The sequence below is a fragment of the Pseudophryne corroboree genome, chromosome 12 (genome assembly GCF_028390025.1).
Source record: "Pseudophryne corroboree isolate aPseCor3 chromosome 12, aPseCor3.hap2, whole genome shotgun sequence".
Lineage (NCBI taxonomy): Eukaryota > Metazoa > Chordata > Amphibia > Anura > Myobatrachidae > Pseudophryne > Pseudophryne corroboree.
In genome coordinates, this window is record NC_086455.1 from 15168380 (window position 1) to 15291353 (window position 122974).

At 48.8% G+C, this 122974-nt stretch overlaps 1 long non-coding RNA gene across 1 annotated transcript; it reads right to left on the bottom strand.

Annotated features, from left to right (window-relative positions):
• Nucleotides 1–12729: 12729 nt before the first annotated feature.
• Nucleotides 12730–121125, bottom strand: LOC134981088 (uncharacterized). Its single transcript, XR_010190516.1, has 5 exons — nucleotides 121061–121125; nucleotides 119927–120103; nucleotides 66648–66804; nucleotides 60377–60485; nucleotides 12730–12806 (listed from the first exon to the last, which is right to left on the bottom strand). It is a non-coding gene; the product is annotated as an uncharacterized LOC134981088 (long non-coding RNA).
• Nucleotides 121126–122974: the final 1849 nt, after the last annotated feature.

The window sequence follows — 122974 nt, forward strand, 5'->3', positions numbered from 1 at the left end:
GCTTATGGTACGCCTGACCTTTTGCTTTACCTGAAGGACGAAAGGGGCGAAAGGACGTACCTTTAGACTTCGACACAGAAGGAGCGGTATTAGGCAGACAGGCAGTTTTAGCAGTAGCCAATCCAGCCACAATCTTATTTAAGTCCTCCCCAAACAGAATATCTCCCTTGAAAGGGAGTACCTCCAGGGTTTTTCTAGAGTCCAGATCCACAGACCAGGATCTCAGCCACAATATCCGCGAGCCAGGACTGACGTAGTAGAGGCCTTGGCTGCTAGGATACCGGCATCAGAAGCCGCCTCTTTAATATATCGAGAAGCTGTGACAATATATGACAAGCATTGTCTAGCATGGTCAGAGGAGATTTCAGCTTCTAACGCCAAGGCCCATGCTTCAATAGCCTCTGCAGCCTATGTAGCTGCAATAGTGGGCCTTTGTGCAGCACCCGTGAGGGTGTAAATCGCTTTCAGACAACCCTCCACACGTTTATCCGTAGGCTCTTTTAGAGATGTGACGGTAGTGACAGGTAGAGCTGAGGAAACCACCATCCTAGCCACATGTGAGTCTACTGGAGGAGACGTTTCCCAATTTTTAGACAGCTCTGGCGCGAGGGGATAGCGAGCCAGCATCTTGTATGTGCCTCCGTTGCCACAGTCCCACTGGGGGGCAAGGAGCCCCTAGAACCAGAGCCCGCAGCTGCTATATTCTCCTCATATGGCCCCGTGGCGTCAGCAACACCGGCAGTGTGTTCAGCCCCAGAACCGTTACCCTCAAAAGCAGACATGATATAACTTGCAGTATGAGGTTAACACAGTACAATTATCAGCAGCACAATACCTCTTACCCAAACCCCTGCGCAGTGTACTCAGCACTAGCAGAGATAAATGAGAGATATGGTGACTAAATCACAGAGAAAAATACGTAATACAGTATATCTTTGTTAAAATCCTATATTAGATAACACCTGACGCACCAAGCCCCTCAGGTTATGGAATATAGGGATAGCAGGTTGAGTGAAAGACACGAAATGGACACCACTCAGCTATCAAATGCACACACAGATAGTCACAGTTTGTACAATGCAGAGGTTATTACTGACAATAATACTGCACTGGACTAGCTTACACATCTATATAACAATAGATATAACAGTACACAGTAAGAACTGGATGTATATCACAGGGTAATTGTACTAGGAAACCCTGACTAAGTGCACTCTTTCTTAACTATCACTGTCTAAAAAGGCAGGTAGAATACTTAAGTGTCTTGTAAAGTCACAGCGCTGACAACCAGGCGGCTTTACATAGGAGGATTTGCCCAAGCAGTCCCAGGAACCGTGAGCTGAGGGATAATGGCGCCACAGACACTGACTGGGAGTGAGGAAAAGACAGATATGCAGCTCCAGGGCGGGAACACTTGCTAGAAATGGCGCCCTGGGGCTGGGGGAGGGGCTTCAGGTCTAAGCCTTATCCCCTCTGCTGGCAAAACCACCGGGTACTGTGGGCGATATAAGAATTGGTTTAGAGAGAAAACCTGACCTGCGCCCATGCCCTGGTGATCTAGTGGGATCGCCTGTATCCACAGTGTCCACCGCCAGCGCGAGCGGCCCGCCTCCCACTGACCGCACCGGATCGCGATAAAGACCGGGTCCCGCAAGCGGGACCCACTTACCATCTCCCGAAGCGCAGCCACGCGATCCTGGAGAGCCCCAGCCGTGTGTGTCTAACGTGAAGAAAACCGGAGCCTCCGCTGTAGGTACCCGGCAACCAGGGCTCGGGAGTGTACAGCGCCGCTGGGGAGAGCTGGAGCTGCAGCAGTGAATGTCACAAGACATTTACCACCGCTGCTGCCCTTGAAGTCTTCACTTTTTACCTCATAAAAAGCTTTTCTCAGGGCTGCTTGGAGCAGCCCCTCTGTTAAGTGCCTGCTTACTGCAGCACCAACTTACAAAACTGAGCTCCTGTGCTGGGAGGCGGGGTGATATAGGAGGCGGCGCTGTGCATTCTGGGAACAGTCAAAGCTTTGAGCCTGTTGGTGCCTCGGATCAAGATCCTACTCTACACCCCATTGTCCAATCCTTGTGGAGCCCAGTGTACCACGCAGCAGAAATACTGGCTGCTTTATTTTTACACTGCAATTTAGATTTCAGTTTAAACACACCTCACCCAAATCTAACTCTTGGGAGATGGCCCTGTTTGCAAAAGCTTACAATCTACAGGGGATATGGGTGGACAAGGGAGACATATTGTCACTACCACCAAGCAGCTTAGAGGGTGATTCAGACCGGATCGCTGCTGTACGTTTTCAGGTACTAACTGCGCATGCACCGCAATGCGCACACGCGTCGAACAGCAACCAAGGGCATCACCCGTCAGCGACGGGATGGTGCGAAAAATCCGTTCACAAGGTGATTGACAGGAGGAAGCCGTTTGTGGGTGGTAACTGGGAATTACTGGGAGTGTCCGGAAAAATGCAGGCGTTCCCAAGCGTTTTCAGGGAGGGTGTCTGACATCAGCTCCGGCCCCGATCAGCCTGTTCTCAGCGCACTGGAGGAGTAAGACCTGGGCTGCGCACACACTGCACACACTGGATATTAGCAGGTCGGCGTACACGTACGATCGCACACTTGCACAGCGAATATACACTCCCCCCTGTAGGCGGCGACTATCTGAACACAGGAAAGCTAAATTAGCAGCCCAGCGATCAAGTCTGAATCACCCACTTAGGCCCTCATTCTGACCTTATCGCACGCTGCAACTTTTTGCTGCTCGTGCGATCAGGTAGACGCCGCCTATGGGGGAGTGGATTTTTGCATAGCAAGGCTGCGTTCGCTTGTGCAGCCGAGCTATGCAAAAAAGTTTTGTGCAGATGAGGAGTAGGTCTGGACTTACTTACCAGTTGCGATCACTTCAGCGTCTCAGGTCCCGGAATTGACGTCAGACATCGGCCCACCAAACACCTTGACACGCCTGCATTCGGATCTCTTCTCCACTCCCCGAAAACGGTCAGTTGACGCCCCCCGGAACACCTTCCTCCTGTCAATCACGGTGCGATCGTTTTCTTCTCTAATTCAGTTGCTGCCCGGCGTTCCCCGTCGCCGGGCAGCAACGCAATTGCGCCCGCTGCGCATGCGTAGTCCGGGCCCGTTTACACGGCTGCGAAAAAAAAGCAGCATGCGAATGGGTCGGAATGACCCCCTTATTCTGTTATTATCCCGATGCTTATGTTCTGTATCATTACTGACTCTGATAATTCAGGATCATTACGACGCTGATAATAATCATCTATTCTTGGCAAATCATCGCTGAATAATCTGAAGTATTAAAACCGCTTGAAGTGATTGTCAGTCATTAAAGTGATTCCAGAGATGTTTCTGTTTTTTTTAAAAGATGCAATTATTCTTTAGTATTTATTGAAGAAGAGTAAAGGTGGGTACACACTGGTAGATATATCTGCCGATCAATTGATCGGCAGATATATCTATGGACGGATCGGGTAGTGTGTTGAGCATACACACTGCCCGATCCGTCGGGGACTGACGTCATGAACTGGGCGGGCGTGTACGAGGTCAGCTGTCAGTCACCGCCGGCCGCCGCAGCATGTGTACGGGCGGTCACAGTGACGCTCCAAATATATCCGTAGATATATTGGCCATCGGCTGTGCTGCGGAGCCGACGCGATATGTCTGTGAACGAGAGTTCACAGACATATCGCCCATACACACTGGCCGACAGACCCCGATATATCGGCTGTTCAAGAGAACGTCCGATATATCGGCCAGTGTGTACCCACCTTAAGTGTAAAACGTGCACCATAAAATAAACATTTCAGGGGGAGGTCAGCGAGCCCCTAGGAAGCGTTTTTCACGCATGAATTATTGAAATCTGTTGACAACTAAGCACATGATATCTGTCGGAGACAATGCAGATTAGGGACATCTACCGGCGTGATAAACAAACAATTTATCTACTGCCCTGCATAGTCTCCACTTTTATTTTCCACTAGAAGCTGTTCACGCTGGCTAAATTCCTGTACCGTGTCTTGGTTTTAGTCAAGTGATGGCAGCTAGCAGCGGCGTTCAGGGGAAAGATTGAGCGAGGTAATTCTGTGCGAAGGCACAATGAATAGTCACTAATTACAAGATTTTGGCAGTGGATAGTTTGGGGTCTCAGACCATTACGATCAGTCAAGGAAATCGTGTTCGAGTGACGAACGCCAGCGAGGGGTATGTGTGCGCGGGGAGAGATTTAATTACACTGGTGTCAAGTTAAGAGGGTTTCAGCAGAATGGGATTCGCACTGTCGCAGACGTGCCGAGCCTCTCACGTTTAGCGGGAAGATTGCATGTTCTCCTTGTCTTTCACTGTGAATTATAATAATTCCTTGCCAGAGGAGCCTACAGAGAATTTCCACCAGAGATGTGAGGAATTGGATGGAGGATGCTGGAAGTGTACATGGCATCCATACAGTGTCAGCAGTGTGCTCCTTGCTTTACAGAACATCAAGCAGTGCTTGGACATTTCTTATATGTAATATACGTAATGCATATGAGTGAAACATATATATATATATATATATATTTATATCAGTTATGCTAAAATGAAACCTTAACCAGAAATAGTAATAATACACGACATCCATAGAGTGGGAATAGACCGTGGGGCGAGCGCAGAGTCCGCCAATCGGAGAGAGCCCACAAGGGGCTTTGTTGCGTTCACCCCCCTGCCGGCATTTTGGTGCTGGGATCCTGGGATTGGTATGCTGACCACCGGGATCCCGAGCGTCGGTCTCCCAGCCCCAACCCGACCCCATTACTCTCAGTGTGGACTACGGATTTTCTCCATTGACCAAGCCGCACTTTTCAGTACTTTGTTATTGGTGCCATCTTCAGGTGTTATCTGCTTTAAGCTTATGGGAGCATTCCGGCTAGGAAGGTACGCTCTGATCCCTCCCCGGCAGGCCAAACTCCACTCTACTTTATCATAGTGTGTGTGTGGACTAATTGCCGAACATGCGCAGTCCCAGCAAAGGTGAAACCTATCACTTTACTGCCCAGATCCTTGCTGGGACAGCCTATTACCAGACAGTAAAGGTGTGGACACACGGTGAGATCCCTGCTATGCCCCTTTTTGACTATGAGATTTCCCTTGAACTCCCCCAGATCCCAGATAGCACAGATAGTACAGATTTTGTCTATGTATGATTTTTACTGTACTTGGGCCCTCATTCCGAGTTGTTCGCTCGTTGACGTTTTTCTCTATAATGCGATTAGTCGCTTACTGCGCATGCGCTTGGTTATTTTACTCAACAGTTAGGTATTTTACTCACGGCATTACGAGGATTTTTCTTCGTTCTGGTGATCGGAGTGTGATTGACAGGAAGTGGGTGTTTCTGGGCGGAAACTGGCCGTTTTATGGGTGTGTGTGAAAAAAACCGCTGCCGTTTCTGGGAAAAACGCGGGAGTGTCTGGAGAAACGGGGGAGTGCCTGGGCGAACGCTGGGTGTGTTTGTGACGTCAAACCAGGAACGAAACTGACTGAACTGATCGCAGTGTAGGAGTAAGTCTGGAGCTACTCAGAAACTGCTAAGAAATTTCTATTCGCAATTTTGAGAATCTTTCGTTCGCACTTCTGCTAAGTTAAGATTCACTCCCAGAGGGCGGCGGACTAGCGTGTGCAATGCTGCTAAAAGCAGCTAGCGAGCGAACAACTCGGAATGAGGGCCTTTGTACTAGATAGTACACTAGATAGTCAAGATTGACTTGCCTGCACAGTCTATCTAGCCCAATGATCTCCAACCTTAATCAGGGGGTGAGCTACTATCGGAAAATAAGATCTCTGGTAGAGCTACCCACTCCCCCCAATGCGTGTGCATTCCTGTGAAAGTGGGTGTGGCCTCAGAAAAGTGGGTGTGGTCTCACAACAGTAATGCCTCCCTGCACAGTGGCAGATACACAAATAATGCCTCCCTGCGTAGTGCCAGATACGCAAACAACGCCCCCCCCCAGCAGTGCCAGATACATATAAGTTCCCCCATTAGTGATAGTAGTGCTCGCAATTATATCACAATTGTAGGTAGCTCAACACCAGCTCGTGGCTCCCCAGGGTCCCTAGCAGAGCTTCCTGTACACCGCAGAGCTGCGTGCCCCGCTCCTACTCATCACTAGCACAGCGTGTGCTCAGTCTCCAGGTCCGGCGCTGGCTGACATCTCCTGCCGCGCGCAGTGCGGCAGTTTGAAATATGGTGCGGACCGCCAGCCAATCAGGAGCTGGCGTGCGAGCTCTGATTGGCTGGCACCATATTAATATTCAACCCGCCGCCGCAAGCTACTTAAAAAGCCTTGCCGAGCTACCTGTCGCTCGCACACGACGGGTTGGCAACCGCTGGTCTAGCCTTACGATACCAACCCCACGGGAGTGAGCATCCGGATCGAATCGGGATAGCAAGCTGCAAAACACCTTGAGATATGCACTAACTTTCCTTAAGATTTTTACTATATAGTCAAAATCTTACAGGTTTATTGCTTAAGAGCTCTAGGATAAATACAGCAGGCAGATATTGCAATCCTTGTTGCAGAGCCATGCAGCCATCAGGAATGACGGATAACAAGGCCTATATCTCAGTACAGTAGACCAGACAACAGCCATGTAGAGAACTGAGTCATTGTTCGTGTAAATGTGTTCTATCGCCTCACTAGACACCAATGATATCACTGCTGCCATCGCCAACTAGATGGAGCAATTCTGCGCCGTTGTGCCATCACGGGCGTAGCCCCTAGCGAACAGACAGCCTGCAATACGAAGACCATAGCTGCAGTCTGTATGCGAGAGGGCCTCTTTAATGCACACAAACAGTATATGCAGACCATGATACATGGCACACAGACATATGAAAGGAGAAGGGTAATGTAATAACCCTCATTACAGACTGCTTTGAGGAAGTCTGTTTAATTGTACTTCAATAATTTGACAGCAATGACAAAATGGTGTTTAGGACACATTGATAGACCTTTGCACCCTCTGTTCCCGAGTACCATGTCACTGTAATCTGAGCGAGGGGGTCCCACACTTCCCACAGCTCCCATCCACTCCCCACCCTCTGCACAGTACTCTCAGACGCGACCTCTATTCCAAGCCAATTAACTGTTGGCCAGGAGCTGGTCTTGCAGCTACCCTGCTCCCTGAGCGCTGCAGGCCGCAGGATGTACACAAGCTGGCTAAGATGATGAGCTTGTGCCACAACTGAAAGGAGAAAGAATTGAATGAGACAGTAATGACCTCGGGTCTGTAAAGGCTGCACTAGAGCGGAACAGTGTGAAAGCAGAGAGAAGCTATCACAATGGCTGCAGCACAGACGCAGGGCTTGGGAAAGAAACCTTCGGAACGGGTTATGGTGGTCATTCCGAGTTGTTCGTTCGTTATATTTTTCTCGCAACGGAGCGATTAGTCGCTAATGCGCATGCGCAATGTCCGCAGTGCGACTGCGCCAAGTAAATTTGCTATGCAGTTAGGTATTTTACTCACGGCATTACAAGTTTTTTTCCTCGTTCTGGTGATCGGAGTGTGATTGACAGGAAGTGGGTGTTTCTGGGCGGAAACTGGCCGTTTTATGGGTGGGTGCGAAAAAACGCTGCCGTTTCTGGGAAAAACGCGGGAGTGGCTGAAGAAACGGAGGAGTGTCTGGGCGAACGCTGGGTGTGTTTGTGACGTCAAACCAGGAACGAAACTGACTGAACTGATCACAGTGGCAGAGTAAGTCTGGAGCTACTCAGAAACTGCTAAGAAGTGTCTATTCGCAATTCTGCTAATCTTTCGTTCGCAATTTTGATAAGCTAAGATTCACTCCCAGTAGGCGGCGGCTTAGCGTGTGCAATGCTGCTAAAAGCAGCTTGCGAGCGAACAACTCGGAATGGGGGCCTATATGCTATACACAGAAGGCACAGAGGCGCAATGCAAAAAAACTGCACAAAATAATAGTCCTGATATGCTTATTGGGGTGCTGCATGTAAAATGTGGGCTATAGTAACGTACCCTCATCTACGTACCAGTGCAATAATAGGAGTTTAGGGACTGTTCACAATCCCAATTGAAGCTTATTGAGGCATAAACTAATTAGCTATCGCCTGTATTAATGAAAAGAAACAGTGCCATGCCAGCTAAGAGATACCAGTGCCCGATATATCTCCCAATGCATCTGATTTAGTCTCACCATGCTGAGCCAAATGTATTGACCGGATTAACATACTGAGGGGCTGATTCATAAATGGACGTAGCTGCGCGTCTGTACCCAGCGGCTGCGTCCATCTGGTCTGCGCACGCACGCTGGCCGCAGTGCGTGTGCACGACCTTTGTTCTTGCAGACGCATTCAGGAAAGTTGTGGCCGCAAGATGTATGACAGTGGCAGGCGTTCATGGGGAGGCGACGCAGTGTTGGGGGGACGGGCTGAACTGGGGCGTGCCGTGTCTGCTTTCGGGGCGGCAGCGTGACATCACACGCAGCCGATCCGATTAAAAAAATGGCAGCTGACCACCTGACAGTGCAGGTCAACCTTAGTTTGAGGCGTCCGCAGTCCAATTGCAGATGCATCAGGAGGTGGCCCATCACACACGCTGGGCAGCCTTGCCCTGTGCTGGGTGGCAGCGCTCTGCGCTGGGCGGCAGCGCTCTGCGCCCATCTCTGTATCAGGTCCTGAATAATGCATGGTACCAAGTATACAAATCTAAACCATGTCTAGTGCTAAGAATATTGGGGGTCATTCCGAGTTGATCTCTAGCTGCATTTGTTCGCAGCGCAGCGATCAGGCTAAAAAACGGCAGTTCTGCGCATGCATATGCGGCGCAATGCGCACGCGTGATGTACGGGCACAACGAACGATGTAGTTTTGCACAGGGTCTAGCGAAGCATTTCAGTCGCACTGGCAGCCGCAGAGTGATTGACATGAAGTGGGTGTTTCTGGGTGGCAACTGACCGTTTTCAGGGAGTGTTCAGAAAAACGCAGGCGTGACTGGGAAAACGCAGGCGTGGCTGGGCAAATGCTGGGCGGACGTGTGACGTCAAATCCGGAACTGAATAGTCTGAAGTGATCGCAAGCGCTGAGTAGGTTTTGAGCTACTCTGAAACTACACAAATTTTTTTTTGCAGGCGCTCTGCGATAAATACATTCGCACTTCTACTAAGCTAAAATACACTCCCAGTGGGCGGCGGCATAGCGTTTGCACGGCTGCTAAAAACAGCTAGCGAGCGATCAACTCTGAATGACCCCCTTTGTGCTAAGCCATGTCTTGTGCCAAACAAATTAGGTTAGCTTTATCTGCTGCTATTGAGCCATATCAGGTGTCGGTCTAATATACAGAGCTGTATCAGGCACCCAGTCTAATATACAGAGCCGTATCGAGACCCAGTCTAATATACAGAGCCGTATCTGGCACTCAGTCTAATATACAGAGCTATATCTGGCGCCCAGTCTAATATACAGAGCCGTATCTGATGCCCAGTCTAATATACAGAGCCGTATCTGGCGCTCAGTCTAATATACAGAGCTATATCTGGCGCCCAATCTAATATACAGAGCCGTATCTGGCATCCAGTCTAATATACAGAGCCATATCTGGTGCACAGTTTAAGATACAGAGCCGTATCTGGTGCCCTGTCTAATATACAGAGCCGTATCTGGTGCCCAGTCTAATATACAGAGCCATATCTGGCGCCCAGTCTAATATACAGAGCCGTATCTGGTGCACAGTTTAATATACAGAGTCGTATCTGGTGCCATGTCTAATATACAGAGCCGTATCTGGTGCCTAGTCTAATATACAGAGCCGTCTCAGGCACCCAGTTTAATATACAGAGCCGTATCTGGTGCCCAGTCTAATATACAGAGCCGTATCTGGTGACCAGTCTAATATACAAAGCCGTATCTGGTGCCCAGTATAAAATACAGAACCGTATCTGGTGTCCAGTGTAATATACAGAGCCGTCTCAGGCACCAAGTCTAATATACAGAGCCGTATCTGGTGACCAGTATAAAATACAGAACCGTATCTGGTGTCCAGTGTAATATACAGAGAGGCATCTGGTGCCCAGTAAAATATACAGAACCGTATCTGGTGCCCAGTATAATATACAGAGCCGTCTCAGGCACCAAGTCTAATATACAGAGCCGTATCTGGTGACCAGTCTAATATACAGAACCGTATCTGGTGCGCAGTATAATATACAGAGCCGTATCTGGTGCCCAGTCTAATATACAGAGCCGTATCTGGTGCCCAATATATTATACAGAACCGTATCTGGTGTCCAGTGTAATATACAGAGAGGCATCTGGTGCCCAGTATAATATACAGAACCGTATCTGGTGCACAGTCTAATAAACAGAGCCATATCTGGCGCCCAATATAATATACAGAACCGTATCTGGTGTCCAGTGTAATATGCAGAGAGGCATCTGGTGCCCAGTATAATATACAGAACCGTATCTGGTGCACAGTCTAACAAACAGAGCCATATCTGGCGCCCAATATAATATACAGAGCCATATCTGGTGCCCAGTCTAATATACAGAGCCATAGCTGATGCCCAGTCTAATATACAGAGCCGTATCTGGTGCCCAGTATAATATACAGAGCCATAGCTGATGCCCAGTCTAATATACAGAGCCATAGCTAGCTGTCCACCCTAATATTACCCATAGCTGGTGCCAAGTCTAATACACAATGCCATTGCCAGAGTCCAGTCTTATATGCAGAGTAATATCTGGGGCCCCCCTTCTGCCTCTATAGACAGGGCCACCATCAGAGGAGTATAGGCGTTACTAATATATCGGACCCGTGTTCATGGGGGAGGCCCGTACTGCACATACGATTCTATCTGCAGTGCCTCAGGGCAGAAAGGACTTAGATGGGAGCCATGGAGTTGTGTGCTCTGGGCCACCCTCTCATAGTGACCATCTGTTATCTCTGCTGTCAGCCCATCTTCTCCTATTCCCCGCACCCAACTCTCCTCCTCCGTCTGCTGTTTCCATTCATGAACCTGAATCGTGCCTGGCGTGCTGCTTCCACAGTAAGAGGTACGCAAGTTACCCGTATTTGCCTCTGCCCCAGCACTCCCCAAGTGTGCCTTTGCTCCAGCCCTGACCAAGTGTGCCTTTGCCTCCTCTCCAAGTGTGCCACTACCAACCCCCCAAGTGTGCCTCTGCCCCAGTACTCCCCAAGTGTGCCTCTGCCTCCTCCCTAAGTGTGCCTCTACAATCCCCAAATGTATCCCTGCCCCAGACATTCCCAAGTGTGCCTCTGCCCCAGCCCAAACCAAGTGTGCGTCTGTCTCCTCCCCAAGTTTGCCTCTACCAACTTACGTGTGCCTCTGCCTCAGCCCTCCCCAGAGTGCCTCTGCCCCAGACATTCCCAAGTGTGCCTCTGCCCCAACCAAAACACACTAAGTGTGCCTCTGCCCCATTCCCAAATGTGCCCTAGCCCAAACAAACCAAGCGTGCCTCTGCATCCTAGCCAAGTGTGCCTCTACCAACCCCTCAAGTGTGCCTCTGCCCCAGCCCTCCCCAACAGTGCCTTTACTTACTCCCCAAGTATGCATCTGCCCCAGTTGTTCCCAAGTGTGTCTCTGCCCCAACCGGGCCTCTGACCCATGCCTCCTCAAGTGTTCTTCTGCTCCCAGCCTTTCCCAAAGTGTGCCTTTGCTCCATCCCTCTCCAAGTGTGCCTGACTTCGTCCATCTCCAAATGTGCCTGACCCCGTCCATCTCCAAGTGTGCCTGACCCCATCCATCTCCAAGTGTGCCTGACCCCATCCATCTCCAAGTGTGCCTGACCCCATCCATCTCCAAGTGTGCCTGACCCCATCCATCTCCAAGTGTGCCTTACCCCATCCATCTCCAAGTGTGCCTGACCCCATCCATCTCCAAGTGTGCCTGACCCCATCCATCTCCAAGTGTGCCTGACCCCATCCATCTCCAAGTGTGCCTGACCCCATCCATCTCCAAGTGTGCCTCTGTCTGATCACTCCTTTGGCCACCTCTCCTTCTTTGACCCTGCCATCACCCCCATTCCCAAATGTGCATGTTCCCTCTCCCCATAGTCAGTGACATGGACAAACAGAGGCAAGACCATGTTCATCACCACATAAACCTAAAAATGACTGTCATGCTCAATTTGTTGCTTCTATAAATCTTTTTTTTGTTGTCCCTTTAAAGAGGTGTTTATAAACCTGCTATAAAGAGCATGTTGGTACTGTGGGAGCATCATAGCGCGTGCTTGCTCTCGGCACCAGTGCGCCATAATACATCTGATACAGTGGGAGGCTAGTGGCACTGCCTGTTTCATCTGCACTGGGCTCCACAATTTCTGATGGCTCCCCTGTTCATAGACAATATTTTGCCTTGGTGGGGACACACACTCACACCACTAGCCCATGAGAGTGGCCCGTCCATAAACGTGGTTTTGGGTAAAGAACCGAAAGTCTTGATAAAAAGATGGGCATAAATAGGTGTTTTCCCCAGCGAGCGGTCTCGTTTTTGCTCTGTATTGGGTCGCTCACAGCAATTGTCAGATAAACAGGCGGTGTCGCTTGCTCTACCTTTCCCAGTAGAACAGCGTGATGCAGGACATAGCTACCAAATGTCCCTGCTGTCAGGATAATGACCAGACTTGGTGGCACACTCAACCACTATCGGTACTGCCCCTCCAGCATCAGGACAGTTGGCAGAGAGTCCCGGTCTCTCCTACCTGGCTCTTCTCACTAACCAATGCTGCTTGTGTCTTAAGTTCTGCTGCTTGTCCGGGTCTTGGAGAATTGTGGGCACTGTTTAGAAAAAAGGATATGTGCATGACATATGGGAAAGCCTGGCAAGGAATCTTCTGTCCTCTAACCAGCCCAACATCAGTTCAATAGCACTGATATATGGCTTCCCACCCTGCCACCTGGACATTTTGCCTAAACAGCCCCACCTTCAAATAAATAGTATACACATTCCATAGAGATTCCATAGAGAAATATTTTTCCATACCAAACAGTCCTGACAAATTAACATAATTAGTATTCCTCTTTAATAAGTAGCCCTTCCTCTCCTGACCTTGCAGTAAATGGCATTCCAATATTAAATAGCCCTCCCCAATAAATAGTTCCCACCTATTTATTAACTCCCAAAATGGCATTTAATTCATAGTCAAGCTTCCACCCAACTTATATTAATTAATTTACCATATCACGTCAATAAAGAGACCAAAAAATAGCCCAGCCACCCAGCCCCATTACATTTAATGTTTAACCTCCATTACACCAATAAATTAATGTCCCAGACCCCCCCTCCCCCATTATATTAAATAAGTCTCAATCACACTAATAAATATATAACCCAGCCCCTACCCCCATTACAATTAGAGCCTCCCCTCCCAAACACACAGACACTTATCTTGTTTCTTTCAGGGTTCCAGCCCGGTTGTGTACAGTATATTTTCTCTTTGTGATCATGGCCAGGAAGTGACATAACGAGAGGGCAGGAGAGAGCTTCCGCCCTTACAGCACCTAAATGTTTTCTCCGTTCTCCGTTCATTTGAGGTTATTGTTTTTTTTCTATGCCCCATTGGACGCTCGCCACCCTTCGGGCTCGGTGTCTCGCTTCGCTCACCACAGGTTACTATTCCAAATAGTTTGTGACATGGACCCAGGGGCTTATGGGAAAGGTCCAGTCCACGAAGAGAAATTAGACGCTACCGTTCCAGCACAGGGGATCATAGAGTTGCTGCTGCCTGTCTGGTCCCCCTGCTGCAGAACACCATAGAGTCCCATGGGTTGGGGCATGGGTGGCTGTGATTGAAGCAGCTGCCTCCTTGGCCTGGGTAGTGGGTACACACTATGTGATACGTCATTCGTACAGCTGCTGAACGATATATCGCTAGTGCATCAGGGGGTGCGTACAGCCGATGTGCCTGTGAATGATGTTGGTTTCAGATATATCACATCGGCCCTGCAGCACAGTCCATGCCCAATATATCATGCATCGGAAATGGAGACCCAATTGCATAACTACCAAGTTTTGAATCTGGGGAATCGGGACCTGCAGTGGCCAGAAGGGGGGTGTGGCCTCTGATGGAGGGGCAGAGCCTAGTGTTGTGACCCCTGTTTTTGTCATTTTGTGAGCGTGCCCAGCGCTCCCTGGGCAGCCCCCTGGTCCCCTCTCCGCACTGAAAGATGCTGTGCGCATGCGCACGGCATCTATTCAGTGATCACCGGCTGCTTTGCAGAGAAGGGGTGATTACTGGCTCCCCCAACATCCCCCCCGCAGGATACTGTGGCCCGTGGGTGGGACAGCGTGACAGTGTCTGATTAGCGGGACTGTCCCGCTGTATTCGGGAGAGTTGGGAGGTATGCAATTGAAAATGACAATTTGCACACAACCTGTCCCAGCCTTGGGGTTTATAGGCCATTATACTTTCTTCAGTGCTCGGCTATTGAAGAAAGACGCAGAAATGACTGTTTCCGCATGTGTAAGGCAGAATTAAAGGCACTGTTACAGTATCTATGAAGGATAGAGAGCAGAAGATATTGGAGATACCAGGCATATCTCCTGCGTTACAAACTACAGCGCTCGCACCAGCTGCCCCCATAGTTCTCTACGTGGATGGCAGTACTGGGGCTATCTAGCAGATTAGCTTGGTGGGGGGAGCCAGGGCTTGCAGGTGGGGCCCCGGTCATGCCGCTTTGTGCTGGACTGCAGTGGGGGAGCGATCACACTAATCTATACCCCCCCCCCCCCCCCCCCCCACATACGGGCTCACAGCACCTCCCTGTTCTTCAGAACGCAGATACTTTTTTCCTAATATATTTTCCATAAGGGGTGTGCGGCCACGCCTTCAGTGATTAGGTCCACCCCTAAAAGCACCCAGGTCTGGTCCAGCTCTCTAAGGCCCTGCTTGTCTCTATTACCCAACGGAATCTGAACATGACGTTAGTCCGCTTGCCTTTAAGGGAGAAGGGAAGCAAGAGAGGGATCTTTTATATCCCTCTCCGGTGGGCTGGAACCATCCCCGATACACCCTGCAGCTATTTCACTTTGCACGTTCATAACGTAATGGCTGCGCATGCACAAATACAGCTGTGACAGTGAACACTAATGCACTCCACGTCGGATGGCAGGTCACGTTTGCCGGGACTGCTGGTTTTCACTACCAATGATAAATTGGTACAATTTTTTTTTTTTTAAACGCTTTGTGATAATGGACTGATAGTTAGCATCAGCAATTTGCAATTATTTATAAACAGGACCCCTCCACTCCCGTCGACAGCCGCATAGGTTTCTGTGGGGAAAGGGATGCTGTCCAATTTACCAGTATTGGAGGATATTGGCCCTTACAGCTACTGCCATCTGAGATGGCGGTAGCCTGTTGTAGCCTATGGGCTACATATCAGGGATGTAGTTCTGGTAGGGTTTCCCAGGAACCCTCCGCCAGAAATGGCTGCTGTGCATGGCAGTCAGCGGTGACATGCATGTGTCAAACCCGTCGGCACATTGCAGGGGTGGGCTCCTATCACAGCCCACCCTGCCTGTGCCAGGTCATCCAATCACCCGATGTGATTGCAGTCTGCAATGTGATCCTGGGCGCTAATATCACGGCCAGATCACATGGCAAATGCGATCAAACATAAATGGGCCCCTTAGTCCATTTACTAATGTTGTTTGTTTGGTCTAAAGACGCAGCATTGGATCAGCTGTGTGACCATGGTCAGCCCTCAGGTTACTCAGTGTGTCTGGAAAAATTACGCTGCCAGGACTAGCTAAACTGCATCTGAGGGCGCAACCACCCATTGGCTGCGGCATGCCCAGAACACAGTGCCGGAATGCCCCCGTGTTCTGCACGGGTGTGGTATTGAAGGTCAACAGGGATTCTAGGTCGACAGTGTCTCTAGGTCAACATGGTCTAGGTCGACATGAGTTTTTTTAATCTTTTTTGGTGTCGTTTTCACCGTACAGTGACCGGGAACCCCAAATAGTGCACCGCGTCACCTCACTTGGCTCGCTTCGCTCGCCATGCTTCGGGCAAGGTTAACGTTCCCAAGAGTAGTCCACATGGAACGTAAAGTATGAAGAAGTTAAAAAAAATGAAATTTTTTTTGGGAAAACTAATGTCGACCTTTTGACCTGTCGACCTAGAACATGACGACCTAGAGACCCTGTAAACCTAGAAACCGTGTCGACCTAGTTACTGTCGACCAATAGCGGTCAACCTAGACACTGTCGACCTAAGTCTTGCCGACCTAGAGACCCGGATACTGTTCTGCGCCGCTCCCCTGCTCGCCCCCAAACAGCTGCAGACTGTCACTAACCCAATGTCCGCAGCTGCACTGTGTACAACGGCGCAGGACTAGATCTGCACATGCGCAGATCCGTAAAAAAAATCAGATTTGTGAACCCTGAATTATCCCCACCTATGAATCAGCCCCATAGAACATAATGCTGCCGCGGAATATAAAATAACAAAAAGGGAAACAGACATCACGGCCGTCAGATGATATTCTTCGCTGCAACTACTGATCCAGAATAAAACATTTAAATGATATTATCCAGAAGAGCGTATGAGTGGAAAGCTGTGAATTACCTCGTGAAATGATTTATGTCTTGGTTATTTCTGAAAAGATGAGGCCATTGACTTCAGGCTCCTCAGATTTATTGAAGCTGCTATTTGACAATCTGCCGGCAGACTTCTGAGTCACCACCGCCTGATGCTGCCGCAAACATTGCACATTAGATTGTAAACTCTGTGGGTCAGTCGTACTGCTAATGCTAAATGCTGCAACTGCTGAGTGGCTGCACAAGTGGTGGATGTTAGTTTATTTTATGTGGCGAGTCGGTAAGGGTTTGTCTGAGGTCTGTGTGACACAATCCTGATTGCATTAAACAGTACCGTAGATGCTCTTTACTGTTAATAGAACATCGTTGAAGACTGCAGAGAGGTTTAAAGGTTCTATTCCACAACTGAGCGGTGCTAAATCACGGCGGGAGGATGTGTTAAAGGTCCATGCGTAGCACAAAATCATTTTTATTTCCTCACGCATCTGTGATCTCTTTCCCACCTCTCTCTACCTCTGCAATAAGGCTTAACCCTCTCTCTGCATTTTCTCCCTCAGTAACCCTGGGGACCCTGAGGCACTCTACCTCTTGTGGAACTACAAATCCCAGCTCCTGGAGAGCCGGTGGAAGTGAATTCTCAGAATACTGATCAGTGGGGGTCATTCCGAGTTGTTCGCTCCGTAAAAATCTTCGCATCGCAGCGATTTTCCGCTTAATGCGCATGCGCAATGTCCGCACTGCGACTGCGCCAAGTAAATTTGCTATGCAGTTAGGATTTTTACTCACGGCTTTTTCATCGTTCTGGCGATCGTAATGTGATTGACAGGAAATGGGTGTTACTGGGCGGAAACAGGCCGTTTTATGGGCGTGTGGAAAAAAATGCTACCGTTTCCGGAAAAAATGCAGGAGTGGCCGGAGAAACAGAGGAGTGTCTGGGCGAACGCTGGGTGTGTTTGTGACGTCAAACCAGGAACGACAAGCACTGAACTGATCGCAGATGCCGAGTAAGTCTGAAGCTACTCAGAAACTGCTACGAGGTGTGTAATCGCAATATTGCGAATACATCGTTCGCAATTTTAAGATGCTAAGATTCACTCCCAGTAGGCGGCGGCTTAGCATGAGCAAATCTGCTAAAATTCACTTGCGAGCGAACAACTCGGAATGACCCCCCGTGTACGGCAGAAGTCTGGGGAACGTATCTACATGACTGCACAGTATCATGTTATTTTTCTTATTCCATTAGTTTGCCTCTCCCTATTATTTTGTAATACGTCTGTAGTAGCAACCTGCAGGCAATCTCCTCACTCACAAAGCAGAAACCTGTCAATAAGATATTGGTTCCCAACTGCACAACTGTTCATTCCTTTCATTTGTATTTTTTCCCTTCCTTACTGTCTCTTTCTTTTCTGTCTGTCCTTTCTTTCCGTGTCTATCTATCTCTATCTATCTATCTATCTATCTATCTATCTATCTATCTATCTATCTATCTATCTATCTATCCGTTATCTTCCTTTTCTTTCTGTCTGTCCGTTTGCCTTTCTTCTTCTTTATCATTCTGTCTTTCTTGCCATTTATCTTTCCTGTCTGTCTGTCTGCTTATTCTTTCTTTCTGTCTGACTTTCCTTTCTGTCCTGTCTGTCTGCCTTTAATTTGTGTCTTTCTTTTGTTTGGTCTCTCTGTCTTTATCTTTCTTTTTCTCTTGGAGAGTGATAAAGTGGATTGAGATAAAGTACCAACCAACCAGCTCCTAACTGCCATACTACAGGTTGTGTTTATCACCCCCCAAGGCTTAATACATCACCCCCTCTTTTCTTTTTTCTTTCTTTCTTTCTTTCTTTCTTTCTTTCTTTCTTTCTTTCTTTCTTTCTTTCTTTCTTTCTTTCTTTCTTTCTTTCTTTCTCTCTCTTTTTGTCCTTGGGGTTGATTCATGGATGGACACTGTAGCACAGCTGCTGTTTCTTTGGACCTAATTCATATTTGTACGCAATGGCCGATTATCACGCAATAGAGCGACACTTACAATGTGCGAAGGTGCCGCTGTGATCTCGCTCGCAATGACGATTTCACAGAGAAGTGGGTGACAAGAAGTGGCCTCTAGGGGTCATGTTCCAGACTGAGCACTTGAGTTATACACTATACATAGGTTGCCTTATGCTGCACAGGGTTATGGTGTAATCACTACAGTACATTGCTGTTATTAACCTGGTACACTATCATGTATTCACTAGCAGTATTTACTGTATATTTGTATCAAGGGGCCCAGACCATACACTAATGGTTTGCCAAGCCTCTAAACATGGGCCCCTACCACTGCATTTTCCCGGTGGGCCCTTCATGTCCCAGTCCGACACTGGTTACATCCAAATTGTTCAAGACTCTGGGACTAATTGAGGGGTGAACATAAGTCCATTTGTGGAGCACCGCAACTAAGGGTCTAATTCAGAACTGATCGCAACAGCACAATTTTTCTCTAATGGGCAAAACCATGTGCACTGTGTGGGGGTGGGGGTGGTGTGTGGGGGGGCAATGTAACATGTGCAGAGAGAGTTAGATTTGGGTGGGGTGTGTTCAAACTGAAATCTAAATTGCAGTGTAAAAACAAAGCAGCCAGTATTTCCCCTGTACAGAAACACTATAACCCACCCAAATCTAACTCTCCCTGCACATGTTACATATGCCCCACCTGCAGTGCACATGGTTATGCCATACTTGCCGATATTGCTGCCCCCTTTTCCGGGAGGGGTCATCCTGGTCGGCGAACAGGGGAACGTGTTCGGTAGTGAGGGGGGCGTGTTCGGGGCATGACGACATGAAACACGTCATTATGCTCCACCCCCCACTATCCAGTGCCGAGAGAGTGGGGGGAGGAGCTATGATGACGCGAATTGCGTCATCTGGTCCCCCTCCGTCCGCCCACTGGTGCTCCGTTGTGGGCGGCCAAGGGGAGTTGCGGGAGCTGGCGGCGGCTGCTGGACACTTGCCTACCTTTCCGGGGGGCCGGGAGCGTCACCCGGTTATCGGGAACCTCCCAGCCATTCCGGGAGGGTAGGTAAGTATGGGTTTTGGCCATTAGAGAAAGATTTTGCTTTTGCGATCAGGTCTGAATTAGGCGTAATAGCTACACATCTCAGTCGCATCTCATTCTCTACTACATGTGGCTAAATGGGGCGTAACTGAGCTGTGAGTTTAAAGAGGGTGTGTTGTAAAATTAGTTCCGTGTACACAATGAGGAAGCAATAATAGCCAGCTTGTGCTCATTACTGCACCAGCAGCCATAGGCGCTTATCCTGTGGTCCTCCTGCACTCTTCCTCCCATCAGGTCCTACTGCTGCACCATCTGTCCCTTGCCGTCATGGTACCTAGATGCCGAACTCTCATATCAGTCTTCCATCCTTCCTGGTAATCGTTTATGCCAACCTACACCTTTTAAATGATCACTACTTGAGATTATGTTCCGGGGGCTGTCAAGTACCGGTAAGCATGGTGAGTTCCATGGGAAAAGTGGTTGCTATAGATGAAGCTAGATGATAAATAAATATATTGTCAAGATTGGTTCTGATCACTTTACCAGTAAGTGTATAGCGGCAGGAGGATGTAGCTGAGCTACTGTATGCTTTGGACACCTCTCCTTGATGTAACAGACATGGAAGCTGTCAATGACTTCCTAAGTAACAGCAGGGACTGTACAGGGAGGGGTTATCTAGAAACGGAGCATGGAAATATTCCCCAGCACATGGTTGTCAGTAAATAACACTAATTAAAACTGCCTCTAATTACAGGATGACACTTCTAATTGTTCTTTCTTTACTGGTGGACAGCAGCATGCTGGGGAACGTTGTCGTTTCTCCTTGATTTGACAACCACTTTCAATAACCAGATTTATGCAGACGGGTCCAAGTGTTCTCTGGAGCAGGAAGATTAGCCAATATACTGTATATTACCACCAGTGCCTTCAACTGTAGCTTGTCCAGGAAAATGTGGGGTACAGATCAGGGGTGTAATACTACACTGCGAGGCCTAAAAGCAAAATATGGAGAGGTAAGCCTCCTAGTGATAGATGGCTGCCACTATGCTCTTCTGACCGTGCACAGGGGCCTACATATAGTGACAGCGGGCAACTCCAGAGGCAGTGAGTGCCAGTTGTTGGTGTGGGGATCCGACAAGAGGAAAGCTCCAGTACTGAATAATACTAGGGTCTGAGATCTTCTACCCCTATTCAACCACTCTCTGCCTCTACAAGACAGAAAGTTCTCCTCTGCCCGATGGGTAGTTGGCGGCTGGTGGTGGTGAGGAAGAGGAGATTCTGAATTCCATGTTGAAGTTCTGCCGCTGCATAGTGAAACTCTATAACACATTGTGCAGTTGCTACAAGCCCACCACTACTCTGTGGACCCAAACCTGCTGGACCCTTGCAAAAGCAATAGGTCTACCAGCGACCCAGTCCCGAAGGCCAGGTCTGTAGATCACCCCAAAGCAAGGCTTTGATAATGACAGCCCTTAGTTCCTTTAAGGCAGGCATGTCCAAACTGCGGCCCTCCGTTGAGAAACTACACATCCCAGCATGCCCTGACACAGCTTTAGCATTCTCTGACAGCAAAACTGTGTCAGGGCATGCTGGGATATGTAGTTTCACAACAGCTGGAGGGCCGCAGTTTGGACATGCCTGCTTTAAGGATTTCCAATCTCCAGAGAAGCACAGTGTAAGTGAATGTTTGATTTAGGAAGAACTCCAAGACAGATGTACAAGAATTACATTAGCTGTTGCCTCATGAGTAGCCACGCAAGTGGGAGGTTATAGGTGGTCCATTCATGGGGACCAGAGAGATGTTATAGGTGGTAAAGACACGGTGAATGACAGAGATGATAGTGGCGGTAAATCCACACGGATAACAGAGGAGTCCATCTGTGGGGACGACAGAGAAGTTGTACGTGGTAAATTCAAGGGGACAACAGAGATGTTATAGGTGTTCAACCATGGAGACGACAGAGATGTTATATGGGGATCAGTACTAAATGCCGCCCGCCGGAATCCCGGCGGTCGAAATCCCGTTATATGTGTCCAGCCTTGGTGATGAGTCTGATGACAGAGATGTTATATGTGTCCATCCTTGGTGATGACAGAGATGTTATAGGTATACATCCACGGGCACCACAACCTTTTCAGTTGGTGGGCCAAGATATACAGATGGGTCCACGTTTATCTTGACATTTAATAGGATTAACTGAGACTGGCCAGTTGGACTTAATCCCCTGCTGTAGTGACTTGCTGTATTTTATTGCAGCTGAGAACAACAGATGAAGGGTTTATGCTAATAAGTCATGTTGTGCCTAGGCGCAGAAAACTAGTCAAGATAACCGTGGACCCACCTGTAATTTAATTCTGGCTCCCCTAAATCGTTGAATGTCACCCCCTCAAGGGCAGCTGGACTTACCCGCACCACCACCTACTTGATGATAGAGATGGGAAACAGGGAAAGCACAGCAGATATCTTATTTGCAGTTTAAGGGTATCTTGATTTTCCAGGCGATTTCCCACAAAATATGTTTAATAAATATGTCTCAAAAACATTCCTGACCTTATGCAGAAGATGAAGTGACAGGATCCACTCATAGCTCACACCATGGCTGAGGCTGTGCATGGAAGGTAATGAGACTTTACAGGGTACATTTTCAGCTGACAGGGAAAACGGGAGGCTTGCCCACCCTTCCGGGGGGGCCACACGATTTTCGGGAGCCTCCCAGCCATTCCGGGAGGGTAGGAAAGTATGAATTAGGGCCTTGGCAGGAACTGAACCATAGCACAGTTAAGCAGCAATGTTACCCACTGTGCAACATTACTGCTTTTACTGTACAGCAAGGCTGCTTTTCCTACACTGAAACACTCCATATGTCACTGGCTACTTCAGCTCACAGGGTTTTAAACATGGGCCAAGTCAACATCTAGGTAGCCCATTAATGTCAGCTGGTACTCCTGTTACACTGCAATTGTGCATAGATGTTCTATACCGCTTGCACCATCAGGGGGATGCGCTATAGTGGCATTAAACGTGCCGCTATAGCTCTTCCTGCAGGAAGCAATACCGCAGTGTATTATTAACATCTCGGCTGCCGGAGTGGGGGAGACAAAACTGCCTCCTACGGTGATCCCAGCCAGAGCCACAGGGTATCAGCCAGGTGCTGACGCATTGTCTTACACCCCGGCCACACCCACTGCGCATGCTCAAGATCTCCCATACATAGCCCAGACACCTGCAGGTATACAGGTATGCTGTCAGGTAATCCTGCCAATATATGAAAAAAACAATAAGCCACAAAAGTGTGCTTATTGTTTATTTAATAGCATTTGATATAATACAATAGTATAGCGTCGGCCAAATTGCTAGATGTTTGCAGAAAACATAAGAGAAAAGTTTTTTTTTCTCTCTACATTATCTGCTTTCATACATACCAAAGTTCAATGTACAGCAGTGTCGTATAGTGTTGGTTGTAGCATTTGGCACTTAGGGGGACATTTACTAAGCAGTGATAAGAGCGGAGAAGTGAGCCATCAACCAATCAGCAGCTCTGTATCATTTTATAGTATGCAAATTATAGATGTTACTTCAGTGCTAAATGGTTGCCATGGGCAACCTCTCCACTGGCTCACTTCTCCGCTCTTATGCTTACTGCTTAGTAAATGTGCCCCTTACCACCTTTTCTTAAATTACCCCCATATATTGGTTTCTTTCTGCCTCCAGGAATCCATGCACTGATTGGCTTACCCCCCAACATCTGACATCGGGACAAAAAAACCTTCACCCCCCTAATCCACCCAGAAATGATAGCCCTGCCCCTTTCTGTAAATCAGGAAGGCTGATTTTGTAGGGATGAGAAAATGTGTAAGCGATTCTTTGGCAGAGTGGAGGAACTTGGAAGCAGTGCAGGAGAGGTGGGAAACATTAAAATGTGCAATATTGAAGGCAACAGACCTTTGTATCAAAACTGTTAGGAAAAACACAAGAAAAAGGAAGCCAGTGTGGTTTGCAAAAGAAGTAGCAAATATTGTGAGAGCAAAAAAAGATGGCTTTTAGGAAATATAAGCAGACACAAAATAATGAAGACAAAGAGATATATCTTGTTAGACAGAAGGAGACTAAGAAGGTAATCAGATGTGCAAAGGTACAAGCTGAGGAGAAAATGGCCCAGTCAGTGGGTAAAGGAGGCAAAACTTTTTTTTAGGTATATAAGCGAAAGGAGAAAAACAAAAGGCGGAATTATAAAACTAAAGACAGACACTGGGAGTTTTGTTGGAGACAATTTAATAGCAGATCATCTTAATGATTATTTTTGCTCAGTGTTTACTACTGAAAGAGAGGGGAAGGGGCCACAGTTAAGTTGCAGGGATATTCAGGAAAATGAAACAAGTACATTTACAGAGGAGAAGGTCCTAACAGAACTCTCAAAGCTGAAAGTGGACAAATCTATGGGGCCAGAAGGGATACATCCAAGGATACTAAAAGAACTTAAAGAGGTGCTGGTAGCACCATTGACAGAATTATTCAACCAGTCATTAGCTACAGGAGTAATTCCAGAGGACTGGAAAAGAGCAAACGTAGTCCCACTGCACAAAAGTGGAAGCAAGGAAGAGGCAAACAACTACAGACCAGTGAGTCTTACATCTGTAGTAGGGAAATTGATGGAAACTCTCTTAAAAGAAAGAGTTGTAGATTATCTCAAATCCGGCAATTTACAGGATCCCAAACAGCATGGATTCACTGGGGGGAGATCATGTCAAACAAATCTTATTGACTTTTTTGATTGTGTGACTAAAGTGATGGATAAAGGTGGAGCCATGGATATAGCTTATCTAGACTTTAGTAAGGCTTTTGACACTGTTCCACATCGCAGACTGCTAAATAAACTTGAAAGTTTGGGATTGGATATTAGGATTATTGAATGGATAAGATCTTGGTTGAAGGATAGAAAACAGAGAGTTGTGGTAAATGGAGTGCATTCACAGGAGGGAAATGTTACCAGTGGAGTACCCCAGGGATCTGTACTTGGACCAGTGCTTTTTAATATCTTTATTGGTGACATTGCAAATGGCATTAAAGGGAAAGCATGCCTTTTTGCAGATGACACAAAGGTATGCAACAGGGTAGACACACCAGGTGGGGTAAAACAAATGATTGAGGATCTAGGTAGATTAGAGGAATGGTCAAGAGTCTGGCAATTACAGTTTAATGCCAAAAAATGCAAAATCATGCACTTGGGTCTCAAAAATCCAAAGGCTAAGTATAGTTTTAATGGCACTATACTGGAAACTACTGAGGAGGAAAGGGATCTAGGAGTCACTATTTCAGATGACTTAAAGGCAGGTAAGCAATGTAACAAGGCAATGAGAAAGGCTAGTCAGATGCTTGGCTGCATTGGGAGAGGAATCAGCAGCAGAAAGAAAGAAGTAATAATGCCACTGTATAGGTCATTGGTACGGCCTCATCTAGAATACTGTATTCAGTTCTGAAGGCCATATCTTCAAAAGGATATAAATACATTAGAGACTGTACAAAGAAGGGCAACTAAAATGGTGCATGGCCTACATCACAAAACATACCCAGAAAGACTAAGAAATCTCAATATGTATAGTTTGGAGCAGAGAAGGGAAAGGGGGGACATGATAGAAACTTTCAAATATATCAAGGGTTTTAACAAAGTCCAGGAGGGAAACATTCTCCAAATGAAGAGAAGCAATAGGACACGAGGACATGCACTGAGGCTGGAGGGGGGGAGGTTCAGGGGAAATTTAAGGAAAAATTACTTCACAGAAAGGGTAGTGGACAAGTGGAATAGCCTCCCATCAGAGGTGGTAGAGGCTAAGACTGTAGGGCAATTTAAACATGCATGGGATAGACATAAGGATATCCTTACAAAGAAATAAGGATCAAATAAGGTTAGAGATAAAAATAATGTAAAAAAAAAAAAAAGGGGCAGACTAGATGGTCCAAGTGGTTCTTATCTGCCGACAAATTCTATGTTTAGGATATGATTGGGAATCCCGCCAAATAGGCTGAACACCTACATTACTGCTTCTCCATTTTAAAGTTTGTTAAAACCTATGCAACCAGTTTACTGGAGACACCATGGGCCAAGTATAATAGGGGCCGGATTCTGAAACTGTTAAAATTGTGTCTAGTTAGGAATCGGAGTTAGGGGCCTATTCATCATCAGGGACCAGGTGGCCCCCTCTGGTCCAGGGAAGTGGGAGACCCTCAGAGTATGCGGCCTACCCCCACTACAGAACTGCCAGGTGCAGCAGTGTGCTCTGGCCCAGGTAAGGGGGGCCCTGAGAGCATGTGGACTGCCCCCACTACGGGTCTGCACTGTGCAACAGTGTGCTCCGGCTGGGGGACAGAGGAGGGGGGGGGGCTGAGAGAGGGGGGCCTGGGGGGAATTCGCTCCCTGTGCCACCAATACCGCCACCCCTTTAATCCAGCTCTGGTGCTAGGGCAGTGCGATGTGTCAGCATTAAGACATAGGTATAGGGGCATTACTTTTCCATTTGCAATCCCTCCGCATTCTGAGTGCGGGTGCTTACAGTCCTGCATGCAACTCACAATCGGGCCCACAATATGTAATATTACTTTCCTCCAGGAGAGAACTTGTTACCAGGGCCGGTTCTAGCCCTTGCGGCGCCTCGGGCGAAAATAGGGGCATGGCTTCATAAATGGGCGTGGTCAGTTATGCCCCCTGTAGAGTTGTGCCCCGTTTGTGCCCCCCAGTGGCACTGCCCCCAGTACAGTTGTGCCCCCAGTGGTATTGCCCCCAGTACAGTTGTGTCCCCTAATTGTGCCCCTTACAAAAACATAAATAAAAAAAAAATAAGAATTTACTTACCGATAATTCTATTTCTCGTAGTGGATGCTGGGGACTCCGTCAGGACCATGGGGATTAGCGGCTACGCAGGAGACAGGGCACAAAAGTAAAAGCTTTAGGACTAGGTGGTGTACACTGGCTCCTCCCCCTATGACCCTCCTCCAAGCCTCAGGATACTGTGCCCGGACGAGCGTACACAATAAGGAAAGATTTTGAATCCCGGGTAAGACTCATACCAGCCACACCAATCACACTGTACAACTTGTGATCTGAACCCAGTTAACAGCATGATAACAGAGGAGCCTCTGAAAAGATGGCTCACAACAATAATAACCCGATTTTTGTAACAATAACTATGTACAAGTATTGCAGACAATCCGCACTTGGGATGGGCGCCCAGCATCCACTACGGACTACGAGAAATAGAATTATCGGTAAGTAAATTCTTATTTTCTCTGACGTCCTAAGTGGATGCTGGGGACTCCGTCAGGACCATGGGGATTATACCAAAGCTCCCAAACGGGCGGGAGAGTGCGGATGACTCTGCAGCACCGAATGAGAGAACTCCAGGTCCTCCTCAGCCAGGGTATCAAATTTGTAGAATTTTGCAAACGTGTTTGCCCCTGACCAAGTAGCAGCTCGGCAAAGTTGTAAAGCCGAGACCCCTCGGGCAGCCGCCCAAGATGAGCCCACCTTCCTTGTGGAATGGGCATTTACAGATTTTGGCTGTGGCAGGCCTGCCACAGAATGTGCAAGCTGAATTGTACTACAAATCCAACGAGCAATCGTCTGCTTAGAAGCAGGAGCACCCAGCTTGTTGGGTGCATACAGGATAAACAGCGAGTCAGTTTTCCTGACTCCAGCCGTCCTGGAAATATATATTTTTAGGGCCCTGACAACGTCTAGCAACTTGGAGTCCTCCAAGTCCCTAGTAGCCGCAGGCACCACAATAGGTTGGTTCAGGTGAAACGCTGACACCACCTTAGGGAGAAACTGGGGACGAGTCCGCAGTTCTGCCCTGTCCGAATGGAAAATCAGATATGGGCTTTTGTGAGACAAAGCCGCCAATTCTGACTAGAGATGAGCGGGTTCGGTTCCTCGGAATCCGAACCCGCCCGAACTTCATGTTTTTTTTCACGGGTCCGAGCGACTCGGATCTTCCCGCCTTGCTCGGTTAACCCGAGCGCGCCCGAACGTCATCATGACGCTGTCGGATTCTCGCGAGGCTCGGATTCTATCGCGAGACTCGGATTCTATATAAGGAGCCGCGCGTCGCCGCCATTTTCACTCGTGCATTGAAATTGATAGGGAGAGGACGTGTCTGGCGTCCTCTCCATTAGAATAGAGATAGATTAGATAGAGAGAGAGAGATTGTGCAGAGTCGCAGACAGAGTTAGTTTACCACAGTCAGTGACCAGTGCAGTTGCTAGTTAACTTTTATTTAATATAATATATCCGTTCACTTCTCTCTGCTATATCCGTTCTCTGCCTGAAAAAAAAACCGATACACAGCACAGTCAGTCACACAGTGTGACTCAGTCTGTGTGCACTCAGCTCAGCCCAGTGTGCTGCACAGTCATCAATGTATAAATTAAAAGCTTATAATTAATTGTGGGGGAGACTGGGGAGCACTGCAGGTTGTTAGCAGGAGCCAGGAGTACAATTATATTAATTAACAGTGCACACTTTTGCTGCAGGAGTGGTGACCAGTGCCTGACCACCAGTATAGTATTGTTGTATACTACTAATATCTCTTTAAATATCAACCAGTCTATATTAGCAGCAGACACAGTACAGTGCGGTAGTTCACGGCTGTGGCTACCTCTGTGTCGGCACACGGCAGGCAGTCCGTCCGACCAGAATTGTATTATTTATTATTATATACCTACCACCTAACCGTGGTTTTTTTTTCATTCTTTATACCGTCATAGTGTCATCCTAATTGTTACGAGTATACTACTATCTCTTTATCAACCAGTGTACAGTGCGGTAGTTCACGGCTGTGGCTACCTCTGTGTCGGCACACGGCAGGCAGTCCGTCCGACCAGAATTGTATTATTTATTATTATATACCTACCACCTAACCGTGGTTTTTTTTTCATTCTTTATACCGTCATAGTGTCATCCTAATTGTTACGAGTATACTACTATCTCTTTATCAACCAGTGTACAGTGCGGTAGTTCACGGCTGTGGCTACCTCTGTGTCGGCACACGGCAGGCAGTCCGTCCGACCAGAATTGTATTATTTATTATTATATACCTACCACCTAACCGTGGTTTTTTTTTTCATTCTTTATACCGTCATAGTGTCATCCTAATTGTTACGAGTATACTACTATCTCTTTATCAACCAGTGTACAGTGCGGTAGTTCACGGCTGTGGCTACCTCTGTGTCGGCACACGGCAGGCAGTCCGTCCGACCAGAATTGTATTATTTATTATTATATACCTACCACCTAACCGTGGTTTTTTTTTTCATTCTTTATACCGTCATAGTGTCATCCTAATTGTTACGAGTATACTACTATCTCTTTATCAACCAGTGTACAGTGCGGTAGTTCACGGCTGTGGCTACCTCTGTGTCGGCACACGGCAGGCAGTCCGTCCGACCAGAATTGTATTATTTATTATTATATACCTACCACCTAACCGTGGTTTTTTTTTCATTCTTTATACCGTCATAGTGTCATCCTAATTGTTACGAGTATACTACTATCTCTTTATCAACCAGTGTACAGTGCGGTAGTTCACGGCTGTGGCTACCTCTGTGTCGGCACACGGCAGGCAGTCCGTCCGACCAGAATTGTATTATTTATTATTATATACCTACCACCTAACCGTGGTTTTTTTTTCATTCTTTATACCGTCATAGTGTCATCCTAATTGTTACGAGTATACTACTATCTCTTTATCAACCAGTGTACAGTGCGGTAGTTCACGGCTGTGGCTACCTCTGTGTCGGCACACGGCAGGCAGTCCGTCCGACCAGAATTGTATTATTTATTATTATATACCTACCACCTAACCGTGGTTTTTTTTTCATTCTTTATACCGTCATAGTGTCATCCTAATTGTTACGAGTATACTACTATCTCTTTATCAACCAGTGTACAGTGCGGTAGTTCACGGCTGTGGCTACCTCTGTGTCGGCACACGGCAGGCAGTCCGTCCGACCAGAATTGTATTATTTATTATTATATACCTACCACCTAACCGTGGTTTTTTTTTTCATTCTTTATACCGTCATAGTGTCATCCTAATTGTTACGAGTATACTACTATCTCTTTATCAACCAGTGTACAGTGCGGTAGTTCACGGCTGTGGCTACCTCTGTGTCGGCACACGGCAGGCAGTCCGTCCGACCAGAATTGTATTATTTATTATTATATACCTACCACCTAACCGTGGTTTTTTTTTCATTCTTTATACCGTCATAGTGTCATCCTAATTGTTACGAGTATACTACTATCTCTTTATCAACCAGTGTACAGTGCGGTAGTTCACGGCTGTGGCTACCTCTGTGTCGGCAGTCGGCAGGCAGTCCGTCCATCCATAATTGTATTATTATTATAATATATACCACCTAACCGTGGTTTTTTTATACCACCTAACCGTGGCAGTCCGTCCATAATTGTATACTAGTATCCAATCCATCCATCTCCATTGTTTACCTGAGGTGCCTTTTAGTTCTGCCTATAAAATATGGAGAACAAAAAAGTTGAGGTTCCAAAATTAGGGAAAGATCAAGATCCACTTCCACCTCGTGCTGAAGCTGCTGCCACTAGTCATGGCCGAGACGATGAAATGCCAGCAACGTCGTCTGCCAAGGCCGATGCCCAATGTCATAGTACAGAGCATGTCAAATCCAAAACACCAAATATCAGAAAAAAAAGGACTCCAAAACCTAAAATAAAATTGTCGGAGGAGAAGCGTAAACTTGCCAATATGCCATTTACCACACGGAGTGGCAAGGAACGGCTGAGGCCCTGGCCTATGTTCATGGCTAGTGGTTCAGCTTCACATGAGGATGGAAGCACTCAGCCTCTCGCTAGAAAACTGAAAAGACTCAAGCTGGCAAAAGCACCGCAAAGAACTGTGCGTTCTTTGAAATCCCAAATCCACAAGGAGAGTCCAATTGTGTCGTTTGCGATGCCTGACCTTCCCAACACTGGACGTGAAGAGCATGCGCCTTCCACTATTTGCATGCCCCCTGCAAGTGCTGGAAGGAGCACCCGCAGTCCAGTTCCTGATAGTCAGATTGAAGATGTCAGTGTTGAAGTACACCAGGATGAGGAGGATATGGGTGTTGCTGGCGCTGGGGAGGAAATTGACCAGGAGGATTCTGATGGTGAGGTGGTTTGTTTAAGTCAGGCACCCGGGGAGACACCTGTTGTCCGTGGGAGGAATATGGCCGTTGACATGCCAGGTGAAAATACCAAAAAAATCAGCTCTTCGGTGTGGAGGTATTTCACCACAAATGCGGACAACAGGTGTCAAGCCGTGTGTTCCCTTTGTCAAGCTGTAATAAGTAGGGGTAAGGACGTTAACCACCTCGGAACATCCTCCCTTATACGTCACCTGCAGCGCATTCATAATAAGTCAGTGACAAGTTCAAAAACTTTGGGTGACAGCGGAAGCAGTCCACTGACCAGTAAATCCCTTCCTCTTGTAACCAAGCTCACGCAAACCACCCCACCAACTCCCTCAGTGTCAATTTCCTCCTTCCCCAGGAATGCCAATAGTCCTGCAGGCCATGTCACTGGCAAGTCTGACGAGTCCTCTCCTGCCTGGGATTCCTCTGATGCATCCTTGCGTGTAACGCCTACTGCTGCTGGCGCTGCTGTTGTTGCCGCTGGGAGTCGATGGTCATCCCAGAGGGGAAGTCGTAAGCCCACTTGTACTACTTCCAGTAAGCAATTGACTGTTCAACAGTCCTTTGCGAGGAAGATGAAATATCACAGCAGTCATCCTACTGCAAAGCGGATAACTGAGGCCTTGGCATCCTGGGTGGTGAGAAACGTGGTTCCGGTATCCATCATTACTGCAGAGCCAACTAGAGACTTGTTGGAGGTACTGTGTCCCCGGTACCAAATACCATCTAGGTTCCATTTCTCTAGGCAGGCGATACCGAAAATGTACACAGACCTCAGAAAAAGAGTCACCAGTGTCCTAAAAAATGCAGCTGTACCCAATGTCCACTTAACCACGGACATGTGGACAAGTGGAGCAGGGCAGGGTCAGGACTATATGACTGTGACAGCCCACTGGGTAGATGTATGGACTCCCGCCGCAAGAACAGCAGCGGCGGCACCAGTAGCAGCATCTCGCAAACGCCAACTCTTTCCTAGGCAGGCTACGCTTTGTATCACCGCTTTCCAGAATACGCACACAGCTGAAAACCTCTTACGGCAACTGAGGAAGATCATCGCGGAATGGCTTACCCCAATTGGACTCTCCTGTGGATTTGTGGCATCGGACAACGCCAGCAATATTGTGTGTGCATTAAATCTGGGCCAATTCCAGCACGTCCCATGTTTTGCACATACCTTGAATTTGGTGGTGCAGAATTTTTTAAAAAACGACAGGGCCGTGCAAGAGATGCTGTCGGTGGCCAGAAGAATTGCGGGACACTTTCGGCGTACAGGCACCACGTACAGAAAACTGGAGCACCACCAAAAACTACTGAACCTGCCCTGCCATCATCTGAAGCAAGAAGTGGTAACGAGGTGGAATTCAACCCTCTATATGCTTCAGAGGTTGGAGGAGCAGCAAAAGGCCATTCAAGCCTATACAATTGAGCACGATATAGTAGGTGGAATGCACCTGTCTCAAGTGCAGTGGAGAATGATTTCAACGTTGTGCAAGGTTCTGATGCCCTTTGAACTTGCCACACGTGAAGTCAGTTCAGACACTGCCAGCCTGAGTCAGGTCATTCCCCTCATCAGGCTTTTGCAGAAGAAGCTGGAGGCATTGAAGGAGGAGCTAACACGGAGCGATTCCGCTAGGCATGTGGGACTTGTGGATGCAGCCCTTAATTCGCTTAACAAGGATTCACGGGTGGTCAATCTGTTGAAATCAGAGCACTACATTTTGGCCACCGTGCTCGATCCTAGATTTAAAGCCTACCTTGGATCTCTCTTTCCGGCAGACACAGGTCTGCTGGGGTTGAAAGACCTGCTGGTGACAAAATTGTCAAGTCAAGCGGAACGCGACCTGTCAACATCTCCTCCTTCACATTCTCCCGCAACTGGGGGTGCGAGGAAAAGGCTCAGAATTCCGAGCCCACCCGCTGGCGGTGATGCAGGGCAGTCTGGAGCGACTGCTGATGCTGACATCTGGTCCGGACTGAAGGACCTGACAACGATTACGGACATGTCGTCTACTGTCACTGCATATGATTCTCTCAACATTGATAGAATGGTGGAGGATTATATGAGTGACCGCATCCAAGTAGGCACGTCACACAGTCCGTACTTATACTGGCAGGAAAAAGAGGCAATTTGGAGGCCCTTGCACAAACTGGCTTTATTCTACCTAAGTTGCCCTCCCACAAGTGTGTACTCCGAAAGAGTGTTTAGTGCCGCCGCTCACCTTGTCAGCAATCGGCGTACGAGGTTACATCCAGAAAATGTGGAGAAGATGATGTTCATTAAAATGAATTATAATCAATTCCTCCGCGGAGACATTGACCAGCAGCAATTGCCTCCACAAAGTACACAGGGAGCTGAGATGGTGGATTCCAGTGGGGACGAATTGATAATCTGTGAGGAGGGGGATGTACACGGTGATATATCGGAGGGTGAAGATGAGGTGGACATCTTGCCTCTGTAGAGCCAGTTTGTGCAAGGAGAGATTAATTGCTTCTTTTTTGGGGGGGGTCCAAACCAACCCGTCATATCAGTCACAGTCGTGTGGCAGACCCTGTCACTGAAATGATGGGTTGGTTAAAGTGTGCATGTCCTGTTTTGTTTATACAACATAAGGGTGGGTGGGAGGGCCCAAGGATAATTCCATCTTGCACCTCTTTTTTCTTTTCTTTTTCTTTGCATCATGTGCTGATTGGGGTGGGTTTTTTGGAAGGGACACCCTGCGTGACACTGCAGTGCCACTCCTAGATGGGCCCGGTGTTTGTGTCGGCCACTAGGGTCGCTAATCTTACTCACACAGCTACCTCATTGCGCCTCTTTTTTTCTTTGCGTCATGTGCTGTTTGGGGAGGGTTTTTTGGAAGGGACATCCTGCGTGACACTGCAGTGCCACTCCTAGATGTGCCCGGTGTTTGTGTCGGCCACTAGGGTCGCTAATCTTACTCACACAGTCAGCTACCTCATTGCGCCTCTTTTTTTCTTTGCGTCATGTGCTGTTTGGGGAGGGTTTTTTGGAAGGGCCATCCTGCGTGACACTGCAGTGCCACTCCTAGATGGGCCCGGTGTTTGTGTCGGCCACTAGGGTCGCTAATCTTACTCACACAGCTACCTCATTGCGCCTCTTTTTTTCTTTGCGTCATGTGCTGTTTGGGGAGGGTTTTTTGGAAGGGACATCCTGCGTGACACTGCAGTGCCACTCCTAGATGGGCCCGGTGTTTGTGTCGGCCACTAGGGTCGCTTATCTTACTCACACAGCGACCTCGGTGCAAATTTTAGGACTAAAAATAATATTGTGAGGTGTGAGGTATTCAGAATAGACTGAAAATGAGTGTAAATTATGGTTTTTGAGGTTAATAATACTTTGGGATCAAAATGACCCCCAAATTCTATGATTTAAGCTGTTTTTTAGTGTTTTTTGAAAAAAACACCCGAATCCAAAACACACCCGAATCCGACAAAAAAAATTCGGTGAGGTTTTGCCAAAACGCGTTCGAACCCAAAACACGGCCGCGGAACCGAACCCAAAACCAAAACACAAAACCCGAAAAATTTCAGGCGCTCATCTCTAATTCTGACACTCGCCTGGCCGAGGCCAGGGCCAACAGCATGGTCACTTTCCATGTGAGATATTTCAAATCCACAGATTTGAGCGGTTCAAACCAATGTGATTTGAGGAATCCCAGAACTACGTTGAGATCCCACGGTGCCACTGGAGGCACAAAAGGGGGTTGTATATGCAGTACTCCCTTGACGAATGTCTGGACTTCAGGAACTGAAGCCAATTCTTTCTGGAAGAAAATCGACAGGGCCGAAATTTGAACCTTAATGGACCCCAATTTGAGGCCCATAGACACTCCTGTTTGCAGGATATGCAGGAATCGACCGAGTTGAAATTCCTCCGTGGGGGCCTTCCTGGCCTCACACCACGCAACATATTTTCGCCAAATGCGGTGATAATGTTGTGCGGTTACCTCCTTCCTGGCTTTGACCAGGGTAGGTATGACCTCTTCCGGAATGCCTTTTTCCCTTAGGATCCGGCGTTCAACCGCCATGCCGTCAAACGCAGCCGCGGTAAGTCTTCGAACAGACAGGGTCCTTGCTGAAGCAAGTCCCTTCTTAACGGCAGAGGCCATGGGTCCTCTGTGAGCATCTCTTGAAGTTCCGGGTACCAAGTCCTCCTTGGCCAATCCGGAGCCACGAGTATAGTTCTTACTCCTCTCCGTCTTATAATTCTCAGTACCTTGGGTATGAGAGGAAGAGGAGGGAACACATACACTGACTGGTACACCCACGGTGTTACCAGAGCGTCCACAGCTATTGCCTGAGGGTCCCTTGACCTGGCGCAATACCTGTCCAGTTTTTTGTTGAGGCGGGACGCCATCATGTCCACCTTTGGTTTTTCCCAATGGTTCACAATCATGTGGAAGACTTCCGTGTGAAGTCCCCACTCTCCCGGGTGGAGGTCGTGCCTGCTGAGGAAGTCTGCTTCCCAGTTGTCCACTCCCGGAATGAACACTGCTGACAGTGCTATCACATGATTTTCCGCCCAGCGAAGAATCCTTGCAGCTTCTGCCATTGCCCTCCTGCTTCTTGTGCCGCCCTGTCTGTTTACGTGGGCGACTGCCGTGATGTTGTCCGACTGGATCAGCACTGGCTGACCTTGAAGCAGAGGTCTTGCTAGGCATAGAGCATTGTAAATTACCCTTAGCTCCAGTATATTTATGTGGAAAGAAGTCTCTAGACTTGACCACGTTCCCTGGAAATTTCTTCCCTGTGTGACTGCTCCCCAGCCTCTCAGGCTGGCATCCGTGGTCACCAGGATCCAATCCTGAATGCCGAATCTGCGGCCCTCTAGTAGATGAGCACTCTGCAGCCACCACAGAAGAGACACCCTTGTCCTCGGAGACAGGGTTATCCGCTGATGCATCTGAAGATGCGATCCGGACCATTTGTCCAGCAGATCCCACTGAAAAGTTCTTGCGTGAAATCTGCCGAATGGAATCGCTTCGTAAGAAGCCACCATTTTTCCCAGGACCCTTGTGCAATGATGCACTGACACTTTTCCTGGTTTTAGGAGGTTCCTGACTAGCTCGGATAACTCCCTGGCTTTCTCCTCCGGGAGAAACACCTTTTTCTGGACTGTGTCCAGAATCATCCCTAGGAACAGCAGACGTGTCGTTGGGATCAGCTGCGATTTTGGAATATTTAGAATCCACCCGTGCTGTTGTAGCAGTACCCGAGATAGTGCTACTCCGACCTCCAACTGTTCCCTGGACTTTGCCCTTATCAGGAGATCGTCCAAGTAAGGGATAATTAAGACGCCTTTTCTTCGAAGAAGAATCATCATTTCGGCCATTACCTTGGTAAAGACCCGGGGTGCCGTGGACAATCCAAACGGCAGCGTCTGAAACTGATAAATGACAGTTCTGTATTACGAACCTGAGGTACCCTTGGTGAGAAGGGCAAATTGGGACATGAAGGTAAGCATCCTTGATGTCCAGGGACACCATATAGTCCCCTTCTTCCAGGTTCGCTATCACTGCTCTGAGTGACTCCATCTTGAATTTGAACCTTTGTATGTAAGTGTTCAAAGATTTCAGATTTAGAATAGGTCTCACCGAGCCGTCTGGCTTCGGTACCACAAATAGTGTGGAATAATACCCCTTTCCCTGTTGTAGGAGGGGTACTTTGATTATCACCTGCTGGGAATACAGCTTGTGAATTGCTTCCAATACTGCCTCCCTGTCGGAGGGAGACGTTGGTAAAGCAGACTTCAGGAACCTGCGAGGGGGAGACGTCTCGAATTCCAATCTGTACCCCTGGGATACTACCTGTAGGATCCAGGGGTCCACTTGCGAGTGAGCCCACTGCGCGCTGAAACTCTTGAGACGACCCCCCACCGCACCTGAGTCCGCTTGTAAGGCCCCAGCGTCATGCTGAGGACTTGGCAGAAGCGGTGGAGGGCTTCTGTTCCTGGGAAGAGGCTGTCTGCTGCAGTCTTTTTCCCTTTCCTCTACCCCGGGGCAGATATGACTGGCCTTTTGCCCGCTTGCCCTTATGGGGACGAAAGGACTGAGGCTGAAAAGACGGTGTCTTTTTCTGCTGAGAGGTGAGTTGGGGTAAAAAGGTGGATTTTCCAGCTGTTGCCGTGGCCACCAGGTCCGAAAGACCGACCCCAAATAACTCCTCCCCTTTATACGGCAATACTTCCATGTGCCGTTTGGAATCCGCATCACCTGACCACTGTCGTGTCCATAAACATCTTCTGGCAGAAATGGACATCGCACTTACTCTTGATGCCAGGGTGCAAATATCCCTCTGTGCATCACGCATATATAGAAACGCATCTTTTAAACGCTCTATAGTCAATAAAATACTGTCCCTGTCAAGGGTATCAATATTTTCAGTCAGGGACTCCGACCACGCCACCCCAGCGCTGCACATCCAGGCTGAGGCAATCGCTGGTCGCAGTATAACACCAGTATGTGTGTACATACTTTTTAGGACATTTTCCAGCTTCCTATCAACTGGCTCCTTGAGGGCGGCCGTATCAGGAGACGGTAACGCCACTTGTTTTGATAAGCGTGTGAGTGCCTTATCCACCCTAGGGGGTGTTTCCCAACGCGCCCTAACTTCTGGCGGGAAAGGGTATAATGCCAATAATTTCTTAGATATCAGCAATTTTTTATCGGGGGAGACCCACGCATCATCACACACTTCATTTAATTCTTCTGATTCAGGAAAAACTACGGGTAGTTTTTTCACACCCCACATAATACCCTTTTTTGTGGTACTTGTAGTATCAGAAATATGCAAAGCCTCCTTCATTGCCGTGATCATGTAACGTGTGGCCCTACTGGAAAATACGTTTGTTTCTTCACCGTCGACACTGGAGTCAGTGTCCGTGTCTGTGTCGACCGACTGAGGTAATGGGCGCTTTAGAGCCCCTGACGGTGTTTGAGACGCCTGGACAGGCACTAACTGACTTGCCGGCTGTCTCATGTCGTCAACAGTTTTTTGTAAAGTGCTGACACTATCACGTAATTCCTTAAATAAGACCATCCAGTCAGGTGTCGACTCCCTAGGGGGTGACATCACTAATACAGGCAATTGCTCCGCCTCCACACCATTTTCCTCCTCATACATGTCGACACACGCGTACCGACACACAGCAAACACACAGGGAATGCTCTGATAGAGGACAGGACCCCACTAGCCCTTTGGGGAGACAGAGGGAGAGTTTGCCAGCACACACCAGAGCGCTATATATGTATAGGGACAACCTTATAAATAAGTGTTTCTCCCTTATAGCTGCTATATATGTTTTTATATGCCAAATTAGTGCCCCCCCTCTCTTTTTTACCCTGTTTCTGTAGTGCAGGACTGCAGGGGAGAGTCAGGGAGACGTCCTTCCAGCGGAGCTGTGAGGGAAAATGGCGCTTGTGTGCTGAGGAGATAGGCTCCGCCCCTTTCACGGCGGCCTTTCTCCCGCTTTTTATGAGGTAAAATGTCAGGGGTTAAATACATCCATATAGCCCAGGAGCTATATGTGATGTATTTTTTACCATAAATAGTGTTTTCATTGCGTCTCAGGGCGCCCCCCCCCCAGCGCCCTGCACCCTCAGTGACCGGAGTGTGAAGTGTGCTGAGAGCAATGGCGCACAGCTGCAGTGCTGTGCGCTACCTTTCTTGAAGACAAGATGCCTTCTGCCGCCGATTTCTGGACCTCTTCACTCTTCTGGCTCTGTAAGGGGGCCGGCGGCGCGGCTCCGGGACCCATCCATGGCTGGGCCTGTGATCGTCCCTCTGGAGCTAATGTCCAGTAGCCAAGAAGCCCAATCCACTCTGCACGCAGGTGAGTTCGCTTCTTCTCCCCTTAGTCCCTCGATGCAGTGAGCCTGTTGCCAGCAGGACTCACTGAAAATAAAAAAACCTAAGTCTATACTTTTATTCTAAGCAGCTCAGGAGATCTACCTAGATTGCACCCTTCTCGGCCGGGCACAAAAACCTAACTGAGGCTTGGAGGAGGGTCATAGGGGGAGGAGCCAGTGCACACCACCTAGTCCTAAAGCTTTTACTTTTGTGCCCTGTCTCCTGCGGAGCCGCTAATCCCCATGGTCCTGACGGAGTCCCCAGCATCCACTTAGGACGTCAGAGAAAAATGTAATTAATACTCACCATCCCCGCTCCTAATTCCCGACCGCTGCTACCCGCTGCCCTCTGTCTCCATCTCCGGCCGCCGGCGCCGCTCCTCTGATCTATGTTGAGAGACGTCATGACGTCTCTCCCGTAGCACCAGATAGACACTAGAGGTCAATCATGACCCCTAGTGTCTATGTGCCGTTCCACAATGCCGTGCGGTGCACGATGACATCATCGCGCACCGCACAGCACTGACAGCCAGCACCGGGGGCACCACCAGAAGCGGATCTTGCCACGGTGGCGGCGCCCTCCGGAAAGGCGGCGCACCGGGCAAGATTCCCGTGCGCCAGTAGCAAGATCTGCTACTGCTTGTTATGCCACAGTGGTTTCCAAATAATGAAGCTGTTGCTGGAATCGATGGCATTCGTTTTATCCAATCAATGTCACGTTTGTTTCTTTAAAGAGAGAGAGAAATTGTCTATGTGAGTAGGGAATCCGGGCAGGTGTGCACTAGGTATTTCTCAGGACAGAACAAGGCTGTATCAGAGGAAGACGTATTGGTATGAGGAGGTCTGATCACGGTAAGTCAGGGTAAGAAATGTGCATTGTTCTCCAGCACCAGGAGCCCAGAGGCAGACAGTATGATCAAAATGGTAATTTCCTGGATTACTTAGACTTCAAACAGTTCTACAGGATAACGGGACTATGTAAACATAAATCAGCCGGCTTTGTTTGTCTGTAATATATGAACATTGCAATTCCTGGCATTGTTACACAGCTTTAACAGAACCGTCACTGTGTAATGCCAATGGCACAGTACATCACCGTCAGCTGAGCTCTCATTCAGCGTCCCAGTGGTGCCGACACAGGGAGCGTCGGCTGCTGATAGGGTGGAAGCAGCTACTTACCTGCTGGCTGCTGCTCCTCCTCTGGGATGGCACAGGGGAAGCGTGGCACAGAGCTATGAACCCACGCCCAAGACCAAGGGAGTCGAGTGGAGGGAAAACACAATAAGGGGTATATGTACTAAAGGTCGTTTTCTTTCTTTATTTATTTTTTAATCAATGTAAATCTTTCACAATTTATGTGTTTCAGGGGCTAAACCACACATTTACTAACAGATGATTTATTTTTTTACATTCATTTTTAAATGTTACTTTTAGTAGATACACCCTCAAGAGGCTCTAAAGGGGCAGATCAGGTGGTGTAGGAACCATCTGTGCTGGACCCCTCCCCAAAATTTGCTACGGATCCCGGTTGGCATGATTGCGTTTCCTTCTGCGCATTTTGGTATCACTAACAAAGAATATTTGCGGGATATGCCCCGAAAACACCCGTTATCTGAGGGTACCTGCATCATACTTCCGATTTTGCTGCCCCCTCTTCCGGGAGGGGGCAGCCTGGTCGGCAAACAGGGGGAGGGGTGTTCGGTAGTGAGGGAGCGTGTCCTGGACGTGACGGCATAAAACACGTCATTGTGCTCCACCCCCCGCTATCCAGTGCCGAGGAAACAGGCGCTGGAGAGTGGGGGGTGGAGCTATGATGATGCGATTGTGCTCAAATTGCGTCATCAGGTCCCCCTCGGACCGTCCACTGGTGCTCCGCTGCCAAGGTGGGGGGAGGGGTTGGTTGCGGGAGCTGGCGGCAGATGCGGGACACTTGCCTACCTTTCCGGGGGGCCGGGAGCACCACCCGATTTTCGGGAGCCTCCCGGCCATTCCAGGAGCGTAGGCAAGTATGACCTGCATTAGCGATCACTTAACACGTCACAGGGACTGCCTTCTATTACAGTCCCTGTCCTTTAATTTCTGATTGTGACGATAAGAAATTGTAATAATCAGGTCTAGAACCCAATCATTAATAAATAGAGCCCTTAATGTTTACACTGGAGAAAAGGTATGTCACTGTTACAAGGAACATTAATCTGAAACATTTAAATTGTCAGGTATAAGCCATAATTAGGTAGATACAATCTGAGCGCGCCCAAGATGGCTTCCTCACCTTCTGCATGCTCCTGATCACCTCCATAATTCAATATTAAGTTGGTTTTCTATTGCAGCTGTATTTAAAAAAAAAAGTAAGCTATATCCTCTGTAGTCCATTACAGATATCCCCCCGAACTGAGATCTGATACGGCTGAAAAAGATGAATCTACAGATATTTGAGTTTCTGCGAGATACTTTGGCCGGCTCCTGTGTATGAATCCAGCAAGCTACATACAGGAATTTCTGCAAAGCAAGTCTGTCATAGGGTCAGTCACTCTCTATCTGCTCAGATACAGAAGCCCCTTCCCCCTAACAGGATCACCTACTGTAGAGGGATGAAATATTGAGAACTTACTGTAGCCTATATAGGAAGCTGCAAGCACTCTCCAGTTAATTACATATTTGTGTATATATATATATATATATATATATATATATATATATCATGGACAAATAGTGGCTTTACTTTACTTTACTTATAAGTCCAGTTTTCATGTCAAGATCCTGCAATGTGTTTTGAGACACCGCAGTCAGGAATATTAGCAATTGCCACATCTCCTCCTCCTAAAAACTCCACCATGATGTTATAAGCACTTTCTCAGATATGTATATTATCAGTATGACTAATAGCTGTAATTAAGAGGACGTCACCTCTTATAGCCTATAGGGAACAGTGCAATATTAAAATCTGCATCTATACGCATGGTGTCTCAGAGGTGCTTATATTAAATGGTAACCTCCTAATTACTTTTTATTGCACATACATGATATTAAGTGCGATTGTTTTCCAGAGCATTAAAAGGAACAGCTTTCATTAAACTTGCAGCGTCTATTGTTTGACATTTACCGTAAAACCTTGGCTGAATATTGTTATTCATGTTAGCAGAATTATTCCTACCTCATCACAATGAAAATATAGATGAGAAAGAGCGATGCAATGCGGACAGGAAACAATGCAGATATACTCTATGCAAGGGCTCAAAAGTATTGTTACATATTTATTTAGGGTCTTATTTATCAAATAATATTTGCGGGACATTCCCGAAAACAGCAGTACCATGCAGTGTGATCCCTCCATTACTGACTGCAGCCCCCCATAGGAACTAGGGGCTGTGAAGCTGCCAGGCTTACCAAGCGACAGATTGCGTTAACCTATAGTAGCCTACGGGTTCCCTTTCCGTCTGTGTCCCCCACCCCCTTTCCCCGGTGACGCAAGCGCAGAGCCCAACTCCTGGCAAGAGGAACTTAGTAAATTTGCGTTAAGTTAATAATTTTCACTTTGTAAATGTATGCAAAAAAATATCGATCACAGCCACAACAAAAATGCAGATTGTGATATTTATTCCCCTTATTTTGAACAATATTGCATATAAAATATTTACATACGGGTTAGCCAATAACAGAACGTATTTTCAGTACAGAAAGAGTGTGGGTAAATCATGGTCCTAGCTCAGCAGTCTGACTTGGTGGCCCCTCCTATGGCTGCACAAGTGATACTGCTTTATATAGAGGCAGCTGTGTATGTCTTTTTCTACTGATCTCTCTGGAACCACAAACACCCCAACATTTTTCAGATATTACACATGAAAACAAAATCCATTTTCCGTGGTAACCCCAGATGCCACTGTATCTCTAACAACCATTACAGACAGCTGGATCCCCTTCCACATCAGGAGGAAAGGTCAACAAGCTGAAACTGCAGTAAGTGGAGCTGGTGTGAAATCACTGGCATGCCACCAGGGTATTTACCCACCATCCCACACAATACATTTCTGCTCAGCAAGTTTGCCAGCTTGTCACTCACATTCTGCCTGCTCAGGTAGGGATGCACCTTCTTCTTGCTGCAGAAGACATTAGCTATTATACGTCTATTATTCAGATCAGTAGTACGCAGCCCTCCATAGTAATGTCAAATAGTGGCTTCACTTGCTTGCTAGTACCCCAGGCTGAGAATCACCCACCCATACTCTTTTGTATGGAGAACTAGTGAACTCGCTATCGTCAGATGTCGTCAGATATCGCACTGTCCAAATCCACCCCCCCCCCAAAGACCAGGGGCAGTTTAGAGAGGAGAGGGCCCGTGTGCAGGATCCATGTGCTGTCTGCAGCCCAGTAGACTAGCTTTGTGCACATCCGCAGGTGGTATCTGTTGCTGCAGAGCCAACGCGGGACTCTGGAGAGATGAGTATAATTGTATGTGGCAAATGTGGGGGGGGGGTTTCTAGTTGCCTGGAAACCTCCCACCTCTTGGCCAGCGGCTCAAATTATGACAATAGCAATAGTATATGATACACTTATTAGAGGTGCCACCACAACATGCAGTTTAAAGGACAGAGCGGAGCTGCTGCACCTTCCACCAGGTTTGCTGTCTGTGTATACAGTATATGAGCCCTCGGTCAGTACACTGAACCAGAGAGTAGCTACCAGAAATAAGAGACAGGAGCCTTACTATGAGGTGGAAGAATGTGTGCTGAGGAAGTGCAGTTCTGTCTCCTACTGGTTCTGTTATGTTTGTGTGTTTATTATGAGATGTTGAACCTTTTTTTGACCACTTATTTTATTTAAATTAGTTAAATATGTTTGATACAGCCTATATTATAAACCATCTATAGTGATAAATATTAATACTGTATTCCATACAGTATCCAGTGTATAAATAGACCAATATGAACATTAGTGTTCAGGGTCATTACTAGGGTCTTCTACCGCTCCCCCAGACTCCCGCACTTGCTCCAATGTTCCGCATAATGGGAGATTGTGGACTGCATTTGGAAACCCCCCTCTAGAAATCCTGCATTTGCCACTGCAATGACACAACAACAAGGGTTAGCAGGACCGGTGGCGCTGATGATCTCAGTAGGGTAGAATCAGCCTATCCCTTGTATTGGAGGGGAGAGCGCCTCAAGATCTAAGGGGGTCATTCCGAGTTGTTCGCTCGCTGCCGATTTTCGCTATGCTGCGATTTGTTGCTAACTGCGCACGCGCATGGTACGCAGAGCGCATGCGCTTAGTTATTTTACTAAAAACTTAGCAGTTTTGCTGTGGCTTCAGCGGCGCTTTTCAATCGCTCTGCTGATCGGTGAGTGATTGACAGGAAGTGGGTGTTTCTGGGCGGCAACTCAGCGTTTTCACGGCGTTTGCAAAAAAACGCAGGCGTGTCAGGGAAAAACGCGGGAGTGGCTGGAGAAACGGGGGAGTGGCTGGCCGAACGCAGGGCGTGTTTGTGACGTCAAACCAGGAGCTAAACGGACTGAGCTGAACGCAATTTGTGAGTAGGTCCGGAGATACGCAGAAACTGCAAAGCATTATTTAGTAGCAATTCTGCTAATCTTTCATTAGCAATTCTGCTAAGCTAAGATACACTCCCAGAGGGCGGCGGCCTAGCGTGTGCAATGCTGCTAAAAGCAGCTAGCGAGCGAACAACTCGGAATGACCCCTTAAGACAGACAGAGACTGCTACTATCCACGCCTAACATGACAGGCTAACAAGATATCGCCATCAAAACAAACATCGTCATTTTTATTAACCCTTACTGAACCAATATAATCTGTCGCAGACACGGGACGGGGTGTAATGCCACCCAAGTTCGGCGGCCATGCGGGATGCTGGCCGAATTCTGACTTTTTTTTTTTTTTAAAGGGGCAATCTCTTACAAGGCAAAACCATGTGATTGCCCCTTTAAAAAAAAAAGGTCAGAGTTCAGCCGGCATCCCGCACTTGGGTGGCATTACATCCCGCCCTAGGGATTTAAATTCCGGCGTGCATATGAAATGTCTTCCTTCTCTGATTGGCTGCAGGTTGGTCCGGCCCGGTGGGTGTTCTGATGATCTCATTGGCTGCAGATTGCTCTAGCGCTGTGAATGTCGTTTTTTCTAAATATTCTTACTTGCAAATTTAATATCAAAATGAAAAAGGGAGAACACCTATTTTTTTTTATAAACAGTGATTAAAAAAATTAATCATTAATGTATTTTAATAACGAGGCCTCTTTATAAATAACTTCAAAATGCCCTGGATCCAAGTGAACTCCATATATTACACTGGCATATGCCGTACGAGAACCTGCTCTGTATTTTACTGTTATAAGTGTAATCGTCCCTGGCGTTATGTGTGACCCTCGCTGCATCCCGTATTAATGACCTGATGCATCATATAACATCAGCTCTCCCCTGTCCTGTATTTCTTCCACTGCCTGAGGCAAGATCTGAAAAGGAAGCTCGCTGCCAACGTCTGTACCCAGTGTGCAGTCTACGAACACAGTGTCATGTGGCAGCAGGGGTTTAAAGGACGTGGCAGCACTGCCAACGCGGGTTATAAATCCTTGGCGCGACGCGCCTGCCCAATCTTTCCTCATATGTCATCGGGGCGAGACGTAATTTACCCAAGAGAGCGTTTAGATGGGAACATGAACAAGTAATTTACTGCATTCCTTAAAGATGGCACCAAATTATTTATTTATGGGAGAATTCTGACAGATCGGATATTTAATAATTTATCCCAGGCAGCGACGAGACAGGGTCATCAGTAAATAATTCACTTATTATAAACTAAAAAAAACACAAGCCTTTGTATTGCAGTAAAATACCCTCATACTACCAGCGAGGATCATGGGCATCTTTGCATTTATACTTTTTCAGGGTTCCTGCTTTACCGATGTCATCCGCAGAGAGGATTGACAGGGAGCGTTTGTGGGAGGAAGCTGTGGGGGGGTCTTTGCAGCAGATATCCATCTCACAACCGTTTTGGTGGCGGGTCACAGTCAGCAACAGGGTCCTTGTGCACAGTTCCACTAGCCCTGGCATCTTAGCTACGACGGCCATTCTGAGTTCATTGGTGCAACCAATGCTTGTGTCTAGGGAGGCCAATCCTGGGCCATTTTTTCAATCCTGGGCACCGGGATTGAAAAATGGTCAATCCCGGGATTCCCAGGATTGGCTTTCAACTGTGTCCGGCCATCCCCCACGCCCCGCTCCGCCCCGCCTCGCCCCACAGTAATAAATACACTTACAGGACTACAGGGCCGGGCGGTGGGTGAGTGCAGGGGGGAGCCGGCTGCACACGGTGAGTGCAGGGGGAGCCGGCAGGCGGTAGGTGACTACAGTGGGAGCCGGCTGCACACGGTGAGTGCAGGGAAAGCCGGGAGGCGGCGCGTGAGTGCAGGGGGAGCCGGCTGCACACGATGAGTGCAGGGGGAGCCGGTGGGTGAGTGCAGGGGGAGCCGGCTGCACACAGTGAGTGCAGGGGAGGCCGGGAGGCGGCGGGTGAGTGCAGGGGGAGTCAGCAGGCGGCGGGTGACTGCAGTGGGAGCCGGCTGCACACGGTGAGTGCAGGGAAAGCCGGGAGGCGGCGGGTGAGTGCAGGGGGAGCCGGCTGCACACGATGAGTGCAGGGGGAGCCGGTGGGTGAGTGCAGGGGGAGCCGGCTGCACACGGTGAGTGCAGGGGAAGCCGGGAGGCGGCGGGTGAGTGCAGGGGGAGCCGGCTGCACACGATGAGTGCAGGGGGAGCCAGTGGGTAAATGCAGGGGGAGCCGGCTGCACACGGTGAGTGCAGGGAAAGCCGGGAGGCAGCGGGTGAGTGCAGGGGGACCCGGCTGCACACGATGAGTGCAGGGGGAGCCGGTGGGTGAGTGCAGGGGGAGCCGGCTGCACACGGTGAGTGCAGGGGAAGCCGGGAGGCGGCGGGTGAGTGCAGGGGGAGCCGGCTGCACACGATGAGTGCAGGGGGAGCCGGTGGGTGAGTGCAGGGGGAGCCGGCTGCACACGATGAGTGCAGGGGGAGCCGGTGGGTGAGTGCAGGGGGAGCCGGCTGCACACGATGAGTGCAGGGGGAGCCGGCTGCACACGGTGAGTGCAGGGGAAGCCGGGAGGCAGCAGGTGAGTGCAGGGGGAGCTGGCTGCACACGGTGAGTGCAGGGGAAGACGGGAGGCAGCAGGTGAGTGCATGGGGAGCCAGCTGCACACGGTGAGTGCAGGGGGAGCCAGCGGGTGAGTGCAGTGGGAGCCGGCTGCACACGGAGAGTGCAGGGGGAGCCGGGAGCTGGCGGGTGAGTGCAGGGGGAGCCAGGAGCCGGCGGGTGGATGGAGAGAGAGCCAGCTGCACGCAGTGAGTGCAGGGGAAGCCGGGAGGAGAAGACGGGTGAAGACCACCGTACCTTCCGGCTCTGTGGCTGCTGACAGCGCAGCGTGACCTCACAGTCACAGGTCACGCTGCGCAGAGGGACCCGGGAGGAGGGAGCCGGGCAGTGCCTGAGCGTCCTGTGGACGCTCAACGCTGATCCCTCAATCCCCGGGATTGGAGCTTCCAATCACGGACGTTTTTGGGCCTAAATCCCGGGATCCCGCTGATCCTGATCCCGGGATTGGCCTCCCTACTTGTATCTTTAAACACAATCGGCATATCGTCTATGCTGCCGGTGGGTGTCTCGGGACTAATCCCGTTGGATGCGCCATCAGCATATTTTGGGTTTAGACAACCGTCTCTAAACCAGGCTAATGACATGTTTTTGTATGCAGTGTTTTTAGCTTTACCTACACTGGAACTGGAACTCATGCTTGTATATGTGGATGGGGGTGGCGTGGCGTGGTAACGCCTAGTTTAGTGTGGCCACCCAGTTGTTGCTCAGTCTCTCCCGTCTCAGGATTCTGCACATAAAGAGGAGCAGGCAGGCGTCCCTGTACATGTACCCTTGTTTGTAACAACCTAACATGGAAATGACCAGCGCCCCTGACTGACAGGTGGGAGTAACTACAGCTCCCAGGACTTCACTATAGCATACCACCCAACATATGAAGTACAGGAAGAGGGACATCTGCGCGCACGGCGTGGTCAATGAAAAAGGGGCGTGGCTTCACGACAGTGTTGCGATCGATAGCCATGCCCCCCGATGTCACTGAGGAGGCCATGCCTCTCCCTCTGTCTCCAGTGCGCATGCGCACAGTGACTATTCTTCGCTGCTCTGCTAAGGACAGGAGCCTCCCAACTGGCAAAACCCCCCCCCCCCCACGGGACACTGGCGCAGAGGAAGGGTCCCTCATACATCTGTATGGATGCCACCCATGTGCAGCAGCTCTGATTGCTGGCCGCAACCAAAGTGAGATAGAGGCACAGCGTCCTCCATCTTAGGAAAACAAATTGGTCTGTCAGGGGGTAGTTTCTGGGAACTCAAGAACCCCCCCTGTGTGTACCACTGCTTGTGGGATTGGACACTGGGTACTGGTACATTGCTCCCTTGTTATACTCCTAGTTTAAAATACAAGCCCAAAACGGTATTACAGCAATGTCGGCCTTATAATAAAACACTTTATAGCAATTCTAGATGAGTAAAAAGTTGTAGTCTAGTGTTGCTGGTACTGTGTGTAAATGTGTATATTGCGCTAGGAGTGGAGGAGCATCGGAGTCGCACCATGCGCATCGCCATATTGCGCAAACACTCGGTGAATGTGGACACAGCTGTATGGGCTCTGGCATATTGGCTGCGCTGCTGTAGTCACATAGGGGCACTGGTTGCTGGCATACAGGCAGTGCAGCTATAGACCTGTATGGGCAGTGGCATATTGGCTGTGCTGCTGTAGTCACATAGGGGCACTGGTTGCTGGCATACAGGCAGTGCAGCTATAGACCTGTATGGGCTCTGGCATATTGGCTGCGCTGCTGTAGTCACATAGGGGCACTGGTTGCTGGCATACAGGCAGTGCAGCTATAGACCTGTATGGGCTCTGGCATATTGGCTGCGCTGCTGTAGTCACATAGGGGCACTGGTTGCTGGCATACAGGCAGTGCAGCTATAGACCTGTATGGGCAGTGGCATATTGGCTGTGCTGCTGTAGTCACATAGGGGCACTGGTTGCTGGCATACAGGCAGTGCAGCTATAGACCTGTATGGGCAGTGGCATATTGGCTGTGCTGCTGTAGTCACATAGGGGCACTGGTTGCTGGCATACAGGCAGTGCAGCTATAGACCTGTATGGGCTCTGGCATATTGGCTGCGCTGCTGTAGTCACATAGGGGCACTGGTTGCTGGCATACAGGCAGTGCAGCTATAGACCTGTATGGGCACTGGCATATTGGCTGCGCTGCTGTAGTCACATAGGGGCACTGGTTGCTGGCATACAGGCAGTGCAGCTATAGACCTGTATGGGCAGTGGCATATTGGCTGTGCTGCTGTAGTCACATAGGGGCACTGGTTGCTGGCATACAGGCAGTGCAGCTATAGACCTGTATGGGCTCTGGCATATTGGCTGCGCTGCTGTAGTCACATAGGGGCACTGGTTGCTGGCATACAGGCAGTGCAGCTATAGACCTGTATGGGCTCTGGCATATTGGCTGCGCTGCTGTAGTCACATAGGGGCACTGGTTGCTGGCATACAGGCAGTGCAGCTATAGACCTGTACGGGCACTGGCACTTGGACATGGGCACTATAGCCATGTAGCCCCAGAGTCTGCTGCTTTTGCCCTTACACATGCAGAAACCTAGGAGTCACTTCCCTTCATTTGGGAGTCTTATGGCTGTTCTGGGACAGTGTTCTATTATACGGATGTCTGATAGTTGATAGATGAGAGCAGCACCATATCAGCTGTCAACAGTGGGAATAACCAGGCATATTAAATTGTTTTGGTTTTCAATCATTTCCAACCTGGGTACCCCCCCTGGCTTCTGCTGTCGCCGGGCAATGGCGCGCTTGCGCAAGGCGTCCACCGCGCATGTGCATTTCCGACCCATTCGCACCGCAGCGATGAACCGCTGTGTGTGAACGGGTCGGAATGACCCCCATGGTTTTGTCCATTAGCTAACAAATTTGCTGTTGCGGTCAGGTCTGAATTAGGCCATGTGAACGGTGGTACAATCCTTCTGTTGCAATAGTTTGGACAGCAGGAGATCGAACATCGCAAGTAAACTTGTATAGATGTGTACGCACATATCGGCCGTAGTTTGGGGACATTGGAACGTGAGTAGGGTCGATCGAACGCTCAAATGGAAAGCTTGATTGTATAGGTGTGTACCCAGCTTTACTCTCTTACCAGGCAGCCCTTCCTGTTAGATATGCAGCTTTTCTGTAAGGTTGGCAGCTCCCTCTGTCAAAGAGGCAGCTTTTCTTAGACTTGCAGCTCTTCATAAGGTGTTGGCAGCTCTTCTCATCACCTTTAGTCTCACTGTAATGGTGCTGCCTTTGAGATATGTCACATGTCACACAGAAATATGTCACATGACTCATTTAGGAAGTGTTCTGTGATGACAAAACACTCCCGGACCATGAGGATCACCTTATTTATTTATTTATTACCAGTTATTTCCATAGCGCACACATATTCCACAGCGCTTTTACAGAGAATATTTGACCATTCACATCTGTCCCTGCACTTGTGGAGCTTACAATCTATATTCCCTACCACATGTACACGCACACACATTCATGATAGGGTTCATTTTGTTGGGAAACAACCTACCAGCATGGTTACCTACCTTGCTGCACCCTCCTCCAGGAGGAGGCAACGTGGCAGGCTAATGAAGGCGTGGCCGACGGTGAGGTGGGCTGTATGGGGGTGTGGCCAGTGGGCAGTCAGGGGGTGTGGCATCACGATTGCGTCATTATTGCCCCGGCCCCCCGCTATACAGTGCTGAGAAAACAGGCACTCTATAGCAGGGGCGGAGCTACAATGACTTGATTCAGCACGAATGGCGCATCATATCCCCTCGGACTGCCCACTTGTTCTCTGCTGAGGGCGGCCGGGGGGGGGGGGGGGGGGGGGGGGTTACGGGAGGGCTGCCATAGAAAATGGGAGACTTGCCCACCTTTCCGGGGGCCCGGGAAGACCACCTGATTTTCGGGAGCCTCCTGGACATTCCGGGAGCGTAGGCAAGTATGCCTCCAAGTATATTTTTGGGTTGTGGGAGGAAACTGGAGTACCCACTCAAGTATAGGGAGAATATACAAACTCCACACATAGCCATGGTGGGAATTGAACCCATGCCCTCAGTACTGTGAGGCAGTAATGCTAACCATTACACCATCCGTGGTGTTTTGATTTAAAACTGCTACTTTTCTAGTACTACATATGGATTAAAATACCTTGTTACTGTAAAAATAAGAATTTACTTACCGATAATTCTATTTCTCATAGTCCGTAGTGGATGCTGGGACTCCGTCAGGACCATGGGGATTAGCGGGCTCCGCAGGAGACAGGGCACATCTAAAAAAGCTTTTAGGTCACATGGTGCGTACTGGCTCCTCCCCCTATGACCCTCCTCCAAGCCTCAGTTAGGTACTGTGCCCGGACGAGCGTACACAATAAGGAAGGATCTTGAATCCCGGGTAAGACTCATACCAGCCACACCAATCACACCGTACAACTTGTGATCTGAACCCAGTTAACAGTATGATAACACAAACGAAGTAGCCTCTGAACAGATGGCTCACAACAACAGTAATAACCCGATTTTTGTAACAATAACTATGTACAAGCATTGCAGACAATCCGCACTTGGGATGGGCGCCCAGCATCCACTACGGACTATGAGAAATAGAATTATCGGTAAGTAAATTCTTATTTTCTCTAACGTCCTAGTGGATGCTGGGACTCCGTCAGGACCATGGGGATTATACCAAAGCTCCCAAACGGGCGGGAGAGTGCGGATGACTCTGCAGCACCGAATGAGAGAACTCCAGGTCCTCTTTAGCCAGAGTATCAAATTTGTAAAATTTTACAAACGTGTTCTCCCCTGACCACGTAGCTGCTCGGCAAAGTTGTAATGCCGAGACTCCTCGGGCAGCCGCCCAGGATGAGCCCACTTTCCTTGTGGAATGGGCCTTTACAGATTTAGGCTGTGGCAGGCCTGCCACAGAATGTGCAAGTTGGATTGTACTACATATCCAACGTGCAATCGTCTGTTTAGACGCAGGAGCACCCAACTTGTTGGGCGCATACAATGTAAACAACGAGTCAGATTTTCTGACTCCAGCTGTCCTTGAAATATATATTTTTAATGCTCTGACAACGTCCAGTAACTTGGAGTCCTCCAAGTCGCTAGTAGCCGCAGGCACCACAATAGGCTGGTTCAAGTGAAATGCCGAAACCACCTTAGGGAGAAATTGAGGACGTGTCCTCAATTCTGCCCTGTCCGAATGGAATATCAGATATGGGCTTTTGTATGACAAAGCTGCCAACTCCGAAACTCTCCTGGCTGAAGCCAGGGCCAACAGCATGGTTACCTTCCATGTAAGGTATTTTAAATCTACCGATTTTAAAGGCTCAAACCAATGAGATTTGAGAAAATTTAGAACCACGTTCAAATCCCACGGTGCCACTGGAGGCACTATTGGGGGTTGTATATGTAGTACACCTTTGACAAAAGTTTGTACTTCAGGCACTGACGCCAATTCCTTCTGGAAGAAAATTGATAAGGCCGAAATTTGAACTTTAATGGACCCCAATTTGAGGCCCATAGACAATCCTGCTTGCAGGAAATGTAAGAATCGACCCAATTGAAATTCTTCCGTTGGAGCCTTCTTGGCCTCACACCACGCAACATATTTTCTCCAAATGCGGTGATAATGTTGTGCGGTCACTTCTTTCCTGGCTTTAATTAAAGTAGGAATAACTTCCTCAGGAATGCCCTTCTCTTTTAGAATCCGGCGTTCAACCGCCATGCCGTCAAACGCAGCCGCGGTAAGTCTTGGAACATACAAGGTCCCTGCTGAAGCAGATCCCTTCTTAGAGGTAGAGGCCACGGATCCTCCGTGAGCATCTCTTGAAGTTCCGGATACCAAGTTCTTCTTGGCCAGTCCGGAGCTACCAGTATTGTTCTTACTCCTCTTTTCCGTATAATTCTCAGTACCTTTGGTATGAGAGGCAGAGGAGGGAACACATACACTGACTGGTACACCCACGGTGTTACCAGAGCGTCCACAGCTATTGCCTGAGGGTCTCTTGACCTGGCGCAATACCTGTCCAATTTTTTGTTGAGGCGAGACGCCATCATGTCCACCTTTGGTTTTTCCCAACGGTTCACAATCATGTGGAAAACTTCTGGATGAAGTCCCCACTCTCCCGGGTGAAGGTCGTGTCTGCTGAGGAAATCTGCTTCCCAGTTGTCCACTCCCGGGATGAACACTGCTGACAGTGCTACGACATGATTCTCCGCCCAGCGCAGAATCCTTGCAGCTTCTGCCATTGCACTCCTGCTTCTCGTGCCGCCTTGTCGGTTTACGTGGGCGACTGCCGTGATGTTGTCGGACTGGATCAACACCGGCTGACCCTGAAGCAGCGATTTTGCCAGGCTTAGAGCATTGTAGATCGCTCTTAGCTCCAGTATATTTATGTGAAGAGACGTCTCCAGGTTTGACCACACGCCCTGGAAGTTTCTTCCCTTTGTGACTGCTCCCCAACCTCGTAGGCTGGCATCCGTAGTCACCAGGACCCAGTCCTGTATGCCGAATCTGCGGCCCACTAACAGATGGGCAGTCTGCAACCACCACAGGAGAGACAACCTTGTTCTCGGTGACAGTGTTATCCGCTGATGCATGTGCAGATGCGATCCGGACCATTTGTCCAGCAGATCCCACTGAAATGTTCGTGCATGGAATCTGCCGAATGGAATCGCTTCGTACGAAGCCACCATCTTTCCCAGGACTCTTGTGCATTGATGTACTGACACAGTTCCTGGTTTTAGGAGGTTCTTGACAAGTTCGGATAACTCCCTTGCTTTCTCTTCCAGGAGAAATACCTTTTTCTGAACCGTGTCCAGAATCATGCCCAGGAACAGCAGATGTGTTGTCGGGGTCAATTGAGATTTTGGAAGATTTAGAATCCACCCGTGTTGCTGAAGCACTACTTGTGTTAGCGCTACACCGACTTCCAGCTGTTCTCTGGACTTTGCCCTTATCAGGAGATCGTCCAAGTAAGGGATAATTAATACGCCTTTTCTTCGTAGAAGAACCATCATTTCGGTCATTACCTTGGTAAAGACCCGAGGGGCCGTGGACAACCCAAACGGCAGCGTTTGAAACTGATAATGACAGTCTTGTATCACGAACCTGAGATACCCTTGGTGTGAGGGGTAAATCGGGACATGTAGATAAGCATCTTTTATGTCCAAGGACACCATGAAGTCTCCTTCTTCCAGATTCGCTATCACTGCTCTGAGTGACTCCATCTTGAACTTGAATTTCTTTATGTACAGGTTCAAGGATTTCAGATTTAGAATAGGCCTTACCGAACCGTCCGGTTTCGGTACCACAAATAGTGTGGAATAATACCCCTTTTCCTGTTGTAGGAGGGGTACCTTGACTATCACCTGCTGAGAATACAGCTTGTGAATGGCTTCCAAAACCGACGTCCTTTCTGAGGGAGACGTTGGTAAAGCAGACTTTAGGAACCGGCGAGGGGGAGACCTTTCGAACTCCAGCATGTAACCCTGAGATACTATCTGCAGGACCCACGGGTCCACTTGTGAGTGAACCCATTGATTGCTGAAAATCTTGAGTCGACCCCCCACCGTTCCTGAGTCCGCTTGTAAAGCCCCAGCGTCATGCTGATGGCTTTGTAGAAGCCGGGGCGGGCTTCTGTTCCTGGGCAGGGGCTGCTTGCTGCCCTTTCTTACCCTTTCCTCTGCCTCGCGGCAGATAAGACTGTCCTTTTGGTCGCTTTTTATAGGAGCGAAAGGACTGCGGCTGAAAAGACGGTGTCTTTTTCTGTTGGGAGGGGGTCTGAGGTAAAAAAGTGGATTTACCGGCAGTTGCCGTGGCCACCAGGTCCGAAAGACCGACCCCAAACAATTCCTCTCCTTTATATGGCAATACTTCCATATGCCTCTTGGAATCCGCATCACCTGACCACTGTCGCGTCCATAAACTTCTTCTGGCAGATATGGACATCGCGCTTACTCTTGATGCTAGAGTACAAACATCCCTCTGAGCATCTCGCATATAAAGGAAAGCATCCTTTAATTGCTCTAGAGTCAATAAAATACTGTCCCTATCCAGGGTATCAATATTTTCAGTCAGAGAATCCAACCACACTACCCCAGCACTGCACATCCAGGCTGAGGCTATTGCCGGTCGCAGTATAACACCAGTATGTGTGTATATACTCTTCAGTGTAGTTTCCAGCCTCCTATCTGCTGGATCCTTGAGGGCGGCCGTATCAGGAGACGGCAACGCCACTTGCTTTGATAAACGTGTGAGCGCCTTATCCACCCTAGGGGGTGTTTCCCAGCGCGCCCTAACCTCTGGTGGGAAAGGGTATAATGCCAATAACTTCTTGGAAATTAGCAGTTTTCTATTGGGGTTAACCCACGCTTCATCACACACGTCATTCAATTCCTCTGATTCTGGAAAAAATACAGGTAGTTTTTTCACCCCCCACATAATACCCCTTTTTGAGGTACCAGCAGTATCAGAGATCTGCAAAGCCTCCTTCATTGCCGTGATCATATAACGTGTGGCCCTATTGGAAAATACGTTTGTTTCTTCACCGTCGACACTAGATTCATCTGTGTCGGTACCCGTGTCGACTGACTGAGGTAAAGGACGTTTTACAGCCCCTGACGGTGTCTGAGACGCCTGAACCGGTACTAACTGGTTTGCCGGGCGTCTTATTTCGTCAACTGACTTTTGTAATGTGCTGACATTATCACGTAATTCCATAACTAAAGCCATCCATTCCGGTGTCGACTCCCTAGGGGGTGACATTACCATCATCGGCAATTGCTCTGCCTCCACACCAACATCGTCCTCATACATGTCGACACACACGTACCGACACACAGCAGCCACACAGGGAATGCTCTAATCGAAGACAGGACCCCCTAGCCCTTTGGGGAGACAGAGGGAGAGTTTGCCAGCACACACCAAAAGCGCTATAAATGTATATAAACAACCCTAGAAGGTGTTGTTTACTATATATGCGCTCTTAATATATAAATATCGCCAATTTATGCCCCCCTTCTCTTTGTTACCCTGTTTCTGTAGTGCAGTGCAGGGGAGAGACCTGGGAGCCTTCCTCACCAGCGGAGCTGAGCAGGAAAATGGCGCTGAGTGCTGAGGAGAATAAGCTCCGCCCCTTTTTCGGCGGGCTTTTCCCCGGTTTTTAAGAAACTGGCCTGGGTTAAAATACATACATATAGCCTTAATGGCTATATGTGATGTATTTATTTTGCCACTAAAGGTAATTATATTGCTGCCCAGGGCGCCCCCAGCAGCGCCCTGCACCCTCCGTGACTGAGTCAGTGAGCCGTGTGACAACAATGGCGCACAGCTGCCGTGCTGTGCGCTACCTTCAAGAAGACTGAGGAGTCTTCTGCCGCCTGCTTTCCGGACCTCCGTTCTGCCGTCTCTTCAGCGTCTGTAAGGGGGATCGGCGGCGCGGCTCCGGGACGAACCCCAGGCTGACCTGTGTTCCGACTCCCTCTGGAGCTAAGTGTCCAGTAGCCTAAGACTCCAATCCATCCTGCACGCAGGTGAGTTGGAAATCTCTCCCCTAAGTCCCTCGATGCAGTGATCCTGTTGCCAGCAGGAATCACTGAGATTGAAACCTAAAAAAAAACTTTTCTAAACAGCTCTTTAGGAGAGCCACCTAGATTGCACCCTCTCGGACGGGCACAAAAACCTAACTGAGGCTTGGAGGAGGGTCATAGGGGGAGGAGCCAGTACGCACCATGTGACCTAAAAGCTTTTTTAGATGTGCCCTGTCTCCTGCGGAGCCCGCTAATCCCCATGGTCCTGACGGAGTCCCAGCATCCACTAGGACGTTAGAGAAATATAAGTATATTAGAAAGTTTCTGTCACCTGTATAATACGGCAAAGCCTGCGGCCTAGTATGGTCGCAGAACTCCTCCAGGACTCCTAATATCTTTATATTTTCCAGACATTTCCATAGTGCATCACCTGTATAATGCATGCTTTTTATCTGGTGATCTTAAATGCATTATATATGATAAGCACATGCAAAATAAATCTAATGTGACTAGCCCAGCGGCAGGAAGGTTTCCCTGTCACAATGTTCTTTTCCCGTGGAATCGCTATGGATGCTTGTTCCTCAGCGGTGATGAGGACATGTGGTAGGAACCTTGCAGAAGGTAAAAATGACAAGACCAACAGCTGCCGGAACATTTATGACTGGGAACCCTGCCTGCATCTCATGCATCTCATTCGTACACATAATGCCTCTTGACTGCTTACATTAACGCCCATCTGCTTGTATGGCGCCATGCCATGCACAGTCCACTAGCTCCTGGTATGTTGGTACGAGGCTCAGCGTGTACCCGCGCTCTGAATATGACAGTTAATGGGGAGTATTACCTCAAACAGCGCTGACTGATGAGTCCGCTTGTCACCGTGTGTTTTCCCTCAGCGAGATAAGGCGCTGGCAACTGTTAGGCCTCCGGGCAATAACGTATTAAAAAAAATAATAATGACATATTTTAACTATTTCTGTGACTGCATAGAAATTCTCTTTCTGTAATTTAAGCGCATCCCTTCTAATATACAGGGACAGCTGCCACAATTGTTCTAAGTCTCTGCAGCAAAGGGTTCTGGGTAATTTTGCTCTCCATAAGTACAGAGACAGCCTGGGTTATTTTAAGTTTTCTTTAATGACACCAGAAGCCATTTGGCACACTCGTCGTACTGCAAATCCTGCCGGAAATTAGGAGAACTTTGCATACGAAAGAAAGGACAGCGTTCCACTCGTTTTAGCAACGTAGGCGGTTTGCTCACTTTGCAAGCTTGTTTTCTACCTCATGTCGGAGAATCCCGCCCACCCACTACGTCCGTAGCAGCATCTGTGACGACAAGACTGTGGCATTTCGCGAACTGTTCACTATGAAATCTATGACTAGCTGAATGGGGATCTCTCAGTCAGAACTATAGTACCTTATTTTATCTACAAAGATGACTGTTACATTCTCTTTGTTAGATTATATCAACAGTAAACGTCAAGAGCACACTTGAAGTCACTTAGGGGGTCATTCCGAGTTGATCGCTAGTTAAAAATGTTCGCTGCGCAGCGATTAAGTAAAAAAGCGGCACTTCTGCGCATGCGGCGCAGTGCACACGCGCGACATACTTTCACAACGGGTGAAGTATTTTTATACAAGGTCTAGCGAAGCTTTTCAGTCACAATGGCAGCCGCAGAGTGATTGACATGAAAGTGGCGTTTCTGGGTGTCAACTGACCGTTTTCAGGGAGTGTTCGAAAAAACGCAGGCGTGCCAGGAAAAACGCAGGCGTGGCTGGGCGAACGCAGGGCGTGTTCGTGACGTCATATCCGTAACTGAATAGTCTGAAGTGATCGCAAGCGCTGAGTAGGTCTGGAGCTACTCTAAACCTGCACAATTTTTTTTTGTAGCCGCTCTGCGATCATTTTGTTCGCACTTCTGCTAAGCTAAGATACACTCCCAGTGGGCGGCGGCATAGCGTTTGCACGACTGCTACAAACTGCTAGCGAGCAATCAACTCGGAATGACCCACTTAGCACGGTGTAAAATGGCTACTTTGCAGCATGAAAGCACACTTTTTCCTGTCATTCCCAACATGCAAACAGACTTGAAATGTATACTACTTCTAAGGGGATGCGATTAATATACCACCTGTTGTGATCCCGGCGTTCAGGATGCCGACAGGCGGGGAAATGGCGGCGCTCGGAATCCCAACCGCAGCCCGGTATTCCCACTCAGGTTGTTGGTACACACCACCACCCGAGTGGGAATATAACCTGTGACGAGCGAAACTCGTGCCCAAGGCGTGGCAAGCGCAGCGAACACGCGAGGGGACTTGTTGTCGGAATTCCGGCTGATGGGAAGCCGCTGTCTGTATAGTTCTCCTAGGGATCACAGCATGGATCCAATAAAATCACACTGAGAAATTTCATAAATAGGCCTCCGGGTTTTTTTTTGGTAATAATGTCATTTATTTCTAGTAAAAGAATAGTCTGTATAGTGTTTGATGTCACTGCCTTCTAGTGAAATGGCAAGCTGCATGCATCATTGGTTCAATCCCTTTAACTGTACCCAGGTAATGGATACACTTCAAGGGATACTTTCTCCCACTGCTGCCTTTCAAAAAGAACGCAACGGAACGCTGTGACAGAAGTTCTCTTGAACAATCATGTCATATCCTGAATGATGTATTGCTGTAAGGTCAGCGGACGGAGCACCACGCTAGTAGAGTTACCACTCCTCTGGGTTTGCAGCGGACAGTCCAGGAATCTAAAAATCTCCCTGGAGTCCAGAGCTGGTTAAAGGTCCATACACATTAGACGATGTTGCTCTGTGAACGACGTCGTCTAGTGTTTCCCCTGCTGGGCAGGCCGGTCGGCGGCCGCCCTGACACACTGAGCGATATGACCGCTCATATCGCTCAGTGACGTCATGCCTCCGCCGGCCGTGTATGCAGCTCCTGGACGACCGTCCAGATAGAGCATGCGTGCACTGCCGACAGCGGCGATCGTTGCCGCCCCGCGGGGCCGTGCATCGGTCGTCGCTGGCGGCATACACACTTGACGATAAAATGAGCGGCGTCGTTCAGGGAGCGGAAAAACGAGTGACGTATGGGCCTTTAATCCCAGACAGTATGCCCAAAGCAGCTGTCTGATTGACGCTGTGGGCCGCTGCGGGAGGGGGCGGCACGGCGGCGTTAGGCCGTTTTGTGGGCGCAGTCCAGCCAACACAGTCGTGGCCGGACCGTGCGGGGGGGCTCAGCGGCTGCGTGACGTCACAGGGCAGCAACGAGTAACCCCTGGCCAGGCGCAGGAGCTGCGCTGGCCGTGATTTACTCTTCCAAGTACAAAAGAATTTCCGCCGTGCGATGCTTTTGTACTTGTGCGGGGAGGGGGGCTTGACATGCGGGGCGGACTAACCCTGTGCTGAGCCTCCCCCCGCATGTCAGTGTCAGTGATCGTAGCTGTGCTTGATTTAGCACAGCTATGATCAGGTTGGAATGACCCCCATAGGCTGCTGCAATTGTTGATGGTGGACGTGGCGGTGCGCCCTTGGCTTGCACATTCCAGCACAGACTAGTGCACAAGGGGGAGGCTGAAACTAGCATCTGCATTATCATACCTGCGATTCCAGCAGTGGGCGTTAGAGCTGCAGCAGCATTCACCTCTGAATTTGCCCCAGCGTGGTCTCTGAATGATGCTGATCCATCCGTATCATGTGTTACATTATTATTGCTAGAGCAAGCAATACAGAAATAGCACTGCTTCCACTTACATATAAACAAGGTTGCTCTTATCTGGACAATGCTGTGGAACATACGGATGCAGTTCATGTGTATGTAACAGCTACCTAATACCTATACCACTCATTTTTTACTTATATATCCACAATAAATAGTGAGTGATCTACTGAGTACACAAACAGCAACAGCACCACCTAGAGGTAGAGAGGAAGTATGACAAGACTTATATCTCCAGTGTAACAAATATGACTAAACATAACTAGAGAACGGGCGATACAGACCTGTTTAATAGGTGGATGTGGGATTTTACACCTTAAAGACAGCTCGCTTGTGTTCTGTCGCTTACATCAGGAAGAGGTTACTCCACACAAGAGAGATTGTATAATAATCCTAGTGATGAAAATAATGGAATAATCAGCTTTTACTTATATTTGGGCGACAAAGACAAAAAAACAAAATGCCTTTATCGGACACATGTGGGGCCTGAGTCAGATTATTTGTAACAACGTATGAGAAAGAAACGCAAAGAACCCTTATGGTGAATGCGTTACACAGAGTGCGCGCACAAAGCGCCTAATTCAGACCTGATCACTCGCTAGCAGTTTTTGCAGCGTTGCGATCAGATAGTCGCCGCCCACCGGGGAGTGTATTTTAGCTGTGCAAGTGTGCGAACGCATGTGCAGCCGAGCAGTACAAAAAGATATTTTGCAGTTTCTGAGTAGCTCTGGACTTACTCAGCCGCTGCGATCACTTCCGGTCCCGGAATTGACGTCAGACACCCGCCCTGCAAACGCTTGGACACGCCTGCGTTTTTCCAACCACTCCCAGAAAACGGTCAGTTGCCACCCACACAAACGCCCTCTTCCTGTCAATCTCCTTGCGCTCGGCTATGCGAATGGATTCTTCGTAAAACCCATCGCACAGCAACGATCCGCTTTGTACCCGAGCGACGCACCTGCGCATTGCGGTGCATACACATGCGCAATTCTGACCTGATCGCAGCGCAGCGAAAAAAGCTAGTGAGCGATCAGGTCTGAGTTACCCCCAAAGGCGGGAGGCGGCCTGAAATTACGCAAAAGAAGAGTCCATCTGGTTTGCGTGTGATGGGACTATCAGCGATGAAAGCGAGCTATGTTCTCACACGCACAGCCTCTTCCACCGTTCCATGCTCTGGTGGGGGATGGTGCACCGAAGGTGGAGTGTCATCAGTCTCCGGCGGGGTTGCAGCATGCAGGGATTCTGAGTGTGGGAAACTCAGTGCTGGCACAATAAGGTGCACACCGGAACACCAGGGGAACGGCTGAAACCAGCATTTGCATATTACCGCTGCCGGGTCTCATAGACGCAAGGGCAGTAGCCACCTCTGAACCAGGCCCACGAGCTGCTGTTAGATAGGGATTACCTTTGAGCAGCCAAGAATGAAATAGCTTTAGAGAAATTGTGATGTTTTGCAACATTTTGGGCAGACTATTCCGTTTCATGTGACGTTCTGGCGATACAGGTCCTAATCCAGAGATGTACGTAAACCCGACGTTTCTGCACACCTCCGGAAACCTGATGACTGATGTGCTTCTGGCGTTTGGGGCGGCATCAGGCAGCAATTTGGAAAACGGGGGAGTGTCCTCAGATGCAGCGTGATTTCACCGGACCTCCTGAGTGACCCTGAGGGTAGTAGATCCGACGTCCAGTACTCAGCAAATCTGAAACTCCGGCAGTGGGCGTCTTATAACTTATAAGACGCAGCGGCTGTGTGAGTAGCGCCCACCTCTAAATCAGCCCCACAATCTTCAACGGGGACGGGGATTCCGCTAATAGTTTGCTTAGACCTCAATGTTATCTGTGACTGAGGCCTTCTGCTGGCAGCTTACCTGTTGATGGCATTTGCATATCACTGGCATTTAGGGTGGAAATATCCCGGAAACCTGGATAATAGCCTTACATACAACTTACAGCATAAGACAGAGGAAAGTGCTGTCTATGCTGTATTGTTAAGGGCCCCATACATTAGAACGATAATGCCCGATTTCATCCAATTTCTGCCATGCAGGCCGATATATCGGGTGAAATCAGACAATTTGAACGTGTTTCTGATGCGATGCGCGTTCCCGTGAGGGTCGGATTGGCTCCCCTAGGGCACCATACACTAACGCGACATGTCCGACCGTCATGTCGCAGGCGATCACCCCGGCAGCCTCCCAGGCGGCAGGATCGGCCAAGATACATCGGATGCGGTCCTTTTTGCATACAATGTATCTTGGGTGATCCCAGCCATGGCTGCGGGAACTGACATAACACGAGTGCAGCACTAACGATCTAGGGGAGCCGATCCGACCCTCATGGGAACGCGCATCGGATCGGAAGCACCTCCAAAATGCCTCAATTTCATCCGATATATCGGCCCGAATGCCCGAAACTGGCATTATCATTCTAGTGTATGGGGCCCTTTATACCGGTTCCCGCAGGCATGGCTGGTATCGCATACGATATATTGCATGCAAAATGTACCAAATCGTATGGAATCGTATGGAACCACTCCTGGGAATCTCCTGGGAGAGTTCAAGGGAAATCGCCTCCGACTTCATATCTTTCAAATATATCGACCAGTGTGAAGGGCCCTTAAGGGTGCCCATCTGGAGCGTTCAGATGACGCTCTAGAGGGCACTGCAGCAGTGATACTGGCTGCAGGGGCTGTTACATTCACCCTGCTAGCTGGAAGACAGGGCCATGATACCCATTTTGTGGTTCGATAAGTAGCAGAAAAATCATCAGGACCAGGGGCCATATTAGGCTGCAGGGTCTTTGGGAAGAGACAGTACTTCCTACAGAAATTGGCTTAATCATGAAGCTGTTTGACTCATTAGAGATCTAAGGGGATCATTCAGATCTGATCGCTGCTGTGCGTTTTTCGCACAGCAGCGTTCAGATCAGAACTGCGCATGCGTATATGCACCACAATGCACAGTCACGTCGGACAGCTACAACAGGCATCGGCGGTCAGCGACGGGATGGTGCAAAGGATCCATTCGCACAGGCGTACGCAAGGTGATTAGCAGGAAGTGGCCGTTTGTGGGTGGCAACTGACCGATTCCAGGGAGTATCTGGAACAATGCAGACGGACTCAAGCGTTTTGAGGGAGGGTGTCTGACGTCAGCTCCGGCCCCGATCAGCAGGATTCAATCGCACTGGAGGTGTAAGTCCTGGGTTGCGCACGGACTCCGCAAACTGATTTTTAGCAGCTCAGCGTACACACGGGATCCCACACTTGCACAGCGAAAATACACTCCCACTGTAGGCGGCGACTATCTGATCACAGGACTGCAAAAAACGCAGCCCAGCGATCAGATCTGAGATTGTAAGCTTGCGAGCAGGGCCCTCCTACCTCTATGTCTGTCTGTTGTTCCCCAGTTTTGTTCTATAACTGTTGTTCTAATTGTAAAGCGCAACTGAATATGCTGCGCTATATAAGAAACTGTTAATAAATAAATAAAATTACCCCAAAGTACGATTACAGCCAGCCAGGAATGAGTCAGTAGGAGTTAATAGAGAGGATTCTGTGGACGGTGACCGTGTAAGACGAAGAATTTCTTTTTAAAGTCTGCAAATCCATTGCAGATGTCTTGAGGATGTTTTAGCAAAGTACCCCTGTGATCTCTACTCTAATTAGGAAAGAAGCCAATTTACACTTATGGAGTTTCCGCCCCAATAAAGATCCTGCTTTACTGGCTGCTGAATAGCATGTTTGTCTGACTCAGCAAATCTGATTCTCAACGACATGAGCGAATACTAAATTCAGTTTCTCTCGCTTCCAGATTATTTTAATCATGGTGATGGGGTTAGGGGGAGATGTATGTGGTTTGTGTCACCACTGTAAGGGGGGGATTTATCAGAGCTTGGAGAGAGATAAAGTACCAACCAATCAGCTCCTAACTGCCATGTTTGAAAAATTCTAGGAGCCAATGGGTTGGTACTTTGATAAATACTATTTCTGCTTAAGCTAGGTACACACCTGAATGATTTTACACACGTTCCGACTGGGGTACAGTATATGTGTGTCTCCGATAGTGTGACATGCTGCGGCCATTTGTGGGCAGAACGGAGGCAGCGTCAGCCCTGTTTTCTGGCCAAGCCGTAGCCAGTGGCTGCATCCTTGGATGTAGTTTTACTGGCCCCGGCAGTGTGATAACCTGTCCTCAGACGCAGCAGCAGATCACAGCAGCCGGCTCTGGGCGTCTTGTTACTTAAGACGGGAGGCAATCAATTTGCCGGCTGTTGGGATCTTGGAGGTCACGATCCAGACGTCGGAATCCCAACAGCCGGCAAAAACCGGCAGCTGGAACACGGGCTCACAGGGGCTATTCCCACTCGTGGGTGTCCACGACACCCACGGAGTGGGAATAGATCCTGTGGCGAGCGCAGTGATCCACCGAGCCCACAACGTGGTGACCGCAGCGACCCCGCAAGGGGACTCGTAGCGCTCGCCCCGCTGCCGGCATTCTGGCAGGATACTGATAGCCGACATCCCGCTCACCGGTATTACATACGTATTCCCTTAAGACGTCTCTTGTGGCTTTAGCATATTTCCGCACAGCGGCTGTGTACAAAGATGCAGCGCTGGGTTATTAGCGTCCACCTCTGACCAGCCGCGTAACCTTTACAGTAACATATAGGTAATATCTGTGGGCAGCAGGGCAGGAGGGGTAATGCACTCTGGAAGTGAGAGCGTTTGCAGATGAGTAAGGTTCCCTGCGATTATAACATTCCTGTTCACACATCTATAAGTATGGAAGACAGCCGGTTCAGAAATCCAGCGGGGGCTGAGTTTGGGGCGTAGGTGTGACACACATGGAACTGGTTTCTGTGTTACATATCCCTATAAGAAATCTACCTCCTGTGCCCAGTGATGCCGAGAGAGCGGGGAAGATGGTACAAATGACCCGGGCCCAGGTCTGATGGAGGGGCCCAGTGAGGGCCCAGAGGGGGCCTCAGGCCCCCCTTCCCTTACATGGCAGCTGCTGCTCTTTTCCTCAGCCCAGCACATGGTGCTGTGTGCTGAGCTGCAGTGTGGTCATGCAGGGGCTTAAAATACTATTTTTTCTGTATTTTTTTTCTAAGGGTGCATGACCACGCCTCCTGCGATTAGTAGAGATGAGCGGGTTCAGATTTACGCGGTTCTTAACGCCAGAATTATCGCAAAATCAGATTTTCCGGATTTTTCTGATTGGCTAACCAAAACATGTGACATCCAAGAGCCAATAAGGAGATTTGAGTAAATCTGAGTAAAACGGAACCCGCTCATCTCTAGTGATTAGGCCACTTCCACTGAAAAGTACCTGGGTCCAGCCGGGCTCTCAACTGCCCTGTCTGTGCCAGAGATGGCCGCCGTGTCCATGCTAAACGCAGAATGAGTTTCTTCCATCACGCATACGCATAAGTCGCACTGCGTACGTGCCGCGATGGTCTTGTAACGGCGGTCACCGTGAGGATTTATTCGCAGAGTGATTGGCAGTCAAGGACCATTTCTGGGCGGTATCAGGGGAGTGGCCACTCAGACGTAGGCATGTCACAGCCATTTATGGGGCATGTCACAGCCATTTACGGGGCGTGTCACAGCTTGTGACAGCGATCCCGTACGCAGTTACAATGGCTCCGGCGTCATACTGCCAGCAGCTGCCAGCAGCCATGCTGTACAACTACACTGCTACTGAGATCGATGTTTACCCGATGTGTGTCCGGTGGCTGCGCCTTTGTACACAAGCGGTCAGAGGCGCCGATTAACGGTGTCTCTATACAACTCCCGGCCGCTGTGACATTTGCATATTTGCGCACGCCCGCTACGTACAAATAGCAGCTGCGATGGCATTTGCCTACATCTGTGAATCAGGACCAGGGTTCCATTTGGAGAGGAGGAGATCTATCAAACATAGTAACCATTGATTAATCTTACAGCAGCAGACACAGGATAAATACAAGGGGGGGTGGACAATAGCAAATATATCATTATCCAGGAAAGATAGGGAGGTCATTCCGAGATGATCGCTCGCTAACTACTTTTAGCAGCCGTGCAAACGCATAGTCGCCGCCCACAAGGGGAGTGTATTTTCACTTTGCAAGTGTGCAAACGCGTTTGCAGCTGAGCGGGACGAAAAAGTATTTTGCAGTTTCTGAGTAGCTCTGGACTTACTCAGCCCTTGCGATCACTTCAGCCTGTCCGGTCCCGGAATTGACGTCAGACACCCGCCCTGCAAACGCTTGGACACGCCTGCGTTTTTCCAACCACTCCCTGAAAACGGTCAGTTGACACCCACAAACGCCCTCGTCCTGTCAATCTCCTTGTGGTCGGCTGTGCGAATGGATTCTTCGTTAACTCCATCGCCCAGCAACGATCCGCTTTGTACTCGTACGACGCGCCTGCGCATTGCGGTGCATACGCATGTGTAGTAACCTGTTCACTGCGCTGCGAAAAACGGCAGTGAGCAATCAGCTCGGAATGGTCGCCATAGTCCAGTGGTGTCTGTAGAGAATGTTAGCAGTGGGGAACTACATGGTACTCACCCGTCCAATGGATAGCCTAAATTCAGTAGACTACCGATAGTAATAGTATTTGCGGGGGTGCCAGGCGAATAAGATACAGGAATGACTGCTCTTGCCTCTCCAATGGGCAGGTACACAGGGTCCAGACATTTAGGAAGGGTACTCGTGCTCGGTCCACCTAGGGATAGGAGAAAATAGGTCCAAAGATATCTCCATTAATTGTTTATAACACTAAATACGATTATCAAGGTACTTTAAGGAGACACATGGGGGATGGATTCAATTAGCCCCGGTATTTTTTTTTTTTTTGTGCAAAGAAACTGCAGTTTTTGCCGTGTTTTATTTATTTTTTTCATCTTTTTGCGACCCCCCCGGGCTATTCAAAATAATAAGAATTTACTTACCGATAATTCTATTTCTCGGAGTCCGTAGTGGATGCTGGGGTTCCTGAAAGGACCATGGGGGGGATAGCGGCTCCGCAGGAGACAGGGCACAAAAAGTAAAGCTTTAGGATCAGGTGGTGTGCACTGGCTCCTCCCCCTATGACCCTCCTCCAAGCCTCAGTTAGGATACTGTGCCCGGACGAGCGTACACAATAAGGAAGGATTTTGAATCCCGGGTAAGACTCATACCAGCCACACCAATCACACTGTACAACCTGTGATCTGAACCCAGTTAACAGTATGATAACAGCGGAGCCTCTGAAAAGATGGCTCACAACAATAATAACCCGATTTTTGTAACTATGTACAAGTATTGCAGACAATCCGCACTTGGGATGGGCGCCCAGCATCCACTACGGACTCCGAGAAATAGAATTATCGGTAAGTAAATTCTTATTTTCTCTATCGTCCTAGTGGATGCTGGGGTTCCTGAAAGGACCATGGGGATTATACCAAAGCTCCCAAACGGGCGGGAGAGTGCGGATGACTCTGCAGCACCGAATGAGAGAACTCCAGGTCCTCCTTAGCCAGGGTATCAAATTTGTAGAATTTAGCAAACGTGTTTGCCCCTGACCAAGTAGCTGCTCGGCAAAGTTGTAAAGCCGAGACCCCTCGGGCAGCCGCCCAAGATGAGCCCACCTTCCTTGTGGAATGGGCATTTACAGATTTTGGCTGTGGCAGGCCTGCCACAGAATGTGCAAGCTGAATTGTACTACAAATCCAACGAGCAATAGTCTGCTTAGAAGCAGGAGCACCCAGCTTTTTTGGGTGCCTACAATATAAACAGCAAGTCAGACTTTCTGACTCCAGCCGTCCTGGAATTATATATATATATATATATTTTCAGGGCCCTGACAACGTCTAGCAACTTGGAGTCCTCCAAGTCCCTAGTAGCCGCAGGCACCACAATAGGTTGTTTCAGGTGAAACGCTGACACCACCTTAGGAAGAAACTGGGGACGAGTCCGCAGTTCTGCCCTGTCCGAATGGAAAATCAAATATGGGCTTTTGTAAGACAAAACCGCCAATTTTGACAATCGCCTGGCCGAGGCCAGGGCCAACAGCATGGTCACTTTCCATGTGAGATATTTCAAATCCACAGATTTGAGTGGTTCAAACCAATATGATTTGAGGAATCCCAACACTACGTTGAGATCCCACGGTGCCACTGGAGGCACACAAGGGCTGTATATGCAATACTCCCTTGACAAACGTCTGGACTTCAGGAACTGAAGCCAATTCTTTCTGGAAGAAAATCTATAGGGCCGAAACTTGAACCTTAATGGACTCCAATTTGAGGCTCATAGACACTCCTGTTTGCAGGAAGTGCAGAAATCGACCTAGTTGAATTTTTTTTTTTTTTTTTTTCCGTGGGGCCCTCCTGGCCTCACCCACGCAACATATTTTTACCACATGTGGTGATAACGTTGTGCGGTCACCTCCTTCCTGGCTTTGACCAGGGTAGGTATGACCTCTTCCGGAATGCCTTTTCCCTTAGGATCCGGCGTTCAAACCGCCATGCCGTCAAACGCAGTCGCGGTAAGTCTTGGAACAGACAAGGTCCCTGCTGGAGCAGGTCCTTTCTTAAAGGCCGATGCCACGGTTCCTCTTGGAACAGACATGGTACTTGCTGAAAGCAAATCCCTTCTTAGCTCCCGAGGCCATTAGTCCTCTGTGAGCATCTCTTGAAGTTCCGGTTACCAAGTCCCTCTTGGCCAATCCGGAGCCACGAGTATAGTTCTTACTCCTCTATGTCTTATAATTCTCAATACCTTGGTTATGAGAAGCAGAGAAGGGAACACATACACCGACTGTTACACCCACGGTGTTACCAGGACGTCCACAGCTATCGCTTGAAGGTCTCGTGACCTGGCGCAATACCTGTCCCATTTTTTTGTTCGGGCGGGACGCCATCATGTCCACCTTTGGTCTTTCCCAACGGTTCACAATCATGCGGAAAACTTCCCGATGAAGTTCCCACTCTCCCGGGTGGAGGTCGTGCCTGCTGAGGAAGTCTGCTTCCCAGTCGTCCACTCCCGGAATGAACACTGCTGACAGTGCTATCACATGATTTTCCGCCTAGCGAAAAATCCTTGCAGTTTTGTCACTGCCCTCCTGCTTCTTGTGCCGCCCTTTCTGTTTACGTGGGCGACTGCCGTGATGTTATCCCACTGGATCAATACCGGCTGACCTTGAAGCAGAGGTCTTGCTAAGCTTAGAGCATTATAAATTTGTTCTTAGCTCCAGTATATTTATGTGGAGAGAATTCTCCAGACTTGATCACACTCCTTGTGTGACTGCTCCCCAGCCTCTCAGGCTGGCCTCCGTGGTCACGAGCATCCAATCCTGAATGCCGAATCTGCGGCCCTCTAGAAGATGAGCACTCTGTAATCACCACAGGAGAGACACCCTTGTCCTTGGATATAGGGTTATCCGCTGATGCATCTGAAGATGCGATCCGGACCATTTGTCCAGCAGATCCCACTGAAGAGTTCTTGCGTGAAATCTGCCGAATGGAAGCGCTTCGTAATAAGCCACCATTTTTACCAGGACTCTTGTGCAATGATGCACTGACACTTTTCCTGGTTTTAGGAGGATCCCGATTAGCTCGGATAACTCCCTGGCTTTCTCCTCTGGGAGAAACACCTTTTCCTGGACTGTGTCCAGAATCATCCCTAGGACCAGCAGACGTGTCGTCGGAACAACTGCGGTTTTGGAATATTTAGAATCCACCCGTGCTGTCGTAGAACTACTTGAGATAGTGCTACTCCGACCTCCAACTGTTCTCTGGACCTTGTTCTTATCAGGAGGTCGTCCATTTTCTTTGAAGACGAATCCTCCTTTCGGTCATTACCTTGGTAAGGACCCGGGGTGCCTTGGACAATCCAACGGCATCGTCTTGAAACTGATAGTGACAGTTCTGTACCACGAACCTGAGGTACCCTTGGTGAGAAAAGGCAAATTTTGGGACATGGAGGTAAGCATCCCTGATGTCCCGGGACACCGTATAGTCCCCTTGTTCTTTGCTATCACTGCTCTGAGTGACTCCATCTGGATTTGAACCCTTGTAAGTGTTCAAATTTTTCAGATTTAGAATAGGTCTCACCTAGCCTTCAGTACCACCATATAGTGTGGAGTAATACCCCTTTCCTTGTTGTCGGAGGGGTAAATTTATTATCACCTGCTGGGAATACAGCTTGTGAATTGTTTTCAATACTGCCTCCCTGTCGGAGGGAGACATTGGTACAGCAGACTACAGGAACCTGCGAGGGGGGAAACCTCTCGACATTCCAATCTATACCCCTTGGATACTACTTGTAGGATCCAGGGGTCCTGTACGGTCCCAGCGTCATGCTGAGAACTTGGTAGAAGCGGTGGAGGGCTTCTGTTCCTGGGAATGGGCTGCCTGCTGCAGTCTTCTTCCCTTTCCTCTATCCCTGGGCAGATATGACTCTTATAGGGACGAAAGGACTGAGGCTGAAAAGACGGTGTCTTTTTCTGCAGAGATGTGACTTAGGGTAAAAAACGGTGGATTTTCCAGCAGTTGCCCTGGCCACCAGGTCCCATGGACCGACCCCAAATAACTCCTCCCCTTTATACGGCAATACATCTTTGTGCCGTTTGGAATCTGCATCACCTGACCACTGTCGTGTCCATAAACATCTTCTTGCAGATATGGACATCGCATTTACTCTTGATGCCAGAGTGCAAATATCCCTCTGCGCATCTCGCATATATAGAAATGCATCCTTTAAATGCTCTATAGTCAATAAAATACTGTCCCTGTCAAAGGTATCAATATTTTTAGTCAGGGAATCCGACCAAGCCACCTCAGCTCTGCACATCCAGGCTGAGGCGATCGCTGGTCGCAGTATAACACCAGCATGTGTGTGTATACTTTTTAGGATATTTTTCAGCCTACTATCAGCTGGCTCCTTAAGTACGGCCCTATCCGTAGATGGTACCGCCACTTGTTCTGATAAGCGTGTGAGCGCCTTATCCACCCTGAGGGGTGTTTCCCACCGCGCCTTAACTTCTGGCGGGAAAGGGTATACCGCCAATAATTTTCTATCGGGGGAAACCCACGCATCATCACACACTTCATTTAATTTATCTGATTCAGGAAAAACTACAGGTAGTTTTTTCACCTCACACATAATACCCTTTTTTGTGGTACTTGGAGTATCAGAAATATGTAACACCTCCTTCATTGCCCTTAACGTGTGGCCCTAAAAGAAAATACGTTTGTTTCTTCACCGTCGACACTGAAATCAGTGTCCGTGTCTGGGTCTGTGTCGACCGACTGAGGTAAATGGGCATTTTACAGCCCCTGACGGTGTTTGAGACGCCTGGACAGATACTAATTTGTTCGCCGGCCCTCTCATGTCGTCAACCGGCTTGCAGCGTGTTGACATTGTCACGTAATTTCCATAAATAAGCCATCCATTCCGGTGTCGACTCCCTAGAGAGTGACATCACCATTACAGGCAATTTGCTCCGCCTCCTCACCAACATCGTCCTCATACATGTCGACACACACGTACCGACATATAGCACACACACACAGGGAATGCTCTGATAGAGGACAGGACCCCACTAGCCCCTTGGGGAGACAGAGGGAGAGTTTGCCAGCACACACCAAAGCGCTATATTTTACAGGGATAGCCTTATAATAAGTGCTCCCTTATAGCTGCTTTTATAAAATCACAATTTCGCCAAATTTTGCCCCCCCTCTCTTGATTTAACCCTGTTTCTGTAGTGCAGTGCAGGGGAGAGCCTGGGAGCCTTCCTGACCAGCGGAACTGTGTGAGGAAATGGCGCTGTGTGCTGAGGAGATAGGCCCCGCCCCCTTTTCGGCGGGCTCGTCTCCCGCTTAAAAATGGATTCTGGCAGGGGTTAAATATCTCCATATAGCCCCGGAGGCTATATGTGAGGTATTTTTTGCCAAAAAAAGGATTTTCATTGCTGCCCAGGGCGCCCCCCCCCCAGCGCCCTGCACCCTCAGTGACTGCCGTGTGAAGTGTGCTGAGAGCAATGGCGCACAGCTGCAGTGCGCTACCTTAAGAAGACTGAGGAGTCTTCTGCCGCCGATTCTGGACCTTCTTCTCTTTTCAGCATCTGCAAGGGGGCCGGCGGCGAGGCTCCGGTGACCATCCAGGCTGTACCTGTGATCGTCCCTCTGGAGCTAATGTCCAGTAGCCAAAGAACTAGCCAATCCATCCTGCACGCAGGTGAGTTCACTTCTTCTCCCCTAAGTCCCTCGATGCAGTGATCCTGTTGCCAGCAGGACTCACTGTAAAATAAAAAACCTAAGCTAAACTTTTCTAAGCAGCTCTTTAGGAGAGCCACCTAGATTGCACCCTTCTCGGCCGGGCACAAAAACCTAACTGAGGCTTGGAGGAGGGTCATAGGGGGAGGAGCCAGTGCACACCACCTGATCCTAAAGCTTTACTTTTTGTGCCCTGTCTCCTGCGGAGCCGCTATCCCCCCCATGGTCCTTTCAGGAACCCCAGCATCCACTAGGACGATAGAGAAATTAATTTTAATTACCCCCGATAATTGGATCCCCCTATGGTGTCTTTCTGCACAAGCTTCAGACCTGTAAGCAAGCAACAAGTTATTCACTTAAGTATGGATCCCTGGACCAGACATGTAGATCAGGAAAAGCCTGTAGTTGTGTGCTGTATGTGGCTTGCATCATTACTATCCACTTGTCATACAGGAAGTGTTTGTTACACAGGTTTTGTAATACTGGAAGTGCTGCTGGAGTCCTGATATAGTAGCTTGCAGATATTAAAGGAACACTTCTGCAGTTCTCCAGAGTCCTGTGGTGATTTGCATCTGGGACTGGATGCCTCATGTAGTTATATGATGATGGTTATAGCCTCAGATGATGTGGGAGGTCCAGAACCTTCTCTAGGCTTCTTCATAATAAACATTTGCCTTCCTTCTCTGTCATGAGCTGGGAAGGGAAGTTCCAGCACTACCTGATTCTATTCCTTCTAAAAGGCCAAGATATTTCCAAGGCTTTCTTCTTACTGAGCGTTAAGGGTGCTAGGAAATCAGAGAGCCAGAACCTCATACTGCAATATTGCGGAGTGCTGCTATAATGGCTCCTTTGGCCTTGTCGTGCGTATAGTAAACATCCACATCTTGGGGGTTGGCCTGAGAAACATGGGCATAAAGTTGGAGGTACCCTGTCCATAACAAGCTGCCAGTGAGGGCACTAAATAGGAGTATAGCTTTCTATAATGAAATGTACTCTGGTATTCTGCGGATCGAGGGGAAGATGTCTCAAGACTTGGAGAGAGATAAAGTGGATAAGTTGTGCAAAGTAACCAATCAACTTAAATTATAACTGCCATTTATCTAGCACAGTATTTGAAATGTAAGTCAGAAGCTGATTAGTTGCTTTGGACAAGTTTCCACTTTCTCTCTCTCCAAGTCTTGATACATCTCCCCTCAAGAGTTTCCTCCTTTCTCCATTCTACACATTCTTATGCATATCTGATGAATATTTCAAATCATTAGCAGTCTGCTGTACATGTGTTTTAAACATGGACACTACTCTTCTCTACAATATATTTAGAAAAAAGAATACCCCATCAACCCGACATTACCTTAATATCCCCCACATTTAATAAGAAGCGACCCACATTAACATAATAACCCCCACAAGCAACAATATGAATTGTGTCAATGGATCCGATATGATATACCGGCAGACGCAGGCTTGAACTGGCCCACAGGGGTACAGGGTTATCCACCGGTGGGCCCCACTGCCTGGGGCCCCACCTTCTGCTCTAAGGATCAGGTTCTAGACTGTGCACTTGAATTATACATTATACATATGTTACCTTATACTGGACTATGGTGTATTTTCTACAGTGCATTGCTGTTATTAATCTGGTACATTATCATGCATGCAGCAGCTGAATTTACTGTATATATTTATGAAGGGGCCCAGATTTTGCACTCTCTAATGGTTAGTCAAACCAATGAGGTGGCAGGCCACACCCCCTAAAGTGGATCAGCCCTTTAATAGTCAAACACTACCATCATAGAGAGGGGGGGGGGGGGGTGTCAATGGAATCTGTTGCCCCTTTGGGATAGGGGCTAATAATGATATGGTAAAATATGCGCAATTCTCTCCCCCATCATCCACAGTCCTGCTACGGGGGCAGTTGTCACGGAGGCATCCTATTAATGCTTTTAACTGGTGGTATGTAATGGCCCCATCCACCAGCAATAAATTGCTGCAGTGTCCCCATCCCTAGACGGCCGGGTTGGAGAATTAAGCATTTTTAACATGTTTCATTTCTACAATTCCTCGACGGACCTGATCACGACTGGCCGACACTCGGCGGATCCGGTCTGCGGATGGGCGGTGCAGGCAGGTCAGGGAATTGCAGCCGCTGATGTATGGGCGCCAGTACTCAGCACAAATTGATTCTTTCCCTTAAAATAATTGTAATTATAACTTTAACGACAAAATGGCGCTCCATTTAGCTGTGCTATGTAAAAGAGCTATTTTTTTATAATTATACGACATGATCTGATTACGGCTTCAAAAATACAGAATAAATCGGGGTCAAACCTAGGAGCCCCGAGGATCCTTTCCGGAACCAATCAATATGCGCACCCAGCGACCTGGCTCCCAGGAAAGGTTAATTAATGGTGTGCCAGTCAGTGCCCTGATTGCACAAAAAGAAACAAACTGCAAACTTTTTTATTATTTTTTTTTTGTATGATTTTCACAGGATTCCTCGTTCTTTGTATTCCCTCTGTGTCTTCCTCACATCTCAGGCAGTAATTCAGCATTCCCTGGGTTGTAATTTGTTTTTCAGAGCGGCGCTGGAGAGAGGGGGGGGGGGGGGGGGGGGGGTATGCAGGGGGGGGCGGGGGGGGGGGGGCTGTGTGATAAAACCTGCAGTAACATCATAGCTGTGACCCAACAGGGGGAATATAAACATCTTGTAAACCCCACAAAGTGACTCTGTCGCTCCGGCAATGTGTTAGGCGCCACGCGCTAGAGGCTTACAGAAACTGTTCATTAACGACGCATTTAGCATCTCTTGTAATAACACAGGCTGTAATGAATTCATTTAGAAATCCCGCTGATGATGTCTTATGGCTTTGGAGAAGAATTCCACTTTAATCCGGCAATCTCTAATGCATCATTAACACAGCGGGGCCCAACAGGAGGAGGGGGGGGCAGAGGGGGGAGAAAAAAAACAACAAAGAAAGTTTGAAGCCTGATTAACTCTTTCCTTTAATTAGTAGCATTTTCACAACATGAATGGAACCTGCATATCTGTGTTTAAGTGTATAGAATCTAGGCCAGTGTTTCGCAGCCTCGCTTCTCAAGGCACAGTCACAGTCCAGGTTTTAAGGTTAGATCAGTTATTTTGATTTAAGCACCTGTGCTCAAGCATGGATATCCAGGGACTGTAATAGCCTTTACCATTGACATGAAAATCCCGGGTTATTGCACATGAACATGAACGTGTATCAACCCGGGATTTTTGTCAGTGGAAACAGCAAAACCCGGGTCCAGTGACCCGGGAATCCAAGCCTGCTAGCGAGCAGGGTTTTTCCCGCAAAGATTACGTGGGTTCAGTATGACTTACCGATGGACGAGATCAGGCGGTCAGTATCCGACAGCCCCCCATTTAGCCCCCTAACCCTCACCTTTTCCCTACCCTAACCCTCCCTGTCTGGTGTCTAACCCTAACCCTCTCTTCCCCACTGCCTAGCCCTCCCTTCCCCACTGCCTATACCTAACCCTCCCCTAGGTGCCTAACCATAACCCTCCCTTCCCCACTGCTTAACCCTCCCTTCCCCACTGCCTAAACCTAACCCTCCCGGCCTGGGGCCTAACCCTAACCCTCCCTTCCCCACTGCCTAAACCTAATCATCCCCGCCTGGTGCCTAGCCCTCTCTTCCCCACTGCCTATACCTAACCCTCCCCGCCAGGTGCCTAACCCTAACCCTCCCTTCCCCACTGCTTAACCCTCCCTTCCCCACTGCCTAAACCTAACCCTCCCGGCCTGGGGCCTAACCCTAACCCTCCCTTCCCCACTGCCTAAACCTAATCATCCCCGCCGGGTGCCTAGCCCTCCCTTCCCCACTGCCTAAACCTAACCCTCCCCGCCAGGTGCCTGACCCTAACCCTCCCTTCCCCACTGCCTAACCCTCCCTTCCCCACTGCCTAAACCTAACCCTCCCGGCCTGGTACCTAACCCTCCCTTCCCCACTGCCTAAACCTAACCCTCCCCGCCAAGAGCCTAACCCTCCCTTCTCCACTGCCTAAACCTAACCCCCCCCCCACCCGCCTGGTGCCTAACCCTCCCTTCCCCACTGCCTTACCCTCCCTTCCCCACTGCCTAAACCAAACCCTCCCAGCCTGGTGCCTAACCCTAACCCTCCCTTCCCCACTGCTAAAACCTAACCCTCCCGGCTTGGCACCTAACCCTAACCTCCCCTTCTATGTGCCTAACCCTAACCTTTCCGTGCCTGCACCCTAACCCTACCCCCCCTTCTGCTGCCTAAAGCCACCCCCCCTTCCCCATCTCCCGCAGCAGTGCGTCCCACTGTTAGGACGATCGGATGCTGGCTGCCAGTATCTTGACGCTGGCATCCTGCTTGGCGTCGGTATTTAGACGTCAGGATTGTGTCCTCCCTCGGGATTCCGGCGTCGGTATATCGACCGCCGGGATCCCGTCAGCTTTCCGGATCCGTTTACAGCATAGGAAGAGTGGGCCGCTTGGAGAACCCTGAATGGTGTCTCAGCCAGGTCACATCTGGGATGGACCCGTGTACATAATCCCGAGTGCGACCCGGCTTTGTAATCTGAAAGGAGCCTCAGTGTGCCATGACAACGACGTTGGGAAACACTGGTTTAGACTACGCTCATATACTAGAGTTTTGGAACATAGCAGTGCACAAGAGACGGCAGGAACAGCAGAGGTAAGGACCTCATGGGGACAGGAGACAAGTCTTGCTTGTTATTGCACTGCTAGTACGGGTAATTGCAGAGGTCAGTCACACCTCCTTCATTATCACTAATGGGCCGCTACACATGAGGAAACACATGTTTTTTTGTAACAGGCCCATTCATTATTAAGGACCCGATGGAGCCAGCAAATATTCAGCAAACTCCGGGGTTGGGGGGGCTATGCGCTAACTATGCTGATGTGCAGAGCGCGGTACGGGAGCTGTATGGTCTTGCACAGAGCTGGCCAGTTACAGCTCAGCCACCAGCGGGCCCACTCTCACACACAACAGAGAGGGAAGGATCCCGGGATAGGGTCCCCCCCGGCTTCCCCTCCACCGTGCCCCCGATCCCTCCACAACAAAGAGGAAGTGAGACATCCCAGGGTGTAATGTGCTGCCTGCTGCTTAGTACAGCTAATACGGTCGGTCCACCCCTGCAGAGACACCTTTTAAATTCACTTGAAACACGTAGGCCGGATTCTCTCTCAGACAAGTCATTGGCATAAAACAGCTCTAGGATATGCTTTATTTCCAACAAGAGTAAAATGAAAACCTATTTATCTCTAAATCATTTCACTATCAATCGCAAGATCATTTTAGCGGCATTTAAATATTGTGTCGTTTTGCCTGCAAACATTTAATATGCTTTAGTGCGTTCTGTGTATACTGGTGGAATTACTGATTAGCAGCAGGCAGACAATTTCATTCACTACACAACTTACTCAAGGTAACGCGTTTAAAAAGAAAAAAAAGTCTTTTATAAATAACACTGTAATATGTTGTGTAACAGAAGTTCACGTTTTCCAGGAAAAAGGATAACATAGGCTTTATTATAAAGCGCGATCTAAACTAATTCCCTAGCAAGAATAACTTTATTTATTACCAGTTATTTATATAGCGCACATATTCCGCAGAGCTTTACAGAGAATATTTTGCCCATTCACATCAGTCCCTGCCCCAGTGGAGCTTACACTCTATATTCCCTATCACATGTGCACACAGACACACATTCACACTAGGGTTAATTTTGTAGGGAGCCAATTAACCTACCAGTATATTTTTGGATTGTGGGAGGAAACCGGAGTACCTGGAGGAAACCCACGCAAGTACGGGGAGAATATACAAACTCCACACAGTTAGGGCCATGGTGGGAATGGAACTCATGACCTCAGTGCTGTGAGGCAGTAATGCTAACCACTACACCATCCGTAAGTAGATTAATACTCAAGTAATTATAATAGCATTTGACCTTAAAAAGGATGCGGTGAGGATGGCAGCTGTTGGGATCCCAGCAGTCGGAGTACCGAATCCGGAATCCCGTCACTCGTCAGAATGCCGATGCCAGAATCCCGACAGGGTTAGGAGGCCGACGCCGGAATCCCGACCGTCAGTACAGTGGATGGGTTAGGGATAGGGCGGGGTTGCGGGGATATGTAGGGATTACACACATCAGGTCTGCGCCTTCCCTCTGATGTCCAGCTGACTCAATTACTGTTGTTGCTGGTGGGGGATATTAATGTAATGCGGGGGCCATTGACGTTTCTATAATGGGTGTAATCTGTTCGGTGCACACGGGCTCCTGAGTCCAGGGGGCCCGCACCGCACACACTGCACCCATATTCTAATACTCACCTTTCCAGAGTCCAGCGCCGGGCGCTGTTCTTGCGGCCACAGTAGCGTGCGCAGTAGCCAAATTGGTCTCCGGAACATGGCAGGCGCCATGTTTCTGGAGACCTGAGAATGCGCAATAGACTCCGGTATATTGCCAGAGTCTACTGCACCATGCAGAGGAGGGGGCCCACCTGGAGGTGCACACGGGCCCCCTCCTCTGTTAAGGCGCCCCTGGCGGGGGGGGGGGGGGGTCCTTTTTATTGAATGGTACTTATTAATGTAAGGAGGGGTTGATAAAGGGGAGGGGCTTGTATAAATAACAATAATTTTCTGAATATACATGCAATGATTCAAAAATAATAAAGTCCAATATATTTCAGAAAGTTTTTTTTTTCTAGACTAATTTTGATCCATGTACAAAAAATACGTCAACACAAGATGTTCCGCATGTACTAAAGGCAGCTGTGACGTTCCCTGACTTTACCAGCATGCCTTGCTACAGTTTTGCTATTTGGCCATGCTAAAACTGTTGCACGGCATACTGGGATGTGTAGTTCAACAACAGCTGGCGGACCGAAGGTTCCCCATCCCTGCTTTAAAGACATCATTATTGCATAGCCAAGCTGGGAGATGACATGAATAACAGGGGGGAGGACATAAAGTGACCTGTCTGTGTGAGTGTGGAGGGGGCTGTAAGCCATTACTTGTCTAGGGCCCCTCAGCGCTGTCTGGGCCCGGGAGCCGCTGCATCTGCCACGCCAGCTAGGGGTTAATACCTGGCTTTCCATTATCTCTCTCTGCATCTCTATCAGCGGTGGAAATATCATCTGATGGAGCAGATGAGGACCATACAGCCTGCATAAGTATGAGCTATTGCAGCCAGCGCTGACAGATTACCCTGCAATATAATAGAGGCGACGGGCTCATTAGGTATTAATGCGGATGTGATGCGTTATTCTGCAGAAATTAATTGAACGCATTAGTTAATGCTTATTTATTGCAACATTATCATGCGGGATCAGTACACCAGACCGTGGTGATTCCTCCATAACCATCATTTGTGTCACATTTCAAACAGTCCTCGTTAAATATATGCCTCCTCCAGAAAGCTTTAATCTCCCGTCATTAGGAGACAGGCAATTTGGTGGCATTCGGAGACAGTGCCTGTGAAGCCTGTGCTTTGTTATAAAGGGGGGGGGGTATGGTGAATACTTCTCATCGTATTACACCTGGAATAATAATAACACTATTCAGAATAATGACAACATTATCCTCACTGGTTACATATATACACACCAGGGATCAAAATATATAGGGGGTGAGGGCTGTATCATTACCCCACTCCTTGTTATTGCTTTAGAACATGATTAATTAAAAGGAGAATGTTCCACACACACATATGTGTGATGCCTGGCGTTATAATATATTCCTGCATATGATAAGACACAGCTGCTGCATATCGGGATGTAGTCATTATGGTGACACGTACGTCAACAGTTTTGATGTCAACATCGTGTAAATGCCGTCAACATTATGCCCCCGGGGAGGGGTGCTTGGGGGGGCGTTGAGACCGCTAGAGTGGCCGCAGCCGGTAGACCAGTGGCGTTTTTGCGACTTTCTAATCATGTCACCGCATACTTACCTACTCTCCCGGATTCTGCGGGAGACACTCGGTTTTTCGAGTAGTCCCCCTCAGCCCCGGAAGAGTGGGCACACCTCCCGCATTCTGCCCACTTCCTAGTGAAGTGGGCAGAATGTGGAGAAAGATACAGCAAAATCGCGGACTGGTGGAACCTAATGACGCGGTTATACGATAATCGCGTCATTTAGCTCCGCCCCCTGTGCAAATATTAACCTACTGTGGGCTTTTCCTGGCGAGTAGGCGGGGCTTAATGATGTAATTATCTCAACCCCGCCCTCGTCGCCACCCACCTGCTTCTCCTCTCCGGGCATCTCCCGGAGAGGAGATTTGAGATGTCAGTAAGTATGTGTCACCGTTTTACGTCATGTTGAATGTTAATAATAAGATTTTACTCACCGGTAAATCTATTTCTCGTAGTCCGTAGTGGATGTTGGGACTCCGTAAGGACCATGGGGAATAGCGGCTCCGCAGGAGACTGGGCACAACTAAAGAAAGCTTTAGGACTACCTGGTGTGCACTGGCTCCTCCCACTATGACCCTCCTCCAGACCTCAGTTAGGACACTGTGCCCGGAAGAGCTGACACAATAAGGAAGGATTTTGAATCCCGGGTAAGACTCATACCAGCCACACCAATCACACCGTATAACTCGTGATACTATACCCAGTTAACAGTATGAAATATAACTAAGCCTCTAAACAGATGGCTCAACAATAACCCTTTAGTTAAGCAATAACTATAAACAAGTATTGCAGACAATCCGCACTTGGGATGGGCGCCCAGCATCCACTACGGATTACGAGAAATAGATTTACCGGTGAGTAAAATCTTATTTTCTCTGACGTCCTAAATGGATGCTGGGACTCCGTAAGGACCATGGGGATTATACCAAAGCTCCCAAACGGGCGGGAGAGTGCGGATGACTCTGCAGCACCGAATGAGCAAACTCTAGGTCCTCCTCTGCCAGGGTATCAAACTTGTAGACTCTTGCAAAAATGTTTGAACCCGACCAAGTAACAGATCGGCAAAGTTGTAAAGCCGAGACCCCTCGGGCAGCTGCCCCAGAAGAGCCCACTTTCCTCGTGGAATGGGCTTTTACAGATTTAGGGTGCGGCAGTCCAGCCGCAGCATGTGCAAGTTGAATCGTGCTACAGATCCAGCGAGCAATAGTCTGCTTAGAAGCAGGAGCACCCAGCTTGTTGGGTGCATACAGGATAAGTAGCGAGTCAGTTTTCCTGACTCCATCCGTCCTGGAAACATATATTTTTCAGGGCCCTGACTACGTCCAGAAACTTGGAATCCTCCAAGTCCCAAGTAGCCGCAGGCACCACAATAGGTTGGTTCACATGAAAAACTGATACCACCTTAGGAAGGAATTGGGAATGAGTCCTCAATTCCGCCTTATCCATATAAAATACAGATAAGGGCTTTTGTATGACAAAGCCGCCAATTCTGATACACGCCTGGCCGACGCCAAGGCCCATAGCATGACCACTTTCCACGTGAGGTATTGTAGCTCCACGGATTTAAGTGGCTCAACCCAATGCGACTTCAGGAAATCCAACACCACTTTGAGATCCCACGGTGCCACTTGAGGCACAAACGGGGGCTGACTATGCAGCACTCCCTTAACAAAAGTCTGAACTTCAGGCAGTGAAGCCAGTTCTATTTTGGAAGAAAATCGATAGAGCCGAAATCTGGACCTTAATGGAACCCAATTTTAGGCCCATAGTCACCTTCTGACTGTAGGAAGTGCAGAAATCGACCTAGCTGAAATTTCTCCTTTGGGGCCTTCCTGGCCTCACAGCACGCAACATATTTCCGCCATATGCGGTGATAATGGTTTGCGTTCACTTCTGTCCTAGCTTTAAATAGCGTAGGGATAACTTCCTCCGGAATGCCCTTTTCCTTCAGGATCCGGCGTTCAACCGCCAGGCCGTCAAACTCAGCCGCGGTACGTCTTGGAACAGACAGGCCCCCTGCTGCAGCAGGTCCTGTCTGAGCGGCAGAGGCCATGGGTCCTCTGAGATCATTTCTTGGAGTTCTGGGTACCAAGCTCTTCTTGGCCAACCCGGAACAATGAGTATAGTTCTTACTCCTCTCCTTCTTATTATTCTCATTACCCTGGGTAAGAGAGGCAGAGAAGGGAACACATACACCGACTGGTACACCCACGGTGTTACCAGAGCGTCCACAGCTATCGCCTGAGGGTCCCTTGACCTGGCGCAATATCTTTGTAGCTGTTTGTTGAGGCGGGACGCCATTATGTCCACCTGTGGCCTTTCCCAACGGTGTACAATCATTTGGAAGACTTCTGGATGAAGTCCCCACTCTCCCGGGTGGAGGTCGTGTCTTCTGAGAAAGTCTGCTTCTCAGTCGTCCACTCCGGGAATGAACACTGCTGACAGTGCTAACACATGATTTTCCGCCCATCGGAGAATCCTTGTGGCTTCTGCCATCGCCATCCTGCTTCTTGTGCCGCCCTGTCGGTTTACATGAGCGACCGCCGTGATGTTGTCTGACTGGATCAGCACCGTCCGGTGTTGAAGCAGGGGTCTAGCCTGACTTAGGGCATTGTAAATGGCCCTTAGTTCCAGAATATTGTTATGCACACCAGTGCCTGCAGGAATGTACTGGTGTCAGAACTGTTATGCACTCCAGTGCCTGCAGGAATGTACTGGTGTTTGAACTGTTATGCACACCAGTGCCTGCAGGAATGTACTGGTGTCTGAACGGATAGGTATGCAAAACAAATGAACTCACAGACAGACTGGGGAATATGACATTACATACACAGAAGGTGATAGGGTAACAAAATACACACAAAGTGAACAGAGAAGCCCAGAGGCTAAGGAACTGGGTGTCTCCCTAGTATTAGTAATGCTCAGATGGGAAAAGCAAGATGTTGTGTTTTAATACGTAGAGAACCCGAAATGCTGTTGTTAAGGGCAACAGCAAAACCCTAAAGGGTTACCAACGGGTGTGGCAGTAAACTCCTTGGTCAGAGATGGAATGATAGACACAAGGAGAGTCTCCACAATCCTAATTCTCACTTGCAGTGCACAGGTTCAGCTTACTGCCACTAAACTGACACCTGACACCTTGCACAGTGAGACAGGATTTAGGCAGGCAAGTCTTAGAATACAGCCGCAAACTTGCTAAGTTCACAGAGTAGTAAAAGAACCCCAGCAAGTTAAACGACTGACTCCAGTCTTACTGCTAGGTCTGGATTGGCAGAGTGTAGTACCAAATCCCCAGGCCTATTTGCAGTAAGCAACAATAAATACAAAGCTACACAGTACTGGCTAACTTTCAGGAACTGACTAACCAACAAAGATTCAGCAGCATCTGCTTAACCTGGGAAGAGGCCTTATAAAGCAGGTGCTGTCCACGCCCCACTCAGACCTCACAGACTGTGAGCACAAAAACCAGCACCGGATCCCCTGCCGTGCACAGAGCCTGTAACCACTGCACAGCAAAAGACCCGAACCGGAGTATCAGCTGCGCTCAGGTTACTCCGCTAGCACTTGTCTCCCGGTTGCCATGACGACGTGGCAGCACAGGGCAGGAGACCCTAACAGTACCCCCCCTCTGACGAGGGGTCAAAGAACCCCTACCACCGGGTTTATCGGGGAACTGCGAGAAGAAAGAGCGTATCAGTCTGGGGGCATGAAGATCACAACTGCGCACCCACGACCGCTCCTCCGGGCCATACCCCTTCCAGTGCACCAAAAATGACAGCCGACCCCGAACCATCTTGGAGTCAAGAATCCTTTCAACAACAAACTCCCTCTGGCCACGTATCAGAAGAGGGAAAGGTCTTCCACTGGAAGAAGGATTACTAATCGCCCGTTTTAAAAGGGAACAATGAAATGTTTTATTGATACCCAAAGAACGGGGCAGATCTAACTGAAATGCCACCGGATTGATAACCCTGGTGATCTTATAAGGGCCGATGGACCGGGGGCCTAACTTATGAGATGGCTGTCTCAACTTCAAATTCTTGGTAGACAACCAGACGAAGTCTCCTAATTTGAAGCTGCAGGGTCTTTTCCGCTTATTAAAAACCCTTTTGGTCACTAATGACACAGACACAAGGGCTTTCTTCACTTTCCGCCAAATACCTCTAAGGACCGAAACCACAGAGGAACCACCAGGCGTGGAGTCCAAGGGGTCAAAAGAATTGGCCTTAGGATGATGCCCATACACACAAAGGAAGGGAGAGATCCCTGTAGCAGAGTGAGCCGCGTTGTTATAGGCAAACTCCGCCATGGACAGATGAGCAACCCAGTCAGTCTGACACTTGGAGACATAACACCTGAGGAACTGCTCCAAGGACTGGTTCACCCTTTCAGTCTGCCCATTAGACTGCGGATGGTAGCCTGACGACAAGCTGACAGAAATCTGGAGATCGGAACAAAATGCCCTCCAGAATTTGGCCACAAACTGGGATCCGCGGTCAGAGACCACATCAAGTGGCAACCCGTGGAGACGCACAACATGCAGCATAAATAATTCAGACAGGCGTCTGGCCGATGGCAGCCCAACCAGTGGAACGAAGTGCGCCATCTTCGAAAACCTGTCAACGACAACCCAGATGGCTGTCATCCCCGAGGATTTGGGCAAGTCCACCACAAAATCCATTGAAATGTGGGTCCATGGCTTAGATGGGATAGAGAGTGGATGTAATGGGCCAACAGGAACCCCTCTAGGAGTCTTATTTCGGGCACAGATGTCACATGCCCGAACCCACTGATCCACATCCTTAGCCACCGAGGGCCACCACACCGCCCTAGATAGCAACTCCCGAGTTCTGGCAATACCCGGGTGACCTGCCGACTTCTTGGCATGGAATTCCAGGAACACTCGCTGTCTTAACCTAGGAGGCACAAACAAAAGACCTACCGGAAGGTCTGGAGGAGCCTGCTCCTGTGCTCTAAGGACTAATGATAAGAGGTCCTGGGTAATGCCCACTTTAATACATGATGGGGACACAATGGGCAACGGCTCCTCGGTGGTCTCCTGGATTGGAGCAAAACTCTGCGAGAGCGCATCAGCCTTGATGTTTTTTGACCCAGGGCGATATGTTATCAAAAAATTAAAGCGAGCAAAAAACAAAGCCCATCGTGCCTGCCTGGCATTGAGACGCTTCGCTGACTCTAAATATGCCAGATTCTTATGGTCGGTGAGAATTGAGACCACAAACTTAGCCCCCTCAAGCCAGTGTCTCCACTCCTCGAGTGCATCCTTAATAGCCAACAATTCCCGGTTACCCACGTCATAATTCATCTCGGCAGGCGAAAATTTACGGGAAAAGTAAGCACAGGGATGAAGGCGATTATCAGACACTCCCATCTGAGAAAGCACTGCCCCAATTCCCATCTCAGAGGCATCCACCTCCACCACAAAAGGACGCTCTGGATCTGGGTGTCGCAGCACCTTGGCCGATACAAATGCCCTTTTGAGACGGGCAAAAGCCGCTTTAGCCTCACAAGACCAGTGAGCAACATCCGCCCCTTTCTTAGTGAGTGCCACCAAGGGCGCCACTATAAACGAAAATCCAGCGATAAATCGTCTATAAAAATTCGCAAAGCCCAGGAAACGCTGAAGCGAATTCAAACTAGTGGGCTGCACCCAATCCAGGACTGCCTGTACCTTGGAACCCTCCATTTGGAAACCTTCTGGGGAGATAATATATCCTAGAAATGCGATTTGCTGAACTTCAAATTCGCACTTCTCCAGCTTCGCCCCAAGCCGGTGGTCTCTGAGTTTCTGGAGGACTAAGCGTACATGCTTCCGATGTTCCTCCAGGGAATGGGAGAAGATTAGGATGTCATCTAAGTATACAACTAAGAATCTATCCAAATATTCCCTGAGCACATCATTCATGAAATCCTGGAAGACTGCCGGGGCATTACAGAGCCCAAAAGGCATCACCAAATATTCATAATGCCCTGAGTGGGTATTAAAGGCAGTCTTCCATTCTTCGGATTAGATTGTACGCACCGCGTAGGTCAATCTTAGAAAAAATGGTGGCAGTACGAAGCTGGTCAAACAAGACCGAAATGAGGGGCAGTGGGTATGAGTTTTTAATCGTGATACGGTTCAATTCCCTGAAGTCGATGCAGGGTCGCAACGAACCGTCCTTTTTACCCACGAAGAAGAACCCCGACCCAACTGGAGACTGTGAAGGTCTGATAAATCCCTTAGCCAAGTTCTCCTGAATGTACTCTGCCATAGCCTGAGTCTCAGGACGTGACAGGGAGTACAACCTACTCTTGGGAAGCTTAGCATTTGGCAACAAATCAATGGCACAGTCATAGGGGCGATGGGGAGGTAGTACCTCTGCAACTTTTTTGGAGAACACGTCCGCAAAATCTGCATAACACCCTGGCAATCCTGGCAAACTTAGCTGCGAGAGCCTGACTGGAAGGCTCAAGCAACTCCTGAAACAATCAGTACCCCAACTAAGAATCTCCCCAGAGACCCAGTCAAATTGAGGATTGTGGGCCCTTAACCAGGGTAACCCCAACACCAATGGGGCAAAAGTACAGACAGTCACATAAAAGGACAATTTTTCAGAGTGTGTGGCTCCAATAAACAAAGAAATCTGGCTAGTGCAAGAGGTAATTTTACCTTGGGATAATGGTTCCCCGTTTAACCCACAAATCTCAATTTCCGATGCCAAGGGTACTAAGGGAACAGAGTGTTTCAGGGCGAATTGGCGGTCCATAAAAACCCCGTCGGCCCCACTGTCCACAAAGGCCTCAGTCTTGACAGTTTGACCGAGGATCTTCAAGGTCACCGGAATGATAAAAGTCTTCTTGGGAAATTCTGACTTCTGGCCTGACAGGATATTTCCCATCACCCTCAGGCCCTGAAGTTTTCTGGCTTTTCTGGGCATGATACTACCACATGACCTTTATTCCCACAGTACAAACACAACCCCTGCTGTCTCCTCCGCGTCTTCTCACGCGAGGAGAGGCGGGTAGCCCCAATCTGCATAGGCTCCTCAGAAAATTCCTCAGAGTCTGAGGTTCCCTTGGGAAAGAAGGAAACCTCAGTCTCCCTTTCAAGCCTACGCTCTCTCAGCCGTCTATCCACCCGGATGGATAACTGCATGAGCTGATCCAAGCTATCAGGCAAGGGATATTGTACCAGTTGGTCCTTTATCTGGTTAGAAAGACCTCTTCGGTACTGGTGTCTCAGGGCTGGGTCATTCCACTGGGTATCATGGGCCAACCTCCGAAACTCCGTACAGTAAACCTCAACTGGCCTTCGCCCTTGCTTAAGGATCGAAATCTGAGCCTCGGCTGAGGCCGTCTTGTCAGGGTCATCATACAACATGCCCAGTGCCGTAAAAAAAGCATCAACACTTTTAAGCGACGGACAGTCAGGCTGCAACCCATATGCCCAGACCTGTGGGTCTCCTTGTAGCAAGGAAATCACTATGCCCACCCGCTGAATCTCCGACCCAGAAGACTGAGGCCTAAGCCGGAAGTATAGCTTGCAGCTCTCCTTGAAACAGAAGAACTTGCGAGCGATCTCCAGAAAAACGATCCGGGAGATTTACTTTCGGCTCCTTAACCCCTGAAGGTGCTGCTGCTGCGGGAGCTCCGCCAGCGGCCTGGGAGGTGTGCATTTTAATGGACAAATCATTAAATTGTCGAGTCAGGACCTGCACCTGATCGACCACCTGTTGCAACGTATTTTGAGAGGTATGCTCCATATTCCCACAAAATTTCAACAGGAGTATTAGGCTGCTGAATATGTTATGCACACCAGTGCCTGCAGGAATGTACTGGTGTCAGAACTGTTATGCACTCCAGTGCCTGCAGGAATGTACTGGTGTTTGAACTGTTATGCACACCAGTGCCTGCAGGAATGTACTGGTGTCTGAACGGATAGGTATGCAAAACAAATGAACTCACAGACAGACTGGGGAATATGACATTACATACACAGAAGATGATAGGGTAACAAAATACACACAAAGTGAACAGAGAAGCCCAGAGGCTAAGGAACTGGGTGTCTCCCTAGTGTTAGTAATGCTCAGATGGGAAAAGCAAGATGTTGTGTTTTAATACGTAGAGAACCCGAAATGCTGTTGCTAAGGGCAACAGCAAAACCCTAAAGGGTTACCAACGGGTGTGGCAGTAAACTCCTTGGTCAGAGATGGAATGATAGACACAAGGAGAGTCTCCACAATCCTAATTCTCACTTGCAGTGCACAGGTTCAGCTTACTGCCACTAAACTGACACCTGACACCTTGCACAGTGAGACAGGATTTAGGCAGGCAAGTCTTAGAATACAGCCGCAAACTTGCTAAGTTCACAGAGTAGTAAAAGAACCCCAGCAAGTTAAACGACTGACTCCAGTCTTACTGCTAGGTCTGGATTGGCAGAGTGTAGTACCAAATCCCCAGGCCTATTTGCAGTAAGCAACAACAAATACAAAGCTACACAGTACTGGCTAACTTTCAGGAACTGACTAACCAACAAAGATTCAGCAGCATCTGCTTAACCTGAGAAGAGGCCTTATAAAGCAGGTGCTGTCCACGCCCCACTCAGACCTCACAGACTGTGAGCACAAAAACCAGCACCGGATCCCCTGCCGTGCACAGAGCCTGTAACCACTGCACAGCAAAAGACCCGAACCGGAGTATCAGCTGCGCTCAGGTTACTCCGCTAGCACTTGTCTCCCGGTTGCCATGACGACGTGACAGCACAGGGCAGGAGACCCTAACAAATATATATGTGTAGGGAAGTCTCCTGACTTTTCCATAGCCTTGGAAGTTTCCTCCCTGTGTAACTGCCCCCCAGCCTCGAAGGCTGGCATCCGTGGTCACCAGGACCCAGTCCTGTATGCCGAATCTGCGGCCCCCTAGAAGATGAGCACTCTGCAGCCACCACAACAGCGACACCCTGGCCCTTGAAGACAGGGTTATCCGCCGATGCATCTGAAGATGCGACCCGGACCACTTGTCCCATAGATCCCACTGGAAGAGCCTTGCATGGGACCTGGCGAATGGAATTTATTCGTAAGAAGCTACCATCTTTTCCAGGGCTCGCGTGCATTGATGCACCGACACCTGTATTTGTATTAGGAGGTCTCTGTCTAGAGACGACAACTCCTTGGACTTCTCCTCCGGGAGAAACCCTTTTTATCCTGTTCTGTGTCCAGAACCATACCCAGGAACAGTAGACGCGTCGTAGGAACCAGCTGCGACCTTGGAATATTCAGAAACCAGTCGTGCTGTTGTAGCACTTTCCGAGATAGTGCTACTCCGACGAACAACTGCTCCCTGGACCTCGCCTTTATAAGGAGATCGTCCAAGTACGGGATAATTATTTCGGCCATTACCTTGGTAAATACCTCGGTGCCGGGGACAGACCAACGGCAACGTCTGGAATTGGTAATGACAATCCTGTACCACAATTTTGAGGTACTCCTGGTGAAGAGGGTAAATAGGGACATGCAGGTAAGCATCCTTGATGTCCAGTGATACCATGAAATTCTCCAGGCTTGCAATAATCGCCCTGAGCGATTCCATTTTGAACTTGAACCTTCGTATATAAGTGTTCAAGGATTTCAATTTTAGAATGGGTCTCACCGAACCGTCTGGTTTCGGTACCCCAACATTTTGGAATAGTAACCCCAGCCTTGTTGAAGGAGGGGTACCTTGATTTCACCTGCTGGAAGTACAGCTTGTGAATTGCCGCCAGTACTACCTTTCTCCGAGGGCAGCAGGCAAGGCTGATGTGAGGTAACGGCGAGGGGGAGTCGCCTCGAACTCCAGCCTGTATCCCTGTGATACTACTTGCAGAACCTAGGGATCCACCTGTGGGCAAGCCCACTGGTCCCTGAAGTTCCCGAGACGCGCCCCCACCGCACCTGTCTCCACCTGTGGAGCCCCAGCGTCATGCGGTGGACTCAGAGGAAGCGGGGGAAGATTTTTGATCCTGGGAACTGGCTGTGGTGCAGCTTTTTCCTTCTTCCCTTGCCTCTGTGCAGAAAGGAAGCGCCTTTGACCCGCTTGCTTTTCTGAAGCCGAAAGGACTGTACCTGAAAATACGGTGCTTTCTTAGGCTGTGAGGAAACCTGAGGTAAAAAAATTTCTTCCCAGCTGTTGCTGTGGATACGAGGTCCCAGAGACCATCCCCAAACAATTCCTCACCCTTATAAGGCAGAATCTCCATGTGCCTTTTAAAGGCAGCATCACCTGTCCACTGCCGGGTTTCTAATACCCTCCTGGCAGAATGGACATTGCATTAATTCTGGATGCCAGCCGGCAAATATCCCTCTGTGCATCCTTCATATATAAGACGACGTCTTTAATATGCTCTATGTTAGCAAAATATTATCCCTGTCTAGGGTATTAATATTATCTGACAGGGTATCAGACCACGCTGCAGCAGCACTATTTATGCTGAGGCAATTGCAGGTCTCAGTATAGAACCTGAGTGTGTATATACAGACTTCAGGATAGCCTCCTGCTTTTTATCAGCAGGCTCCTTCAAGGTGGCCGTATCCTAAGACGGCAGTGCCACCTTTTTTGACAAACGTGTGAGCGCCTTATCCACCCTAGGGGATATCTCCCAACGTGACCTATCCTCTGGCGGGAAAGGGTACGCCATCAGTAACTTTTTAGAAATTACCCGTTTCTTATCGGGGGAACCCACGCTTCTTTACACACTTCATTCATTCATCTGATGGGGGAACAAAACACTGGCTGCTTTTTCTCCCCAAAAATAAAACCCCTTTTATTGTGTACTTGGGTTCGTGTCAGAAATGTGTAACACATATTTCTTTGCCGAGATCATGTAACGGATGTTCCTAGTGGATTGTGTATATATCTCAACCTCGTCGACACTGGAGTCCGACTCCATGTCGACATCTGTGTCTGCCATCTGAGGTAACGGGCGTTTTTTGAGCCCCTGATGGCCTTTGAGACGCCTGGGCAGGCGCGGGCTGAGAAGCCGGCTGTCCCACAGCTGTTACGTCATCCAGCCTTTTATGTAAGGAGTTGACATTGTCGGTTAATACCTTTCACCTATCCATCCACTCTGGTGTCGGCCCCACAGGGGGCGACATCCCATTTATCGGCCTCTGCTCTGCCTCCACGTAACCTTCCTCATCCAACATGTCGACACAGCCGTACCGACACACCGCACACACACAGGGAATGCTCTGACTGAGGACAGGACCCCACAAAGTCCTTTGGGGAGACAGAGAGAGAGTATGCCAGCACACACCAGAGCGCTATATAATGCAGGGATTAACACTATAACTGAGTGAATTTTCCCCGAATAGCTGCTTGTATACATATATTGCGCCTAAATTTAGTGCCCCCCCCCCTCTCTTTTTAACCCTTTGAGCCTGAAAACTACAGGGGAGAGCCTGGGGAGCTGTCTTCCAGCTGCACTGTGAAGAAAAAATGGCGCCAGTGTGCTGAGGGAGATAGCCCCGCCCCTTTTTCGGCTGACTTTTCTCCCGCTTTTTTATGGATTCTGGCAGGGGTAATTTATCACATATATAGCCCTGGGACTATATATTGTGATGATTTGCCAGCCAAGGTGTCTTATATTGCCCTCAGGGCGCCCCCCCCCCCAGCGCCCTGCACCCATCAGTGACCGGAGTGTGAGGTGTGCATGAGGAGCAATGGCGCACAGCTGCAGTGCTGTGCGCTACCTTGTTGAAGACAGAAGTCTTCTGCCGCCGATTTTCCGGAACACTTCTTGCTTCTGGCTCTGTAAGGGGGCCGGCGGCGCGGCTCCGGGAACGAACACCAAGGTCGGGTCCTGCAGTCGATCCCTCTGGAGCTAATGGTGTCCAGTAGCCTAAGAAGCCCAAACTACCACCTGTTAGGTAGGTTCGCTTCTTCTCCCCTTAGTCCCTCGCTGCAGTGAGTCTGTTGCCAGCAGATCTCACTGTAAAATAAAAAACCTAAATATACTTTCTTTCTAGGAGCTCAGGAGAGCCCCTAGTGTGCATCCAGCTCAGCCGGGCACAAGATTCTAACTAAGGTCTGGAGGAGGGTCATAGTGGGAGGAGCCAGTGCACACCAGGTAGTCCTAAAGCTTTCTTTAGTTGTGCCCAGTCTCCTGCGGAGCCGCTATTCCCCACGGTCCTTACGGAGTCCCAGCATCCACTTAGGACGTCAGAGAAATCATAGTAACATAGCTTCTGAGGTTCAATAAAGACAATTTATCCATCGAGTTCAACCTGTTGGTGATCTCCTACACTGTAATATTTTGAAGACTTATTTTAGCTGTGGTGAATGTTTAGCCGTTATGTCAATTTCTTTTTTTTTATTATTATTATTTTATATTATGACTATAATGCATGATTTACCCACCATATCCCTGTATATCCTTATCCATTAGGAATTTATCTAGCCCATTCTTAAAAGTAATGACTGAGGTGGTCATTTCGAGTTGTTCGCTCGTTGCCTTTTTTCGCAATGCAGCGATTAGGTGGAAAATGCGCATGGTACGCAGCGCGCATGCGCTAAGTTATTTAACACAAAACTTAGTAGATTTGCTGGTGTTCGTGCGGCGCTTTACAGTTGCACTGCTGATCGGTGAGTGATTGACAGGAAAGGTGCGTTTCTGGGAGGTAACGGAGCGTTTTCCGGGAGTGTGCTAAAAAACGCAGGCGTGCCAGATAAAAACGCAGGAGCCAGAGAAACGGGGGAGTGGCTGGTCGAACGCAGGGCGTGTGTGTGACGTCAAACCAGGAACTAAACGGACTGAGGTGATCGCAATCTAGGAGTAGGTCTGGAGCTACTCAGAAACTGCAAGGAATTATTTAGTAGTAATTCTGCTAATCTTTCGTTCGCTATTCTGCTAAGCTAAGATACACTCCCAGAGGGCGACGGCCTAGCGTTTGCAATGCTGCTAAAAGCAGCTAGCGAGCGAACAACTCGGAATGAGGGCCTGAGTCCGCCATTACTACTCTCTCCGGCAGGGAATTCCAAATACGTATTGTCCTTACTGTGAAGAAACCTTTCCGTCTCTGTGTGCAAAATCTCCTCTCCTCTAACCTAAGCGGGTGTCCGCGTGTCCTTTGTGATTATCTTACCAAAAACAAATCCCCCACTAACTCTGTGTATTGACCCCTTATATATTTGTAAATGTTAATCATGTCCCCTCTTAATCTCCTTTTTTCCAGTGTAAACATGCCTAGCATAGCAAGCCTTTCCTTATATTCTAGAGTCTCCATCCCCTTAATCAATTTGGACGCCCGTCTCTGAACCTTTTCTAGTTCCAGGATATCCTTTTTGTAGTATGGTGCCAATAGTTGTGCACAGTATTCAAGATGTGGCTTCACTAGTGATTTATATAATGGGAGTATAACACTCTCATCACTTGCATCAATTCCCCGCTTTATGCATGCTAATACCTTGTTTGCCTTTTTTGCTGCATTTCTACTTTTGATAGTACTGCTAAGCAGAGCCGGCCATAGGCATAGGCAAACTAGGCAATTGCCTAGGGCATTTGATATTCCTAGGGGCATAAGCAGCTTCTGCTGATTAAAATGATATGCGGCATGCCTATATTCCGTATGTAGCATTTCATATGCAGATACAGCCACAGTCTCACACAGTATATAGGCATGCTGCATATCAGTTTAATCAGCAGAAGCTGCTTGTGCATCCTAGCCACATAGCAATGCAAATAAGATGCATTTTCATTAAAAAAAAGGTGGCCGATGTTAGCATTGATGCAAGATTTGTGAGGACACATCTGTATCCAAGCAGAGGTAGAGGTCACAGTGTTAGTGGAAGTGTGAGTGCTGTGTGCATGTGAGTGGGTTGGTTGAGCAGTAGTGTTCGGAATATGTGTAAGGAGCATTATGTGTGTCATGTAAAAAATAAGATTTTACTTACCGATAAATCTATTTCTCATAGTCCGTAGTGGATGCTGGGGACTCCGTCAGGACCATGGGGAATAGCGGCTCCGCAGGAGACAGGGCACAAAAGCAAGCTTTTAGGATCACATGGTGTGTACTGGCTCCTCCCCCTATGACCCTCCTCCAAGCCTCAGTTAGGTACTGTGCCCGGACGAGCGTACACAATAAGGAAGGATCTTGAATCCCGGGTAAGACTCATACCAGCCACACCAATCACACCGTACAACTTGTGATTTGAACCCAGTTAACAGTATGATAACAATGAAGTAGCCTCTAAAAAAGATGGCTCACAACAATAATAACCCGATTTTTTTGTAACAATAACTATGTACAAGTAATGCAGACAATCCGCACTTGGGATGGGCGCCCAGCATCCACTACGGACTATGAGAAATAGATTTATCGGTAAGTAAAATCTTATTTTCTCTAACGTCCTAGTGGATGCTGGGGACTCCGTCAGGACCATGGGGATTATACCAAAGCTCCCAAACGGGCGGGAGAGTGCGGATGACTCTGCAGCACCGAATGAGAGAACTCCAGGTCCTCCTCAGCCAGGGTATCAAATTTGTAGAATTTAGCAAACGTGTTTGCCCCTGACCAAGTAGCTGCTCGGCAAAGTTGTAAAGCCGAGACCCCTCGGGCAGCCGCCCAAGATGAGCCCACCTTCCTTGTGGAATGGGCATTTACATATTTTGGCTGTGGCAGGCCTGCCACAGAATGTGCAAGCTGAATTGTACTACAAATCCAACGAGCAATAGTCTGCTTAGAAGCAGGAGCACCCAGCTTTTTGGGTGCCTACAATATAAACAGCAAGTCAGACTTTCTGACTCCAGCCGTCCTGGAATTATATATATATATATATATATATATATATATATATATATATATTTTCAGGGCCCTGACAACGTCTAGCAACTTGGAGTCCTCCAAGTCCCTAGTAGCCGCAGGCACCACAATAGGTTGTTTCAGGTGAAACGCTGACACCACCTTAGGAAGAAACTGGGGACGAGTCCGCAGTTCTGCCCTGTCCGAATGGAAAATCAAATATGGGCTTTTGTAAGACAAAGCCGCCAATTTTGACAATCGCCTGGCCGAGGCCAGGGCCAACAGCATGGTCACTTTCCATGTGAGATATTTCAAATCCACAGATTTGAGTGGTTCAAACCAATATGATTTGAGGAATCCCAACACTACGTTGAGATCCCACGGTGCCACTGGAGGCACACAAGGGCTGTATATGCAATACTCCCTTGACAAACGTCTGGACTTCAGGAACTGAAGCCAATTCTTTTTGGAAGAAAATCTATAGGGCCGAAACTTGAACCTTAATGGACCCCAATTTGAGGCTCATAGACACTCCTGTTTGCAGGAAGTGCAGAAATCGACCTAGTTGAAATTTTTTCGTGGGGCCTTCCTGGCCTCACCCACGCAACATATTTTTACCACATGTGGTGATAACGTTGTGCGGTCACCTCCTTCCTGGCTTTGACCAGGGTAGGTATGACCTCTTCCGGAATGCCTTTTCCCTTAGGATCCGGCGTTCAAACCGCCATGCCGTCAAACGCAGTCGCGGTAAGTCTTGGAACAGACAAGGTCCCTGCTGGAGCAGGTCCTTTCTTAAAGGCCGATGCCACGGTTCCTCTTGGAACAGACATGGTACTTGCTGAAAGCAAATCCCTTCTTAGCTCCCGAGGCCATTAGTCCTCTGTGAGCATCTCTTGAAGTTCCGGTTACCAAGTCCCTCTTGGCCAATCCGGAGCCACGAGTATAGTTCTTACTCCTCTATGTCTTTTAATTCTCAATACCTTGGTTATGAGAAGCAGAGGAGGGAACACATACACCGACTGTTACACCCACGGTGTTACCAGGACGTCCACAGCTATCGCCTGAAGGTCTCGTGACCTGGCGCAATACCTGTCCCATTTTTTGTTCGGGCGGGACGCCATCATGTCCACCTTTGGTCTTTCCCAACGGTTCCCAATCATGCGGAAAACTTCCCGATGAAGTTCCCACTCTCCCGGGTGGAGGTCGTGCCTGCTGAGGAAGTCTGCTTCCCAGTCGTCCACTCCCGGAATGAACACTGCTGACAGTGCTATCACATGATTTTCCGCCTAGCGAAAAATCCTTGCAGTTTTGCCACTGCCCTCCTGCTTCTTGTGCCGCCCTTTCTGTTTACGTGGGCGACTGCCGTGATGTTATCCCACTGGATCAATACCGGCTGACCTTGAAGCAGAGGTCTTGCTAAGCTTAGAGCATTATAAATTTGCTCTTAGCTCCAGTATATGTATGTGGAGAGAATTCTCCAGACTTGATCACACTCCTTGTGTGACTGCTCCCCAGCCTCTCAGGCTGGCCTCCGTGGTCACGAGCATCCAATCCTGAATGCCGAATCTGCGGCCCTCTAGAAGATGAGCACTCTGTAATCACCACAGGAGAGACACCCTTGTCCTTGGATATAGGGTTATCCTCTGATGCATCTGAAGATGCGATCCGGACCATTTGTCCAGCAGATCCCACTGAAGAGTTCTTGCGTGAAATCTGCCGAATGGAAGCGCTTCGTAATAAGCCACCATTTTTTACCAGGACTCTTGTGCAATGATGCACTGACACTTTTCCTGGTTTTAGGAGGATCCCGATTAGCTCGGATAACTCCCTGGCTTTCTCCTCTGGGAGAAACACCTTTTCCTGGACTGTGTCCAAAATCATCCCTAGGACCAGCAGACGTGTCGTCGGAACAACTGCGGTTTTGGAATATTTAGAATCCACCCGTGCTGTCGTAGAACTACTTGAGATAGTGCTACTCCGACCTCCAACTGTTCTCTGGACCTTGTTCTTATCAGGAGGTCGTCCATTTTCTTTGAAGACGAATCCTCCTTTCGGTCATTACCTTGGTAAGGACCCCGGGGTGCCTTGGACAATCCAACGGCATCGTCTTGAAACTGATAGTGACAGTTCTGTACCACGAACTTGAGGTACCCTTGGTGAGAAAAGGCAAATTTTGGGACATGGAGGTAAGCATCCCTGATGTCCCGGGACACCATATAGTCCCCTTGTTCTTTGCTATCACTGCTCTGAGTGACTCTATCTGGATTTGAACCCTTGTAAGTGTTCAAATTTTTCAGATTTAGAATAGGTCTCACCTAGCCTTCAGTACCACCATATAGTGTGGAGTAATACCCCTTTCCTTGTTGTCGGAGGGGTAATTTTATTATCACCTGCTGGGAATACAGCTTGTGAATTGTTTTCAATACTGCCTCCCTGTCGGAGGGAGACATTGGTACAGCAGACTACAGGAACCTGCGAGGGGGGAAACCTCTCGACATTCCAATCTGTACCCCTTGGATACTACTTGTAGGATCCAGGGGTCCTGTACGGTCCCAGCGTCATGCTGAGAACTTGGTAGAAGCGGTGGAGGGCTTCTGTTCCTGGGAATGGGCTGCCTGCTGCAGTCTTCTTCCCTTTCCTCTATCCCTGGGCAGATATGACTCTTATAGGGACGAAAGGACTGAGGCTGAAAAGACGGTGTCTTTTTCTGCAGAGATGTGACTTAGGGTAAAAAACGGTGGATTTTCCAGCAGTTGCCCTGGCCACCAGGTCCCATGGACCGACCCCAAATAACTCCTCCCCTTTATACGGCAATACATCTTTGTGCCGTTTGGAATCTGCATCACCTGACCACTGTCGTGTCCATAAACATCTTCTTGCAGATATGGACATCGCATTTACTCTTGATGCCAGAGTGCAAATATCCCTCTGCGCATCTCGCATATATAGAAATGCATCCTTTAAATGCTCTATAGTCAATAAAATACTGTCCCTGTCAAAGGTATCAATATTTTTAGTCAGGGAATCCGACCAAGCCACCTCAGCTCTGCACATCCAGGCTGAGGCGATCGCTGGTCGCAGTATAACACCAGCATGTGTGTGTATACTTTTTAGGATATTTTTCAGCCTCCTATCAGCTGGCTCCTTAAGTACGGCCCTATCCGTAGATGGTACCGCCACTTGTTCTGATAAGCGTGTGAGCGCCTTATCCACCCTGAGGGGTGTTTCCCACCGCGCCTTAACTTCTGGCGGGAAAGGGTATACCGCCAATAATTTTCTATCGGGGGAAACCCACGCATCATCACACACTTCATTTAATTTATCTGATTCAGGAAAAACTACAGGTAGTTTTTTCACCTCACACATAATACCCTTTTTTGTGGTACTTGGAGTATCAGAAATATGTAACACCTCCTTCATTGCCCTTAACGTGTGGCCCTAAAAGAAAATACGTTTGTTTCTTCACCGTCGACACTGAAATCAGTGTCCGTGTCTGGGTCTGTGTCGACCGACTGAGGTAAATGGGCATTTTACAGCCCCTGACGGTGTTTGAGACGCCTGGACAGATACTAATTTGTTCGCCGGCCCTCTCATGTCGTCAACCGGCTTGCAGCGTGTTGACATTGTCACGTAATTTCCATAAATAAGCCATCCATTCCGGTGTCGACTCCCTAGAGAGTGACATCACCATTACAGGCACTTTGCTCCGCCTCCTCACCAATATTTTCCTCATACATGTCGACACACACGTACCGACATACAGCACACACATAGGGAATGCTCTGATAGAGGACAGGACCCACTAGCCCTTTGGGGAGACAGAGGGAGAGTTTGCCAGCACACACCAAAAGCGCTATAAATGTATATAAACAACCCTAGAAGGTGTTGTTTACTATATATGCGCTCTTAATATATAAATATCGCCAATTTATGCCCCCCTTCTCTTTGTTACCCTGTTTCTGTAGTGCAGTGCAGGGGAGAGTCCTGGGAGCCTTCCTCACCAGCGGAGCTGAGCAGGAAAATGGCGCTGAGTGCTGAGGAGAATAAGCTCCGCCCCTTTTCCGGCGGGCTTCTTCTCCCGGTTTTTAATAAACTGGCCTGGGTTAAAATACATACATATAGCCTTAATGGCTATATGTGATGTATTTATTTTGCCACTAAAGGTAATTATATTGCTGCCCAGGGCGCCCCCAGCAGCGCCCTGCACCCTCCGTGACTGAGTCAGTGAGCCGTGTGACAACAATGGCGCACAGCTGCAGTGCTGTGCGCTACCTTCATGAAGACTGTGGAGTCTTCTGCCGCCTGTTTTCCGGACCTCCGTTCTGCCGTCTCTTCAGCGTCTGTAAGGGGGATCGGCGGCGCGGCTCCGGGACGAACCCCAGGCTGACCTGTGTTCCGACTCCCTCTGGGGCTAAGTGTCCAGTAGCCTAAGACTCCAATCCATCCTGCACGCAGGTGAGGTGGAAATCTCTCCCCTAAGTCCCTCGATGCAGTGATCCTGTTGCCAGCAGGAATCACTGAGATTGAAACCTAAAAAAAAACTTTTCTAAACAGCTCTTTAGGAGAGCCACCTAGATTGCACCCTCTCGGACGGGCACAAAAACCTAACTGAGGCTTGGAGGAGGGTCATAGGGGGAGGAGCCAGTACACACCATGTGATCCTAAAAGCTTACTTTTGTGCCCTGTCTCCTGCGGAGCCGCTATTCCCCATGGTCCTGACGGAGTCCCCAGCATCCACTAGGACGTTAGAGAAATGCATTAATAATGTGCAACATATATGTAAAGGGCCACTATGTGCGTCATTATGTGTATAAGGGCATTAATAATGTGCGGCATATGTGTAACAGGGTACTACTGTATGTGTGTCATTATGTGTATAGGGGCACTAATAATGTGCAGCAAATGTGTAGGGGGCACTATGTGTGTCATTATGTGCATAAGGGCATTAACAATGTGCGCCATATGTGTAAGGTACATTATGTGTAAAAGGGCATTAATAAAGGTTGTCATAATGTGTAAGGCACATTATGTTTATAAGGACATTAATGTGTCTCATATGTGTAAGGGGCATTACTGTGTGGAATTGTGTATAAATGCATTACTAATGTGTGGCATTATGTGTATACGGTGCTCTACTATGTGGCGTTCCATATAGAAAGGGCACTACTGTGTCATCTAATGTGAATAAAGAGCAATAAGGTGTGGTGTAATGTTAATAAGGAGCAATTCAGTGTGATGTAATGTGAATAAGGGGCTCTACTGTGAGGAGTAACGTTTATAAGGTAAAGTGATACTACTGTGGGATGTAATATGAATTATGGACACTATTGAAAGATAAAATGTGAATAAAGTTGCAGTACTGTGTGGCGTAATTGGAATTGGGGTTACTATTGTGTGGCCATTCCCAGCAAGAAGATGCCCCTTTTCGGGCTGTGCGTCAAATGTGCGAACTGTTCCTATTTAAAATATAGGAGGTACAAGGACTGCTATGGGTGAGGGGTGATGGTGCTGGGAAAGAGGTGCAAGGTCAGAGGCAGAACCAGCGGTGGTGCTAGGGGGCACCAGCCAAAATCTTGCCTAGGGCATCATATTGGTTAGGGCCGGCTCTGCTGCTAAGTTTGTTATCTATGTGAACACCTAAATCTTTTTCCAGTACAGAATCCCCTAGTTTTTCCCTATTTAGTATGTAGTGTTTTTGTTCTTGCTACCAAAGTGCATTACCTTACACTTGTCTATATTGAACCTCATTCTCCATTTTGCTGCCCATGTTTTCAGTTTAAATAAGTCATTCTGAAGAGACTCAGCGTCCCCCTCCGAATTTATAAACTTACACAGTTTGGTATCATCTGCAAAAATTGACACCATGCTCTCTAGACCTACTTCTAGATCATTTATGAAAATGTTGAACAATAGTGGTCCAAGTACAGACCCTTGTGGCACGCCACTTAGTACATCAGTCCAATTCTAAAACGTTCCATTTACCACCACTCACTGCTCCCTTTTATCCAACCAATTTCTAAGCCAAGTGCATATTGTGCTCCCTAGCCCAAGTTCTCTTAAGTTGTAGATAAGTCTCATGTGAGGTACTGTATCGAATGCTTTGGCAAATTCTAAAAAGATCACATCCACCACTTTACCCTGATCTAGGTTCGCACTAACTGTTTCATAAAAGCTTATTAAGTTAGTTTGACATGATCTATCCTTCACAAATCCGTGTTAGTTCCTATTAATAACCTTATTGGTTTCAAGGAACTCCTGTATTCTATCCCTTAAAATACCTTCCAGTACTTTCCCACTATAGATGTAAGACTTACTGGTCTATAATTACCAAGTCAGATTAATTTCCCTTTTTAAATATCAGCACTACTTCCGCTATACGCCAGTCTTTGGGGACATGCCTGATGTAAGTGAGTCATTGAAAATTAAATATAATACTTTGAAAATAAATATAGTAATCTGACATCCCCATGTTGAAATTATGGATGTTGACAAAGTATACCACACCCCTGCATAGCAGTGTTGCCATATGCTCTGCTAATTGTGTGCTGGGCAGAGCCAGAAATCAATAAATGGAGAACAAGTAAGTACTGTATGTCATAGTGATGGGATATACAGTAAGTATAGCGCTGAACTACATAAGGATTGAGACTGTCTGTGACTGCTTCCTGCAGCACTCGCGTGGTCTATGACTACTTCCTGCAGCACGCGCATAGTCTGTGACTCGTGCACAGTCTCTGACTGCTTTCTGCGGCGCGTCTGTAGTCTGTGACTGCTTTCTGCGGTGTGTGCACAGTCTATGACTGCTTCCTGCAGGGTGTGTGTAGTCTGTGACTGCTTTCGACTGCGCATGCATAGTCCGTGACTACTTCCTGCGGTGCGTGCATAGCCTGTGACTGCTTCCTGCGGCGTGTGCGTAGTCTGTGACTGCTTCCTGCAGTGCGTGCACAGTCTGTGAATGCTTCCTCTGGTGCGTGCATAGTCTGTGACTGCTTCCTGCGGTGGGTGCATAGTCTGTGACTGCTTCCTGCGGTGCATGCATAGTCTGTGACTGCTTCCTGCGGCGCGTGCATAGTCTGTGACTGCTTCCTGCGGTGTGTGCATAGTCTGTGACTGCTTTCTGCAGCGCATGCATAGTCTGTGACTGCTTCCTGCGGAGCGTGCATAGTCTGTGACTGCTTCCTGCGGCGTGTGCATAGTCTGTGACTGCTTCCTGCAGCGCATGCATAGTCTGTGACTGCTTTCTGCAGCGCATGCATAGTCTGTGACTGCTTCCTGCGGCATGTCCATAGTCTGTGACTGCTTCCTGCGGCGCATGCATAGTCTGTGACTGCTTCCTGCGGCGCGTGCATAGTCTGTGACTGCTTTCTGCAGCGCATGCATAGTCTGTGACTGCTTCCTGCAGCATGTCCATAGTCTGTGACTGCATTCTGCAGTGCATGCATAGTCTGTGACTGCTTCCTGCGGCGCGTGCATAGTCTGTGACTGCTTTCTGCAGCGCATGCATAGTCTGTGACTGCTTCCTGCGGCATGTCCATAGTCTGTGACTGCTTCCTGCGGTGCATGCATAGTCTGTGACTGCTTCCTGCGGTGCATGCATAGTCTGTGACTGCTTCCTGCGGCGCGTGCATAGTCTGTGACTGCTTTCTGCGGCATGTCCATAGTCTGTGACTGCTTCCTGCGGCGCATGCATAGTCTGTGACTGCTTCCTGCGGTGTGTGCACAGTCTGTGACTGCTTCCTGCGGTGTGTGCACAGTCTGTGACTGCTTCCTGCGGTGCATGCATAGTCTGTGATTGCTTCCTGCGGCGCATGCATAGTCTGTGACTGCTTCCTGCGGTGTGTGCACAGTCTGTGACTGCTTCCTGCGGTGCATGCATAGTCTGTGACTGCTTCCTGCGGCGCATGCGTAATCTGTGACTGCTTTCATTGACGCGTGTGCAGGCTGCCAATTGCTCCAGCGATATTTTCAACGTCAATCCCGAAGATCGGAGGTTTTCTATTGCTGCAATTTACGTATATGCGGGGGTTGTATATCATCTAGGATGAGTTACTTATTTTTGCTGTTGTTCATGGATATAACACAAAATTACACATACCAGAGCAAATTATTTATTTTTGAAAAGTACAGGCGGGAAGAGAAAGAGGGGTCTTGAGTTAGAGTACACTGTATACTAGTTTGTGGGGTGTATCTTTCTTGAATGAACACTGCAGATGCTCTGACAATGGGTGCTGACCTGCGGCCCATGCCAACCTGGACTGTGGCATATATACCCTTTTTGGAGGCGCATGTTCTGCATATGTAGAGGGGAGTGCCTCTGTTGGGCGCCAGGTCCAGGAGTCGAATGTGCTACTGCGCATTTACGGTTTTCTGCACGCCTTCTGTCCTCTGACCCTCTGTTGACACAAGGCGAGCCCCTGAGAGTCTCCGGCTAATGAGACTGCCTACAGAACCTGCACAGTACACTGTGCCACCACCGCTGGCTGTATATAATTCAATGTCACCACTGGCTATATATGTGTGCTACACTGCCGTGCACACGGAACATTTACCCCATGGCTGCATTATATACCTGTATCTGACCATACTTGCACCAGTGAACACTGTGTTATCCTGCACCTGTTTTCTGCCAGGTATACGCCTACAAGCCTGGTTATGTTACTCACCGTGTGGACTGACCTCCACTGCACGCCGCCGGTGATACAGATGCTACACTCTCAGAAGTGGACGCGTCTCGAGCTGCCTGTGGGCTGATAGGCGCATTCCTTACGGCTGCACTTCATTTGCGCTTTTCCAACCCTGTGACAGCCGCAGAGTCTCTATTTCTTACAGCCCTGTACTACTAGAGCCATAGAGATTGTGTAACTGCAGGCGTCCTTTAAAGGATTATCTCTGCGTAATATAATATACCTGACATTTTTTTGGGGGGGAGAAACAGTTATCAAAAGTAAAGCAGCTTGAGTGGTCAAGCCCTTCTAGTCTCTGCAAAAGTGCAACGCAGATGGTGGTAGTAGAACTACAAGTACCAGCATTTCTTAGCAGCCAAAGTCGGGACTTGTAGTAAGCTACCCTGAGTGTTACTTAGGCATATATACGGAGATTGCAAATCACGTCAAGGTGACACACTCATGACAATTCACCATCTTCTTGTTCTTTGGGCATTTTGGTCTACAGCCTCCTGTTTCCAGCACCTCAGGAGGAACAGACAGTGTGGCTGATACAGGATGACAGCGAGGGGACACCCTTTATCAATCAGGCCCGTTTCCCTGTGACTGCTCCCTCCCGGGCCTCGGCCTGTCTCCGCTTATCCTTTTAGATCCTGACGATTTCTGCCACTTGGCAAGAGTGGACGGGAGCTCCCAGGAGACTGGCAGGCAGAGGGGGCGGACGGCCGGGCCGGGGAGGGATGTCTGGGTTAATCTGGCCGGCATGCTTGCGGTTTCACCGCTGCTTGTCACTAGATATTGAGAAGTTTTGTGATACACAAGCCGCGGGGATAGACAGCTATTAAGAGCAGCTTGGTCAACCATGCGTCTGGCAGATATCACTGAGAGTGGAGACCGGTAGCATCCATTATATATGAATAGGAGATGAGGAGGTTACTGTGATGCCCGATATACTATTATAGTATATATTATTATAATATATACTATATTATTATCCTTTATATAGCGCCAGCATATGCCACAATTATACACTATTATATTATTATAATATATACTATTATTATCCTTTACATAGTATAGCGCCAGCATATGCCACTGATCTGTACAATAAGACCATTTTATTCCTATCAGTTCCTGCCTCAGTGGAGCTCACAATTTCATTTCCTTACCACAGGCTAATTAACTAACACCTGCCCAGTGGAGCTTACAATCTTATTTCCTAACCATGGGCTTGCATGCTAATTAGCCTGCACTTGCCCAGTGGAGCTTACAATCTAATTTCCCTGACAGTTAACCTACAAATATATCTCTGGACCTTGAGAGGTAACCTAACACCTGGAGGAAATACCAGCACAGGGACAAGGCACAAATTCTACATACAGAATACAGGGGGAGAGTTCTCAATACTTGGAGAGAGATAAAGTAATAGCCAATCAGCTCCTAACTGTGAAAAGTGTGGAGAAGTGAGCCAGTGGAAAAGTTGCCCAAAGCAACCAATCAGCTGCTCTGTACTTTTATATAATAAGCAAATTATAAATGTTACGTCAATGCTGATTGGTTGCCGTGGGCAACTTCTCCACTCTTTTCACTGCTTAGTACATCTCCCCCACAACCTATGACCTTACATATTTGTTCTTTTGTATGGTGCTGCAGTAGATTGAAGCAAGAATGCCATATGTCAGAAAATCCTATTTTTGCCAGTCAAAATGGTCATTATTATTATTATTATTATTATTATTATTATAAACAGACGCACGTCCAACTCTCCATGACCCTCATAGTATAAACAAAATAAAAATAAAGCAGCACTTTCCAGGCATTTGGGGCTGATCCGTATCCAGGAACAATGAGGAATAAATAGATCCTGGCGTCTTTATTTGATAGTTTTGCTATTTATTATATTGAGTGCAAAGCAACGGAATACAGGCCCTCATTCCGAGTTGTTCGCTCGCTAGCCGCTTTTCGCAGCAGTACACACGCTAAGCCGCCACCCTCTGGGAGTGTATCTTAGCATAGCAGAATTGCGAACGAAGTATTCGCAATATTGCGAAAAGATTTTTGTGTGCAGTTTCTGAGTAGCTCGAGACTTACTCTTCCAGTGCGATCAGTTCAGTGCTTGTCGTTCCTGGTTTGACGTCACAAACACACCCAGCGTTCGCCCAGACACTCCCCCGTTTCTTCAGCCACTCCCGCGTTTTTCCCAGAAACGGCAGCGTTTTTTCACACACACCCATAAAACGGCCAGTTTCCGCCCAGAAACACCCACTTCCTGTCAATCACACTCCGATCACCAGAACGAAGAAAAAACCTCGTAATGCCGTGAGTAAAATACCAAACTTCTTAGCAAATTTACTTGGCGCAGTTGCAGTGCGAACATTGAAAATCGCTGCGATGCAAAGAAAATTACAGAGCGAACAACTCGGAATGAGGGCCACAGTTTTGGATGTGACACAAATGACTGAGCCTCGTTCCTTACTCAAGAGCACCACCTAGTGGTCACATGTCCTTTGATGACAACAATAGCTGTACCTCCGTACGCTGTTCCCATATTACACTATACGGCAGTCTTGAGAAGTGGCACAAAGGCTATATGGCGGCGCTGTAAGTCTTCATGGCAGCATCATGAAGGTATGCGATGACCCTAGAAGGTTATATGGTGGCATTAATAATGGAGCACTGATAAGCTATAGGGGGCTTTATGTTGTTATACAAGGGCTATCGGACGAGATTCTGAGCTGATCGCTGTTGTGCGAAATCGCACAGCCGCCGATTATCGAATTACTGCACATGTGTATGCACCGCAATGCGCAGGCGCGCCGCCAAACAGCAATAGGATGGTGCGAAAATTTAGAATGCAAGGTGTTCACAAGATGATTGACAGGAAGCGGACATTTGTGGGTGGTAACTGGCCGGAGTGTCATGAAAACAGCAGGCGTTCCTAAGCGTTTTCAGGGCGGGAGTGTGACGCCAGCTCCGGCCCCGATCAGCCTGTTCTCATCGCACTGTAGGAGTAGGTCCTGGGCTACACACAGACTGCACACACTGGGGAAAAAATGAGATGGTGAGTGTGGTGCGAACGGATTTGCAGATATTTGGAGGTTTTCACACGCCGTACACATGCATTCGCACACTTGCACAGGGCGGGTTCTCACTCTCTGTGGGCGGCGGCTACCTGATCGCAGACTGCTGCAGAAACGCAGAGGAGCCATCAGGTCTGAATCGGGCCCATAAGCAGGCATATGAATATATGGGTGCATTATGAGATGATCTAGTAGCATGTTGAGGTTCTATACTGGAGCAACTTTCTAAAGCTTTGGCATAGCATGATGGGAGGGTAATGGTGGACTGATGGGTTGTTATTCTGACCTTGGGGGAGATGCATCAAACCATGGAGAGAAAGTTACTTGAATCAACCAATCAGCTTCTGTCATCTATCTAGAATAGTCTTTGTAATGACAGTTAGAAACTTTGGCCCCGATTTATCAAGCCTAGGAGAGTGATAAATTGCACCGTGATAAAGCACCAGCCAACCAGCTCCTAACTGTCATGTCACGGGCTGTGTTTTTCAAATGACAGTTTGGAGCTGATTGGCTGGTACAGTACTTTGTCACTGTGCTATTTATCACTCTCAGAGGCTTGATAAATCCCCCCCCCCCCCCCCCCCCCACGGTATATTATATACAGTACACAGGGCATCAGTCCTCTCATAGTCCAATTACAAGCCGGGTCAGTACACAGGTCATCAGTCCTCTAATAGTCCAATTACAAGCCGGGTCAGTACACAGGTCATCAGTCCTCTCATAGTCCAATTACCTGCTGGGTCAGTACACAGGTCATCAGTCCTCTCATAGTCCAATTACCAGCCGGGTCAGTACACAGGTCATCAGTCCTCTCATAGTTCAAATACAAGCTGGGTCAGTACACAGGTCATCAGTCCTCTAATAGTCCAATTACAAGCCGGGTCAGTACACAGGTCATCAGTCCTCTCATAGTCCAATTACAAGCCGGGTCAGTACACAGGTCATCAGTCCTCTCATAGTCCAATTACAAGCTGGGTCAGTACACAGGTCATCAGTCCTCTAATAGTCCAATTACAAGCCGGGTCAGTACACAGGTCATCAGTCCTCTCATAGTCCAATTACAAGCCGGGTCAGTACACAGGTCATCAATCCTCTCATAGTCCAATTACAAGCCGGGTCAGTACACAGGTCATCAGTCCTCTCATAGTCCAATTACAAGCCGGGTCAGTACACAGGTCATCAGTCCTCTCATAGTCCAAGCACAAGCCGGGTCAGTACCTTTATATTCCTAATAAAAACCTGACCCTCTATAGGTTAATGCCATCTGAAGAGGGACCAAGTTACAGAACGTTTTCCCAGCATACCTATGGAGGCTGCGGCTGCTGTCAAAAATGAAGGAACCGCGCCAGATAGTTTCCCCATTACTGAACACGTGTTATCGGCAGATGCACAGGCATAATAGATGAATGAGCGGAGGAAAAGACCATTACAGGCAGGATGCTGCCTCACATAGGGGCTGCCCTGGTGAGGTCTGTGTACTGGTTCCTTGCCAGTGATTAATCATCGGTGAGGGAATGGATGCTGGGTGCCGCCTGTGCTGCACATTGTGGCCATCAGGCCCCGCATGTGTGCTGTCCACGCCCCGAACAGGTGACATCATTCAGGTAGTAGGACCGCCGGGGCCCAGAGCATCCTACAACTGTTTCAGGGGGCTCTACGGGCATACTTAAAGCCAAATGCAGCTTCTATGGGGCAATGACCGTTGGCCGTCGCATCCGGATAGGGGGCATGTTCGTGGCAGGGAAGGTAATGCCAGGGCCATAGGGATAGGTGTCGTCACCCAGTGCGCATGGCCCATAAAAGTCACTGCCCCTGCATCTGACCAGCAGAGTGCCTGGAGAGGCAACCTGCGGCCAGTAGTGCTGCTGCACGGAGCATCCAAATGAAGCTCCAGACACACCCCCTGCAGTGTGTTAGAGCCGCCCACCAGACACACCCCTTGCAGTGTGTTAGAGCCGCCCTCCAGACACCCCCCTTGCAGTGTGTTAGAGCCGCCCTCCAGACACACCCCCTGCAGTGTGTTAGAGCCGCCCTCCAGACACACCCCCTGCAGTGTGTAGAGCCGTCCTCCAGACACACCCCCTGCAGTATGTGCGGTATGTGCCCAGTACATATCCTAGTACCCGGTATGTGCCCAGTACATATCCTAGTACCCGGTATGTGCCCAGTACATATCCCAGTACCCGGTATGTGTCCAGTACATATCCTTGTACCCAGTGTGTGCCCATTTCATATCCCAGTACCCGGTATGGGCCCAGTACATATCCTAGTACCCAGTATGTGCCCAGTACATATCCTAGTACCCAGTATGTGCCCAGTACATATCCCAGTACCCAGTATGTGCCCAGTACATATCCTAGTACCCGGTATGTGCCCAGTACATATCCTTGTACCCAGTGTGTGCCCAGTACATATCCCAGTACCCAGTATGTGCCCAGTACATATCCTAGTACCCGGTATGTGCCCAGTACATATCCTTGTACCCAGTGTGTGCCCAGTACATATCCCAGTACCCGGTATGTGCCCAGTACATATCCCAGTACCCGGTATGTGCCCAGTACATATCCCAGTACCCAGTGTGTGCCCAGTACATATCCTAGTACCCGGTATGTGCCCAGTACATATCCCAGTACCCAGTATGTGCCCAGTACATATCCCAGTACCCAGTGTGTGCCCAGTACATATCCCAGTACCCGGTTTGTGCCCAGTACATATCCCAGTACCCGGTATGTGCCCAGTACATATCCCAGTACCCGGTATGTGCCCAGTACATATCCCAGTACCCAGTGTGTGCCCAGTTCATATCCCAGTACCCGGTATGGGCCCAGTACATATCCCAGTACCCAGTATGTGCCCAATACATATCCTAGTACCCGGTATGTGCCCAGTACATATCCTAGTACCCAGTATGTGCCCAGTACATATCCTAGTACCCAGTATGTGCCCAGTACATATCCCAGTACCCAGTATGTGCCCAGTACATATCCTAGTACCCGGTATGTGCCCAGTACATATCCTTGTACCCAGTGTGTGCCCAGTACATATCCCAGTACCCGGTATGTGCCCAGTACATATCCCAGTACCCGGTATGTGCCCAGTACATATCCCAGTACCCAGTGTGTGCCCAGTACATATCCTAGTACCCGGTATGTGCCCAGTACATATCCCAGTACCCAGTATGTGCCCAGTACATATCCCAGTACCCAGTGTGTGCCCAGTACATATCCCAGTACCCGGTTTGTGCCCAGTACATATCCCAGTACCCGGTATGTGCCCAGTACATATCCCAGTACCCGGTATGTGCCCAGTACATATCCCAGTACCCAGTGTGTGCCCAGTTCATATCCCAGTACCCGGTATGGGCCCAGTACATATCCCAGTACCCAGTATGTGCCCAATACATATCCTAGTACCCGGTATGTGCCCAGTACATATCCTAGTACCCAGTATGTGCCCAGTACATATCCTAGTACCCAGTATGTGCCCAGTACATATCCCAGTACCCAGTATGTGCCCAGTACATATCCCAGTACCCGGTATGTGCCCAGTACATATCCTTGTACCCAGTGTGTGCCCAGTACATATCCCAGTACCCGGTATGTGCCCAGTACATATCCTAACACCCAGTATGTGCCCAGTACATATCCTAGTACCCGGTGTGTGCCCAATACATATCCTAGTACCCAGTATGTGCCCAGTACATATCCTAGTACCCAGTATGTGCCCAGTACATATCCTAGTACCCAGTATGTGCCCAGTACATATCCTAGTACCCGGTATGTGCCCAGTACATATCCTAGTACCCAGTATGTGCCCAATACATATCCCAGTACCCGGTATGTGCCCAGTACATATCCCAGTACCCGGTATGTGCCCAATACATATCCCAGTACCCAGTATGTGCCCAGTACATATCCTAGTACCCGGTATGTGCCCAGTACATATCCTTGTACCCAGTGTGTGCCCAGTACATATCCCAGTACCCAGTATGTGCCCAGTACATATCCTAGTACCCGGTATGTGCCCAGTACATATCCTTGTACCCAGTGTGTGCCCAGTACATATCCCAGTACCCGGTATGTGTCCAGTAGTATGTGCCCAGTACATATCCCAGTACCCAGTGTGTGCCCAGTACATATCCTAGTACCCGGTATGTGCCCAGTACATATCCCAGTACCCAGTATGTGCCCAGTACATATCCCAGTACCCAGTGTGTGCCCAGTACATATCCCAGTACCCGGTTTGTGCCCAGTACATATCCCAGTACCCGGTATGTGCCCAGTACATATCCCAGTACCCGGTATGTGCCCAGTACATATCCCAGTACCCAGTGTGTGCCCAGTTCATATCCCAGTACCCGGTATGGGCCCAGTACATATCCCAGTACCCAGTATGTGCCCAATACATATCCTAGTACCCGGTATGTGCCCAGTACATATCCTAGTACCCAGTATGTGCCCAGTACATATCCTTGTACCCAGTGTGTGCCCAGTACATATCCTAGTACCCGGTATGTGCCCAATACATATCCTAGTACCCGGTATGTGCCCAGTACATATCCTAGTACCCGGTATGTGCCCAGTACATATCCTAGTACCCGGTATGTGCCCAGTACATATCCTTGTACCCAGTGTGTGCCCAGTACATATCCTTGTACCCAGTGTGTGCCCAGTACATATCCTAGTACCCGGTATGTGCCCAATACATATCCTAGTACCCGGTATGTGCCCAGTACATATCCTAGTACCCGGTATGTGCCCAGTACATATCCTTGTACCCAGTGTGTGTGCCCAGTACATATCCTAGTACCCGGTATGTGCCCAGTACATATCCTAGTACCCAGTATGTGCCCATCACATATCCTAGTACCCGGTATGTGCCCAGTACATATCCTAGTACCCAGTATGTGCCCAGTACATATCCTAGTACCCGGTATGTGCCCAATACATATCCTAGTACCCGGTATGTGCCCAATACATATCCTAGTACCCGGTATGTGCCCAACACATATACTAGTACCCGGTATGGGCCCAGTTCATATCATTATACCAAGAACAAATTAAATTGTTTATGGTTAAAGTAATAGGCAAAACCATACCTCCCAACATGACCCTCTCCAGGAGGGACACAATGCTCTGCTTCTGGACTTTTCTCTTAATGTATGATTGCTGGCACCTGTGTTGAACAGGTAATGGTTAAGAAGGTGTTTCAGCATTTGTGATGGCAATCATACAGTAAGAGGGAAGTCCAGGAGCAGAGCATTCTGTCCCTCCTGGATAGGGTCATGTTGGATTTGGAAGGTATGGCAAAACCAGAGCTAGTGGCATCCAATCATATTGTGTATGTAAACAAACAGAAGCACCGCATAACCGACCCTAAGGATAACATACTGTAATAAGCACAATTTACTTAATTTAATAATTTTTGCTGACTTTCTTAATAAGAAGCTTTTGGCCTAGGGGTACTAGGAAAAAAGGATGATACTCCCAGGCAGTGTTTACCCAACCTTGGTCCTCACGGCACACAGTCTAGGATTTGGTGATATCCATGCATGAGCACAGCTGGTTTAATCAAAATAATAGAAGTAGTAATTAAGTCACCTGTGCTTCCTATAGCTATCCTTAAACCCTGGACTGTTATTGTGCCTTAAGGAGCGTGGTTGGGAAGGAACCCCTGCTCTAGGGAGCAGTGATTCAAGAAAGTTTTGGAACCACTGCTATTACCAAATACTACTGGCCCCTGCTGGAGTATGTAATCATTGCAGAGGTGCTATGTTAAAAAAAGAAAAGTAATATTAAAGAGCTTTGTCTCCCCCTGCTGGACAGCATAACACATTGCAATGAATAAAGAAAACATTTGGATGCATTTAAGTGTTTTTTAAAGACATATGGGGGGTCATTCCGAGTTGTTCGCTCGCAAGCTGATTTTTGCAGATTTGCTCACGCTAAGCCGCCGCCTACTGGGAGTGAATCTTAGCTTCCTAAAATTGCGAACGATGTATTCGCAATATTGCGATTACACACCTCGTAGCAGTTTCTGAGTAGCTCCAGACTTACTCGGCATCTGCGATCAGTTCAGTGCTTGTCGTTCCTGGTTTGACGTCACAAACACACCCAGCGTTCGCCCAGACACTCCCCCGTTTCTCCAGCCACTCCTGCGTTTTTTTCGGAAACGGTAGCGTTTTTTCCCACACGCCCATAAAACGGCCTGTTTCCGCCCAGTAACACCCACTTCCTGTCAATCACATTACGATCGCCAGAACGATGAAAAAGCCGTGAGTAAAATTCCTAACTGCATAGCAAATTTACTTGGCGCAGTCGCAGTGCGAACATTGCGCATGCGCACTAAGCGGAAAATCGCTGCGATGCGAAGATTTTTACCGAGCGAACAACTCGGAATGACCCCCATAATTCTGTCCCTATGTCATGCAAATACGTCTGTTTAACAGAATTAAGCAGTGAGGTGTGATGAGGCAGAGCCTTTCCTGTCATACTTACCTATGCGCCAGAGTTTTCACTTTATTGTATATGAAAAATACAAAGAATATATTAGATTATCTTTGTATTATTCAAATAATTTTTATAACCAAAACTCTGGAGTAAAAAATCTATGGCAGGTGAGGCAGCTGGATCTCTGATCAAAACTCACCAAATTTCCAGGAGTTTATACTGCTGCACCTGTGTATAATACCCACATGTATATACTGCTGCACCTGTGTATAATGCCCACATGTATATACTGCTGCACCTGTGTATAATGCCCACATGTATATACTGCTGCACCTGTGTATAATGCCCACATGTATATACTGCTGCACCTCTGCATAATGCTCACATGTATATACTGCTGCACCTCTGCATAATACCCACATGTCTATACTGTTGCACCTGTGTATAATGCCCACATGTATATACTGCTGCACCTTTGTATAATGCCCACGTCTATACTGCTGCACCTGTGTATAATGCCCACATGTATATACTGCTGCACCTGTGTATAATACCCACATGTATATACTGCTGCACCTGTGTATAATGCCCACATGTATATACTGCTGCACCTGTGTATAATGCCCACATGTATATACTGCTGCACCTGAGTATAATATCCACATGTATATACTGCTGCACCTGTGTATAATGCCCACATGTATATACTGCTGCACCTGTGTATAATGTCCACATGTATATACTTCTGCACCTGTTTATAATATCCACATGTATATACTGCTGCACCTGTGTATAATGCCCACATGTATATATACTGCTGCACCTGTGTATAATGCCCACATGATCCATTTAGCTCATATAGTGTGTGTAAATCTGGCTTTGGTACTAGCCAGTGCCTCCTGAGCCATTTAGCTCACCGCACGTTCCTGGAATTAAGTATCATCAAAATGTAACAAAATAAAAAGCAGGTGATTCTCGTCAGCCCTTCCAGGAGACATGCCCATCAGTTTCCCGGGTTGGGTTTGATATGTTAACAGTCATAATGTGGACATTCATCATGTAGACAGTGATGAAGTATCGACATATATCGTACCTGGTGGCCCGGTGGACACTTACCTGCTCCTGCCGGCTGCAGTGGAGTCTTCAGGGTCACAGAGGTCATGTGATTGTGACTTTAAGCTCAGACGGTGTATGGGTATTTCTTCCCTATCTCTAATCCCTACTCCTACCACTCCCTCTAGTGCCTAACCCTAACCTCCCCTGCAGCCTAACCCTCCTGCCCGCAGCCTAACCCTAACCTCCCCTGCAGCCTAACCCTCCTGCCCGCAGCCTAACCCTCCTGCCCGCAGCCTAAACCTAACCTCCCCTGCAGCCTAACCCTCCTGCCCGCAGCCTAACCCTAACCTCCCCTGCAGCCTAACCCTCCTGCCCGCAGCCTAACCCTCCTGCCCGCAGCCTAAACCTAACCTCCCCTGCAGCCTAACCCTCCTGCCCGCAGCCTAAACATAACACCCCCTGCAGCCTAACCCTCCTGCCCGCAGTATAAACCTAACCTCCCCTGCAGCCTAACCCTCCTGCCCGCAGCCTAAACATAACACCCCCTGCAGCCTAACCCTCCTGCCCGCAGTATAAACCTAACCTCCCCTGCAGCGTAATCCTCCTGCCCGCAGCCTAAACCTAACCTCCCCTGCAGCGTAACCTTCCTGCCCGCAGCCTAACTGTAACCTCCCCTGCCGCGTAACCCTCCTGCCCGCAGCCTAAACCTAACTTCCCCTGCAGCCTAAACCTAACCTCCCCTGCAGCGTAACCCTCCTGCCCGCAGCCTAAACCTAACTTCCCCTGCAGCCTAAACCTAACCTCCCCTGCAGCGTAACCCTCCTGCCCGCAGCCTAAACCTAACATCCCCTGCAGCCTAAACCTAACCTCCCCTGCAGTGTAATCCTCCTGCCCGCAGCCTAAACCTAACATCCCCTGCAGCCTAACCCTCCTGCCCGCAGCCTAACCCTAACCTCCGCTGCCGGGTAACCCTCCTGCCCGCAGCCTAAACCTAACCTCCCCTGCAGCGTTGTTGCACTTCCTGGTGCAGCTCTAAAGGTATCGGCAGTAGGAGCCAGGAGTGGGCCCCCCTCTCTGTCCGGGCCCGGGACTCCAGTCCCCCCCTGATGACGGCCCTGGTGTTCTGGAGCGTCCTCGGAGGGTGACTGGAAGATGACAGTTGGAAGACACACGGAGAAGTGCATCTTAGGGGAGTGTCGGCGGCATGTCAGTGAAAGCGACTGTATGCAAAGACGCTGAACCACACACATAAGACGCCATACTCGGACGAAAAACCTGCACCTGCCAAAGGGCTCGTGTAAGTTTGGATGGTGCAAGCGATGGCGGTGTATAAAGATGCACAAGCGTTATTGCAGCGTCTGTGGATGCCGACAGTGGGCGCCTCACTTCTTGAACATTCGGACGCATGGCTGGGAAGGGCTTTGAAGTGGTATTATCATAAAAGCGCAGACACATGATGGTGGAAATAGCCATGGCCCGGACTGCATCTGACTCGGATAAAGCTCCTAAATGTTACCCTGTAACAGTCAGCGCTCGCTCTTAAAGGGACGCTCTTGCGGCCTCCCAGTAGAGTGGGCCAGTCTCCTGGTGCTGCCCTCAACCCAACTGTGGTCGGCTAGGATGTTAGATGACGTCATCCTAACCCCAGTCCCTCCTGTAAAATCCCACAAATTGCAGTATTGAACAGCGGGGGCGGAGCCATGATGACGTGTAGCCCTGTCCTCCACTGTAACATGCTGCGAGGGGCGGCTTTAAAGGGCAGGGGTGTGGCCAAAATGATGGGAATTCTGGCCACACCCCCTCCCCTCAAGCTCGTCAGACAGGGTTGCCCTCTCTTTGAATACTTGCTAAGTATGACTAGTAACATTCCCCCTGCGAGAAATAACTCCAGTCCGTGAGTTAAAGTTACTAAGCGGCGACTTCTCAGCGTGTTTAAGCAGGACATTTATAATGAATACTTTGCAAGACAAAACATGTACATCACCGCTTAGTAAATTTACCCCTAAAAAATAAACAGACTTTTTTTGTTGTTTTTTTTATAGAGCAAATTTCAGAAATAGTGCCAATCCCCTCCTCCCTCATTAGCTGATGAGCCCCACAACAGGATTGACAGATAACCGGTGTTCCCCCCTCTAACGGGGGGAATAATCAGACAGCACATTAGCAATCCCTCACCTGTGAAGTATTGCTGAGCCAGCTAACAATACCAGCCTGTGATGGATTCTAGCTCTACCAGACGGAGATCAATGAAGACTAGAAACGAGTCGCTCCATTTGTCAAGCCGTCGTGCTCCCCAGGCGCAGGTTGCAGCAGAAAAATGACTCCTGCGTGGAGTGGGATTGGTACCTGGGATTCCCAGCGGGCATAGAATGAGAGGTATTTGTACACAAGGCGGGCTGCGGCTCTGACCAGTATGTATTATCTGTGCAGAGCTTTGCAGACCATTTTCTGGAAGAGATCCAAAACCTACTCAGGTCTGAGGAAGCAGACTGCTGTAAAGACAGGGAGTATTTTGTTAATCCACTCTGCTTGTCTATGGATGGGGAGGTCCTGTCTAAGGTGGTCATTCCGAGTTGTTCGCTCGCTAGCAGTTTTTAGCAGCCGTGCAAAGAGCTATGCCGCCTCCCACTGGGAGTGCATTTTAGCTTAGCAGAAGTGCGAATGAAAGGATGGCAGAGCGGCGGCCAAGTTTTGTTAAGCAGTTTTAGAGTAGCTCAAAACCTACTCAGCGCTTGCGATCACTTCAGACTGTTCAATTCCGGATTTGACGTCACAAACACGCCCTGCGTTCGCCTAGCCACGCCTGCGTTTTTCCTGGCACGCCTGCGTTTTTTCTAACACTCCCTGAAAACGGTCAGTTGATACCCAGAAACACCCTCTTCCTGTCAATCACTCTGCGGCCAGCAGTGCGACTGAAAAGCTTCGCTAGACCTTGCGTGAAAGACATTGTTCATTGTAATAGTACGTTGCGCGTGCGCATTGCGCCGCATACGCATGCGCAGAAGTGCCGGTTTTTTGCTTCATCGCTGCACAGTGAACGAATGCAGCAAGCGATCAACTCGGAATGACCACCTAAATTCCTTGCTTCTACAGATGTGCCCTCATACACGGCAAGACTGTACGCCATACAGCTATAAACGACCGGCGCAACTGAGATGTAGGACGCATATTGTGAGGGTAAGAGATGCGCAAGGGCTATTTGACACAGTGTATTAGGACATCTTTAGGCATCAATTACTCAGTGGGGCAGATGTATTAAGCCTGGAGAAGTGATAAAGCAGTCATAAGTGCGAGGTGATAACGCACCAGCCAATCAGCTCCAATATGTAAATTGACAGTTAGGAGCTGATTGGCTGGAGCGTTATCACCTTGCACTTATCACTCCTTTATCACTTCTCCGGGCTTAATAAATCTGCCCCACTGTTTGTTATGGGTACCCGTGACAACAAAACTGCCTTTTATTTCCATGCTCATGAATTAAAATGAGCTAAGTGAGGGCCTGATTGAAAGATGGACGCAGGTCACATGAACGCTGCGTTTTTGGATGCAGCAGTGATGCAAAATTATGCTAATGCCATCGGGGGAGCCCGAGGACAAAACACACCCACTGGCGGTATCGCAGATCCGGGTGCAGCTTCAAAAATGCAGCATTGACGCACATCGCAACCACCGGCTGCAGCACTGGCCATCTGAGTGAGCCTAAATCTACGCAGAACGGACGTCTCTGCTCCGTAGCCGAGGCCAGTGAATCTGCGTCAAAAGAGGCAGACACTGGCCACGCCACTCCCGGAAGGCGGGGCAGACACCTCCCTCCTTTTTCTGGAACGCTTGCTGTCTGCACCCACTCCCCGCCCCTAAACAGATGATTGACAAGCTGGGGCTCTGCGACTGTAGTGGCAGAGAGAGACCCGCACACGTGTGCGCATTGCAGATACTATGGAAGGACAGTGTAATATATATTCTGCTTTCTTACTGCGCGGCCTGATGCAGCTAACGCCGTCCTCTGTCTGTGCTATGGTGGTCATTCCGAGTTGATCGCTCACTAGCTAGTTTTAGCAGCCGTGCAAACGCTATGCCGCCGCCCACTGGGGAGTGTATTTTAGCTTAGCAGAAGTGCGAACGCGTGTGCAGCCGAGCTCTGCAAAAACAGTTTTTGCAGTTTCTGAGTAGCTCTGAACCTACTCAGCGCTTGCGATCACTTCAGCCTATTCGTGTCCGGATTTGACGTCATACACCCGCCCAGCCACGCCTGCGTTTTTTCAGACACGCCTGCGTTTTTGCAAACACTCCCTGAAAACGTTCAGTTGACACCCAGAAACGCCCACTTCAATCTTCTTGCGGCCGTCAGTGCGAGGAAAATCTTCGCTAGAACCTGTGCACAACCACAAAGAGCTTTGTACCCGTACGACGCGCATGCGCATTGCGGCCCATACGCATGCGCATAAATGCCGCTTTTTCACCTGATCGCTGCGCTGCGAAAATTGGCAGCGATCGATCAACTCAGAATGACCCCCTATGTCACCAACGTTTGCTTCTACAATAGACCATACCAGAATATACAGAGTCCGGGTGTTGGAAGGGTCTGTCTGGTGTTACTGTCCCCGGAGCAATCGTTGTATACATAGGATGAATATAAACTTTCTGAGTGTGGATCGCTGGGCTGACAGTAACTAGGTCGACAGTCATTAGGTCGACAGTGATTAGGCCAACACCTGAAATTGGTCGACACGGTCATTATGCCGACCTGGCAAAAGCCGACATGAGAAAAGGTTGACAGGAGTTTTTTTTTTTTTATTGGTGTTGTTTTCTTCGGAAAGTGACCGGGAACCCCAATTAGTGCACCGTGTCCCCTCGCTTCGCTCGCCATGCTTCGGGCAAGGTGCCTCGCTCCACTACTGCTGCGCTCGGCATAGGTTACCGTTCCCAATTGTAGTCGACCTAATGCATGTCAACCAATAGTGGTCGACCTAATGACTGTCGACCTAAAGACTGAATACCAAACTTTCTATCTTCCAATTTGTAACCCGGAACATCATTCTCTTTTCTGGATTCGCACGGGGTCAAATTGTTTGTGTTTGATACAGACGAGGTTTCGCATCTGCTTTCTATTGTGTGTCGGTATTTTATATGTCTATTATTTCTGTATTAAACTCTTTGGTATATTCTCCATGAGACGGTCACCGGACACATTACTCAGGTCATTCAGCGCCAACTTTTTGTTATTATCAATATGAAATGAGAATATGTGTACAGACGTCCACGGCGGGATGTAATGGAGGGTGAGATCGCCGGAGGAGCGGAATAATGCCGGACGACCTCGGGGGGCAATTACCTACAAGGCACGCCGGCGATCACGGTCTCCATTACATCCCGGCGCTCGATTGGGTTACATGCAAGATTTTTTAAGCTAGCCTGGATTGGTTCCAGCTGTGTGTAAGAATAGACGTCAGTAACAGGCGGGTACGGCAGGTGACCCGGGTGGCGGGATACGCCCATTTGGCTGCAAGGTACAGTGATGAAGGTGACAGAGTAATCTGATCACAGGGTGTAAATGGGCGTCCTGCGTCAGAGTACGAGGCATGTAATGAGCCTCTGGAATAAAGTGATCTCACAGCTACTTACTGTATCCCTGCGGCAGTATTCCCAGTGCTCATGGCGGATGGGCTCTACAAATAGTTCCACCTTCTTTTGCCAGGAGGGTTTCTCTTCCGAGCAGCTACTGTATGGCAGATGGCCGGACTGTGCCAGAAGGATAACCATGAGGCCACGTGATCAGCTTGGAGGCTATGGCGCCAGATGCTGTAATAGAGAAACATATGTCCCTATATATCACAACTGCGCAAATGTTTAGTATACCGGAAATAACCATAGTGCTTATACAAAATTATATCCGCTCCACGTGCCTCCTGTCCCATTACTTTGCAGAAAGCAACAAGTATATCCAGATTAATCCCGCTTCCTGATAAATTGGGCAGGGTCTTGATCAGCGACAGATCTCTTCCTGCTGCAACCTGCTGTGACCTTGAGTGTAACTTCCCATTATTAGTGTATTGCACATCGGGGATGGGACCAGGATGACACAAAATGCGTGGCCACCCCACCTTCACTTGCCAATTGGACCTCCCCTCTAGAATCTCCTGGAGATGAGTTCCCACAAGTAGACATGTATGATCAAAAGTCCACTTGACGCACGCACAATACTGCTGTGACCATTCACATCCGAACTTGCCCCTGTATAATGGCTGCGGCACCATGCAGGTCACTAATGCAGGGGCACCAGCACCTCACCCCCAGCACAGGGCCCGGGGCCCCACAGGCAGAATAATGACAGTATTCCTATGTGACAGCAACAGGACACATGTCACTCCCTTGCCTCTCACCTCATGCCTCCCAGTCTCCTCATCTCACACCTCTCTAACCTCATACCTCCCAGCCCTCTCACCTCATGCCTCCCCACTTCACACCTCTCAGCCTCCCTACCCCACACCTCCCAGACCCCTACCTCATGCCTCCCAGTCTCCTCACCTCACATTTCTCTCACCCCTGCCTCCCAGTCTCCCCACCTCACACCTCCCAGCTCTCTTACCTCCCAGTCTCCCCACCTCACACTTCCCAGCCCTCTCACTTCACAACACCTCCCAGTGTCCCCACCTCACATCTCCAAGCCCTCTCACCTCCCACTGCACATAGAGCTGCCAGTAAATGTAATGGTGTATATATTATCTCACTATAACTAGGGCAATATACAGCTAATACCCTGCAGGTGCCACCTCTGTGTCTGGTTTATCTGTGCTCTGTGCTGCTGCCCCAGGGCATCATGGGAGCTGCAGGTTACTCTGATCACTTTTTTTTTTTTTTGTTCAAAACAACAAACTTTATACACACAGCACAAATTCTGCATTGCTATTGGTTACTGTGGGGTTTTGCCTACCTGACCCTCTCCATGAGGGAGAAAATGCTCTGTTCCTGGACTTTCCTGGTAATGTATGATTGCCATCACCTGTGGTGAGCTAGGTAATTGATAAGAAAGGTGTTTCACCACAGGTGATGGCAATCATACATTACCAGGAAAGTCCAGGAACAGAGCATTTTCTCCCTCATGGAGAGGGTCAGGTAGGCAAGTATGGGGTTTAGGCTTAAAAACTTGTACTAGTAGTTACAGATTCAAAGTACATGAAATATAAATGTACACTCGCCCCTATGTCATGTGACCCCAAGCGCAATGACAATTAAGCCCAAATCATACTTGCCTACCTCATACCTCCCAACATGACCCTCTCCACGAGGGACAGAACGCTCTGCTTCTGGACTTCCCTCTTACTGTATGATTGCCATCACCTGTGGTGAAACACCTTTCTTATCCAGTAACCTGTACAACACAGGTGCCGGCAATCATAAATTAAGAGAAAAATCCAAAAGCAGAGCATTGTGTCCCTCCTGGAGAGGGTCATGTTGGGAGGTATGCTACCTGACCCTCTCCATGAGGGAGAAAATGCTCTGTTCCTGCACTTTCCTGGTAATGTATGATTGCCATCACCTGTGGTGAAACACCTTTCTTATCAATTAACTAGCTCACCGCAGGTGATGGCAATCATACATTACCAGGAAAGTCCAGGAACAGAGCATTTTCTCCCTCATGGAGAGGGTCAGGTAGGCAAGTATGGCCCAAATTCTGCGCTGGTACTCTGCTTCACCTCAGGAGGTACCCTCTGTTAGTCAGGGTACATAGATAGAATGAACAAAAAAGAAAGGGCTTGTCAGCTTTAGAAACACACTCCTGAACACACATATACATATATATACATACTTTATATATATAAAAGTAAAATAAAATTAAGTTGGCTGAAAAACTATAATCATCCCAAATAAAAATACAGCCTCTAATACTCTGTGGTAACAGGGAGTAAGCGTCACGCTGCACCATGCAGGGCCGGCGCCACCACTAGGCAGCTTTAGGCAGCTGCCTATGGGCGCAGACCACTGGAGGGCGGCAGCTCATGCTGCCGATGAATGCTTGGCTTCTTGTCATGTGGAGCGTTACCGTGTAGAGGAGCAGGAGACTGTTGCTACAACAACTCTGTAACCATAGCCGGCAGCATTCATGATATGCAATCGCGGGGTCAGGGCGGGGGGGAGGTGTAAAGCGCAGGGTGAGATCGAGGACGTCTGTGGAGAAGACAGTTAGAACAACTGTAACCTGCTTACTCTAAGTGCATAGAGTATTGAAGCCGCTGCCGTAACAGATAGGCGGCCGCGACATCCCTGCTGCACTGTCAGTGTGAATGTAACCCATTGGCAGCGGCTTCAATACTCTATGCACTTAGAGTAAGCAGGTTACAGTTGTTCTAACTGTCTTCTCCACAGACGTCCGCGATCTCACCCTGCGCTTTACACCTCCCCCCCGCCCTGACTCGGCGATTGCATATCATGAATATTACAGCCCAGCCCCCCTCCCTCCTCCCCCCCCCCCCCGGCACATGCAGGGACCTCCGCTGATGGGACAAGTTGGGGGTTTTTGGTGGACGAAGGCAGCTTTACACAGTCACACTGAGAGTGACTGCCGCTGCCAGGATCAAAGTTGCAGCGTGTGCAATGTATAGAGGGCGGAGGGGAGCTGCAGCAGGAACTCAGCAGAGGCGGGAACAGCGGGCAGTCGGCAACGGCGGACAC